This window comes from Calliphora vicina, chromosome 5 (genome assembly GCF_958450345.1).
Source record: "Calliphora vicina chromosome 5, idCalVici1.1, whole genome shotgun sequence".
Taxonomy (NCBI): Eukaryota; Metazoa; Arthropoda; class Insecta; order Diptera; family Calliphoridae; genus Calliphora; species Calliphora vicina.
Genome location: NC_088784.1, coordinates 83854629 through 83956463, shown reverse-complemented (window position 1 = coordinate 83956463; position 101835 = coordinate 83854629). Strand labels below are relative to the sequence as shown.

Below are 101835 nucleotides of genomic sequence, written 5' to 3'. Positions count from 1 at the left end.
TATTGTATTAAGTTTGCATTAATGATTGCAAAAGGGTTAATTTTTGGTCGTTAGTGGGTTAAATTTCATTTTTTTTAATAGAATTATTCTTACTTATGAAATTCTTCAAGGTTTTGGTTTGAATACCATGATTTTGTAGTAGTTATTAATTTTGCACAGAAAAAGTAGTCATTTAACCTATAGTGGAATGGGGTGGTTTTTTCATATTCTGATTAATTTTTTCTTACTTTTTATAATAAACTAACTTTGATTGAAGTAAAAATGCAATTGTTTTGATTTTAAACTTATACACAAAAAAGCGTGGCTGAAATAGTTAAAATCGAGAAAATCGGTCCACAAACGGCTGAGATAAAATTTTAATCGATGGATAGATTTTAGTATTTTCATTATCTTAAAAAAAATCAAATAATTTTTGTGTATCTGGATTACTAAGTCATTAGTATAGACCTTTGCAATGACGTATATAAGACCATAGTAAGTTGGACCTACCATGGGTCAAAATCGGAAACAGTATTTTTTAACCCGAATTTTTTTTTTCACCAAATGTTTTTTTTACGCAAAATATTAAAAAATTTAACAAACAAAATTTAAAAAAAAACAATTCGAAATTTTTTTTCCAAAAAATTAAAAAAACAACTTTGGAAAAAAATAAATTTTGTTTACCTACAAATATTTCAAATTTTTATTTTGAAGTATAATTTGGTAAAGGGTATATAAGATTCGGGACAGCCGAATATACTAGCATATATACTAGAATATACTAAAATTTGTGAATACAAAACATGTTTATTGTAACTATTAAAGTATTTACAATTCAATTTATTTGTTTTATAAACGTTACATGTAATTGATTCATAAATTAGAAGATTTAAACAATCGCTCAGCTCAAGTGCATTAAATATAGAATGTTGTGGAGCCGCAGAACAAAAGGTACTTTTTCGCACATTTCAAATTTTTGGGAAATGAGTTTTATTTATTTCGCCCCCTTAAAAAACTGCATGAACCTGAAAATGGTAACAAGTTTCTTACTTATCAATAGATACATCTAACTGCCATAAGTCACCACATTAAATGTTAATGATGTTTGATATAAAACATTTTTAATATCGGAAAAAGAACCTTTTGTTAAAAACTAAATAAAAAAAAGTACGTTTTGTTAAAAACTAAATTAAAAAATATTTTTTTAAGCGTTTTTTTAACGATAATATTTTAAATGAATGTTTATAGTCCTGATCTAATATGATCTAACAAATTACACATTAAAATTAAATAATTTTTTTTTCGTTTTATACTAGTGTTGTACGTTTTGTTAAGCACAATTTTTTTTAGAACCCATTTACTTAGTAAAAAAATTAAACAAATTTTGCTGACTTGATTGTTTCTAGAAGATTTCAGCCCAAATATTATAAAAATACCAAAAAACCAACTTTTGAAAAGATGCGAAAAAGTACCTTTTGTTCTGCGGCTCCTCATATCTACCACACAGCAACAGAATTATGTATATAGTTTAGCTAATAACAATATAATGTACTCTTGTTGAGTGTTCCAGAGATATCTTCAAAATAGGTCTGAATAGAAATGTATGACTGAATAGGGGGTTTGAAAAGTTCCGTATGTAACACTAAGACAATTTCAACTGAGATATCATAATGTATAAACACAATTTATTTTGCACTGTGGGATAATGTTTAGTGCATGGGTTCTCATAAGCTTTGCTTCACGGCCTCCCTTACACATTCCATTGAAAGCGCGGCCAATTTTTTATACCCATCATAAAAAAGATGGGAGGTATATTGATTTTGTCATTCCATTTGTTACAGACACACATAAATATAAAGGTTCTGGGTCCTTAGCTGACTGAAATTTTCCACAAATATTCTATGTTGAAGATGGATAATATCGGTCCAAGATTTTAACTAGCCCCCAAACAAATGTCCCCCGGAATACTGTTTGAGCAGTCATAATTATATTCAACTAGCTGACCCGACAGACGTTGTTCTGTCCAAGCAACAACAGCATACATGTAAATCAATTTCGAATTTAATAATCGAATTTTGGTCAGAAATATGAGTGATCACAGATCGAGCACTTTTTCTTGATTAAACGATTAGATATTTTGAGTTTTTATATAAAAAATCGATTTTTGTTCAGAAATATGAGTGATCACAGATCGAGCTCATTTTCTTGATTAAACTCTTATTGGCAAATATATTAGCGATTTTAGATATTGTGAGTTTCTATATAAAAAATCGATTTTTGTTCAGAAATATGAGTGATCACAGATCTAGCTCCTTTTCTTGATTAAACGCTTATTGGCCAAGTTATTAGCGAATTTTGATATTTTGAGTTTTTATAGTACAAATCGATTTTTGACCAGAAATATGAGTGATCACAGATCGAGCTGCTATTCTTGATTAAACGCTTATTGGCCATGTTATTAACGATTTTAGATATTGTGAGTTTCTATATAAAAAAATAGATTTTTGTTCAGAAACATGAGTGATCAAAGATCGAGCTGCTTTTCACGATTAAACGCAAATTATTAACGATTTTAGATATTGTGAGTTTTTACATAAAAAATTGATTTTTGGCAAGAAATATGAGTGATCACAGATCTAGCTGCTTTTCTTGATTAAACGCTTTTTGGCGAAGTTATTAGCGATTTTAGATGTTGTAAGTTTTTATATAAAAAATCGATTTTTGGCCAACGCAAATAGGAACACTTATCGTTTCTCGGATGGACCTAATGTGTCGTTGGAAAATAAAGTATATCTTGGCTTTTCGGAGTATAGCAGCGTTCGGCCAAATTTATCATTCCAGCACATATCAAGAAATCTGGTCAATGTTGTAGATGGCGGTCGATCAACCATTTTCCAGATGCCATGTTACTACCTTCGATCACATATTTACAGCATTTGATAAGTGGGCGTATTATTGGGCGTAAAAAACGTTTGTGGACTACTGCGAACATTTAATAAAAAATAGCCAAATCGGTCCAGGCGTTCAGCGATTTTAGATATATCGAAAAAAAGTGGGCGTGTGTAAATTTTTCTTACGAATTTTACTACGAACATTTAAAAACAAATCAGCCAAATAGCCGTTTTCCGATTTTAGATAAATCGAAAAAAGTGGGCGTGGTCAATTTTTCCTTCAGTAAAAACTTAAATTGGATAACTACGAACATTTAAACAAAATATTAGCCAAATCGGTGTAGCCGTTTTCCGAATTTAGATAAATCGAAAAAAGTGGGCGTGGTCAATTTTTCATTCCGTAAAAACCTAAAAATTCGAACCTCCGTAGGCCTGCCATATCTAAAAAACCAAAAAAATATCAAGCAGAATTAAAAAAAAATAAACCTAAATATCTCTTGAACTAAAAAAGATAACTTACATATGTAGATCCCCTTTGTAGATCTCCTTAAGGACTATTTATATTTTAAATTTCAGCTCATTCGGATTATTCTTGCATTTTTGGAGATTTTTTTTAAAAATTGAGCTGTAAATTGCTTTATTTACAGCTTTGGTATCTTTGGTGACCCCCACTGAAATTTTCCGGCAAAAATTTTCGTAGAATATTTTAATACTGGACTATAAGTTTATTCTACAAAAATGATATACTCAATATACCATTTCAGAATACTGATTTCAAAATTTTTAATTTGATTGTTTTTCAGCACATGGCGGATTGAGATATTACAAAGAAAATATTTTTGTACCTATTAGTTTGTAGTTTGTATCTTCATAGAAATATGAAGATATTTTTAGACACAATTTTGGATAACTATCACCGAAGATATTTGACGAAGATCATACAAATCGCATTAATTGCATTTTTTAAGATTTTCTACACATTAAAATCAATTTAACCATTGTTAAAAATCATAATAAAGTTCAATAATTTGACTGTAATTTAATAAAAAATATAATGGGCCAGACAAAAATTAAACATTTCCATAAAATTGGAAAAATCAAGTCAAGATAAAAAACATATATTTGAAAAATTTAAAGTTAAATATATTTTTAACCCTCCGACGGTTGAGTATAATATAAGAGATATAAGAGATAACCAGGGAAACCAAAATATGCAAATGCATGTTTTTTCTGATGAGTCTAATGAGCACATGGATAAGATATTTACACGTTTCAGAACTATTTAAGAATTTTGGCATCGATTTGTTAGTGCATATTTTTGCATATTTTACCCTTAAATACATATTTTTGCATATATTTGTTTTAAGAGCATATTTATGTCATATTTTGCGTTTTTAGAGCATATTTTACTGTTTAATAGCATATTTTGAGTTTATCAAAAACAAATTTTGTCTTACTTATTTTTCGCTGTTGTGTTACAGGTTTTTACTTCCTTTGTTTAAAATTCAAAATTGAAAAATAGATGGCTTTTCACCAAAAAAAAAAATAAAAAACAGAAATTTTTTTTTAAAATTTAAATAACAATTCGAAAAATTTTTTTATCCAAAAAATGAAAAAACTGAAAAAAAATGTTTGTTCACCTAAAAATATTTAAATTTTTTATTTTGAAGTATAATTAGGTGAAGGGTATATAAGATTCGGCACAGCCAAATATAGCTCTCTTACTTGTTTTTAATATAAAATAAGCACTATTTTAAAAGTAGCTCCATCTAAATATCAAATTTTAGTTCTAATTCAAACTTAACCGTTCTAAGTGTTAAAGAAATATTGTCTTTTAAATTTGCTCCTGTAACATCAGTTGATGTCGAAAGAACATTTTCTATGTTTAAAAATGTTTTCAGATCCAATAGACAACGATTTTTATTTGAAAATTTAAGTAAATTTTTTCTGGTTAAAAATTATGTAAAAGTTTGTTTTTTTAAGAGCATATTTTTTAAATTTTAAGAGCATATTTTAAAGTTTTTACTGCATATTTAAAGCGCCTAAAACGCTTTTTTTAGAGCATATTTCCGGTTTCCCTGGAGATAACTTAGAGAAATAAATGGAATTTTCTTTATTTCTCTATTTACTTTATAAGAAATTGAATTCTGCCCATATATGTATATGTTACAAGCTGTTCAAGGTTTTTCTCACCAGAGGTGGACGACTTTGATACCTCTTTATGTTCTAACAGGTTGGTCACAAATTATATTTGTTGAAAACTTATATACAACTTATATCCTTATATAAACTTATATCCTACTCTACGAATCATTTGTACAATATTTTACAATCGGGATACAAATTTATTACAACTTTTTTCCCACTATCCGACATCAAGTAAGACTATTTAAAATAATGATATAGAATGTTTACCTCGTTATTCTTATTCACATATAGGCAATTCCATATCATCGTACGTGACATTTGTACGCCTATAGAGTGGAATAGATTTTGCAAAAATAATAGTATCTGAACAATAATTTGGTCTTTATGTTCCATTCAGAGGGTACTATATTTAAAAATAATAAAAAGTTCTTTCGAAATATTGTTGTCCCAAATATTGAGCGAAATAAGGGTATATCGTACGTGACATAAAACGGAACTCATTTTGAGGTACATGTAGAAATATTCGAATCGTGAGAGGCGTCATGTTTTCTTTTAATTTCTTACACTAAACGAAATAGTTTTCCTATTTAAATAAAAACAATTTTTGGATAATTTTATAATAAATAAAATTTAATATCGTACGTGACATACCGTACGTGACAGAGTTTTCTCTTATAATAAAACAATATATATTCTGTAAATATATGTATACAAAAACTAAAAAAATTAATAGAAAATATACATTCGGTTTCAAGAAACAATTTGACAATAGCAAAAAAACAATCAGAGTGAAATTTTTTCATACTACAAGCTAATTGTGAGCCTACTATTCGCCGCATTTTTAGCCTAAAACATACCTAAACCATTAAAAAATTAAATATAATCAGTTTAAATTTTGGTCTTTAAAATGTTGTAATATGATCTAAATACTTTCACATAGTAACATTTTATTATTTTCTTCTATTCAAATCATCTTGAAAAAAAAGTTTCAAGGGTTTTTGTTTTTTCAGTCGTGGTAGCGATTCTCATGGAATTGCCCATATTTAGTATTTGTATCTAAAATATGATAAACGGTTTAGGTGAATTTGTTGTTCGTTTATATTGCATTATATCGTAGTGTATTTTTTAAAAACAAAACATTTTGAAAATTCATCATTTTTAACAAATCTTTATTTTTAAAAATTAATTAATATTAAAGAATAATAAAAATAACTAATATAAGTAAGAGTAAAACATATAATAAATTGTCTATTAATGAATAAAAACAATTTAATTCTGAAAATAAATCATTAAATTTAAACATTCAACAACTTATTAAATAAAAATAATGTAAAAAATATAATAATCGTTTAGTTTCAAATCGTTTCCATTTTAAATCCATTCCAAATCCACCCAGCCATTAGTGATGAGGAGGAGGATGAGAAGGCTTCTTAACAAGCACGGCTACATGGACAATCTCTTTTTTTTTCTCAACAACTGGTTTGTAGACCACTACAGGTTTATGGACCACTACGGGCTTAAGGACCACTACGGGTTTATGAACAACAACTTTTTTTTCGACCACGACGGGCTTATGAACAACCACAGGATGACCGGGTTCAGCATTGGTCACAACTATAGCGCCAACCAAAATAAGAGCCAACAATTTAACAAAAATTAAAGACATTATTCGTTAGTTTATTACTGGAAACCGCTTAATGAATGACGTTTACGTAATGAAGATTTAAAACTGATTGATGATGTCTTACAAAATTGTTTTAACTTTTATACAAAATTTTCAAATCTTTACTGCAAAAACAAAGATTGCTAATGGTCTTACCAAAAAAAATCTGTTAAAGTCAAGGTAAATTTTTAAATTTCCTAAACTAATACAATAATAAATATTTGTGTGGTTTTTTGTTTTGTAATAAAATTTTTGCAATATATTTAGAAAAATATAATAATTATACTAAAATCTTATATTACTTAAAAATATGTACTACCAATGTTTAGTTATTATTAGCAGGGTTTAGCTATTTCAGCTTCCACTTGTACGGCTGGGCATTTTTTCAGGGTCTTGGAGAACTTCTTTTCAAATTTCTTTTGTTGTTTCTCATTCAACTCTTGTAGGTCAAGTTTACTTATGTATTTTTTAAGTAATTTCTTTTTCAGTTTATCCAACGCTATGCCTTCTGTGTGTTTAGCTACAATTTTCTCTAATACCGTAGACCATTGGAATGTTTCCTCTTCTACTGCACCATTTTCTTCTACAGCCTCTGTCTTATCTTTTTTCTTCTTTTTCTTTTCAACATTTTCCTCAACGCCATTGGATTCTTCAGTTTTGCGTTTTAAGCCATTCTCTTGTTTCACCTCAGCTTCCTTGGCTTTTTTCGACTCCTCAATAGCCGCTTTGGTAGCTGCCATCTCTTCCTGCTTAACCTTTTTCATGTTTTCCAATTCTTTTTCCAAAACCTCCCACACAGGTTGTGCTTGATTTTGGGGTATTCTCATACAATTTGCAACAAAGTTTTGGAATTTAGCCTTCTTACGCGGCACATTATCATAACTTTGTAGACGTTGAAATATGTTGCGGGTTTGTGCTGACAACTGATATTCCGTAGATTCCAAAATAGATCGAACAATATCCATCCATGTTTCCTGTTTCTTTAGGCCACTGTTTGCCTTTTCTTTGACCACATAATTTTTACCAGAATATTTTTCAGCTTCTGATATACACTTTGTGTGTGCTACGTATTCCTCACCATGGAAATCCTTTTGGCAATCCATACACGAAATATTTTTAGGATTATTACGGCATCGTGTGTTATAATGTTTTTCAACTGAGGGTTTTTTAACAGATTCACCACAATTATTGCATGTAAAGAAGACCATTTTATTAAATTAAGTGCAACAATTAAAATGAATGTAAAATTTCTATGAAAAATTGTGTATAAACAAATGCACGTGTAGTAAATGGAAGAGAGAGAGTGAAGAAAAACAGCTGCAAGCGAAAGAGAACTGTCAGGTGCATATTAAAACTTGGCAGTACTTTTAGCTATGAAAGAAAACAGAGTCGTTATCAGAATAACATAGTGGATACAGTAAAACACAGTTATAAATAACTTCAACATTCTTCAAATATTGAAAAATAAAGGCCCATAATCATAGTCAAAAATAAAGTAGATTTTAAGAGAATTAAACTCGACTTTACTTAAGAATGGACTTTAGGTCTATCATAGACAAGTTAAAGTATACTTCTAACGCTGAAGTCGACTCTAAATATAAAACTAGCAGAAGTTGTTTTTAACTCGTTTAACAACAGCATCAGCTGTTCTTCGCCGAGTAAAAAAGTTCGTCACAAAGTAAAAAATGTTTAAGTTACAAGATATTGGTACAGATTTTGCAATTATTGAACAGTTATCAATAAAATTAGTACCAAAATATCGTAATTATTATATTAATCTTATCTTTTCCATTTTTCTACAACAAACAACTTTCTTTCTTTAGATGTCCCGATTACTTTTAATGTTTACGTTTTTTGGATTTTTTTTTAAATTTGTATGTCAGCTGTTCAGCGTTGCCACTTGTCTGTTTTTTGTTGTATATTGTATGAAAACATTTTCTACATTTGCTGTGGCACCCAGTTAAAGTCGATTCAATTTAAAACGTACTTTAATTTTGACTATGGTTGCAAATTAATAAAAAGCAGGTTTTTATTTTAAAGTGGTTTTTAAAAAGAACCGACTTTAGTGTTTGACTATGATTATGGGCCAAAGAAAATACTTATGATTTTAGAGTTGAAACTTGTAAAAAATTAGCGATATACAGTGGTTGATAATACAATGGTAACTTTTCCAAATATTTAACTAATTTATCAAATTGGAAATAAAAATCCTTTTTTAGCATTTTATTAATTAAAAATAAATATGTAAGAAAATTATAAATTAAATTCTGAAAATAGAAAACATACTAAAAATCATGTATTATTATTATAGTAGACATTGGAAACTTAACTAGTTCTCATTTTTCAAAAATTGTCTGGCCCTTTTTCCTGGATATTTTTGGTTTACAGCGACAATGCATTGAACCATTTACAGAGTCAATGGTTTTTTTTAATATTTTACCATTTCCATATAACCGCATATAGAACCCTACAAAGTATTATTTGAAATTGAACAGAAATTTTGTTTTACATCCCTGTGCTCTGATTAAAAATCAACTCTAAAATAAAATAAATAAAAAAACGATCCTTGATTTATCTGTCAAAAAAGTTTTTCTCAAACAATAATATACCGTTATATTTTACATGTGCAAAAAAGTGTATTTTTATTAACAAATTTTATAATTACAAATATTTTAAACAGTTTTACATTAAAAAAATATGTAAGTCTTTAAATTATTTAGTAAATTTCCATTGAATTTTCGAATAACTTTGCCAATTGTTCGCGGCTTTGTTCGCGCGGTGCCAATTTTATAATACGCTCCTGTGGCAAAGTGCCTTCCACTAAAGCAGGAATGTCGGACGTGTTGAAACCCAAACCTTTAAGACCATTTTCAATGCCAGCCTTTTGCATATAATCCCTAACGGAGTCTGCCAATATTTTGCCAGCATCGGCTTGCTTAGCATTACTAATATCCGTGCCCAATAATTGAGCGGCTTCAAGATGGCGCTCCGGACAAGCGGGAGCTGTAAATTCAAATATAGCGGGGGCGGTTATAACAACGGATAGACCATGGGGTATAATGGCATGACTATCGCCATAGCCTTCGGGACGGAAAGTGCGAACATTTCCTGATATGGGATAAGACAGGCCATGGGGTAAATGAACACCAGCATTGCCAAAACCTACACCAGCCATGGTGGAGGCTAAATGCATTTGAGAACGAGCCTTTAAGTTGTCCGGCTGATAGATGGCAGATAAAAAGTTGTCCTTAATAGTGGTTAAAGCATAACGGGCCCAAACATCTGAAATGGGATTACGACCCTGATAGGGTGGTCTCAGACTAGGGTCTGTAGGAGCTAAGCCACGTTCTCTGTAGTCGACGGCGGTAAAACTTTCCAAGGCATGACAAAACACATCAAAGCCACTGTAGGCTGTTACTCTCTCGGGTTGAGACAAAGTGTGCAAAGGATCAATTAAACCTGTAGATTATTTAGTGATTATTTTTAGCAGACAAGTAATTTTTATAATTTAATGCTTACCCAATTTAGGTCTTAAATATTTGCTAGATATACCCGTTTTACAATGCAACTTTTTGTAATCAAATATGGCCACGCCTGTAGTTTCTGAGCCTGTACCCGCTGTGGTTGGCAAAGCAATTAAAGGTTTCAATTCCACATTCACTTCCTTTCCCTTGCCTATGGGCTTATTTACATAATCCAAAAATTCCGCCTCCTTATCACAAGCAAATAAATTAGCTGCCTTACAAGTGTCTATTACCGAACCTCCACCTATGGCTACAAATGCATCAAATTGTTTTGATCTTGCAAACGTGGCCGCTTTCCATAAACTCTCATCGGTTGGCTCTACTCTGGTCTCATCGTAAACCTCAAATTCTATGCCACTCTTTTTGAGAGAATCGAAAGCAGTCAATACACTGGGTAGTTTGGCAACATTTTTATCAGTCACCACACAAACAGATTTTGCGCCGCCATTACGTAGATCGGCGCCAAGTTCAGCACTAACACCGGGACCAAAACGAACGGTAGAAGAGGACATCTGAAATATTTTTAAATTACATATGTGTAGAAAAGTTTAGTTATGTGGTTAATGTTTCAAAAAATATGAATTAGCTATTCAAAATTCATATACATAAATCGGTGTAAGGTGTGGGTTGATGTGACACAACAATTAGATCTTCGCTCGCTTGAACAAAAATCATATAACCTGTTTCACAATATCGAATGGACGATTTCATTCACATTCACCCTTATCGTGGTTGGCGTATACACCTTACGCCTACGACTGTTTCTTACTAGATTAAAGATAAAATTCAAACTGTTTCTTTAATCTAGTACGAAACTGTCGTAGGCGTATGACGTTTACGCCAAACACGATAAGGGTGATTGTTAACGATTCGTTCACACAAATATGAAGATCGACTTATTTCAATTCGATAAGCATCATAACGAATCTGAATATTTTAACTTTATAAAAAAACGTTTAAAGAAATTCCCGAAATATTCTCTTGGTCATCATAACGAATCTGAATATTTTAACTTTATAAAAAAACGTTTAAAGAAATTCCCGAAATATTCCCGGGAAATTTTTGTTTTAGTCTTTAGTTTAGTCTTCTTTCTTGCAGAAGTTTGAACGTTTCCATTGTTTTACCAATGCTTAGATGTATAATCTCAATCTAAAAATATATTTTTCTTAAACTTGAGTGCTTAAAAACTATGAAATTTACTATATTTTAATAGAAATCTTAGTCAATTTTAATTTATCTTAGAAATATTTGTCAAAGGATCATGTTTTTGAAAACTGAAATTGGGGAATATAGATTTCAATAAAGTTTATTTGTATTGTTTCTCACTGTAAGTCGAGCCCCTATTGAAGTGGGTGTATTGACAATATTTTGGGATCACCTTGAAATTGCAATTATTTTGACAGACATCTACTGTTTCAAATAAATAGTTCAAAATATAAGAAGTAAACAAAGATAATATTAATAATCAAATTGGTGCATCATGTTGGACCTTGCACCCATACAAATTACTTGCGTACACCTTCCCACTTTGAAATCTAAATAATTCAATAATAATCTCTCAATTTTAATAAACCTTATGATCATTAATAAATGTATGCAGTTGAAACTAGACTATATTGTTGTGTTTGAACTTTATACTTCTTATTTATAACGAAAGAAAACAACAGACATCTAAAATTTAATCGCCAGACATGTCTAACCCAAATTAAACATTAATAAAATGATAAAAAAAAATCTCTTTGTAAATAAATACCTCAAAAGCATATTCCATTTTACCGGTTTGTGAAACATTAGCTGCACTCGATCCATAATTGCTGGAATGGGCTGGACATTTGCAGCTAAAATTTAATTAGACATTATTTAGGAATTGATATAAACAATTCAACTTACGAATTTTGTACAATGGTATTTACTAAGTTTAACACATTTTTTCGTGACATTTTACGACGAGTTTAGTATATTTTTGTTATTTTATTATTTATTTATTTTTGTCTTCTACTCTCGAATGCTAATGTTGTACTAATTTGATAAGAAATTGTAGAATTCCATTACAGTTTGTGGGTGAAGAAGGTATACAAAACACAGAGAGAGAGAGTGACACAGAGAGTTGTATCTTCATAAATATAAATGTATAATTTCATTAGCTTAGAGTGAAAAGCCGCTAAATCCACATTCTATTGATATTTTAATACAAAAGTATAGAATATTCGTATATGTTAGTTAAAGGAAATTTTGTATAATTTTAAAATTAATTAGTATGTAATTTCTTTTCTTTTGAGTACAGGGAATACAGTCATTTTAGAATAAACAAAATATATATAATAAGAAAATGTCTATAAAGGGTCATATTTATAAGAAGCTATTTAAATCTGTTTATCTGTATTTAAATTTTAGAATGTCTTTTGACCGTGATGTAATTTTATTTTTAAGAGGAGTTATCGCATTTGTCATCTAAGCTGGCGATTGGTATTTGTACACATGTATTTATTATGTATATACACATCTGCTCAAAATAATAGATACACCAAAATTTATTTTTTAAAAACGAAAAAAAATAATGGTATATTGTAAAATTATAAAAAAAATTCAGTCGATTTTTATTTATAGTTAAAAGGAGAGTAAAAAACAAAAACAAAATATTTCATAATTAATAATAAATATTATAAAGTAAATTAAATTTCTTAAATTTCGAAAAATTTGGTGCTCATAATAATAGATACATTTTTAAAAATTCTTATTAAACAAAAGCTAATAAATTTTATCTTAAAAAAATTAGTTTATTATTAAAGTAAAGCTAGTATCCAGTATATCCACCTTTGTTTTGTAAAACTTTCTCCACTCTTCTGGGCATACTGGATATCAAGTTCTGACACTTCTCCAATGGAATCTCGTACCATATTTTTTGCGTTTTCTCCCATAAATCGTCTTTATTTTTGAAAACTTCCTTCGAAAGCCTTATCTTTAATTCACTCCACAAGTTTTCTATTGGGTTTAAATCAGGGGATTGGCTGGGCCAGCTTAAAACAGGTACGTTATTCTCCAAGAACCAGTTTTTAACTAATCTTGAACTATGTTTTGGGTCGTTGTCCTGCTGGAATGTCCATATTAATGGCATATTTTCCGATGCATATGGAAGCATTACGTTTTCCAATATGTCTCTATACCCACTAGCATTCATGGTATCTTCTATTCGGAATATCGGACCAACACCATTCCATGAAAAGCAACCCCAAACCACTATGTTTCCCCCGCCATGTTTTACCGTCTTTTTTGTAAATTTAACGTGGAATTCTTTTCCTTTTGGTCGGCGTACATTTCTTTGGCAGTCGTTTCCAAACAAATTTATTTTTGTTTCGTCGCTCCATAAAATATTTCTCCATTTTTTTTCGCCTTCACACCCGGACCATTGTAAGTGCTCTTTAGCAAATTCTAATCTTGTCTTGATATTTTTTTGGCGCATTAGTGGCACTTTTCTGGCAATTCTTCCCGGCAATTTAGCTTGTAAAAGACGACGACGAACTGTTTGTGGACTGATTTCGTTACATAGCTCCGCAGAAATAGCTTTCGATGATATGAAAGGGTCTTTTTTAACCATAAGGACGATCCGCCTATCTGTTTCTGGACTGGTTTTCTTTGGTCTACCGCGAGTTTCTCTTTTTTGTTTTTTAGATAAAGCATTTTGGACAAAATGTAAAGATCTTCCTATGCTCTTTGCTATTTCCCGTAATGATTTTCCTTGATTTCTCATCGTTTGAACAATTTTTTTCTCATCTTCGGTACAATGATGATTTCGTCCCATTTTCTTCAAAAGAGTCCTATTTTTTATAAAATTGTTGCTAAAATTTAAATTATACTTACTGTTTCACGTAAATAGGAACAAAAAATTGCACAAAAAAAAAATTGTATATAAACAAATTACAAATTACTGATGTGTATCTATTTTTATGAGCAAATAATTTTTTGTAATTCAAATAAATTCGTTTTTAAAAATCAACATGAAAGCAAATAGTTGCCAGATTTTTGACTGACATGACATTGCCAGATAGAAATTTTAATAATATGATGTATTCTTAACGCTTGCGAGGAAATTTTCAATGTTACCGCCATTTAAATTTTTTCCAATTAGGTGTATCTATTATTTTGAGCAGATGTGTATGTATAAAGATACTTTTAGAGTTGCCTTTGGAACGTATTTAAATATTTTATCTAATAAGTTGGCTATAAAAATGATCAATCATTCGATCGATTTCTATAAAAATCTAGTTGATTGAATTAAGAATATTAAAAATTTTGTTTTAGTTTAACAAATAGTGTTATTTTTCAAATATTTATAAAATAATATGGCAATGTGTTTTTTTGGAAGTGATCCTTATATGAGAGCTATAACCAATTATGGACCGATCTTCATAATATTCATATGGAATTTCATATGGATCAAGAAACTATATACTTAGATAATAAATATTTTTCAATGTTACACATGCAATGACAAATTTTAATATATTCACATTCACCACTTATGGTGGTGGAGGGTATATAAAATAATATCAGGCTAATATGCCGAAAGTGGTATGTTTAGGATGTTTTGGAGGTCAATTGATCCTACATTCCGATATTGATTCCTAAATGTGGTAAAGTACTACCGCTAAATAAACAAATTACAGATCAATCAATATTTTTTATTAAATAGGCTGGAAAGGTCATTGATATTCATTTGAGCACCCTGAGCTTCTCTCAAACTCATAACACACCTCTACAAAGTCAGGTCAGGGGAGACGACTCTACATTTGTTGTTAGTAATTATATAATGGTCAAGATTGTGTTTTTGTCCACTACTTGATATAACTGAATTTCTTCAAAGATATGGGCATTTCCTCCGATTAGTCAACAATGATCGAAAAATAAAATGTTGATAATCATCGTGTTTTATTGAAGATATTTCGATATAATTTTTTCGGTCCAAGGACCAAGCCTATTGAAATTATGTTCATAAATCTCATAAAAATGTTGGTATACACATAAAATTCAACAAAAATAACTTTCATATAGACCAGGGCACACTTAAAAAGGTGACTGCATCACTACAACAATACAAAAACAACAGGTACTTTGTTTTTGTTAAAAAGTAGGTGAACTGTCAAAGTTGCCTGTTGTTGTTGTTTTTGCTTTTGGGTTTGTTGTATTTTTCGCCACAACAACCACAAGTGAATTGACAATTCAAACTGAATAAAAAAAATAATCAGCTGTTTCATCGCAGTCACCTTTCTAAGTGTGCCCTGATATATACATAAACTACGATCTAATTTCGTAGTTTTTGGTCATTAAGGTTAAGGAAATTTTAAGATATTTATGGGAAAACGAATGGTGATAATAATAAAAAACATATGGACAAATCGTACGTTCGCGCCCAGCTAATTAAGCCAAAAAAGTCAGCTAAAGTTGACTTCTATTTTGCGTACGTTCGTTACCAAATGTTTATAACTATCATTATGAAATCTTAAAGTCCATGGAATCCATTTTTTGCACTAAACGTAGAGCTACCAAAATGCTATCGAATCGCAAAAAAAATGCTAGGAAATGTTTTGTTTTCTATATTTTTTGGACATCAAAAGCATACTAACGTACGTTCGTGACCCAGGGAAATGTCCATATGTGTTAACTCATCAATTACATTTCGACATGGATTGATCCCTAAATGGGATAAAGCATCTCATACTAAATCAAAGAATTACTCCTGAGTTTCACTCTAACTCACACCACATCTATAAAATAGTCAGGTATATGGAGACGTTTATAGATTTATCATGAGTATGCTTTTGTAGCCTTCTTTTATCAATGTAGAGTTTATCGCCAAGAAATTGGAATGATATATCGAGGTTAATAGTTAGACAAACCATAAAACTCTTTCCGCCGAAATTGTTTTTATACAATCGAATCTTATTCGAATCTTATTAATTTTTAGTTCATTTTGATGAAAAAATAATAATATGCTATTGGCATAATTTGAGGTCGGATGTGATTCGATTGTCGAAACGCAATTTCAGTGAAGGGTGTGTTATGGTTTTCGCAGCTTTTTCTGTTGTTTTAATGTAAAAAAATATATGGTTGCTAATTTATTAAAAATATCGATTTTTTTACTTTTATCGACTATTTGGAATAACGTAATTGATTGTTCGCCTTTTGTTCGAACAAAAAGTCGATTTCGAAAATATACATTTATATTTTCATACATTTTTACAACAAAAATTTATTAAAAGTATTGGGCATTGTTAACTATGCCCTTTTAAAATGCATTCCGATCCAAAAGAACTGTTCATCTTTTGATGCCATTTTGATTTCGGAAACTCTGTTCTGAATTCAAGAGAGAGTGTTCTGCATCGATCGAAACAAATAGTGGTCGGACTGGGCAATGTCTCAACTATAAGCCGGATGACGCAAAATTTCCCAACCACTTCTTTCTAAATAGGTTTTAACATGTATTGCAACATGTGACCGAGCGTAGTCATGATGGAATATTACTGTTTCATATCTGGCCGCATATTCTGGGCGTTTTTCGGCCAATGATCGTTTTAAACGAATCAGTTGCCTTCGGTACAGGTTCCCTGTGATGGTCTGTACCGATTTCATCAGCTCATAATAGATAGGAACCTTTTGGTCTCACCAAATACAGAGCATTACCTTAGCGCCATATTTGGATTTGGTGTTGATTCGGCTAGTTGTCCGGGCTTCACATACGATCTCTTACGCGTCGGGTTATCGTAATGCATCCATCATCGCATGTAATGATTCGGTACAAAAATGAAACGTTCTAGCATAATTTCGGACATGAAAAATCGTCTTTCAAGGTCTCTCGGCATCAATTCATATGGTACCCAAATTCCCTGCTTATGGGCGAATCCTGATGCTTGCAAACGTTTTGAAATTGCTGATTGAGTAGCTCCCAACGATTTTGTAAGCTCTTGTTGAGTTTGACAACAATCTTTATGGTGTAGTGCCTTCAATTCCTGATCTTCAAACTTTTTTGGCTGGCCTCTGCGATCTTTGTCTTCCGTGTCAAAATCACCACTTCTGAACCGAACAAACCATCTTTCGCACGTTGAAACCGATGAAACGCATTCACCATAAGCTTTGGTGAACAATCGGCGTGATTCAGCGATACTTTACTAGAAGTAAAGTAAAACTTCTTGCATATTACGCTTTGTTTCGACATTTTCGAATCAAAAAAAAAACTTAGCTGTTTACACTGTAATGTTCAATAAATAATTGAAAATAAATGACAGATATTTACACTTCAAAATAACATATTAAAATTCGCGTTCAAAAAATACAACATATTTTCGCGCTCATGAATACTTGTTCAATTATAAAATATGGCAACCAGTTTAATATCTGATAAATATTTAAATTGAAACTATTTAAAAGATTTGCCCAATTCACAATTGATGTCGTAGTGTTGTAGCGTTGTATGTCATAAATATTTTTCAAACAAATTTTTCGAAACAAAAACAAAACATTAATAAAAAAAAATTACGACCTACAACGATACAACGCTACGACACCAATTGTGAATTGAGCAAATATTTATTTTTCCTGTATATTTAAAGTATTATCTGTAGCGCATATAATAAACAATGGCAACCCCCTATTCTTTCCAATTACTAACTCAAGAGTACTTTTGTTGTACTCAATTCTAAACTCTTTCGACCACTCAGGAGAATTCTCTAATAATGTCTGTGTATTTTTCAGCTACAACTTTTTAACTTTTCATTTCACACAATGGCAGAATTTGAATTTTCATTTACTTTCGATGAGGGCAACTATGAAAATGATTTCAGTGGGGATCTATATGATTTTGAGAACATGTGGCAAGATATCGCTGAAGAGTTTCGTCTAAAAGATGAAAATGAACAGTTTCAACAAATGTTTCATCAGAGACTACGCATTTCACCAAACTATGAAATCATCTGCCATCAAAATGAACGTGATATTTAAAGAGATTTTTTTTTTATATTAAATATAAATTTTAAGCTTCTATTTATTATTACTTTTTTTATTGATTTATTTTATTTAAACAACTTTTGCCTCTAACTATGACTTTTATATTATTTAAAATTTTGTTTATAGTTTATTTAATTGTTTTTTTTTTATAATGTTTTTGAGAAATATTAGCCCTGACTTCAACTGGTTTGAATGTTTATAATTTTTTTTTTTAACAATTTTTAGTTTCACTTTATAGTGATTTTGATTTTTATTTTAGCAAAAACACATTTATTGTAAATATTGGATAATCGTTTTATTGATTATTTATAGCAAAACAAAATGATCTCGTTTAATTGTTTATAGATATTATTTTTATTATTTTAGAATTATTTTTAGTTACAAAACTGTCGTTTTAACTATTTGCTACCCTCAAAAATACGTATTTTATATTTATGTTTTATTTATTTGTCAATTTCATAATTGTATTTGGATACATATTGTAATTGTTTTTAAACATTGTTTTAATTCTAAACAATTTGCATTCACTATAATTGTCATCAACAAATTTTAATATGTATATAACTCAATGGGCCGATTTACGATTTAAGTACGGTTTTAAATGATTATAAAATTTACATCTTAAACTTTTAATTTTGTTTTTAAAAGATTATTTAGAAGAGCTTCTAAATACTGCTGATATAAATTCTAAAAATTTTAAATATTGCGTAATATACATGATGTTGAAAAATTAATGGAAAATATAGACACAATGACAAAAAAATTCCAAAAATCATTCCGTTTCTCAGATAACTACAAATTTCAGAAATTTTAGTACAATTCAATTATACAGCCCAATTATGAATAAAAATTCCCCTTTTCTCATTTTTCCTATTCAAATTCAATGGAAAAAAACTCCCGGGGAACAAACTCCCGCGGAATTTTTTATTTATAATTGAGCTGATAGTCTATTTTAGGACTTTATGTAAATATTGTATAAATTATAATTGAATTATCTCTATGTATTATATTTGTTCGCAATGCATTTATTGGCCAAACTCTGTAATATAAAAAGGGAATGTAGAAAATGGATTGTGAAATCGGTCCTATATACAATCTCAAGTTAAATTTAATGTTAACTTTTGACTTTGTTTATTTTAATGAAATTTGTATACATATTTTAATAATATTTTACGTAAATAAATGTTTTTTTAAAACTAATCTTGGAATAAAATGTGTTCTGTACTCTTAAGGGTTAATTTCCATTTTTGTACTGTTATTGTGAATACTGGACTTCATTTTATATTTTTCTTAAGTTTCATCAAAATCGGCCCAAAAATATATAATATCTATCTTTCTATGAGAAATTCCAAATATTGAAAAAATTGACCTTGGACCTTCACGATTTAAGGGTTAAAGTTTTCCGATTTTAGTAAAACTTTCAGACTATATTTAAAATTACCTGGACTATATTATTCTGAATAGCTTTTACTTAAAAATTATTACAGTAAGGAAATTCTGGTCATTCCCCAAAATATGGCCAAAAAATTAGTTTTTCTCGAAAATCGCAAAATTTATATCGCAGGTACGGAAAAACTATAGGAGGTATTGACATACTTTTTTCACATTTTTATTTCCTATTATGTTGTCAATAAATCCCCATGTGATGATCAAAAAATTCTGAAATTTGTTTAACAAAATTTTTAAAAATTTGAAATTGGAGTTTTGAAACTGCCGTTAAAAAAATTTAATTTTTTTGGTCATACCTGCGAATAGGTTAACGGTATCCTACGAGGACAAAAACTCATATGCAAGTAAATATGGATATATTTTAAGTAAAAATAAGCTTTTATTTTAATATTTCTCAAAATATGTTAATTTTGTTCATAAATTTCTTGTTCTAGTGGCCTGAGACACGTTAATGTCCTGGCGATTTTATAATAACTTTAACATTTTTTCACCAATTTTTGTCTTTTATATCTTATTATAACGACAATTACGTACACATTTCGATTCTTTTGAATTAAATTGTAAAAGATATTATTTAATGGCAAAATTTTTACAAAAACTGAAAAAATTGCATATTTTCCCCTAGTAAATGCACCTCAAAACTTCAGCGTCGTTGCGCCACCAGTTAACGTTATCCTATCATCCTAATATTTTACACAACGTGTTTCTACAATACATAGAACAATTCTAGAGGGGGGGACGGCCTGTACCTAGAAAGTTTTTTTCGTCCATACAATCTTGGAGCACTCTAGTGATCACAGATTGAGCTTATTTTGCTTATAATAGCAGTATTTACAAAGTTATTAACGATTTAAGATATTTGAGTTTTTTGTACTAAAAATCGTTTTTTGGTATAAAATATGAGTGATCACAGATTAAGCTTATTTTGCTTATAATCGCAGTATTTACAAAGTTATTAACGATTTAAGATATTTGAGTTTTTTGTATTAAAAATCGATATTCGTTATAAAATATGAGTGATCAATCGATTTTTGGTATAAAATATGATTGATCACAGATTGAGCTTATTTTGCTTATAATCGTAGTATTTTCAAAGTTATTGACGATTTAAGATATTTGATTTTTTTGTATTAAAAATCAATTTTTGGTATAAAATATGAGTGATCACAGATTGAGCTTATTTTGCTTATAATCGCAGTATTTACAAAGTTATTAACGATTTAAGATATTTGAGTTTTTTGTATTAAAAATCGATTTTTGGTATAAAATATGAGTGATCAATTGATTTTGGTACAAAATATGAGTGATCACAGATTGTGCTTATTTTCCTTATAATCGCAGTATTTATCAAGTTATTAACGATTTAAGATATTTGAGTTTTTTGTATTAAAAATAGAATTTTGGTACAAAATATGAGTGATCACAGATTAGGCTTATTTTCGTTATAATCGCAGTATTTATGAAGGTATTAACGATTTAAGATATTTGAGTTTTTTGTATTAAAAATCGATTGTGAAAAAATACGAGTGATCACAGATTGAGTTTATTTTCCTTATAATCGCAATATTTACGAAGGTATTAACGATTTAAGATATTTGAGGGTTTTGTATTAAATATCGATCGGTTCTATGAAATTCTTAAAAACCATTTCCCACAAAATTCTATAGAAATACTTAAGAAGCAATATATTGTTACGAAATTATGCTTGAATTCAAATATAACGATTTTAAGGGCTGATTTAAAAGTAGCATAATGCTTTCAAATAACAGTGCTGTAATAGCAAACTGTAACATATCTGTGGGCATTATTAAATAAAAGCTTAAGTAAGATCTAGAATATTCGAATTTTGACAGTTAAAGAACAATCTAGAGTGCAGATGGCAGTGTTATAAATAGTGGCAGAGGTTGCAGTCGTGAGTCAGTTTATCAGAGACGCTATTCAAATAAACATCAACTGAGTGCCTTAAAGTGTGCTGTGTTTTTCAATTGAATTCGTGTACATTATAAAGTGTGTCTTTTATTTCTGCGAATTTATAAACGTGTATAAAAAAAACACTGAATGACTATTTAATTTTGTTGTTGTTGTACATTTTAAATAAATAAAGAGTCGTTACAATTTTTAAACTACTAAACGGCTTTTATTTGCAATCAAAAGTATCCGGTTTATTAAAGGAAATAAACCAGCGTTTTAAAAAGGTTAAACGTAACAATATTGTCCCAAAGAACTGAAAGTGTTTGGGATTATCGCTAGTTTTTTGGAGGTTATCAAAGAATACTGAAGTGGTTGCGATTATGATTATGGTTATTTCAATATTTAGTGGCAATAAAACACAATGATTTCAACTTTTTGGAAGTTTTATTATTAACTTTATTAAATATTTCTTATCATTTATTTTCCCTTCCAAAAAGCGCACAATTTTCAGCAACTAAAACTAAAAAATTAATAATCAATTTTCATTCGTAATTATGTCTCTAATAATAAAAAGTATTTGATTTTGTTTTGTATTTTTAATTTATTAAATTATTAATGTAAATAACTGCAAAAAAATTTATACAGAAAAAAAAATAATTAAATTAAAATATAATATATAATAATTTATAATTTATAAAAAAAGAAAGTATAATTTGTTAAAGAACAAAAAAAGAAATAAAAGAAAATCCCCAAAAGATAAAAACATTATTCAAAAAAAAGATTTTAGTAAAAATAATTAAAGTAGACATGTAGTTCTGCAAGTGTTATTTATAGTTTTGGAGTTATCAACAAAGAATTAAAATGTTTTTTTTTTCTTAAACAAAAAAAGAAATTGCTTTAAAAGTGATGACCACCAAACATGGCACTTTAAGGAGTAAATAACTGCAAAATTTTAACAGGGGGTTTGAAATATAGATAAATTTAAATGCAATTTGGTAACAAACTGTATCATTTTACAAAAAAATAATAAAAATTATTATTTTCTTTAAGTACAAATTTTATGAAATTCTGTTTTGTATTTTGGAAATGTTCAATTGTTTAGGAATTATTTAAGATGTCTGTCTTACTGTTGTTTAATACTATTTTTTTTTAAATATAATTTTTTGTTTATTTTGTTTTTTATATATAATTGTATTTTATTTTATTAAATTAAATAGAATTTAGTTTGTCTTTCTTTTAGGTTTCATTAAATGTTGGAAAACTTGGTTAAATCATCTTAAGTTTAAATATGTAAATATTTATTTATGTATATAGTATGTATATTTATAAATAACATAAAACTTATTAGTTTTATTTTATAATTTAGTTTTTCTGTTTATTTTTTTTAAAAAAAATACTTAGTTTTTTAGATTTTCTTTATAAAACTACAAAAATAACTGAAAATATTTAACCCTCTCTTAGATGTGCTGCTCTATTAAACTAAAAAAAAACTACTCAAAAGCCAATAAACTCTGCTGTTTTTGCTCTCTTCTAATGTTTAACAGGATATTACAGATAGATATAAATATAGCTCTAGCCATTTTCTCTTTTTTGCTTTTCTCTATTTCTCCGAAAACATCCTATCAAACAATATACTCTCCTAGCTCTTCTCTTTCTTCTTCGCTACACTCTCCTGACTCTCTTTACTTGTGTGTTGCTTTGTTTGCTTCTAAACTTGATTAATGGGAGTATATTGATGTACTTTAGGTTGTTTAGGCTCTTTGGGTGGCTTAATGTCTTCGGTTAGTTTTTGATAAACAATGGAATTGGTATGTGCCTGCAAAAGCGACATGCGATAACGTTCTCCACGCTTGCGCATAATCATCGATATGATTTTCGCTATGACCAAGAGCAATACAATCACACAGGTGATTATGATAATGATGGGCACAAAGAACTTGTAACCGCTATAGTAAATGTGACCACGTTCAATAATGTATTCTTCATCGTTGTCATCATCGTCCTCCTCGTCGTCATCCTCATCGTCATCACTGTGCTCCAAATGCTTCTTGCGATCGGCAATGAATTTATCTGGAAATTTAATTAGATTAGTAAAGTAAGGGCAGGATGGACAAACTCAATAAAACTTACCCAATAAGAAACGATCACTGGTTTCCTTGCTCAAATCGATCTCTTCCACACGTATGCCATGATCGATAATCTTCTTGGATATATCAGCCTTCTTTTCATAATCATCATCATATTCATCCTGGTTATTATCAGCAGCCTCATCATCATCGTCATTATCATCATCTTCACCATCACCATCCTCATAATCGGACTCTTCATCATCCTTCTCCTCTTCGGCGGCATTAATATCGTCCTCATTCATCAATACCTCATGCTGTGAATCCTTCAAAATCTTTTGCAATTTATTATTTTCCATAATGTTCAACAAATTCTTGGCATCTTCATCCAAATCTTTGTCGGCCTTTTGCAAACGTTTCTCAAACTTATTGCCACCCATATTCTTTTTGTGTGTTAAATCTTCATGTTTGCACACCTCATGAGCCAAGGAAGCCCAACCGGCTTGACTTTGAATTTCAATCTGTTGACTGTCGCCCAACTCCAAATTGGCCAATGTGGGCATAGAGTGAGGCATCAATTGGTGATTGAGTGATACGTAGCTAATAAAGTCCTGGAAGTCCTCATTGCATTTCAAAGGATTGTGGCTGATGTCGAGACTTCTTAAGTTCTTGAAATTGCGCACATCATTGGAGTGTATTTTGTGGATTTGATTTGAGGAGGCATTGAAGGATTTCAAAGTTTCATAGAATTTATATTTGCGTCCCACACCATATTGGTTGTCGGTCAAGAGGGTCTTCAATTCGCAATCGCTAACATCCAACTCACGCAATTTACTCAAGGGCAAGAATAGGCGTACGGAGAGTTTGTGTATGGGATTGCCAGCCAAATTCAATTTGGTCAAGTCATTATTGTTCATAAAGATCAATTCATCCAATTTGGCAATTAAATTGTTGCTCAAATCCAAATCAATCAATTTCTTCAAACTGGCAAAGGTGTCTCTTTCCAAATTGTTAATGTTGTTCCAGGCCAATTTCAAGGTGGCCAAATGAGGCATGGTGGAGAAGGTCTTGTGGCCCAAGGCACCAATGGCACAATTGGAAATATCCAAATAGTAAACGGTGAAATAACCATTATAACTGCGGAAACCATCGGTAGGCAATTGGCTCAATCTGGGATTGTCATTCAATCTGATCACATCCAATTCTGAATTCTTGAAGAAGATCATGCTTGACACTTGATCCAATTCATTGATGGACAAATCAATGTGTCTCAAATTCTTTAAAGTCATGAAAGAGTCGGGTTGTACTTTGGTCAAGCCGTTGCCTTTCAAATTCAAATTTGTTAAGCTGGTCATCTTATCGAACATGCCATGGTGGACAGTGTGTATTTGATTGAAACTCAAATCCAATTGTTGCAAGTCAACAGTGCCGAATTTCAAATCATTGGTAATGGAATTGTATTTCAAGTGTAAAATAGCCAAAGCGGTTTGGTTGAAGATGGTGGGGGGCAAAGTTTTCAAAGAGTTGTAGGAAAGATCCAATTCTTCAATAGTTTCCAGTTTATCGAAAACGCCCTCGGGGATTTTTTGCAAATTGTTTTGAGACAGATTGATGTAAATAATATTAGACAATTGTGAGAAAGCATTGGGATTAAGTTCCATTAAATTGTTGCGTGATAAATCCAATTCTTCAATGCTGGAAGACTGTTAAAACATATAAGAAAAAATGTTAATAAATGTAATTATTTTTGTTGTTAATCATCCTACCTTCAACAAGTAATGAACACTGGACATTACACTCAAATCATTGCCGGATATGGTCAACAAACGCAATTTCTTGTTCTTGGCAAAAGTATCGGGATTGATAATGGCCAAACCAACATTGGTGAAATTGACCGAGAATAATTCATCCAAACCATTAAAGGCATCAGGATGCAAGTACTCAATGGTGCAGTTGGCAATCTTAATAGAGGAGACATGTTTTAAGCCCAATTCCAAGAAGAAATTAGGACCCAATAGAATAGGATATTTAGGACCAACATCGGTTACCACCAAATCGGTAATATCCTTGCCGAATTTCTGGGTACCGGGATCAATGCTACAAACAAGTAAAAAATTCATTAAACTAAAACTCAAAGTAAAATTGTATTACACTTACCGACTACAATAGGCCACCAAATAACTGTTAACATTGCGTTCACAAGTACAGTAACGTGGACAGGGCACATCCTCACTGAATATAACTTCCTCTTCGTCTTTGATATCATTATCGTTATCAAAGTCATCATCATCGTCATCATCATAGTCGTCTTCATCATCATCATCGTCTTCATTTACAGTATTGTCATCGTGGAATTCAATATTATTCGATTCTTTATTGTCCTCAACTGTGGCTTTAGCAGTGGAAGTCTGAAAATGTATTGCAATGTTAAATCACTGCTAAAGTTTTACTTATTTATAATCTACCTTGATATCTTCCTTAATGGGTTTCATTTCAATGGGTTTCTTAGACAATTTCTCCTTGTTTTCCCCCTTCTTAGTTGTTGACGATAGCTCATAATTCGAATCGTATTCATAATCATCATAATTGTCATAGTCATAAGAATCATCAGCTGGTTCAGCAGTTGTGCTAGTTGAGTTTAATTTTTTAGCCACAAGTTGTTTGAATCTGTAGGAAAGGAATATGAAATTTAATTTTCTATTTTTTAAGGGGGCAATCTTTTAAACATACCTTTCATCCTTTGACAAAGCTTCCGAGTGCTTGGAAGCTTCCACCAAATCATTTAACATGGTATCACTAACAGTTTTTTGCGTACTGGTGGCCGTAGCGCTGCGACTCTTTTCACTTGTTGTTGTGGGCAAGGGAGTTTCCTTTACTTTCGGCGTTGAAATTCTCACATGTTTCTCTTCTTCAATGAGCAAGTCATCGTCCAAGTCCAATTGATTGTCGGGTAATTCGTCGCGCACAATTTTGATGGGGTTAATTGTACTGGAGAGTGCTATCTGAAAGACCCCTATGGAGAGGAGTAACAATAGCACCAGTCTTGACTGGCGTGACATAGTGGAGTGTTTGGAAATCTGCAATGGCAGAGAGAAGAGTTCAAAATACATTATTAGTGATTGACATATTTATTACAAGGTTTTTTTAAATATAGTTGCTCAAAGAAATGTGTATTTAAACATAATTAGTACAAAAGTTTAATTACTCTTGACAGCATCTTGAAGAATCTCAATTTCACATTGGAACAGGTTAGTTTACTCGAAAGTAATACGAGTAAATCATGTGAATTCGTCTTAAATACGGAAACGTCTGGAAAGTAAATTGATCCTAAATACATAGTAAGACAAATGGAAACCCGAATGATTCTTCCTTTACCTAGAAATATGAAATTGCTCCAATCTCCGAGAGGAGGCTAAACATGAATGATTCACGTTATCTGGACTTTGTGGCAATCAGTGATTGGAGTCGTGTCAAAGGGGTAGATTTAAACGCTCGAAACACTCAATGCGGTATCTGTATTTATTGGTGGTGTAAATGTTATGGAACCAGAATGATTTTCTCTGGACTAAACTCATTTTTCAAGTGTCAAAAGAATTATTCTAGTTCCCAGGTTTCTTGGAAACGGTTCAGGTTTTTTGGAAACGGTGTAGGAAATACTTCACATCTGATCTTGCGACTGAAAATGGAATACAACTCCCATGCATGTGCCAATGCACATCAGTAACTGGTTAATATCCAAGGAAGTTGGATGTGGCACACCACATGATCGCGTGATCTCTCCACTACTAAAGCTTATCGTTATTAATTCGATTCTTATTGAACTAGACAATAAAGGGTCGTTACTTATTCGGAGGAAGTGGTGATACTAATCGCTGTTGAGGAATTGCGAAATTCCCTTATCGGACAATGCAAAATATCTATGTATTATCCTAGACTCTAACGGTGGCCTCCAACTGAAGTTCAGAAATCTGCTTGCTTCAGAGGCACTTAATACTATACTGCACCTCGTTCCTATTGACCTCCACATAATGGCCTGCAGGGTCTCGCTACTGAAAGCACTTGAATGTCGGAGATCGAGAATATATGGTCACGCCAGAATTTTGGTCCAATATAGGGACTTTGATTGGGTGTCCAAATTTGTAGTAATCTCCAGGAGTAAGTGGTCCAGGGGTGACCTTTATGATACCAAGTGAGCTGTATTCTCTGACGAACTTGGGATAGGTATCTCTTCCGAATGAATGTAGAGTATTTTAGGCTGAAATATTTGCAATCATGATACAAGTTACTAGATTACTGCAATATTGGTATTTTTGTCGACAGTCAGGTGTCGCATCTATCACTGAATTCATACACCCTACGTATTTAATGGTCAGACAGTGTAACCCCCTGTCTATACCTGATAAATTTTTATCATGATAAACGTCAAAATCGTTGTCATGATAAAAAATTATCCAGTATAGTCTCCATTTATTAGTATTATTGCTTCGTTATGACAAAATTGTTAGTGCTTTTGCACAGACAACTTTGTCTTGACAACAAACGTCATTAATTGTTATAATAAATATTTGTCAAGTATAGACAGGGAGTAAGAATGAGATTTGTCTAGGCTATGGTCCCAGCGCATAAATACTACTAGGGTAATGACCAGGTAGACGAGTTTGAAAGAATGGGATCCGACACTTTGCAGTTAATATGGGCCTCTTTTGATGAAAAACGCACTGTACAACTTATAATCAGTAACAGTAGGGATATATGAAGGTTTCTGGCAGTTTCACGGGTCACTGGGTGCTAAGCAAGACTACTCAGCCTCCCTTCAATCGCCACTCTCGTAGTTAAAAGGACAAGGAAAAGAAAGAAATGGATTGTCACCCTCTGCGAATGCCCAGTTCTAAAAGTCAAGAAACACAGTTTCCTAGGCAACTGCATACTAACCCACCTTGGTGAGTTATCTAGGTCCGGACTTAATGACCTACTGAGATATCTCACGGCTTGGACTTAATAACTTCCCCATTAGCACTCATTATGATTTAAATAACACTATATCTGACGAGTGTTGTGGTCTTATCAAAACGGGGTCCTTCGACTCTACTTGACTATTTGATAACTATAACTAACCAACAATGTCTCAATGCATCTAATTTGGAGATACTCGACCGCATACATGAGAGGATATAGGTGCTTATCGGTAACATTAGGGTGTCCAACTCTATTGGTTCGCTGGAGCATCGTCGCAATGAGGATATAGCTTCACTGCTCTATCGATACTACGATGGAATGTGTTCAGCTGATACTTAATTCCACAATATACTCTATTGGTTTTTCTTACAATAATATACAAGATTCTCGAGTTCAGATTTGCTCGTCTGGTATCACTCGGCAGTTTCAATAGGAGCCAAGTTTCATGCGATTATTGATTCTAAAACCGAACATTTTAGGCGAGATTGAGAGGTGCACAGAGAAAACAGATTCGTGATAGCAACCGAATTTGTTGCCAATCGAATGATTATACTTTAGTAAACGAATTTTACAGTTGTGGCTATAAAATTTTGAAAGACGTAACAAAAGTTTGGATGCTTTAATCGAAATTCTTCTTTATCAACTGACTTTCTGTTGATAGAACCGAAAAATTCGATGTGTGCAACTGAATCATTCGATTGGCAACAAATTCGGTTGCTATCACGAATCTGTTTTCTCTGTGTGGGGACTCAAGCTGCCCATCATCCAAAATAATACCCATTTTGTTCATGTTTTCTTCAGAAAGTTTCTTATAGGACGGAAAATATACGGAGCTTTTAAATTTATGATTGATCCGCCTTTACCCTACATAGATTATAAAACAAGACTTCTAAAACAAATCTACAAACAACTTTTAATATTCTTTGTTTAGTTTTAAATACATATTTACATAAATATGCATTTCTTTGCCATTGGAAACAGTTAACTAGCTAGTTTTTTAAAACTGTATTTTTTTGGGGGAAAAACTAACCATTGTACTGAAATGTTTACTCCATTTTTCATACGAAACATATACAAAAATTATAAATATAGAAACAGTAACTAATTTAATTTTATCTCAAATAAATAAAAAAAATTAAATGTTATCTTTTGCCGCTGATAAGATATAAGAAAAACAATTATACAGAAAAAACTTAAATATTATTAGCATGAGTAGTAAATGTTAACGACATATAAAAGACCTATTGAAATTTGTTGGAAAAAATATTCCATTTAATTTTCAAAGAATTTTTAAATATTTTTTTTGTAGATTAATTGAAAGGAAGTTAATAAAATTATTTGAAAATAAGGTTTGAACTATATAGAAACAAGATAAAGTAGTGGTACTGAGTAGTGCAGACTTCATGAGCATTATATCAAGCTTTCAAGTCATATAGACATCCAAAATAATCCTTGGAATTGATTTTAGACCCCCAGTGCCGCTGCTGATATGTTTGTAGATTAGTCGTCAAAATGTAAAGGAAAAAGTGCTGTTAAGTAGCATTCAAGCTGGAAAAACTTGTTTTAAATCGATCATTTGACCAAGATTCCAAGCTTCAGACTGTTGCGGTTGAGGAACTGCGAAATTTCCTTCTCGGACAATACGAAATATCTATGCATGGATTATAAATTATCATGGAAACTGAATATCGGTGGCCTCCAACACCTGTCGTGAGATGTTGGGTATAAAATGGGGCTTAGGCCCAACTAAGTTAAATCGATTTATGTATATATGTAGCTTAGTATGCCGAATTCTAACATATGGATATCTGGTATGGTGAACTGTAAATAGGGAAAAATCTGTTGTATATAGTTCAGAAATCTGCTTGCATTGGTATAACTGGCTCACTAAGAATTAGTCCTTTAGAGGCACTCGTTCCTATATCGAGATGCCTCCGATCTTTAATCGATCTTCTGACTATATTGATCAAAGTTATAGCATCCTCCAAAAGTGGTGCAGGGGTAACCTCTAAAATGAGCTGTGGTGTTGGATCTGGTGTATTCTCGAACTTGGTATAGGTATCTCTTCCAAATGAATGTATATTATTTCAGAATTATTTGCAATCATGAGCAATATTAGTACTTTTGTCGACAGACAGGTGGCGCTTCTACCACTACGTTTATATTGGTCAGACAATGTCAAGGATATCAGTTGCAATTTCGCTGGGGGCTATGAAAAGTAGTATGCGCGATCATTTGTAATAGATTATGTGGCAGTAGAAGGTTGTTCTAATGTTAGATATTTATCTAACATTAAAATTATTCAAAAACTAATAATCTAATGAACTATAGTTATTAGAAATACTCAATTTGTAAATAAATTAAAATAATTGTGATAAATTTTTGTGTGACTATATGAAGACTACATTTGTATAAACAAGAATTTTAACAATTTATTTAGAATGTTAATTAATTATATTTATTTTATTAGTATTATTAGAAGTAGCAGTTATTTAAATAAAACTACTAGCAAACATTATTTACGGCTCTTTGTAGGAAATTCTTATTACACAAGTGTTGAATATAAAAATATTTTTTTTTTTAATTCTTTTTGTTTTTTTTAATAATTCTAATGAGTACTCGTTTGTACAACTTAGAATACAATTCTTATATAAATTGTACAAAATATATATTCATTTTGTTTATGAATTATTAAGCAAATCACGTAGAAAACAAATATTTTTGTTTGTTAAATAAATAATAATTTGTAACAACAAAAATGTTTAACAAAAATATGCATAAATTAAAACAATTTAAGTATTAAATATTTTCTTCCTGTACTCGTTGTTATTGTGACGTTATTTTTAAGTTTTTTGTTTCTAAAATCGAACACCAACCCAATTATAAAACTCGATTTAAAGTAACCAATTTGAAATAAAGCCCACTCGTTTATTTATTTCAGTATTATTTTTTTTTGTGTGTTAAACCAAAACTGAACCAGACAAAAATCATTTAATATGTAACTTTTTGTTTTTTTTGAAAAATAATAAAAAAAAATCAAAGACTGCCGCCAAAAACTCAATATGGTTGTTAGTCGAGCTGATGCCCTACAAAAAGTAATGAATGTTCCATGATACATTTTGAACAACATTTCTACTAAGTATTCAAATCTCTTTAGTTGGAAGTAAACTTTGTACAAATTCCAATTCTGAAAACAGAAAATATTCCAAAGTTACTTTCAACACAGTTATCCCTGCAACAGAAGCAGTTCGTAGATTTGTGAAATCATCGTGATTAAATATTGACAAATAACAACTTGACTTGGCTTCTGGTTAGACATCTTGAGGAAGACTGTTTATGACTTCCTTTATTATAAACGAATGGCGGATGACTTTTTGAAAGGGGCAACGAGATATTTAATAGTGAACGAGGATCGTAGTCAACATTTAAAAATCAACTTTACAACAGCCTTTAAACTGACAAATAACAACTTGATTGGGCTTCTGGATAGACATTATAAACGAATGGCGGTTGAAAGGGACGGCGAGATATTCAACAGTGATCGAGAATCGTAGACATCATTTCAAAACTAACTTTACAACATCCTTTAAAATGACAAATAACAACTTGACTTGGCTTCTGGATAGACATTATAAACGAATGGCGAGGATCGTAGTCATCATATCAAAACTAACTTTACAATAGCCTTTAAAAATAACTACTTGACTGGGCTTCTGGATAGACATCTTGAGGAAGACTGATTATGACTTCCTATATTATAAACAAATGGCGGTTGAAAGGGACAGCGAGATATTCAACAGTGATCGAGGATCGTAGTCATCATTTCAAAACTCCTTTTTGACCCAGGGGCTGGTGTTTAAATTACTTTCTCACCCATAGTTTAGGCGGAGTTTAACATCTTTGAATAAACTCTGACATTGTGCTGGGTACCTTGTTATGAGGACCATGCTGGGAACGAACCCTTATTTGGCATCCCGTGGGCGAAAGAGATCGATCTTGGGTTGAATTGGAATTTGACCGTCATTGGGGTAAATTGTTTGGACTCAGGCAGGACAAACGATTCATTAGTCCCTCCAAAAGTAGACCCCAAAAGTTTCTATCGCTCGGAAATGTTGGTGATGTTGTTGTACTTTTTTCTAACAGGATAAATGGCTTCGTACGTAGCCTGAACCTATCATGATGAAGCTAAGGGCTTGTCATGGGGTCACAGAGCTTGAAGTCTCACTTGACTTGACATTTCACAAATGCAATTCGCTGCAGAAATGTGGCTGCATGTCACTACCGGATCATTGTAGTCTAATTCAAGCCGAAGTAATGGCTATACGCAACATGTTCACTATCAAGGGAATACTGACTGGGATATCCTCATCTTTACTGAAAGGAGGTTGTGAGACATTCATCGGTCACCCTCATTTGGGTGCCTTTACATGGGTACATTGAAGGTCTGGCTGACCGCCTTGTACAGGCCGGAACCTCACTGGATCACATTGCGAACTGTTGCCAACTAGGCTTATCTATCTCTCCATTAGAGTAAGAAGTTAATTCCAGACAAAATTCACTTGATTTGGGCAGAGAACGCGAATTTCGATTAACTTGAAAATACTCCATTTATGCAATTTAATTGCATTACTAAATGACCACTGGTGAAACAATAATGATGAAAAGAATACAACGAAACACCTCCTATGGCACCGTCCAGACATTGGCAACCTAACACTGAAACTTTCGGTCACCGAACGCTCACTAATACATCATGTCTCTCCACTAAAGAAATACAGGTTGAGTACACAAATCAGCCTTATCTAACTGAAGGTTTATCAAGGAGAAAAAGCAGCAGCAGAGAACAGAATCCTATTTGCTTTATTCTGAATTCTCTTTGCCTTATTTCCTTTCCTAATGAGTTGGCGAAGCTGTTAAAAGTAATAATCATTTGGGTACCTCAACATAGGGAAATATCTGAATAGAGACTTTGGCGTTTGGCTGATGAATTGGCGAACATGTAACCAAGAATGGTTTCTTATGTGCAGCCTCTGGGTATTTAATACAATGATTTCTTTGGGAGCTTCGGTTCTTAAAACTAAGAGGAGAGCGTTGAAAACTTCTATTGATGGGGAAACAAATGAAATTCTTAAGATCGACTGACTGTCATGAACTGTAATATCAAAATGTACCAGTATATTTAAGTTGGTTGGATTTGATTCTGACAACCAACTGAGAAATAAGTTATCGACTTTCTAAGAACATCACCAAATTTGTTGAGTATCGGTCAACAATATAATCCTATCAGCTGTAGGGTATTGCATACATGAACGATCTTGTGCGACTTAAATTCCTTAAATGTTTTAATACATAATTAAGCTACAAATTTAATATGTCGTTAACCCTAAAAACTTAAATACATTTTCCCTTTAATGGCGTTTTTTCCAACAAAACATTTTTGTTTTCTATTAATTGATCACACACAAAAACCCACAAACAAAATTTCGCTTCAATAACAACAATGTATTTATGACATTTCTGTCATTAAATGCATACAAATTATTAAAAAACATTCAAACGATTTTAAAATTCATTATAAACACATTCTTACGGACAAATCCATGCAAGACACTCACTCACTCACACACAGTCCATATGTCTATCTATTAAACGCATTATTTTGTTGGCTCTAAACGTGGAACATAAAACAGAAAAATTAATTACTTTAAACCGTGCTGGAATAATGACATTTATCATCATTGTAAACACTCGTCGCTACAGTCGTATATACTACGTTAAACTGTATTTAAAATCAAAAAAAAAAATGCTGAAAAAAGACTTTTTTTAAAAAAAAAACGTCAAACAGTAAACGTTTGCTGGCACAGTGTAGCTACTATATTGAAACTGAAAATTTGTAGTTGCATCATTCGTGCGAAATAAGTGGTCAGTCACAAGTAGTATCAAGAAATATTTAATTATGGTTAAAATATTTATTATATTTTTCGCTATATGCTGCAGTGTTGGATATTTGTTTTTGTTGGGCGTTTTATAAGGAGATAAATCAATGTAGTTATGCAGCAAATATTCAATTGCCGAGGGAACGAAAAAAAATGTCCTTAAGATTGGATTATCTTAGTCCCTGGAAAGGACCAATATGTCGTAATGCTAAAAATAACATTCCCCTATCCATATCTGGGATAAACTTGTGGCTAACTCTCAATGCGATGCACTTTGAAGTCATTTATCCAAAAGGTATCAAAGGTTAGAGAGATTCTAAGGCCATTGTTATTTAAAGCAGAGTTATTTTTTAGTAGTTAAAACAGAGTTATTATGATCTTAAGCAAAACACTAGACTTAAAAGATACAAGAAATCAAAGAAGTGATCGTATTCCCATTCTTCATTAAACATTTAATTCCAAATCGTATTTGAACAACGAACAACACTAGATATTATTTGGAACTGTTGCCGATTAGGCTTATCTCTCCATAAAACATGAAGAAAGTCCATGAAACAAGGAACAATACTAGATCATATTTAGAACTGTTTAGGCTTATCTCTCCAATTAAGCTTATCTACCCATTTGGTTAACTTGCCAAAAATCCATTTAAGTAACTTAATTGCGGTATTAACTGATCACTGGTCTCTTGGTAGACAAGCTCGTGGGCTACAACTTTCGTACAATGACTTCTACAGATGTTGTAACAATGAGGAGGAGACAACGGAATAACTTCTCTGCCAAACCTTTGGACACCTAAGATTAAAACTCTTCGGTTACCGAACTCTACACTAATGACTTGGGAATGATCCACTACTTCATTAACTCGTATGAATGATAGCAAATTTATCATGGTAATATCAAGGGGTTTATTGTGTTATTGTATTCGAAAGAACAAAGCGTCATATGCGAAGTTTTACTTCACTTTCTGAATTTGAAAAACTCAACAAGAGCTTTCAAAATCATTGGGAGCTACTCAAGCAGCAATTTCAAAAAATTTTCGAGCATCAGGATTCATCCAAAAGCAGGGAAATTTGGTACCATACGAATTGAAGCTGAGAGACCTTGAGAGACGATTTTGTATGTCTGAAACGCTGCTTGAACGCTATAAAAGAAAATCATTACTTGCGATGAAGAATGGATCCAAATCAACTCATTCGTTTGTAGCGAGCATTGACCAAAAAACGTCCAGAAAATGGTACCAGAAATTAAACCGTAATATTCCATCATGACAATGCTAGGCAACATGTTGCAATCGCTGTTAAAAACTATTTAGATTGAAATGTTTGGGAAGTTTTGCCTCACCCGCCTTACAGTCCAGACCCGTCCGACTACTATTTGTTTCGATTGATCGCTCTTTCTTGGATACGTTTCTCTTTAGAATAGAGTATCCGAAATTGGCTTGATTCGTTCTTGGTCTCAAAAGATGAGCAGTTCTTTTGGCTCTGAATCCATATGTTGCCAGAAAGATGGGAAATGATCATAGCTAACAAGGGCCAATACTTTGAATAAATTTAATTTGTACAAATGTTTCAAAATAAAAGCTAAAAATTTGAAAGATATTTTTGTCTTAGGACAGCATTCGAGGATCGGCTTTGTTGGTCACTGCAAGAAGGCTAATTGTAGCGATTTTTCAAAGATTTGCAAATAAATCTTGAACCTTTGGGGTCATTAAAATCTTGAGCTGGAGCGAATCTATTTAGGAACAAAAACTCATATCAGATTGTCAAACGAGAACAGTTATTAAATTTCAAAAATATCATTGAAATGCATTACGTCTGCTACTACCTTTAACAAACATATGTAGAAAGAATTTATTTTGCGACTACATTGATCAACGATCACAGTATACGAGAATCAGAAAAATCCATTTAGTTTAGTCTGAATTAGATGTTTTTGTCTTAGGTCAGCATTCGAGGATCGGCGAATTAGAATTCTATATAGCTTCTTTGATTGTTATAGGCCATTGTAAGAAGGCTAATTGCAGTTATTTCTCAAAGATCGGCAAAGACATCCATGACCAATCATTAAAATCTCGAACTAAAATTAAACTATTTAGCAACAAAATCTCATATCAAATGATCAAGCGAGTTCAGTTGTTACATTTCAAAAATTGCATTAAATTGCATGACGTCTGCGACTACCTTTAATAAACCTATGTAGAAAGAATTTCGTTTACGAATACATTTAGAAACGATCTCAGACCTGAAAAATCTATTTAGACTATACAGCTTCATTGACTGTTATAGATCACTGCAAGAAGGCTAATAGTAGCGATTTGTCAAAGATCGACAAAGAAGTCCATTAACATTTGGGGGTCATTAAAATCTCTAACTGAAATGAAACTATTTAGGCACAAATTTCATATCAGATGATCAAACGAGTATAGTTGTGAAATTTCAAAAATTCAATGACGTCTGCGACTACCTTTAACAAACTTATGTAGAAAGAATTTCTTTGGAACTCTACTCGGGAATCGGTATAAATTCTATATAGATCGAGCATCGATCATTTGAAATTCAAATTTCCGTAAAAATCTCAGATTTTCAGAAAAAATTTCGGTATCGGATATTTATTATGGAAGACCTTTAAGTGAGTTATATTCTATAAAAAACCTAACTCTGTTGTCAATAACCTAAGTCTTGCAAGTACATGTAAATCAATGTATTTTGTTGTTGTGTCAGCCATCAAATTTGGGAGAGAGTAATTATTATTGCGCCCCTATGCCTATGAATCCTAAATATTAGAATCTATAAAAAAGTGCTGAGTTAGAATTATCGAATCTCTTACTTCTTTCTAACATATTATTTTTATTTATTTCAGGTAACAAAAAGGGACTGGAAGTCCCTATAAGTGAACTGATTGGAACTAATCCAATAAAGTTGTCTTCATCGACAAAATAAGGTAAGTAAATCCAAGTTAATCTAATTACAAATTCTTTCACTACTCAACACAACTCATACTGCATACGCAAATACATTGAGTATATTGTAGTAGCCCATATTAATCGACTTGAGCGATCGTTTTTCTCTCTAATTATTTGACATGTTTTCAAGTTTAAATTGTTGCTAATATAGTCAATGAATGAAACCGTATTTTCCTAACCTCCCTGCAGCTCCACCTCATTTCTGATTTAGATGATTATTATTTAAATGATGATTTTGTAAAAAAAAATATGTAATTTGTTGTTACTGTTGCCTTTTCATACAAAAAGACAAATGAATGACATATGGGAGTGCCTGCAATACAAAACAATTTCAAAGATACTCACTCGCACAACTTTGGCTAAACAAAAACTGAACGTAATTTAATGTAAGTTTTAAAACTAAAAACGCCAGACATGGGGACAGACATACATACATAGATAGGCAAGTAAAATATCGTGATCGTGCCTAGTCAAAAGTGTCACCTTAATAAAAAAAAATAAAAAATAAGAAGAAATAACGACAGCAGCAACTGCACTGTACTGTTGTACAAAATATTTATGTATTTTACAATGATGTCTATTTGTAGTTTTGTGGCTGAGCGAGATACTATTATCAGAGTGTGTTTCTTTAAAAGATCATTACATGTAACTATTTTGTTGTTGTCATCATCTTCTTTAAGATCTTTTGTTAAGGTCGGTTACTTTACTTGCTCACAACACTGTCCATATGTGAACATTTTTTTGGTGGAATTTCAATCATCATGCGGCAAATGACTGGTAATCAAGACAACCACCACCACCAGCACCACTGACACCACCGACAGCGCCACGATCATCATCATCATCATCATTGTAATCTTTTATGATTGTTTATGTTCGTTTAAAATCATACAGCTAACATTGTACTCGTTTGTATTTTACATACAAATATGGTGTAGATTTAAATGTCATTAAAGTCAGCATGAAGTAGAAAAAACACATAAGACATACAAGACAATTTACATGTCGCCTTCAATTTTTCATTTTGATATGCAGCATTTAATCGGATTGCGGTTCTCAATAAATAATAAATTAACTCATTCGTGTCTTGTACTCTTGTACATTTATTTGCATTAAACTTTTTGTTTTATTTATGGAAATTACATTAAAATATTCACTGATCCTCAGAAAAACAAGAGTTTTATGTTTCCAAAAATTTGCATATGTTGCAAGTGATGTAAGTGATTGTTTTTTTTTGTATAAAAGGGGAGTTAAAAGGTCTGCCAGGATTTGGGTGTTGGTGTAATGTTGTTTTACCTTTTGTTATTTATGCAATATCAGATTAAGATCAAGAAATTTTGAGGTATTTTTTACTTTCGCTTGTTTACAAATACTGTTTGAATTATAAAAAGAGCCAGGATTGAACTAAAATTTGAAATATAGAAAGAGCCACGATTGAACTAAAATTTGAAGTATAGAAAGAGCCACGATTGAACTTAAATTTGAAGTATAGAAAGAGCCACGATTGAACTTAAATTTGAAGTATAGAAAGAGTCATGATTGAACTAAAATTTTAAGTATAGAAAGAGCCACGATTGAACTAAAATTTGAAGTATAAAAAGAGCCACGATTGAACTAAAATTTGAAGAATAGAAAGAGCCACGATTGAACTAAAATTTGAAGTATTGAAGGAGCCAGGATTGAACTAAAATTTGAAGTATTGAAGGAGCCAGGATTGAACTAAAATTTGAAGTGTGGAAAGAGCCAGGATTGAACTAAAATTTGAAGTGTGGAAAGAGCCAGGATTGAACTAAAATTGTAAGTATTGAAAGAGTCACGATTGAACTAAAATTTGAAGTATAGAAAGAGCCTTGATTGAACTAAGATTTGAAGTATAGAAAGAGCCACGATTGAACTAAAATTTGAAGTATAGAAAGAGCCATGATTGAACTAAAATCTGAAGTATAGAAAGAGCCACGATTGAACTAAAATTTGAAGTATAGAAAGAGCCACGATTGAACTAAAATTTCACGTATAGAAAGAGCCACGATTGAACTAAAATTTGAAGTATAGAAAGAGCCACGATTGAACTAAAATTTCACGTATAGAAAGAGCCACGATTGAACTAAAATTTGAAGTATAGAAAGAGCCACGATTGAACTAAAATTTTAAGTTTAGAAAGAGCCTCGATTAAACTAAAATTTGAAGTTTAGAAAGAGCCTCGATTGGACTAAAATTTGAAGTTTAGAAAGAGCCTCTATTGAACTAAAATTTGAAGTATAGAAAGAGCCACGATTGAAGTAAAATTTGAAGTATAGAAAGAGCCTTGATTGAACTAAGATTTGAAGTATAGAAAGAGCCACGATTGAACTAAAATTTGAAGTATAGAAAGAGCCATGATTGAACTAAAATCTGAAGTATAGAAAGAGCCACGATTGAACTAAAATTTGAAGTATAGAAAGAGCCTCGAATGAACTAAAATTTGAAGAATAGAAAGATCCACGATTGAACTAAAATTTGATGTATAGAAAGAGCCACGATTGAACTAAAATTTGAAGTATAGAAAGAGCCTCGATTGAACAAACATTTTAAGTATAGAAGGAGCCACGATTGAACTAAAATTTTAAGTATAGAAAGAGCCTCGATTGAACTAAAATTTGAAGAATAGAAAGAACCATGATTGAACTAAAATTTGAAGTATAGAAAGAGCCACGATTGAACTAAAATTTGAAGTATAGAAAGAGCCTCGATTGAACAAACATTTTAAGTATAGAAGGAGCCACGATTGAACTAAAATTTTAAGTATAGAAAGAGCCTCGATTGAACTAAAATTTGAAGAATAGAAAGATCCACGATTGAACTAAAATTTGATGTATAGAAAGAGCCACGATTGAACTAAAATTTGAAGTATAGAAAGAGCCTCGATTGAACAAACATTTTAAGTATAGAAGGAGCCACGATTGAACTAAAATTTTAAGTATAGAAAGAGCCTCGATTGAACTAAAATTTGAAGAATAGAAAGAACCATGATTGAACTAAAATTTTAAGTTTAGAAAGAGCCTCGATTAAACTAAAATTTGAAGTTTAGAAAGAGCCTCGATTGGACTAAAATTTGAAGTTTAGAAAGAGCCACGATTGAACTAAAATTTGAAGTATAGAAAGAGCCTCGAATGAACTAAAATTTGAAGAATAGAAAGATCCACGATTGAACTAAAATTTGAAGTATAGAATTAGCCAGGATTAAATTAAAATCTGAAGTATAAAAAGAGCCTGGATTGAACTAAAATTTGAAGTATGGAAAGAGCCACGATTGAACTAAAATTTTAAGTATAGAAAGAGCCTCGATTGAACTAAAATTTGAAGAATAGAAAGAACCATGATTGAACTAAAATTTGAAGTATAGAAAGAGCCACGATTGAACTAAAATTTGGAGTATAGAAATATGCAATATTTTCTTCGATTATTCTCATCAACCAAACCAGTGGTCGGCATTTATAGCCAACAAGGGCCGAACAAGATCAGTTATTTACTTGTAAACAACATGAATATCAATGAAGTTTGTATAAATTATCAAGTAAGAACGGAGATTAAATCCGTATTCCAAGTTCTCTTTATGCCAAAGCACTGTTCTAAACAAATCCATTTAAATTCTTAAATCTCTTGTCTTTATATACAAAAATAGCAACACGAATGCAAAACAAACATAAAATATTTAAACGAATTTTAAACATCTGCTGTCCTTGACTTTTTTCTAACAAATTTACTTTCTTAAATGCGTACTTTTTTCTCCAAAAATTTCTATGAAATTTATTTATAAACTTCCACTTAATTGGGAAAAATCATTCACTATAACCAATTAACGTTAGCGTTATCGATGTTTAACTAATTTTTTATCAAATATACTGGGTTTTTCTTTTATAATAGTAATGTATCTAATAGATAAATCACATATTTATTCAATATACTAGACAAATACAACTCGTGTATTTGTCATGTTCCGTCAGCTTATTTCACACTTTGTTTAAAAATAATGAAGAGTGAAGAGAAGTTGGGGTAAAAAAAGTGTTTGATTGCAAATAAATTATAATTAGTTTCATTTCTAAACATTGTTTTCTTTATTTTGGTAATAAATTACCAAATTTCTAGTATCTAGATACATTTTGTACGATTCGTATATTATTCTCAAGTATGTATATCATTAGCAACAATGAGGTGTGTTTGTATTTGATTGTTTCGTTGAGTGTTAATTACTTGTGACAATATTTTTTCATATAATTTGAGATCTGCTCGTCCGTGTAAATATAAAATTTGTTTATGGTTTTCGTTAGAAAACTGTATGAGATCAAAATGAAATTGAAAGGCATAGTCGTTTTTAATATATTTACATAGATATGACATCAAAAGTGTATGACAATGAATATTTCTGTTTTTGAAATTATGATCAAATGCTAATTTTCGGAAAATTAAGACGGATTTTTTTTTAACATTTAATTTATAATGCTATTATTCTAGAAACAATAACTTAGCTAAAACACACTGTCAAATAAGCGAAAATAAAGAATACTTTCACAGATTTGTCATAAATATGTAGATAATTTTCTTCTCGGTTTTTAAGTCAAGTAGTGTTCTTAATGCAATGAAATAATAATAGCTTATTTTTAATTAATTCGAAAGAAAATGTAAAATCAAACAGCCTAACTATAAAATAAATTTTAAAGTTAATTTTTGTTAAAATCGACTTTATTTTAAAATAGAACTTTTGTTTTTTTCGTACCGTAAGTCCCGGTCCACACTGTGAAACATTTGCTGCAAAACATTTTTAAATTCTCTTTTGAATTTTTCAGCTTTTCAGTTTTTGACATTTCTGTACAGAATGAATACGAACGAATAAATGTAAATGACATACTCAACAAAAGTACATGTACATGAAACAAAGTTCCCTTTTTCATTCCTCTTTCCCCTTTCGTCAACAAACTCAAATGTTTTGCAGCAAATGTTTCACAGTGTGGACCGGGACTAATAAAATTTTTTTTAAATAATTTAAAATAATAGTCAACTTTATGGACTTAAAATCGACTTTAAGGCTTTTGTGGTTAGGCTGAATATTTATGTATATAAATTTGAAAGGCTACCATTGTCTATTTCAAACACATTCTTTCGAGCTAGATCTCTTAAAATGGATTTATACGAGAGTCCGCCACTTTTTGTATTTCCCGTCTCTTAACTGAAAGGGAAACATTGCTCCTGTCAACAGGCATCTGTCAGTTGACTCTTGTCGAACAAGCTGCGTCATTTAGTTTGTGTTTGACTACCTTATGACTTGAGGAGAAATTGGAAAAAAGTGAATTTCGTTTGCTGATTAAATATTATTTTTTGCGGAAAAATCCATTACTCAAATTATGGTTAGGTTTTATAAATACTATGGGAACTCTGCAATGGTAAAAAAGTGATTTACTGAATTTCGTTGTGGCTGTACAAGCACAGAAGATGCCGAACATTCTGGACGGCCAGTTGAGGTCTTTCCACCCGAAACAATTGAAAAAATTACGATGTGGTGTTGGCCGATCGGAGATTGATAGTGGCAGAGATTGTAGAAGCCATAGGTATCTCACATGGCTCAGTGGTTTCAATTTTGAATGATCACCTGGGTATGAGAAAGCCTTCCACAAGATGGGTGCCGAGTTTGCACACATAAGACAACGAATTGCACCCTCATCCGATCTATTCTCCGGTTTTCGTCCGCATCGATCATGAATAGATCATATTAACACAGTACGCATAATTGACGAGCATTTTATCTTACCTTTATATATTTTGAAAAAGCGTTTGATAAATTGCAACACCAGGCTACCAGGAACGAACTCAAGTGTAAGGGAGTTCCGCACAAAATCATAATCGATCGACCAACTACGATCGAACCTTAAGAAATAGGGTTACCGTGTTAAATGTTGTTAGACAAGGATGTGTCCTCTCGCCTTTAATATTCAACATTGTATTGGACACCGTACTGATCAACGTGATCCCAAGTGAAGATATGAAGTCAAGTTTATGTAAAGCTAACGCTACCGATTGGTATAGAAATTAAACGACGTAAATGGTCCTGGCTTTGACATACCCTACGCAAACCACAAGAAGATGTAACAAGACAAGGTATCTAGTGGACATCTTAAGGAAGCCGAAGGAGGGGTCGTATGCTGGAGCAACATCAGACATATAGTTGATTTCTGGGTCATTATAATATTCTAAAACCATCTAGTTACGTCCGTCCGTCCGTCTGTCTGTTGAAAACACAATAGGGCCCAAAAGAAAGGAGGTGGCTGAACATATCCACAAATACCTGACAAGGTTTGTTTGGTATTTAAAATATGCAAGATCAGTTCACGATTTCACCTAGCCCCCATACAAATGTTTGAGCAGTCATAAATATGTTGATTATTAGGAAATCCTGATTAAATTTAGCTCAACTTAGCTCTAAGTATTCTTAAACTATAGTGTAAAGCATGACAATCGGGCAACATTTGTCCCCATTCCCCTAAACAATGCCCCCCTCAGATCGTGATAAAATTTGACGTGGCCGTAGCCAAGGAGTATTCGAGTTTATGTTATTAAAAAAAATCATCCAAGGGCGGCGCTATGGGTGCTCATAGTAGGATAATTTTGCATTTTTTTTTTGTTTCCCAATCGATTTCAGATATTTTTGAAAAGCCCTCGGCTAGCTCTAGAAAGACAACTGAGTTTTAAAGAGGCATATTTTTGATTATAATTCAGATATTGACTTGAAATTTTTGTAAGACCAACAATTATCTAAACAAAAAAATAGTTGGGAATAAATGTGGATCAAGTTTTTCCTAATATTAGCAATCCTATTAAAATTTTGATACAAATTTTAATTTTAGAAACTCAATAAATATGTAATAAAATCTTTATTTATTAACAAAACTCAATGGAATTTTCAACGTTTTTTAAACATATCATTCTAATAAAAAAAAGGGAATCCCGCAATTCATAAAAATTTGAGCGAAAATCCCCAAAAATGGTATTTTTTACAATTTTGCCCATGGGGTCTAAATTTCCTTTGGGGCTGAGAAAATACTTTGGGGATAAATAGGGAACACATCATGGTTTCCAAAGCTGCTTTCCGTTTTCTGATCCCAGCTTTGGGATTTTAGAACATGTGGCCCAAAGTTGAAATTTTTATAAAGAATATGTCAAATTCTGATGGACGACATATTCCAAAAATAGGACACGATTTTTACACCAAAATCTTTTCCGTAAAGATACCTTACAGAAAAAGATAAAATTGTTATACATATGTTCTTAAAGAAATTTTTTTTTTATTAAAAAAGAGTTGAGTCACCTTTTCGCCCAAAAAACAGCAAAAATTTACTATTTTTTTTTTAATTTTTATATTGAAAATCATTTATTTTTGGATCCATAATTGATATTATTCTGAAATATTTTGTATATTAATGGCAATTTAGTTTACTAACTATCAAAAAAAATCTAGTCTATTCGGTTTAAAAGTACGCCCCATATTTTTAAAAATACTGACCAAGGTATGGCAAAATTTTAAAATTTCAATTTTGAAATGCCTCCGAAATTATAAGTGAAATCGGATGGGAAACAAAAATTACACACTCTTACTTGTTATCACTTGCATGATTAATTAAACACAACATTAATATTAAAATAAATATAATAAAATTGTTTTCTTAACAATAATATTGCGCCATAAATATTTACCTTAATTTTGCTTAAAAAAAAATAACTTATTGCGTTTTAGTTAGCGAAAAAATGTATCTATAATATATAAATATAAAAGCCTTAAGGTCTAAAAGTCACTGCAATTGTAGACTTTAAAAAAATAACACATTTTTAACAATCAAAATGTCTGTTAAAATACATTATTTTTTATCTAGATGTCTATGTTTGAAATGCTTATAAAAAAACAATAACACAGCCAGCAAACAGTTTTATTCAAAACCATAAAAATTAACAACTGACTCAATGGCCTGGCCTGAAAATTCACACTAAAATACTTATTTTTAAACGACAAAAAAGTCGAGTGTAGGAGTTAAAAAAAAATAAAACAAAATACTAAATAATTTGCAAGAAAATTTAAATAAGTAAATAAATTATTTTGTTATTTTGTTCATTAAAATCAAAATAAGTAAAAAATGCATTAATATTATTGCAATATTTATGAGCAAGTTATTAGTCATACTTATATCAAAATTTATTTCATTTTACGCTTACTTACCTTATAATTAATAATTACTTTATTTGAAATTCTGCTTTTAAAGCCTTTTAAATCTGTAATGAAAAACAAAAAGTGCAAAACAAATCAATTAGTTTTTGTTGACAAATTCATTTATTAAATTTAAAAATATCTTAGAATAATTAAAGTGTGTAAGTAACTGGTTTTATTAATTATTTAAACATCTGCCTATATTTTTGGTGTTTTTTTTTTAAACTTCAGGGAATACCCTTGTACGGGAACAATATATATTTTGATTTTTATTGGTCTCATAAATAACATAACTGACCGACCACTAAAGAATTTTTTTTATTGTTAAACAATAATTTTGTTGTTTGTTTTTTAATACTTAATATAAATGAGCACGTTTTTATTTTTGGGGGGAAATAATAAAACCGCAAATGATTTCCTTTTCCGTTTTACAATTGTGTTTATATACTAAATGTAATACTAAATAATTAAGAGAATTCTAGCACAATGGCACAATTTAAAGAAAATACTTGAAATGCTTTAGAATTTAAAAATTTTGCAACAGAATAACATACTATAATTACTAGTTACCGCCTGCATTACTAAGAAGTAGTCTAGTAATTTCTTATTTATTAGCTAATATTTAACTTACTTATTTGGCATAATTATAAGCATTAAATTCATGCATTTATCATACAAAGAATTAATATATGTAATTCTCATTTAGTTAACAAAACTTTAAGCATCAGATGTTCTGGTTTTGCCAACATAGAGGCATCAATTTCCACTCATATTAAATTTCACAAACTATTTTTCAAAGTACGGAATCAGTCATCATCCAGATGACAGTCCGTAGTGAAACTAACATTCCATTTTTACTGATAACAACATCTGTAAGTCCCTACAATCATTGTTTTATTATAGTGGTTACCTATAACTAGTTACATCATTGATATCAAAGTAATGACTTATTTAACTCCCTATTTATAAGCGTTTGTGGCAAGTCTTCATGTTCAAAGACATCCACGTTTGAAAAAATTACTTAAAATGTTGATGTGTAAGTAGTGAAAACTCATTTTAATCCATTACATTGTAATTAAAGTTTTAGCTCGATGATTTTTCATAATTCTGTACCCATTAGGAGGGATCTTACTTTTTTACTTTTAGTATTTTTTGATGACTTAAAAATGCGGAACTTACAATAGATGGCGATCTTTTGAACACGGTTTTTGTTTTTAATAACTTATATGTCATTTTGTAAACAATATGGTTTTTTTTTGCTTCGAATATGTCGAATTTTGTACCAACAAAGCGTCATATGCAGGAAGTTTTGCTTTACTTCTTTAATTTGAAGAAAATTGCCGCTGAAGAACACCGTTTGCTCACAAAAGCTTAACAGGTGAAGAGTTTATGGTGAAAAGTTTGTGCGGTTCAGGAGTGGTGATTTTGACACGTAAGACAAATATCGCCTAGGCCCCCCAAAAAGTTTGAAGACAAAGAATTGGAGGCATTATTCCATGAAGAATGATGTAAAACTCAACCAAAACTTGCAAAATTATTTTGAGCTACTCAAGCAGAAATTTCAAAACGTTTGCTAGTAGCAGGATTCATCCAAACGTAGGGAAATTTGGTACCATACGAATTGAAGCCGAGAGACGTTGAAAGACGATTTTGCATGTCTGAAATGCAGCTTGAATGCTATAAAAGAAAATCATTTTTGCATCGAATCATTACTTGCGATGGAAAAAGGATCCATTACGATAACCCGAAGCCTTAGAGATCGTATGTGAAGCCCGGCCAACCAGCCGAATCGACATCGAAGCTAATATACATGACGCTGAGGTAATTCTCTGTATTTGTTGGGAGCCAAAGGGTCCTATCTATTATGAGCTGCTGAAATCTGACCAGACCATCACAAGGAACCTGTACCGAATGTAACTCATTCGTTTGAAACGAGCAAAAAAAAACGCCCAGAATATGAGGCCAGACATGAAACAGTAATATTACATCGTGACGCTCGACATGTTGCAATACCTGTTAAAACTATTTTGATTGAAGTGGTTGGGAAGTTTCTCGCCGTATAGTCCAGACCTTGCCCCGTCCGACTACAATTTATTTTGATTGATGCAGATCGCTCTCTCTGGGGTACACTTCACTTTGGAACAGAGTATCCGATATTGTCTAGATTCGTTCTTGGCCTCTAAAGATAAGCAGTTCTTTTGGCTCGTAATTTATATGTAGCCAGAATGATGGAAAAAGGTCATAGCTATCAATGGCCAATACTTTGAATGAATTTATGTTACGCAAATATGTCAAAATAAAAGCTAAAAATTTGAAAAAATCCCGCATTTTTAAATCATACACCCAAAATCATCGAAATATTTTATTCGTTTGAAAGGCCTATCGATGACATTATGATTGGAATGTGGCGCGCATTTGAAATCTCCTATTTTACATTACTCTGGCACAGAAATAAGGCTGAATTTTACCGATGGGTCAATTATCTCTGAGGGCCGCTGTGGTTTGTGGCTTATTTGCATAGACCTACGATCTCGATGGAGAGCTTAAATCACCTCCAACTGAGATGACCATGCCCTCAAATCACTCGTACAGAATGTCCAATGTGGCAAAGTCGTTAGTGTCTATATCATTCAATTCAGGGTAAAAGAAGTTGGCTCTCAAAGACGCTGACGGCCTGGCCAACGTCGTACTCAAAAGAAAAATTTAGTGATCACGCCGCCAGCCCAAAATCAACACTAAACAGTGACTATTTCTGGATCCATTGGATGCTCTTAGATCTCATGTGGATTGGTATCGTTCCAAATTCGACAATTTCGTTTGTTGACGGACCCATTCATCCAGAAATGGGGCTCACTGTAAAATAGGTGAAGCGCGCGAATATGTTGCCTCAACAGAACATCCATTTTGTTACAGCTATTTTAACATTTGCTCGTGTTGAAATGGCAGCCAATTCGACAGATGTAGCTTCAACAAAATGGCCACTATCAACTGTAAAAGTTCAGAAGTCCCTATTGGAAGACCCTTTTTGACATATCTCCGTGATTTATGGGACTATTGTGCTTATTTTCAATACCAAAATATATTACAAATATTTGGGTACGTAGAATTGTACAAATATATATGTATGTATTTAGATGTACTAAATTTATTTCAAAAACTTTAAAACAGTTAACTCAGCCGTGGTGATGAGTCATGCCAATGTCTATTAAGTCAATGATCAAATTACGCAAATATTTTGAAAAACAACTATGAAAACAGTTAATAATACAACAGCACACACAAATGCTAACATTTGATTAGAAATATTTAACAAGAAAGTTGAAATACATATTTTAGGTAGCCAAAAAACATACGTTTATTGACTTCCAGCTGTTTTAAAGGTCATTTCAGCTTGTCGAAGTAGATTTAAAACAAAAGGATTAACTAAAATTTATATTATAAAGAAGACAAAATTTTCAAACAAACAAAAAACTTGTTTAGCTTTTCAACTTTATGTCATGCAAGAAGTATTTAGGCAAACTTGTCTGCTTATATTTAAAACTTTTTTTTTATAAATAAAGTTGGCGGTAAATTTAAATGTATTTAGACTTTATATATATATTTAAAAAATTGTTTAATAAACTAGCAGATATTTAATCATACAAAATACTAAAAGTACTTAATAAAGGTGTGTTATAAGCAGCATTTATTTTGTGTTTTTTTTTTGTTTTGCTTGTAAGCTAAAAGTGATCTTTCCAGCTGAAGTCTGCTGGATTATAAACTTAACTTTTTTTTTTCAAATTGTCAATATTTAGTTAGTTGAATAATTTATCATTTAATTGACTGCATATAGAAAACTAAATAAATATTTATAGTCTCTTATGTGTTTACTTTATTAAATATTTAAGTAGATGAAAAATTAAATTTAAATTTCAGCTGTTAAAATAAGTGGAAAATGTCTCCTTAATACATATTTTGCACTGTTTCGATATTGAACTAAACTAAGAAAATCTATAAACTGAAATTTTAGCAAAATCAGATAACGTTTAGAAGTTGCAGATTTTAATTGAAGTTTCGAGTTTTAGGTCCTAGCAATATTGTAAAATATTGACCTTTTTCCCAACTTTCTGGCAACATATGGATTCCGAGCCAAAAGAACTGCTCATCTTTTGAGGCCAAGAACGAATCTAGTCAATATCGGTTACTCTGTTCCAAAGTGAAGCGTATCCCAGAGAACGCTTTGTGCATCGATCAAAACAAATAGTATTCGGATGGGGCAAGGTCTGGACTATAAAGCGGGTGAGGCAAAACTTCCCAAACACTTCATTCTAAATAGTTTTTAACATGTGGTCGAGTGTTGTCATTACGGTGTCATGTCCGGCCACATATTCTGGGAGTTTTTGGGCAAATTCTCTCTTCAAACGAATCATTTGCATTCGGTACAGGTCCAATAGGAAACTTTTGGTTCCACCAAAGACAGCATTATCTCAGCGCCTTTGGTGTCGATTCGTTTGGTTGGCGGGTCTCTCAGCTTCAATTCGTATGGTAACCATTTTCCAAACATTTTGTAATTGCTGATTGAGTAGCTCCCAATGATTTTGCAAGCTCTTGTTGAGTTTCACAAGAATCTTCATGGAGTAATGCCTCCAATTCTTTATCTGCAAACTTTTTTGGCTGACCTGGGCGATCTTTGTCTTCAGTGGCAAAATCACCACTTCTGAATCGAACAAACCCTGTATCGCACGTTGAAATCCATGAAACACATTCACCATAAGCTTTGGTTAGCAACCGGTGGTGTGCTTCACCGGCACTTTTTTCTAATTAAAGAAGTAAAGCAAAACTTCCCGCATATGACGCTTTGCTGGCAGAAAATTCGGCATTTTCAATAACTAAGTAAGAATAAGGGACAGATATGTACCCTTCAAAAATCTTACACACACTTTGCTTTAAGATAGAAAGCGCTTAATGAAAGACCATTTATAAGCAGAATATTTTATTATGAAGCTTAAAAGCTTAACACCAAAAGCTTTACGAATGTTTGGACTTGCAAAGCATATTAGTATTATTGACCATAGAGAAATATACGCATATATAAGTTTGTCATTCCGTTTGTAATTTCTGCAATATAATTTTCCGACCCTATATAGTATATCTATTCTGGATCCTTATAGATAGCGGAGTCGATTAAGCCATGTCCGTCTGTCTGTCTGGATCCTTATAGATAGCGGAGTCGATTAAGCCATGTCCGTCTATCTGTCTGTTGAAATCAATTTTCTGAAAACCCCAAATATCTTCGGCATCAAAATCTTCAATAATTCTGTCACACATGCTTTCGAGAAGTTTCCTATTTAAAATCAGCAAAATCGGCCCACAAATGGCTGAGATATGAGGAAAAAACCAGGACAACCTAGAACTTTGACCTATTTATGACCTATATCTTGATTACTAAGACATTAATATTGACAATATGGATATCTGATGATTGATATTTCAAAGATGTTTGCAACGACGTATATAAGACCATATTAAGTTGAACCTACAATGGGTGTAAATATTTTTTAACCCGAATTATTTTTTCACAAAAAAAAAAAAAAAATTTAAAAAACAAAAAAAAAATTTCTAAAATTTAAAAAAAAAAAAAAAAATTAATTTAACAAAAAAATTTTAAATAAAAATTGGAAAAAAAAAATTTCCAAAAAATTTGGAAACAAAAAATTTTTAACCTAAAATATTCAAAATTTTTATTTTAAAGTATAATTTGGTGAATGATATATAAGACCCGGCACAGCCGAATATAGCTCTCTTACTTGTTTTTACTAATACTCATTAGTAGGTTTTTGACAACTGAGTTAGGTCTATGACAGCAGAGTTTCCGAACTATGTGACATTTGATCAAATCTTTGAGAACGTATATTTATATTTGATTTAAAATATAGTAGAAAGCAGTATAGTTTATCATGAAACTTAAAAGCTTAACACCAAAAGCTTTATCAATGTATTGGATTACAAAGCTATTGCAATTTTAATTTTTGTGTCAAAACAATGTGGCTTATTTCATTGGAAAAATCAAGTTAAAAACATTCAGTTGCACTTTATTTTAAGACAATAAATATTGCTGATAAAAATAGCCATAGAAAATATATATTTTCTTTATTATTTTTCAAACTAAGCTAAATTTTTTTTGCTTTGTTTAGTTTAAACAAAGAAATAAGTATTAAAAGCTTAAATTTGTTATAAATATTGAATGACAAGTAAATACTAAAAAAAGAACCAAGAAAAAAAATACAGCTTAAAAACAACAAAAGAGTTATAAGTTAACATTATCTAGAGAAAAATAATTTTATTTATAACTTCATAGATATAAACAAACCACAAACAATGGAAAAAAACTAATTAATCATTAAAAGGAAAAACTATTGTAGAAATAGTGTTAACAAAAGAATAGAAAAGACAAATTTTTGAATATCGGAAGATTTGAAATGTTTATAGAAAAGCTTTCACTTTAATTGTTAAATACTTCCTGCTTTGCTGCATAATAATTGTTTGCGTTATGGTTTAAAATCCAAACAAATTAGTTTAATCTCATTTATATCCCCGGCACTGTCTTTCAAACTTTAAGCAGTTTTAATTAAACAATAAAAATTTGGAACTAAAGCTGTTATATATAAAAGCTTAAAAATGCATTTATTATTTAAGATTTCTTTAAGTCAGCTTTGTATGTCCAACTGTCATATGATTAACCAAATACTATTGTCAACAGTTTTGAGTTTTTTCGTTCACTTTTTTTTTGTATTTTTTATTTCTGTTTTAAGGGGAATTTTATTTTTTAATGCATTTCATGAATTTAAGCCTTGGTTTCATATTTTATTTGTGCATTGAATATAAACAATTTTACAAAATTTTGTTGCTGTATGGGTTCTATTAACACTGTGGTCATAAAAAATCGCTAAATTAACAGAAAAATAAATAAACTAAAAATTAAAATTTCACAGATTTTCAGTTTTTTTGTTGAGTCTTTTCATAGAAATATGATGTCAAAAGCTGCATTCGTGTTTGGCAACGCATACAAACCTGTTTGTCTTACGTGCGTTTGAAAACATAATGACCATTTAAGCCGGTTTCTTAGCTTAAATAAATATTATTACCATTATTTATGAACCAACCAAAACAACGACAAAAAATTTATATTTAATTTTCTGTAAAGAATGAAGGGGACAAAATAATAAAGCTTATGGTCTCTACGACCACATTTTATTTTGGCCAAAACTGACACAATGAAATGAAAACTGAACAAAAAATAACACACAATGGGGCAGAAATGTGGTAATAAATATGTGTAACTTCAAAACATAACAATTAAACTCTAATTAATGGTCTATTTCACTAGCTTAATGGTTAAACGAGCTAAGTCCATTTTTACAAATTTTAAAGGAGACACAAAAAGCTTTCTAAATCCTTGGTTTTAATTATTATACCCTTCACCTTCCATTTGTAATTTCCACAATGAAAAAAACGAATATAGCTCTCTTACTTATTTTTATAATCAATTCTAGCTCCTAACATAATTTCAGTTCTATTATATTTCTAATTCAATTCATTTATAAAATTGCATTTCATAATCATTACAATTTCTCATTATTTATGTAAAATGTTACATATTGACTATAAAAAACAAATTCCTTTATATTCAAATAAATATTACGCTTTAAGTGAATTTATTTACTTTTAATTAAATCAATTAACTCACAGAGGCCTTTCATCGCTCACATCGGCACCACATTCAAGTGATTTGTTTTCATTTTACACCACCAACAATAGTTGCATGTATGTATTGTTTAAATAAGTGAATACTTAGTTTTGGTTTGAAATAAATTATAAATTTACAACTACTACAATTAATTTGTAAAACTAAAACAGCTATAAATTACTTTTTTTAGTTTAAAGAAAATAATAAACGAGCTTCAAAGTCGCTAGTGAATTGTCTCTAAAAAATTAGTGTGAGAGACTATAAATATTAATGAAAAAGTTATTCAGACGTGTAAATTGTGGGTTAATTAATTGAATTATTAAGTAGGTGATTTTTAAGTGTCTTAAATTTGTTATAATCAAATAATATTAGTTAACTTTGCATTTTTATCATATTTGAGGGTTAGTTAAAAATTGCTAAAATAGATTTTTAATTACAGGACATTTTACTTAAGATCTCCTTAAATTTCGCAAAACTCTAGGCTGCAGTTTAAATATGATAAATTTCAGCTTTCTTCCTTAAAACTCTATATTGATACAGTAAATAATCAATATTCTCTGCAGCCTTTAGCGTCTTAAAATGGAAACTATTCGTTCTCCAATCGCTAACTGATAGACTTAACTTTTGTCCAAACCTATAATAACTCGAAATGTTGGTTACACAAGATCGATGGCCAGCCATGAATTTAAAAGGAACAACTTATACTACGATATTGTCTAGTTTTTTAACGCTTTGCTACTGGCGGCTGAATCAATCTCATCTAATCTAAGTAGCGATTGTAAAGTACCAAATATAAGAAAGTAAGGTCGGTAAGCCCGACCATACACTAAGTAAAAGAGCAAAAACATTTTGCTTTTAAAATTTCAATAATTATATATTTTTGAGTGATTTTCGGAAGTGGGCCTTATATGGGAGCTATGGCCAATTATGGACCGATCACCATGAAATTGGGTCGTTTAATTTATGTCTATATGGAAGTTAACTATGTTGAATTTTGTGTGTATACCAACATTTTTAAGCGATTTATGCAAGTTAAAGTGATTTTCGGAAGCGGGTCTATATGGGAGCTATGACGAATTATGGACCGATCGTAACAAAATTTGGTGACATGAATTTTGTATATATATAACTTATTTGGAGCGTAATTTGTGGAGATACATTTATAAATTAAAGATTTATGACCGACAAAGTCCAATTTCGGAAGGACACTTGTATGGGGGCTAGGTGTAATAATAGACCGATTTCAGCCAGTTTCAATAGGCTTGGTCCTTGGGCCGAAAAAATAATATGTACCAAATTTGATCGAAAGGTTTACATGGACAGCCAGCCAGCCAGCCGACCAGCCAGACGGACGGACGGACATCGTATAATCGACTCAGAAAGTGATTCTAAGTCGATCGGTATACTTTAAGGTGGGTGTTAGACTAATATTTTTAAGCGTTACAAACATCTGCACGAACGCATTATACCCTCCCCACTATGGTGGTGTAGAGTATAAAAATAAAGTATAAAGCAACAAATATAAAGTTCCAAAATATCATTTTCTAAATATAAAGTATTATATATAATGTATCGATTATAAAGTACCAAATATAAAGAAGCAAATGTGAAGTAACAAATATGGAGCATTAAACATAAAATGCGAAATATCAAATACAGACTGTAAAATTTGAAATATAAAGTACCAAATAGAAAATACTCAACATAAAGTACCAAATGTATAAATTATCAAATATAAAGTACCAAATATGGAGTATAAAACATAAAGTACAAAATAAAGACTATAAAGTTTCAAATATAAAGTACCAAATAAAAGATACTCAGTATAAAGTACCAAATGTATAACTTATCAAATATCAAGTACCAATTATGAAGAAGCAAATACAAAGTACTGAATATAAAGTACCAAATACGAAGAATGAAATATAAAGTATGAAATTAAAGTACCAAATGTAAAGAAAACCTTTTTTGGCTGGCCTGGGCGATCTTTGTCTTCCGTGTAAAAATCACCACTTCTGTACAGCACAAACCATCTCTCGCACATTGAAGCCCATGAAACACATCCACCATACGCTTTGGTGAGCAATCGGTGTGCTTCAGCGGCATTTTTTTTCAAATTAAAGAAGTAAAACTTCTAGCAGATGACGCTTTGTTGGCACAAAATTAAATATTTTCGAAGCTAAAATTAACTTTGTTGTTTGCACTATAATGTTCCATAAAGTTAATTTGGGATTATAAAAAATGTTATACTATTTAACGACCAACGATTGAAGTTAATTTGGGACAATATAAAGACCTAAGATTAAAGTTGATTTAGGATTATATAAAGACCTACGATTATTAGGGCTATACAAAGATTTACGATTAAAGTTAATTTGGGACTATATAAAGACCTACGATTAAAGTTAATTTGGGACAATATAAAGATCTACGATTGAAGTTAATTTGGGACAGTATAAAGACCTACGATTGAAGATTATTTGGGACAATATAAAGATCTATGATTGAAGTTAATTTGGGACAATATAAAGATCTACGATTAAAGTTAATTTGGGACAATATAAAGACCTACGATTGAAGATTATTTGGGACAATATAAAGATCTATGATTGAAGTTAATTTGGGACAATATAAAGATCTACGATTGAAGTTAATTTGGGACAATATAAATTTCTACGATTGAAGTTAATTTGGGACAATATAAAGACCTACGATTGAAGATTATTTGGGACAATATAAACCCCTACGATTGAAGTTAATTTGGGACAATATAAAGATCTATGATGAAGTTAATTTGGGACAATATAAAGATCTACGATTAAAGTTAATTTGGGACAATATAAAGACCTACGATTGAAGATTATTTGGGACAATATAAAGATCTATGATTGAAGTTAATTTGGGACAATATAAAGATCTCCGATTGAAGTTAATGTAGGACTTTATAAAGACATACGATTGTAGATTATTTGATCTATATAAACACCTACGATTGAAGTTAATTTGGACTATGTAAGGACTTACGATTAAAGTTTATATGAAGACCTACGATTGAAGTTAATTTGGGACTATATAAAGACTTACGATTTATAAAGAACTAGAATTGCATTTAATTTGATTTGAGATTATAAACTCTACGATTGGAGCTAATTTGAGATTATGAAAAGATCTGTGATTGAAACTTATTTATAGTCGATTTGGGATTATATTAAACAATTAATGGGTTTACTTTTAGTTTCTATTTTGTGCAATAGTTTTTCTATTCCACTATTTACAGGTTACATTTTTTAGTGGGGCACTCTTTATGTGTTCTATTTATATAGTGCGGCCTTTACAGCCAACCGTCAGTTTATGATGGTTATAAAATTAAAATGGCTACAAAAATTTAATCAATTTCGCCAAATCGTATAGCAATATTAAATAGCGGTATCATCATGGCTTGAATAGAATTAAGGTAATAATTATTTCCACATATCATGTACTATGGCCCTAAATACCACATTCTCTAGCTAAATTCTTGAAAGCTAAAAAAAATTACCGCTTTGAAACATCTAAATCCATTGAATGAAACTACAGAAATAATTTTATCAAATCTGTATTGTATATTTTCAACAGAGGACCATAGTGCACAATTTGTTTTATTTACTCGTATGTAAATTGTGGGGGTTTATAATTAATAAACATTTTTGTTTTATTTTTTTGCATATATTTACTAAATAGATCTCTCAATCTATTTCTAAGATTAACAGGAAATACAAAAAAACCACAACAATCTATGTTTATAGCCATAATTCATTTGTAGTATTTAAATTTTACTCTCAACAATGAACTCATATTATTCCAGTAAAAATTAGTTTTTATTGCTGTTTTAAACTCTGTTTCAATTTTGTTACTATTTTTAAATTTTGTTTGCTTTTGTTTAAATTTGAATTAGCATTTAAGCGGAATAATACTGAACAGATATATCTACGTAGATTTGAATTTATTTAAATATACTACATATTTTTCAACTCGTTTAAGTAGTTCCCGATGTACGAGTATGTATTTGTTTTTCAATACTTATAATATTTTACTAATCAAAATGCATTTCACATTATTAATTCAAAGTATTTGTTGCTTTTTTTGTTTTTGAAAATTTGCCGCCACTTAAGTAGATTTTCATGTAAATTTGTAATTATTAGAAACAAATTGGCATAATTGTTGGTTGGGCTTAAACAAGTTGAATTGAAATGTGGTTGTGGAGAACATTGATTAGTTTTATTAAAAAAAAATAATGTTTATTTTTGTAATTGTTGGTGTTACTATACCCAGGAAATATATAACTCATATCATGTTAAATATTTGAGAAGCGATATCTGTGCTAGCATCTTTTCCTATTATTTAAAGTGTAATCTATAGACCCTGTATTCAGAAGTAGGCCAATAAATAGTTTAAAATGTACACATATTATTGTCAAAACCGGAATATATGAAGACCTACTTTTAAATCTAATATGAACTTGATTTTAGGATATATAAAAAACTTCGATTAAATATAATTTGAAGTTAATTTGGGACTATATAAAGACCTACGATTGAAGTTAATTTGGGGCCATATAAAGAACTACGAATGAAGCTAATTTGGGACTATATAAACCCCTACTTTTAAAGTTAATTTGGAACTATATAAAGACCTACGATTGAAGTTAATTTGAGGCCATATAAACCCCTACGATTGAAGTTAATTTGAACTATAAAAGACCTACGATTGAAGTTGATTTGAACTATATAAAGACCTACGATTGAAGTTAATTTGGAGCCATACAAAAATCTGCGATTGAAGTTAATTTGGGACTATATAAAGACCTACGATTGAAGTCGATTTGGAGCCATATAAAGATCTACGATTGAAGTTAATTTGGGACCCCTACTTTTAAAGTTAATTTGGGACTATATAAAGACCTCCGATTGAAGTTAATTTGAACTATATAAAGACCTACGATTGAAGTTAATTTGGAGCCATATAAAGACCTACGATTGAAGTTAATTTGAGGTCATATAAAGACCTACGAATGAAGTTAATTTGAGGCCATATAAAGACCTACGATTGAAGTTAATTTGGGGCCATATAAAGAACTACGAATGAAGTTAATTTGGGACTATATAAAGACCTACGATTGAAGTTAATTTGGGGCCATATAAAGAACTACGAATGTAGCTAATTTGAGACTATATAAACCCCTACTTTTAAAGTTAATTTGGAACTATATAAAGACCTACGATTGAAGTTAATTTGAGACCATTTAAAGACCTACGATTGAAGTTAATTTGAACTATAAAAGACCTACGATTGAAGTTGATTTGAACTATATAAAGACCTACGTTTGAAGTTGATTTGAACTATATAAAGACCTACGATTGAAGTTAATTTGGAGCCATACAAAAATCTACGATTGAAGTTAATTTGGAGCCATACAAAAATCTACGATTGAAGTTAATTTGGGACTATATAAAGACCTACGATTGAAGTTGATTTGGAGCCATATAAAGATCTACGATTGATGTTAATTTGGGACCCCTACTTTTTAAGTTAATTTGGGACTATATAAAGACCTCCGATTGAAGTTAATTTGAACTATATAAAGACCTACGATTGAAGTTAATTTGGAGCCATATAAAGATCTACGATTGAAGTTAATTTGAGGCCATATAAAGACCTACGATTGAAGTTAATTTGAGGCCATATAAGGACCTACGATTGAAGTTAATTTGAGGCCATATAAAGACCTACGAATGAAGTTAATTTGAGGCCATATAAAGACCTCCGATTGAAGTTAATTTGGAGCCATATAAAGATCTACGATTGAAGTTAATTTGAACTATATAAAGACCTACAAATGAAGCTAATTTGGGACTATATAAAGACCTACGGTTGAAGTTAATTTAGGACTATATAAAGACATGCGATTGAATTTAGTTTAGGACTATATAAAGACCCACGATTGAAATTAATTTCACACTGTAAAAGACCTATGATTTCATTTAATTTGAGATTATACAAAGACTTACAATTGAAGCCATTGGTAGTATTAACAGGCCATTAATTTTGCTAAGTAGACTTCAATATCTCATCAACTGTAAGTTGTTTGTTCCCACAAAAAATTTTCCTAAGTGCTGGTTCACACACGTCAAGTTTACTTGAGCAAGACTTGAGTTTATAGAAGAGAGAGGAAGAAAAATAGGAAAATCTTTCCAATCTCTTCTCTCTCATCAACAAACTCAAGACTTGCGCAAGTTAACTTGACGTGTGTGAACCAGCACTAATGACCATCAAAAATATATCTATGACAGTGGTAGGCATAAAGAGAACATTTACCATGGATCAATTCACTGTGATTGTTGATTCTTATTTGATAATTTTTATTAAATTCATTGAATAACCGATCATGTTCTATGAACTGATCGTAAAACTATTTAGCTTCAAAGTTGCAAAGTACAAAGCAGTTTACTAGTAACAATCATATTTAAAGTAAATTTTATAGTTTAGGCAATAATTTTTGCCCTGTCAATAACACTTTAAAAGGTGTTTAATAGGGTTTAACTCTTTTTCCACTTAACATTTCATGTTTTATGCGTTTTTAGTTTTTAGTTTTCTGTTTTTCTCATAATTTTATTTCGTTTCATTCGACATTTGACCAACACAAAAAAAGGAATAAAAAAATAAATAAAAAGAAACAAGATGACACAACTGGTTTCTGTTCAAAAAAAGTTTAACATTTAAAACATGTAGTACAAGTACAACTGACTTAAAATTTAGCCACAGAAAACAATAAAAAAAAATTATACACATTTATTTAACAGCTGCAAAATTGTGTGTTATTACAAGAAAAGCGGAAGACAGGCTGCTGGTATTTAAAGGTTTTGTTGCCACAATAAGTTGTGCTTAAAATTGAAACAAAAGAACTGAACTGAACCTGAACTTCAGAATTTTAAATAAAAAAACAATAAAGTAATGAAAGACCTGTTATTATGAGAGAAGAGTAGGGAAAGAAAAGTATGATGGCCAATAAAACTTAAACTAAAATGTAATTGTTTTTAACTTAAAAATAATTTAAACAAAGTTTAAATCATATTTTCAAGGTATTTAGCTAAATTCTCTAGACAGTTTTATATGAATTCTCAAAGGAATGCATTAAGACAATGAATTAATTCATGAAATTAATGAAATGGTAAAGAATTAATTCTTTCGAATCTTTGTTTCTAGGTAATGCAAAGTTTTACTGCAATAACTATTATTTCATATTAATGGAAAGTTTCTATTCATTTAACAAACAAACATATTTGTGTTGCCTAGTAAATCATTTTTATTTGAAAATTTATTTATCAATATTAATAAAATTATCAATAAATAATTTAATTTACTATAATATCTAAATGGCACTTAAGTTACGTGCAATATTTCGCATATGTAAAATCTATGATAGAACATTTTAATCGTGACATTTAAATTTAATAATGAAAGATTACAAATATATTTATACAAAACAACAATAGCAACAGAACAGCAATAAATATTCAATAAATAAAATGTGTCTTCCATTTGTTTGTGTAAACAATTAAAATGAATGTGCTTCACATGAAAATCACTTGTATTTGAAGTCAATACGTGTAGATATTAAAATGAATCTTCGGTTATTAAAAAGGGTTTTCAAAATACATAAGGAAAAACAACATTTAACTGCATTCAAAAGTGTGTTGAGGTCTGACGTCAATTATATTGAGTTTAATGTGTCATGACTACAAATCAGCAGTAAGTAGGCTTTGAGAGTATTTAATATATTCCCACATTTTGTGGAAGATAAAGGGGCACCCAATGTCTAGGATAATTGTTAGTATATATTGGAATGTATTAGCTGAGAAAAAGTTCTTTAATATAAGGAGTGAGATTGAAAAAACCTTAACTCTTTCAGCCACACTTTTTTGTGTAGAACTTTAAAATCAAAACAAGTAAATGAGCTATATTCGGCTGTGCCGAATCTGATATATCCTTCACCAAATTATACTTCAAAATAAAAATTTTAAATATTTTTATGTAAACAAAATTAATTTTTTTTACCAAAGTTGTTTTTTAATTTTTTTGGAAACATTTTTTTTTCGAATTGTTCTTTTTCAAATTTTATATATTTTTTAAATTTATTTTTTTTTTGTTTTTTCATTTTTTTTTTTGTGAATAAAAAAAATTCGGGTTACAAAAATATTTTTTTCGATTTTGACCCATTGCTGGTCCAACTTACTATGGTCTTATATACGTCATTGCATAGGTTTTTGAAATATCTATCATTAGATATCCACATTGTCTTTAATAATGACTTAGTAATCCAGATATAGGTAAAAAAAATAGGTTAAAAATCGAGGTTGTCCTGCTTTTTCCTTATATCTCAGCCATTTGTGGACCGATTTTCTCGATTTTAAATAGCAACCGAGCCGGAATTCCGGAGATATTGATGTATGAATCGTGTATGTAAGTTATTTGAGGGCTTCGGAAAGTTGATTTCAACAGACAGACAGACGGACATGGCTTAATCGACTTCGATATCTATCAGGATCCAGAATATATACTTTATAGGGTCGGAAATGAAAAATGTAGAAATTACAAACGGAATGACAAACTTATATACCCTTCTCACGAAGGTGCAGGGTATATGAATTGAATTTTTACTTTATCAAGGTTAGTTTATTATAAAAAGTAATAAAAAATAATCAAAACATGAAAAAAACCATCCCATTCCAAGGTTTTTTGTGGAATGAAGTGGTTAGATTACTAACCACATTGGCGGTTGGCTTTAAAAATAACTATGATCAAAATTTTTGTTTCGTATAAATTTCTTTGAAATCGAATATTTTTGACAAAATTTTCTGACCAAACAACCGAAATATCAACACTGAATTCGATGAAAAATAAACACTATATGCTTTTTTTTATTAAAAAAACTGATTTTTACAATATTTTCAAATTAATATATTTATCTAACCAGAGCATCCTGACGACAAAGTTTTGCAAAAAATCATAAAGGATGACTTCAAAAAATATAATTGTTTAGCAAAATGACAATAAATGGCAATAAACTATGTTTTAAAGACTATATAAAAGGTGGTTAGTAAACTGACCACCCAAACGCAAAGAGTTAAGACACGTTTTTCATTAAAACTTTTAACGCAAGTATTATTTGTTTTTTTGTTTTGATCAAGTTACCTTTGAAAAGTAGTCAGTTATTATGTTTAATGCCAGTTATGTTCATTTGTTGTTAATCTGATTAAAATGAGTGAAGAGAAAAAAGTGGTCCTACAAAAAGTTGGGCAAACAATCAAAGGTCTGCCGTCAAACTGATTCCAATGTTATTAAACAGTATCGGGAGAACTTGTTGATAGAAAATCTGGTTCAGGTAGAAGGCTGTTTCTAAAGCCAGTAAATAGAAAGCATTTTCAAAAGAGCTCCCAACACATCCGATAGGAAAGCAGCCCTGTTAGCTCAGTACTCGGACTATTTGGTACGAAATGTTAAAGCCAATGCAGGTTTAAAAACATACAAGGCTCAAAATGTTCCAGACATAAACTATGCTAAAAATTTAGAGGCCAAAGACAGAGCACGGAAATTGAAGTAAAATTTTATACAGCCCAATTATGAATAAAAAATCGGCGTGATTTTTTTCCCTTTTCGCAATTTCAACATTGAATTTGAATAGGAAAAATGGGAAAAGGGAACAAAATTCCAGCAGATTTTTTATTCATAATTGGACTGATAAAAAAATATATCTGCTGCATAATGGATGACAAGATGTATGTTCTGCAAAATTTTTCGCAGCTTCCGTGTCAATATTGTTATGTAGCTCATGCTTGAGAGAATATTATAGAAGAGTTTAGGACCCGAAAGCAGACAAAATTTCCCAAAAAGTTCTTGGTATGGCAAGCAATATGCAGCTGCGGCAAAATAAGACAAACATTTGTTACAAAGGGCTCTATAAATATCGAAAGAGGATGCTTCCATTCATAAGACTCCTTAATGTGTCCACTTAATTGGCCTGATTTGGCATCCTATCACTATGGGAAGCAAGGTCTTGAGTGGTACAAGAACAATAATGTGGTATTTGTACTAAGAGAGGCAAATCCTCCAAACTGCTTGGAGCTAAAGACAGTTTAGAGATATTGGGCTGTTGTTAAAAGAGAATTGAAGAGCACAAAAAAGGTGAGCAAAAGTGTGGTATATTTTAAACGGAGATGGACTACCTGTTCGAAAAAAGTGACAGAAAGCTCAATAAAAACCTTAATGGATGGGTTTCCGGAAGAGGTTCACAATATCATCACTGTTGATTAGAACTATAAAAATAATATGTTTTGTAAATTGTAATAATAATTTCAATCAAATAAAAACAAGTAAGAAAGTATGGTCGGTCAAGCTCGACCATATAATACCCTACACTAAGTAAAAGAGCAAAAACAGTTTTCTTTTAAAATTTCAATAATTTATATTTTTGAGTGATTTTCGGAAGTGGGAGCTATGGCCAATTATGGACCGATCACCATGAAATTAGGTCGCGTGATTTATGTCTATATGAAAGTTTACTATGTTGAATTTTGTGAGTATACCAACATTTTTAAGTGATTTTTGGAAGCGGGTTAAAGTGATTATTGGACCGATCGTAACAAAATTTGGTGACATGAATTCTGTATATATAAAACATATTTGGAGCGGAATTTGTGGAATTAAACATTTATGACCGATAAAGTCCAATTTCGGAAGGACATTTGTATGGGGGCTGGGTGGAATAATGGACCGATTTCAGCCAGTTTTAATAGGCTTGGTCCTTAGGCCGAAAAAATAATATGTACCAAATTTGATCGAAATATCTTCAAAATTGCGACCTGTACTCTGCGCACAAGGTTTACATGGACAGCCAGACGGACGGACGGACATCGTTTAATCGACTCAGAAAGCGATTCTAAGTCGATCGGTATACTTTAATGTGGGTGTTGACTAATATTTTTGGGCGTTACAAACATCTGCACAAACTCATTATACCCTCCCCACTATGGTGGTGTAGGGTATAAAAATCAAAACTGTAATTTTATTGGTTTCTTTATTATTAACCTTTACGTATGTTAAGATTTTTTCGATCTCACTCCTATACGCAAACATGTTTTGTATGGGCATATTCGAGGGCTTTCAGAACATATTAAAATCTTTGCGGTAATTTACTTTGGGGCCCGATAGTGACACTATGGGATCCGTCGCCAAAACGAATAAAAATTCATGTCAATCGAAACAGCCAGTTATAAATGTCTAATTTATTTCCAAAATATTTTGAATCTGTCCCACTGTATGCTGTAATAAGCAGATTTCTAATCACTCACTCTTAAGTAAAACTAATATGAACATCACGTTTTAATCTCTACAACACCAAACAATCATTCAATGTTGAAAAATTTAAATTTCACACAGAGTTGTTTCAAAATATTTGAAATTTATGATGAAATACCAAAACTCAGGTAGTTTTACCTTGAGAGAGGATTAAGATTTTAACAAAACATTAAAATCATTTGAAACACAAAACAAAGACAACAATACATTGAAATCTCTACATAGATTTACTAAAATTGAACGTAATTAGAAGAAATGAAGTAATAGAATTTCAAGCAAATATTGAAAAGATGTTTAGCTTAAGAAATCCTTAAGCGTATAAGTATTTGTGTGAGAGTTTAAGGTTAAGTTCCTGTTAAACAGGAAGTGCACTCATTTCACACTCAGTTTTACAAATAAAACTAAAGATACAGATGTTCCATAAACAGCAAGAGCTACAGCATATTAAAGGGAACATGTTTTTTGTAAAACAGCAGGTAGTTAAAACAAGAATATTGAAAATGTTTTACAATATTTGTGTTAAATTTATTTCAAATACATAGCTGCATCTGATGCCAACATGTTGCTCTAAAATTTATTTAGATTTTTCCTATGAAAAATGAAAATTCTTGTTAAATTTACACATTCCCTTTAAATAAAAATCTATGGGGAAAACTTATTTATTGATAAATGCTGTGACATAAACAGTCATAAAAATTCAAGTTACGATACAAAATAAAAATAAAATCGTTTCGTATTTCAGGGCTATATGATAATTTTTATTCATATTTCAAGAATGTGTTTTAAAAATTTTTTATTTAAAATACTTGAGTGTATCTTTACTTAAATGTTTATTTCTTTAACAAAAAAAAAAAAGGTTATCTTTCAATAAATTAATGAAATTTTTAAAGTTTATTGACTTTATAATAGATACTTATAGATTTAAGTAAGTATCTTTGTGTTCGCTTCTTAACAATTAAGTATTAAGTTTTAGTTATTGAATATTATTTTAATCAGTTTTTCTTTTTATTGTTATAATATTATATTTCAAAGTTGTTATGGTTTTATTGTTTGTTTTTGAAATTAAATAACTTTAACGAAATGATTTAATTTCAATACTTTTATCTACATATATGTAGTTCAAATTTAATTGATCATGTTTATTTGAATATGGGTTAAAAAAAGAATTTTCATATTAAATTTGATATAATCGGACATCTTAAACTACATACAAACATTGTAATACAAAACTCTAAATTAATATTGGCTCTATATCTTAAAAATGCGGGGTTTATAATAGATGGCGTTTCTATTGAACGCGGTTTTTGTTTCTAATAATAAATTACAAGTTCTTTTTGGAAGGTACATATCTGTCATTTATTCTCACTTAGTTACACAGAAAAAACTATTTCTTAAACCGTTTCAATTCAAATATTTGTCACATATTGAACTGGTTTCAATTATTTCATAATTAAATCAAGTATTCATTTGCTCAAAAACCAAATTTCTTGATATTTTCTATTGAATTTTGAGTTTTGAATTTGATTATTTTGACAATTGAATATACAATTTTCGTTATTGGTTGAATTTCAAATACAAAAATTATCTATTCAATAATGTCAAAATAATTAAATTCAAAACTCAAAATTCAATAGAAAATATCAAGAAATTTTGTTTTTGAGCAAATGAATACTTGATTTAATTATGAAATAATTGAAACCAGTTCAATATGGGATAAATTTTTGAATTGAAATATAATTTTTTCTGTGTAGTGAACATTATGGAATTTTGTGTCAACAAAGCGGAATATGCGGGAAGTTTTGCTTTACTTCTTTAATTTGAAAAAAAAGTGCAGCTGAAACACACCGAAGGTGAATGTTTTTCATCGGTTTGTCGGATTTTGACACGGAAGACAAACTAAAACCATTTGAAGACCCAGAATTGGAGGCATTACTCCATGAAGATTGTCGTCAAACTCAACAAAAGTTTGCAAAATAATTAGGCGCTACTCAAAAAGTTTGTGAGCAGCTAGATTCATTCTAAAGCATGGAAATTGGGTACCATACGAATTGATGCCGAGAGACCATGATAGACGATTTTGAATGTCCGAAATGGTGCTTGAACGGTATAAAGGAAAATGATTTTTGCACCGAATTATTACTTGTGTTGAGAATTGATCCATTTCGATAACCCGAAGCTTAAGAGATAGTATGTGAAGCCCGACCATTTAGCCGAATTGACACCAAAGCCAAATATCCATGGCGTTAAGGTCATGCTCTGTATTTGGAGGGAGCAAAATAGTTCTATCTGTTATGAGGTGCTGAAATCTGACCAGACCACGCAACTAATTCGTTTGAAGCGAATCAGTAGCGTGATACCGTAATATTCCATCATGACAACGCTAGACCAATACCTGCAATACCTGTTAAAATGTATTTAGAATAAAGTGACTTTATATTCCAGATAGTGACCGATCGACTACTATTTGTTTCGATCGATGCAGAACGCTTTCTTTGGGATACGCTTCACTTTAGAACAGAGTATCCGCTATTGTTTTTTAACCCATACATAATCTGCGAAGCGTTTTACTAGTCTGCAGATAGTCTCAGGCAGGAATCAAACCTGCAACCCTCAGATTATTAGTCCAGCACACTATCCACTAGTCTATCGGGGCTTGACTCGTCCTTGGCCTCAAAAGATGACCAGCTCTCCATATCTCATCCATATATTGCCAGAAAGATAAGAAAAGGGAATATAGCCTCAGCCCTTTCAAAGCATGGCCAAATTTTGAAGCAAAATTTAAAATGTATCTACCAACCATTTTAAAAGAGACAAACTGACAGTTTTGATTTTGTTTTTTATTTGATTAAAATTATTATTACAATTTACAAAAACTATTATTTTTATAGTTGTAATGAATACACGGACAAAACAGATTCGTAATTCGTAACCGAATTGGTTGCCAATCGAATGATTCTGCCTTGATGACCGAATTTTACAGTTGTGGCAACAAACTTTTATAAGGGATAACAAAAGTTTGGTTTCTGCAATCGAAATTCTTCGTTATTAACTGATATTCTGTTTCTAGAATCGAAAAATTCTATGTGTACAATCGAATCATTCGATTGGCAACAAATTCCGTTGCCACTACGAATCTGTTTTCTCTGTGTAGTGATGAATTTATAAACCTTTTCCTGAATCCCTTCAATTAAGATTTTTATTGAGCTTTCTGTCACTTTGTTCGAACAGGTGGTCCATCTCCGTTTAAAATCTACCACACTTTTAGACACCTTTTTTGTGCTCTTTAAATCCCTTTTTAACAAGATCCCAATATCTTTCCACTGGCCTTAGCTCCAGGCAGTTTGGAGGATTTGCCTCTATTGGTACAAATACCACATTATTGTTCTTGTACCACTCAAGACATTGCTTATCATAGTGACAGGATGCCAGATCAGGGCAAAAATAAGTGGACACATTAACAAGTCTTATGAATGGAAGCATCCTCTTTTGTAAACATTCCTTGATGTACATTTCGGTATTTATAGAGCCCTTTGTAACAAATGTTTGTCTTCTTTTGCCGCAACTGCTATTTTTTGTCATGCCAACAACTTTTTCAGAAAAATTTTCTGCTTTTGGGTCCTAAACTTTTCTACAAAATTCCCTCGAGAATCACCTACATAAAAATATTGACCCAGAAGCTGAGAAATTTTTTACAGAAAATACGTTTCATCAATCATTATGCTGAAAATATATTTTTTTTTTCTAAAATTTTACTTCAATTTCCGTGCTCTGTCTTTGGCCTTAAAATTTTAAGTAGAGTTCCTGTCAGGAACTTTTTGAGCCTTGTATGCTTTTCAATCTGCATTGGCTTTAATTTTTCGTACCAAATAGTCCGAGTACTGAGCTAACCGGGCTGCTTTCTTACCGGATGTGTTGGGAGCTCTTTTGAAAATTCTTTTTATTGGCTTTAGAAACATCATGTGAACCATTCCTTCTACCTGAACCAGGTTATCTATAAACGGACAAGTTCTCCCGCTACTGTTTAATAACATTGGAATCAGTTTGACAGCAGACCTTTGATTGTTTGGCCAACTTTTTGTAGGATCAAGTTGGGTTTTATTGAAAATATTTAATAATTTTAGTATGCACTTTTTTCTTTTCACTCATTTTAATCAGCTTAACAACAAATGAACATAATTGTCTTTAAACATAATAACTGAAATGCTTTACAAAGGTAACTTGATCAAAAATAAAATCAACTAATACTTGGGTTAAATGGTTTAACCTTCTAATGCTTAAGCATGCCTCAAAGCACTCATCGCAAAATGCCAATAAATGCATATATAACTGATATTTCATTTAAAAAACTTTGAAAGCTTTTTAAAATAATTTAAGTATGATTTTTACCAATTGTTTCATGAGTTTTTGAAATGAAAAATCAGTTATATTTGCATTTTTGCGACGAGTGCCTTGAGGTATGCTTAAGCATTATAGGGTTAATGAAAAACGTGTGTTAAGGTTTTTTAGATCTCACTCCTTATATTGTAGGTTTTTAATAGCCCTGAATATTATTTATTTTTTCATACAAAATGTACCGCTTGTTACAACGTCAGCACTCCTTGTTTAATTTTATAAATTGTTTATGACTTGTTTTCATTTTAAATATCTCTGACTAAATGTTTATGATTCAATACTTTTGTCATTTTTTTTTTGGCAAAATTGTTTGCTCTGATTTGTCACTTGTCAAATTTATCAATTACAAATTTTATACTTATGACTTGAAATCAATTAATTTGACCGATTGCATTTTATATTTATTGTTGATTAAAATAAAATTTGAAAGCAAAAATAATCTTGTACTTAAATCATAGGGTGTGAGTAAAAGGTTAGAAATTATTTTTGATAATATGGGCAATTCCACAAGAATGACAATAACGATGAAAAAACAAAAACTCTTGAAACTTTTTTTCATGATGATTTGAATAGGAGTATTTAGAACTTATTACAACATTTTAAGGGCAAAAATAATAGTTTAAACTGACTATATTTAATTTTTTTTATTTAATTTGTATGTTCTATGTTAAGATGGCGTCGAAAACTAAGCTTCCAATTATGATGTAAATATGAAATGAATTTGACTCTGATTGTTTTTTCTTTGCTATTATCAACTAGTTTATTGAAACCGACCCAATAAGCACCATAGCCCAAAAAATTCAAGCACTTGAACATTTTGTTGGAATTTGACTTGAATGCAAATGTAATTATGCTTTAAGCTTTAAACAAAAAACATATGACTTGAATTTATGTTTCATTTTTACTGGAGAATGCAATGGAAATAATGTGTAATACAACTGTAATTCAATTGCTTGACTATAATTCAAGGCTTGAATTATACTTGCTTTCAACTTGAATTCCAGTAAAAATGCTTAATGGGGAATATATATTTTCTATTTTTTTTGTTTAGTTTTTCTATACATATGTTTACAGAATATATATTGTTTTACTATAAGAGAAAAATCTGTCATGTACGGTATGTCACGTACGATATTAAATTTTAATTATTATAAAATCATTAAAAAAATTTTTTTATTTAAATATGAAGGATTGTAAAAGAAGAATTATTGGGTTACGATTCGCAAATTTTCGCATATTTTTACATGTATCTCAAAATTACTTCCGTTTTATGTCACGTACGATATAGCCTTATTTTGCTCAATATTTTGGACAACATTGTTTAGAAAGAACTTATTAGTTTTTATACCCATCACCTTCGTGAGTAGGGTATATAGAAGTTTTTCATTCCGTTTGTAATTAACACAATATAATTGTCCGACCTCATAAAGTATATATATTCTTGATCCTTATAGATATCGGAGTCGATTAAGCGGTGTCCGTCTTTCTGTCTGTTGAAATAAATTTTCTGAAGACCCCAGATAATTATGTCAGACATGCTTTCGAGAAGTTTTCTATTTAAAATCAGCAAAATTGGTCCACAAATGGCTGAGATATGAGCAAAAAACCAGGACAACCTCGATTTTTGACCTATATCTGGATTACTAAGACATTAATATAGACAATATGGATATCTAATGATAGATATTTGCAACGACGTATATAAGACCATAGTAAGTTGGACCTACAATGGGTCAAAATAGGAAAATATATTTTTTAACCAGAATTTTTTTTCACCAAAAAAAAAATTTTAAAATTTAGAAAAATTTTAAATAAGAATTCACCAAATTTTTTTCCAAAAAATTAAAAAAAAAAATTTGTTATCTAAAAATATTTAAAATTTGTATTTTGAAGTATAATTTAGTGAAGGGTATTAAGATTCGGCACAGACGAATATAGCTCTCTTACTTGTTTACAATAAAGTACCCTATGAATGGAACATAAAGACCGAATTATTTTTCAGATACTCTTATTTTTTAAAAATCTATTCCACTCTATTGGCGTGAAATTGCCCATATGAAATATTCAAGGTTAGCCATCGATTCGAAACGGTTAAAGGGTAACGGTAACACTAATTTGGAATATTTTCGTAATTGTAATTACAGTTATTTCGGTAACGGTAGCTTAGGGATAACGATAGTCGATCTGAATGGGTATTTTTTGGATAACGGTATATTATATTGTTACGAAATTGTACTTGAATTCAAATATAACGATTTTAAGGGCTGATTTAAAAGTAGCATAATGCTTTCAAATAACAGTGCTGTAATAGCAAACTGTAACATATCTGTGGGCATTATTAAATAAAAGCTTTCAGTTGACCATTGATCGTAAGTTGGCAACGCTGTTTGAATTCGAATATTCAGTTAAAGAACATTGTAGAAAGTACACCACAGATGGCGTATGTATTAGTAAGATCTAGAATATTCGAAATTTGACAGTTAAAGAGCAATCTAGAGTGCAGATGGCAGTGTTATAAATAGTGGCAGAGGTTGCAGTCGTTAGTGAGTTTATCAGAGACGCTTTTCGAATAAACATCAACTGAGTGCCTTAAAGTGTGCTGTGTTTTTTTAAGTAAATTCGTGTACATTATAAATTGTGTCTGTATTTCTGAGAATTTATAAACGTGTATAAAAAACATTGAGTGGCTATTTAATTTTGTGGTTGTTGATTTTCAATAAATAAAGAGTTGTTACAATTTTTAAACTACTACTATTTGCATTCAAAAGTATCCGGTTTATTTAAAGGAAATAAACCAACGTTTTGAAAAGGTTAAAACGTAACAATTATTATTCATATTTATTTTAAAACTTAACTTAAACTTACATAATCCTTTAATAAATATTTATTTGGTACATACCTGAAATGAGAATAAAAATAAAACTTTAATATAACGATTTTAGAAAAAAAATATTTAAAATTTTTTTAAATTAAAGGATTTTGTTAATTTTCAATCCCAAGCAACTTAGATCAATTAATAATATTTTGAACCAAAAATTATTTATTATTGTTTCCTACTTTAGTCATGAGAGAGTTTTCTACACACACTATATTGTTTCAGAAAACAGAGGCCGAAAATTTAATCGATTTCAACTAAAATTCTATAAGGTGTGCTGTTTGCTGTACCATAGCTGTTCGATATGTGTGGGTTTCTCCGGAAATTATTTGCCAATATTTTCCGCAATTAAATGCTGATCAAAAAATTTCAACATTCAATTAAAACAAAGGTGTTGCAAATTTTTTGTCGATTATAAAATGCTGCCAATTAAAATGTGAAATTGTTCTCAGTTATTGTTTTTGGTGTAATTCAATTAAAATGTTTATTACATATTCTGTGTATTATAGTTGTTGTTGCTGTAATTGCATTTACCATATGAAAAATATAATTTGAATTTTATATTCATTGTTTTTTTTTTATTTTTTATTTTCAAAAATATTAACAACTAATAAATGAAATAAAAATGTCAAGCTTCATTGATATATTTCAGGGTTAAGGTGAACGAAATGTATGTACATATGTGAAAAATTTTGCATAATAAAAATGGAAATTTTATGCCTTATTTTGCTGTTATTTTTTATATAAAAAAATCATTAAATATTCCCAGGCAGAAAGAGGCAATCACTACAGCAAATTATAACATCAAATAATTGTTCAATGTTGTAGCAATGTAGTTACACCAAAAATATGGCATCATCTTAGAGTCGTGATTTTGTATTCCAGGTGTTGTGATGGTATAGGGTCTTTCATTAAGAGCTTCCTATCCTTTGTTTAGTACAATTTACATTTTTCTTTGAATTTATTTAATTTTTTCCTCAAGTTTAGTTTCCATTCTCAAAGTATTTAATTTTAAATGCCCGTAAATTGTTTATGGCATAATAAAAGTTACTTTTTAACAGATTTCAGGCCCAATTAATTACGCTATTATGTAGCTTAATAGAAAAACAAATTTTATGGAAGACGATCGTCATTTTTAAAGTCTTGCTACAAAGAAATGAAAATTAGTTTCCCTATTTTTTCCAAGTTTTATTCCAAAATAATGTATTGTAGCATGCAAAATTTACCAACTAGTAAAAATAGTTTTTACGCTCAATTAAAGTCAATAAATTGTTATAAAACTATTTTTTAATTATTTTATAGTTTTCTTACATGCTTTCAAGTCATGTAATAAACTAAAAAAAAACGCAAATTTAATTAATTTTCAATGGAAAATACTTAGGAATTAAACATTCTTGGAGTGTTTTTAAATATAAAATATTTTATTATTTTGGGTGTATTTTATTTGCTTGACAGTTTTGATTGCTTGTCTTGTTTTTATGACTTTTTTTTATATATTTTGGGTTTTCTCTATCTGTTTGGCAAATTAATTTTCGATAATTCATTATTTCAGCATTTATTTTTGTTTTGTTAAATTTTATTTATTTATTTGATTTCAACTTATTTTATGATACTAAATTTAACTGCTTACGCATGTGTTTTCAATTTTTTGTTTGGTTGAGCTGAAATTTAAATTTAAACCGTATAACAAAAAAACCAAAATGAAAAAACTTTGTATGCAAGACTTCGAAAAAAAAATAATGATAATTTTGCTAAATTTGTATGGCAACAAAAAGCACTTAAAGTGTTAAACACTGGGTAAAATTATTATAGAAACGTGACAGAGATTTGTTGAAAAAAATCAAGTAGAAATGGAAATTATTATTAAACGCATCAGAAATTTAACAAATGTGGGGAAATAGCTAAAGAGAAAGGTGAATAGTAAAACGTTAGTTAAACATTTAACTAAGTTTATCAAACTTAAATGTAAACTAACAGTTTATGTAAATAAACAATAGATTTTAATCTACGTTTACATAAACTTCAGACAAATGCCCAGTTAAACATACAATGTTTAAAACAAGAGTTTATATTTCAAATTGTATGCCCGAGAAGACCAATTTTAGGGAGCCGTCCACTAGCCTCCATTCCAAATGTCATATCTTCTATATATATAAAAATGAAATGGTCCATGTATGTAATGTCATCACGTGAGAACTGCTGGAGCGATTTGGCTGTTTTTTTTATTCGATTCGAAATTTTGAGGAGATGGTTTGTAAAAAAAAATTAAAAAATTCCGGGTAAAACTGGGTTTTTTTTTAGTCCAGTCAACTGTAATAAAAAAGCTCCCTAAAGTATGCAGTACAAATTTATATATTTTATTTGCAAATAAATAAGAATAGGCAAGTGTATGTGGGTTGGATAAACTTGAAGAACTAAAATTAGTAAATGCTACCGGGCGAAGCCGGGCTGGTCAACTAGTACTATATAAATACAAATCAACTCAGAAACACCACAACTTTGATTGTGTAAAATTTCATTTAGATATAACCAATCTATCCGGAGCTACCGAATTATTTCCAAAATAAAATGTTCCGTAACCAGTGTATATCGGGGAAATCGTAAACTGTTGCTCCGCCTTTGGTGAAATAAGTATCGAAAAATATCTTAACTAAATGAGAATTATATTGATTCATTGTAAAGAGAGTTATACAGATGTATAAAAAGTAAGTACAATCATTACTAAAGTTCTTTTAAGTAATTATTATGTAGTTATTATAAGCGCTTTTCTTGAAGCTCTCTTATCTTTATAGTTCTACCCGAAATGTCTGTCTGTTGAAATCAACTTTCTGAAGCCCCCAGTATACACGATTCATACATCAATATCTCCGGAATTCTTCCGGCTCGGAGATATAAGGAAAAAACCAGGATGGGTCAAAATCGGAAAAAATATTTTTTAACCCGAATTTTTTTTTCACCAAAAGTTTTTTTCGCTAAATATTAAAAAAAAATTAAAAAACCAAGAAAAAAAATTTTAAAATTAAAAAAAAAAAATTTTAAATTTAAAAAAAAAATTAAAAACGATTCGAAAATTTTTTTTTCCAAAAAATTAAAAAAAACAACTGGAAAAAAAATAAATTTTGTTAACCTAAAAATATTTAAAATTTTAATTTTGAAGTAAAATTTGGTGAAGGGTATATAAGATTCGGCACAGCTGAATATAGCTCTCTTACTAATTAATCTATATGGGAGATTTCATGTCAAGTCAACCAATTTTTGAAATCGATTTTCAATTTCAACAAGATCGGTCGAGAAATATCAGCTAAAGGGGTAAAACAGGTGTTTTTTTTATCCATGCAACATATTGTTCTTAGCAAAATGTGTCCCAAATAGTTTAGAAAGCTATTTCTTTAATCTTTCGAAAAAAAATTAAAAAATAGAAAAAAGTTAGAAATTTTTTTTAGCAAAGTCAAAAACTTTTTTGAAATTTTGTTTTCAAAAGTGGGCTTTTTTCTTTAAATAAAGCTTACATATTTTTCTTTAAGTCATATTTGGTCGCTTAGTGGGATGCGACTTAGATATCTATCCAATAGAACTAACCTTGGTGCAAATTTCATACCGATCGGAAGAAATCGATTTCTAAAGTTTCTAAAAGAGTAAAGTTATTGACTGATTCATCATCGCACAGCCCAAAAGTCTGAAGCTAGAAGCATGACATTTTAACACTGGGTTCCTCATTTACTCCACTTTAAAAAAAGCTGTTTGGTACTTTTTCGAAATTCAAACCCTTTTGGGGAATAGAAATCAATTTTAAATGCTATTCTTTATTTATCAAAAAATAACAAATATGAATTTGGTACTTTTTGAAAAAACGGGTAAAATTTTATTTATTTTTGGTACCTTTTCATAAAATCCGTTTTTCCCTAAATTTAAATAGATATAGGAATATTTTACAAGTAAGAAAGTATGGTCGGTCAAGCCCGACCATATAATACCCTACACTAAGTAAAAGAGCAACAAAATTTTTCTTTTAAAATTTCAATAATTTATATTTTTGAGTGATTTTCGGAAATGGGGTTATATGGGGGCTATGACCAATTATGGACCGATCACCATGGAATTAGGTCGTGTGATTTATGTCTATATTAAAGTTAACTATGTTGAATTTTGTGTGTTTACCAACATTTTTAAGCGATTTATGCACGTTAAAGTGATTTTCGGAAGCGGGTCTATATGGGAGCTATGACTAATTATGGACCGATCGTAACAAAATTTGGTGACATAATTTTGTGTATATAAAACTTATTTGGAGCGGAATTTGTGGAGATACATTTATAAATTAAACATTTATGACCGATAAAGTCCAATTTCGGGAGGACATTTGTATGGGGGCTAGGTGAAATAGTGGACCGATTTCAGCCAGTTTCAATAGGCTTGGTCCTTGAGCCGAAAAAATAATATGTACCAAATTTGATCGAAATATCTTCAAAATTGCGACCTGTACTCTGCGCACAAGGTTTACATGGACAGCCAGCCAGCCAGCCGACCAGACGGACGGACGGACGGACATCGCTTAATCGACTCAGAAAGTGATTCTAAGTCGATCGGTATACTTTAAGGTGGGTGTTAGATAAATATTTTTGGGCGTTACAAACATCTGCACAAACGCATAATACCCTCCGCACTATGGTGGTGTAGGGTATAATAATGAGAAATGTACTGAAATGAATTTAAATAAACATTTGATCATCTCAATGGGGACAAAAGAGGTACCAAACGGGTATATAATGAGGAAAATAAATTTTATTCACAACTATTAAGCCAATTTTGATAAAATTATAAACATTAGTTCCTCCAATCATCGATTATTTGAAAGTCGAGAGCGAAGGTGTAGATTGGACCAGATCAGGGTGATTAGTTTGGTACTTTTCTTAAAACATATTTTTTTCCTGAGCTAATCCTGTTGTGTAATAAAAAATTTCGGCAAAATGTTTTTTTATAGGGAAAAGAGAAAATAGTACTTTTTCTTCTAATGGTACTTTTTAATATTTTTAATTATTTAACTATAATTAGCTGACATGCTTCTGCATGAAGTAATAATCAAGGACAAGAGGTATTTAGGTACCAAAAAGGTAGAACTAATGATACTTTTTCGTTCTTCTAAAGGTACTTTTTGAATTTTCTATAATGGATCTAAAACATGTCTATTGAAAACACAATAGGGTCCAAACGAAAAAAGCTTGCTGGCTGAAATTTTCATTGTTGTTTGGAAATATGTACCTTTGGTGCCTTTTAAACACTGTGCAGCACTATAATTAATACCCAGCGTATTTCGCTACCAATAATGTCAATTCAAGCAATTTAAAAAATCAGCGTTATTCACTATAATGACATCATACCATCGATTATAGAAATAATGAAATATCGTTGATTATATCTACTTCTAGTAATAATATATTGATAATATTTAATAACATTTACAGTATTTATTCATTTACAAACATTGTGTACAGTATTCTGTTGTTTTATTAAAAAAAAAAATATTAATGTCAATTATACGAGTAGAAAAAATTACTCTGAAAACTTAATTTCCATTTTATATTCATAAATGTTCTGAGCAGCAGAGCTAAATAGTTGTTGTACAATGTTCATGAAATATTTAAATAAATATTTAATTATTTATTTATTTATTATTTTCCATGTATGAGTTTGTTGTTATTATTGTAGTTTATTACTCGTATTATTTATTTATCGGGCGTATTTGGTTAAAATTTTAACACTTTTGGCCATATTTGTGCGAGTATATGACTGTGACTATGATGACGATGTGGCAAAACAATTGTTATTTTTCTTGTTTAAAATTCATAATAATAGTTATGTATTGGTTATAAATATTTTATTATTAATATGTTTATTAAGGTGTTAATGACGTCGTACTTTTTTTTCCATAAAGAATGAGGTTGTTTTGTTTAAAAATAAAGCTTTTGCTTTTTGGTTCTAAACTGTTGACCTATTTTATGTAAGAAGTTTATTGTCTTTTATGCTTGTTTCTATTTACTGAGCGTCTTAGTTATAAACTTTAAAGTTTTATATTTAGCTAGATAAGATAGTAGTTTAGAACAAATTCATTGTTTTCTTTATGATATTGAATATGAAAGAGAGGAGTTTTGTTAATAGCAAAATATATTCATGAGTTTAAAGCATGTTAAATTGTACTGCCTGTATTTATAAGTAGTATGGTTCTTTTTAAGCTTCTTTAGAAGTAGTTAGGTAAGCTGTGAATTATATTGAAGGCATGAGTGTGTGAAACAGAGGAATTTTACATTCCGAAAGCTTATGTTAATAGTTTAGAATTTGAATAGTTACTGCCATTTATTAGAAGTAGATTTCGAACTTTTTTACAAGCTGATCTAAAACATTTTTGGCGAAATAAATTTTAATTAAAAACTTTTATTTGCCACTTACTGTATAGCTTCTCAAATTGTAAATATTTAGTAAATATTATCAATCTAATAAAGGTAGCACATAAATATTGACTTTATTAAGTGTTTAAATGTATAACTAGTAAAATATTGATAAGATTCCATTGAAAAAGTATTTGTGGGTAATTTTGGAATTTATAAACAAAATACTGTTTGTTTTTTGGAAAAAACATTAAACGGCATTAAAGTTTTTAATTTAAACATAATTTACAATATTAAGTATATTAGGGAGGCCCTAATATAGGACTTCTTCGATGATGTTACCGAAATTATACAAATTGTTGCATTTTTACCTTTTAAAAACGGTGGTTTATTTCTTTTAAATAAACCATATTCTTTCAATTGCAAATACAAGCAGTTAGTAGTTTAAAAATGTAACAACTCTTTATTCTAATTTACACAACAATTCAAATATCTTTTCTATCTTTTAATACTCAAACTTATATTACCCACTTTATAATGTAAAAGAATACACTGGTAATGCAGTTGATGTTAATTCTAACAGCACCTATGTTCAATTTACCGACTGGTACTTTCTGTTACTATTTATATACGCAGTGTTATCTTCCAACAGTTTCATGAACCATCTATATAACGGACAAAACTAGAATGTTCTATTTCTATATATTTTTAGCAGTTTTAAAGTTAATGCTGACATACCTACAAACAATGTTAATAACAGCGTGTTATCAACATTATTGATAAGTAGAAGTTTCGAGCACTGGAAATTTCAAGAGAAAGCGAGGGTTTTGAGTCTATTAAAGGGTAGATATAAGCACTATGTACAAGTATTTGGAATTCCCATTTTTCGGTCATGCACTTTGTTCAGGTGAAAAAATTCCCCATGTTGTGAAATATTTAGATGGAATTTTGTAAACAATAAACATCTGTTACGAAAAAAAATCAACTATTATGAATGGGAATATCACGATAGCAATTTTCCCTTCGAGGGAAATGGATATTTCATGGGAACATAAATTTCACATGTTTTTTACGATAGGGGTGTATATATAGGGCCTTTCAAAATTAATATTATTTTTATAATCGGGACTTTGTGTTTTTTAGAAATTTTTAGATAAATCTGAAATTTTTCTTGAAAATTGGCCAAGTTTAGAGAGGGCTGAATCGGACAATTTTTATTTCACTCACAAGTATTCTTTCATACACAGAGAAAACAGATTCGTGATAGCAACCGAATTTGTTGCCAATCGAATGATTCGGTTGCACACATAGCAATTTTCAGTTCTACCAAACTTTTGTTATCCCTTCTAAAATTTTGTAGCCACTACTGTCAAATTCGGTTACTAAGGTAGAATCATTCGAATGGCAAAAAATTCAGTTGCTATCACGAATCTATTTTCTCTGTGTAAACATATACAAAATATATACGAGCCTGAAGAATTTTTTTTCTAAAAGAGAAAAAATATGAAGACGTTTTTAGATGTTCCGACCTATTTTAGATGTTCCGAATAACTGTATATAACTTTTTTGTATTTGATTTAAAATTTTATCGAAAATAAAACTGATATATTGCGTGTATGACTTAAAAATGCGTGATTTACAGTTTGTTTTTAATAATTTATGTGTCATTGTGAAGGGTACATATCTGTCATTTAGTGTAAACAAAAAAGATTTTTTTGCTCTGAATTTTGTTCTTTACTTCTTTAATTTGAAAAAAAGTGTCGCTGAATTACACCGATTGCTGACTAAAGCTCGGTTTCAACGTGCGAGATATGGTTTGAACGGTTCTGAAGTGTTGATTTTTCACACGGAAGACAAAGATCGCCCTGGTCAGCCATAAAAGTTTGATGACCAAGATTTGGATTCATTACTCTATGAAGATTGTTTTCAAACTCAGAGCTTGCAAAATCATTGGGATCTACTCAATCAGAAATTTCAAAAAGGTTTGCAAGAAGCAGGATTCACCCAAATGTACGAAAATTGGGTACCATACGAATTGAAGCCGAGAGACATTGAAAAACGAATTTGAATGTCTGAAATTATGATTGAACGCTATGAAAGAAAATGATTTTTGCACCAAGTCATTACTTGCTATGAAAAATGGATCCATTACTATAACCCAAAGCGTAACAGATCGTATATGAAGATCGATCAGCCGAATCGACACTAAAAAGCCAAATAAATATCCATGGCGCTAAGGTAATACTCAGTATTTGGTGGGAGAAAAAGGATCCTATCTGTTATGAGCTGGTAGAATCTGATCAGACAATCACAGGGAACCTGTACCGAAAGCAACTGATTCGTTTGAAGCGAGCATTGTCCGAAAAACTCTGCAAACATGAAACTGTAATATTCCATCATGACAACGCTCAGCCACATGTAGGAAAACCTGGGGGGTTACTACCTAATTCGATATGAAAGTAAATATTTTAGAATTTAAATGGATTTAGCACACATTTTCGAACATTTTAGTTTTTAGATTGAGTTACGCCTCATCCGCTTTATAGTCCAGACCATGCTCCGTGCGACTACTATTTATTTCGATCGATGCAGAACGCTCTATCTGGGATACGCTTCACTTCAGAACAGAGTATCCGATATTGGCTTGATTCGTTCTTAGCCTCAAAAGATGATCAGTTATTTTGGATCGGATGTTGCCAGAAAGATGGGAAAAGGTCGTAGCTAATAAAACCAAATTAAAGCGAGACACTTGGACATGATTTGCTTAAAACAACTTGTTTTGATAATACTGATTATAACTTCGTATAAGGGTATTAGGTCTAACCTTATTGATAAAAACCTTAATAGCCTAAATAATCAAATCAAATACTTTATACATATGTATTCAATTCCCCTAGGAAATTTACAAAAACCACATATTTTTCCTCTCGATCAGTTTCAATTAATTATTTAAAGATTATTTTGTTTAAATTTTGCAGCTAAAGAATTAAAAACTAATCAAATTAATAATGAATAACAAATAGATATTTAATTAAAACTTGTTTTTCTATATTTTTTATTTATTTTTTGCCTCTCTAATTAATATGAGTACTACTATTATTATGTTCAATTAATCGTCATAATTCATGTTTTTTTATTTTTCCATTTTAAGTCCACCAAATTTGTTGTTATATATGGCCGACAAAAAGTATGGTGAATATTTTAGTTCAAAGTATGCGTGAGTGTTGAGTTTAACTAGAATCAACGATCGTTATACCCGTTTTAATACGAAAGTAACAAAAGGGGAACGAGGAGTAAGTAACTCGTTAAACACTACAAGGTGACTTTAGTCATGCTGCTGTTATTTTATGTGTGATCGTTTGTTTGTTTGTGTTGAACTTTAAAATGCATTAAGTTACCGGTTTTTCTGTATAGATCAATAGGGCACAGTGGGATTTGAAAATTACAAAAAATTATAAAACAAATATGTGTGTTTAATTTATTATTATTTAAATGTGTAATTGTTTCAAAATATTGTATTTTTAAATTTTAAACTATTGTTTAATAAATTTTTATAAAATTCCTTAAGATTTTATATATTCCACTGTGCATTGTTATTATTGTTTTTTTATGGCTCAAGTAGTGAAAAAAAAACAAATAACATACTGAACGTCATCAGCATCACCATCTTCAGGCAATAATAAAAACAACATCGCAAAACCCCTTGTGGTTTCTTGCAATTTCATATACGAGTATGAATTTTTTGCGAAAGCTGTTTGCAAAGGCTTTTCAAAATTCAAATGAAAACATTGTAATTGCATTAAGCTCTCTTTTTATAACATCCACCACCAAAACAAATATTCATGTAAGACCCACCAGTTCCTTGATTCTCATGAAACTTATGATTTATATGCTCCTGTCTGTGTAAAACACATTCACCTCAAATGAAAGGTACTATGATTATAATCGAATACAGATCCATTTAAAACAATGTATGCATCAATACGCTGAGGAAATTATGCCCCTAGTTTGGATATTCCAGCTCGACAATGAGGCCAACCACACCTTTAGGATTGAAATTAACCCTGGAACTGTTAGACCAAGGGCGTCAGAAATGGAATACTGTTATCTTTTGCGATGAATCCAAATACAATTTAGGAGGCAGTTATGAGAGAACATTTATAAGACGGCCGAAGGAAAAGAGACTGAACTCTAAGTAGACAAATAAGACAGTCTAGTTTAACAAGGTTTGGGTTTAATTCATAGCATGAAAGGTACTACAGATCTATTTTTCCTATACACTGAGGAAATTATGTCCCTAGTTTGGAGATTCCAGACAGTGACAGTGACTCCAAACACCGAGTGGTTACAATCCAATGAGGTACGCCTGCCCAATCGCCAGATCTCAATCTTATAGCAAACGGAAATAAAACGAAGGAAGCTTTTTCAGATGGGGTTATATGGGAATGACAAAATATTTCAAAGGAGAACATTGACTCTTTAATTGCTTCAGTGCATGGATGCTGTGAAGCAGTTATAAAAAACAAGAAGAATGACCAGCAGGTTGCTGAAAAAATTAAACCCAAGTTTCCATTGTTTTGTCCTCCGCGACCCGCATCTGAAATATCAAATTTTTCACGACTCTGTCGCATAAATCAGGCTGAATTTGATCGATGACATGGGTTATGTTGGCCTTGAGGGCCTCTGTGGTTTGTGGCTTATTCGCATAGAGCTGAGACATAAGAAAGGCCTACAAGAAAAAGTATAACGGGTTCAAATTGCACGATCTCAATGGCCAGTTAACATCACCTCTACGTGAGATGACCATGCCCTCAAATTGCTTGTGCTGAATGTACAATGTGGGATGAGCTGTGTGGCATGTAGCGCCATCCTGTTAAAACTACATGTTATTGGAGTGTGATCATTTATTTGTTCTCAACTTTTCAGATTGTCTTCGTACATTGGAAGAGCATTAAAAATTATGTATGTGTAAAGTGAGAGTAACTGTGTGTGTTAAAAAAATATCACACGAATACCAGCACATTCCCCACAACTGTCAGTGTTATCTTATCTTGTGTGTATGTGTACATATTAGTTTATTTAATTTACAAAAAAAAATAAAAAAAGCTTCAAATAAACCTTCTTTTTTAAAATTTAGTTTTTTTTTCTCTTCCATTTACCACCTAAGTTAAACAATTTTGTGGGCTTTGCTTAAGTATCTGTGTCTTCTTAAAAGTTTATGTTTTTGGTTAGGTGTCTGTGTTAGTAACACAGTATCTGTGTTTATGTTTGTATTTATTATTTTTTTCGTTGTCCAAAAAAAAAACTGCAGTATTTGTCGTTTTTTTCCAGTTCATTTTACTTTAACTGCGTCTTTAGTCACATTTAATTTTTGCAAACAAAAATTGCAATTGCTGTCTTTTGAACATTGAAAATTCTTGGTAAAGTTATTTGTTTGAAGGAAGGCAAACAAAAAAAAAATAGTATTAAAAAGCTGTTTTGTTGCTCGTATGTATGACAAGTAACTCATGCGTGCCTGAGTTTTAGTTCTTGACTTATGTTTAAGTTTGTCTGTATGTACTTTTGTTATTGTGTTCGATTGATTTTGGCGATACCGTACGCTGGGTGTTTTTGAAATGACCTGATCAGTTGGGGTATAGTTCAGTGATCGGCATTAAGAGACTGTAATGCTCTTGCTTTCATCTGAATGTACTCATTTGCGATTTTGGATCTTGAGAAATTCGCTCTCTACAAGAGAAAATAATGCCCAGCAGTTCAAGGAGACTGTCCAGAACTAGTAATTTTACCTATCATTTAGGGTGACAACTAGTTACATAACTAGTTATTTTAACACGTGCATATCCTAAGCAAGGGTTCAATTGACCCTTTTGGATAGCTGGTCCAAAGTTGTCAACGCAATGGATTCACATACCGATTATATAGAGTCAGTTACCTTGATAAATACCTAACTGGTTACTTTGTCAATCAATTATTTGAACATGTACGGGTTCTCATTGACCAATAGATTAAATCTGGTGGGTAATATCACTACTTTCTAAAGTGAAGAAAATAAACGTTTATAGCGACTACACTATAGGTTACTTAGAGGCACTAAAGTGACAATTTACGTCAATTATAACTTTAGTCAGTATACTTAAGCAAAAAGAAAATAAACTGTTTGAGAATTATATCAACACAATATTACCCACAAAATAGAGCTGTACGAAATAAGCGATTAAAGTGGCTACACTCTAGATTACTTAGAGATATTCAAGTGACAGTTATCTTCAAGCTAGATTAAATGGGATATATAAAGTAGCCAATTGACCTCTCTCAGCACTACAAAGAGTACATATAAATTTGAGTCAGTCAAGTTATCAGATATTAGTGACAATTACTTGACTACTTCCTTAACTGATGGGTGATTAGTGGAGGAATTCGCAGACATCTAAGAGATCTTTTGTGAACATGCACTAGTTCCTATGATCGGTAACGCGATCAATATTACATATATCTTTTGACCGCTGATTTGCTGAAAGTACAGGATCCTTGTAATAAGTCTATTCTAATCTCGAAACTGAAGAAGATCACGTTCAATCCAAACATTTTAAATAAGTAACTAACTGAAGCAAATGATAAGGCATAGAACGTCTCTGTTTTGTTGAAATGTTGTACACTAAACTTTTCCAATCAGGGCGGGTCGATGTTGACAGTCTGTGGCGGGCATATTGTTTAGGAGGGCGTCTGTAACATCTGTTATTTATTGTTCACTTATTGATGCCAAAACATCGTTGCAATCTACGCGATTGAGCAGCATCTCAAAATGATAGAACTTTATTATCATAATGATTGTTCGTTTGTGCATTTTTGTCAACGGATGATCTTGTATTTTATCTTATGATATGATTTGAGTGATAAAGGCGATTTATGAAATAAGCAGAGACAACTATTGAGGATCCATCTGATCAAAGGTTCAATCCTTCTATTAAATTAGACTTTGTTTCCTAATTTAAATATTTGCTGGAAAAGTAAAGCTAAATTATGTCACACGGAGTTTGAAATGATTGATATGATTTGTTATCATGACTTGGATTTCAGTCATAAAGGAAATTTATGAAATCGGCAGGAATATAGATTGTGGATCCATCTGATTACGAGATCGGTTGTTCTAATTTAAATATTAGCTAGACAATAATATTCTATTCCTGTTTTAAATTGGATTGATGATAATATGATCTGTTATCATGACATCGATTTGAGTGATAAAGGCAATTTATAAAATCAGCAGAGACACAGATTGAAGATCCATCTTTAATCCTTCTGTTAAATGACACTGAGACACATGGAACCACCCATATTGGAAAAACCATTTATTTACGTCTAAGTTGGACTAAGAGTCGGGCTCCTGAGCACAATTATCGAAGCAACAAAATAATTGTTTCAGATTTTTTCGATGATAAAGGTGAAAACAAAGTTACTCGAAGACGATTAAAATTTATTCCCCGATCTCGACAGAGTTTACGTTTGTTGGAAGAAAAAAACCAATAAGTGACCGATTTTTCATATGCTATCGCAGGTTAGAAAATAGAGAAATCAAATTTCGTTCGAGTCATCACTGTCATATAAAGGAGTTATTGAGACCCAAATCCGATACATTTAGCTTATAAAGTCAACGAGAATATTTCTATGATATAGAGTAACAGAAATCAGCTGAGACACAGACTGCAGATCCATCTGATCACAGGTTTGGTCCTTATCTTAAATGACTTTCATTAACACCTCACATACAGCTTGTATTTATCCATTTCAACATGAACCCGTCCTTATTGGAAAAATCCTGGAGTGAGGCTCCAGAGCAGAATTATCGATGAAGCAAAACTATTGCTTCGGATTGTTTCGGTGATCTCGAAAACAAAATTAAAAGCTAGTCATATCGAAAACTGAGTTTACGTTTATTGGAAAAAACCAACTATTGAATGATTTATCATTTGCGATCGATCGCAGGTTTGAAAATAGAGAAATCAAATGTTGTATGAAAATGTTTTCGTTTGAGTTACGTTGTCATATACAGGAATTAATTAGACCCAAATCCGATTTCTTTTGTTTATAAAGCCAACGAGACCATTTGTTTGATATAGAGTAACCATACGAATTGAAGCTAAGAGACCATGAAAGACGATTTTGTTTGAGAGACAAAGAAAGACGATTTTGTCTGAGAGACCATGAAAGACGATTTTAAAATGCTGCTTGAACGCTATGAAAAATGGATCCATTGAGATAACCCGAAGTGTAATGGATCGTATGGGAAGCCCTGGCAATCATCAGAATCGACACCAAATCCAAATATTCATGCCGCTAAGGTAATGCTCTGTATTTAGCGGGAGTAAAAGGATCATATCTATTATGAGCTACTGAAGGTTGACCTGCCCATCACAGGGAACCTGTTTTCAACGCAAATGATTCATTTGAAAAGAGCTTTGAGCGAAAAACGCCCAGAATTTGAGGCCAGACATTGTTGTTTGATATAAAGTAACAGATCGTTTGTTTTGATCAAGATTCAGGCATAATTTTTATTTTCACAACCCAAATGGGAAAGTTTTCTAAAAACAATATCTTAACTATGAGATCTAAGTTAGATATGAATAGAGTCCCCTATCATTAGATCATCTGTAGCAACCGCAATAAAGTGCGGCCATTACATATTTATTCCATTCGAATTTAAATGATTCAGCAATTCAATAAACTGCATAAATTTAAGTTCTAATCGTAACTGTGTGGTGCGGTTCAATGTGGTGTATTGTGTTGTGTGGTGTAGTGTATCATATGATCACTATTAACCGCCTATCATTTAATTCTCCTGCTCATATTGCTGTTGTTGTTTTGAAGTCATGTTGCGTCTGTAGGTTTAGTTTTTTTTTTTTCATCTTACTTTTTTCTGAAAATTGTGGTTGCTGTAAACATAGATATTTCATAAACATATTCCGTGGGTAGTCTAGTTTCATGGCTGCATTTCTTTCTCGTTTCTCAACTCGTTCGTTCGTTCGTACCTTTAGGATTTTACTTTAACTTTAATGTTAATCTGGTTGTTGTTATTGTTTGTTTATGTGTCTGTTTACTGTTTGTTGTTGTTGTTGGTTTTGTGGTATTCCAGATAAAAAACCGTTAACCTTTATATTTTTTTCCATAATTCCCCTCCTGCACTATTGTTCCCTTTTTTTGTTGTTTGTGTAATCGTCGTCTACTTCGTAATAAGTTGAATGTATCGCGTATCGCTTTCGTATCGTTTCATTTCGGTGCCTCACATTTCTTTATGGAAATTTGTTGTCTGTCGTCTGAACAAATTTTATATCTATGTATGTATATGAGGGATAAACAGTGGGCGTTCTTTGGTATTTTTTATTATTATTATTTTTATTTTCAAAATACTTGTATGTAAAGCAAACGTTATTGATAAATTATTGGTAAAATTCACAACACAACAACAAAAAGTCTGTCATAAATATTGAAGAGAAATTTTATTTTCTTGTAAAAAAATGCAGTTATTGTCATATGACATTTAAACAAAAAGTAGAATAAATGAATAAATATTTGAAATATATTTATTGCTAATACATTTTTATTTTAATTAAAAAATAAAAATTGATACATTGTAAACAACAAAGTATTTTTTGCCTCGAAAATGTTGAATTTTGTGCCAACAAAGCGTTATATGCGGTAAGTTTTGCTTTACTTCTTTAATTTGGAAAAAGTGCAGCTGAAGCACTCCGATTGCTCACCGAAGCTCATGGTGAATGTGTTTCATCGGTTTCAACATGCGAGAGATGGTTTGTGCAGTTCCTAAGTGGTGATTTTCACACGGAAGAGAAATATCGCCCAAGCCAACCAGAAAAGTTTTAAGATCAAGAATTTTAGGCATTACAAACATTATGTACAAACATTATGTTAGGCATTACAAGCATTATGAACGTTATAAAAGAAAATAATTTTTACACCGAATCATTACTTGAAATAAAAAATAGATCGATTGCGATAACGCGAAGCATAAGAGATCGTACGTGAAGTGGTGGGAGCAATTTCAAAACGTTTGCCAGCAGCAGGATTCATCCATAAGCTGGGTACGAATTGAAGACGAGAGACCTTAAAAGACGATTTTATATTTCCGAAATGATGCTTGAACAATCATTTTTGCACCGAATCATAACTTGCGATGAAAAATACATCCATTACAATAAACCGAAAAATAATATATCGTATATGAAGCTCTGCAACCAGACGAATCGACACCAAAGCCAAATATCCAAGGCGCTAAGATAATGCTCAGTATTTGGTAGAATCAAAAGGGTCATATCTATTATGAGCTGCTGAAATCAAACCAGACCATCACGGGGAACCTGTTACGAAAGCAACTAATTTATTTGAAGCGAGCATTGGCCGATAAATGCCCAGAATATACGGCCAGACATATAACCGCAATATTCCATCATGACAATTCTAGGCCACATGTTGCAATACCTGTTAAAAAGTGTTTAGAATGAAGTGGTTGGAAAGTTTTGCCTCATTCGCTTTATAGTCAAAACTGTGCTCTGTCCGACTACTATTTGTTTCGATCGATGCAGAACGCTCTCACTGGAACAGACTATCCGATATTGGCTTGATTCGTTCTTGTCCTCAAAAGATGAGCAGTTCTTTTGACCATTGGCCATTACTTTGAATAAATTTATATTGTACAATTGTTTCAAAATAAAAGCTAAAATTTTGAAAAAATTCCAAATTTTTATAGAGGAATTTCGTTAAATAAGTTTGTCATTCCGTTTGTAATTTCTACATTTTTAATATGCGACCCCAAAGTATATATATTCTGGATCGTTATAGATATTGGATTCGATATAGCCATATGTCCATCTGTAGGTTGAAATCGACATTTCGTAGCCCCCAAATAATCTGAAAACATGATTGATAAATCAATATATCCCGGCTCGGTTGGTATTTAAAATCGAGAAAATCGGCCCAAAAATGGCTGAGATATACAAATAAAAAACGGGGACAACCTCGATTTTTGGCCTATTTTTGATCTATATCTGGATTACTAAGTCATTAATATAGACAATATGGATATCTAATGATAGTTATTTCAAAATCTATTGCAACGATGTATATAAGGGTATAGTAAGTTGGACATACAATTGGTCAAAATCGGGAATAATATTTTTTAACCCGAATTTTATTCACCAAAAAAAAAAATTGTTTGTCAGATAATTTTATCACTAATAAATTTAAAATTATTTTTTTTTAAATTAAAATTTTTTTTTTTTTTGAAAAATTTTTTTTTTAAACAAATTTTTTTTATTTAAATTTTTGTCGTAAATTTTTTTCACTAAAACTAAAAAAAAATTAAATTTTGTTTACCTAAAAATACTTTAAAATTTGTATTTTAAAGTATAATTTGGTGAAGGATGTATAAGATACAGTGGTGGCCAGGAATATAAGACAAAAATTGTTTGCTTAATTCCACGTGATTGTCAATTATTTTTTCAAATATTTCCACAAATATGTATGCATGAGGACTGTTTTAACACACATGTGTATTTTATTCGACTGTGTCAATTCATACATATTCACAACTTGACCAAAAAATTTTTTTTTCAAATAAACATATTTTCTCACATTTATATCATTATATTTTTATTATTATAAAATATTCGGACCAAATTTCGTATTTTTAGTTCCATTAGTTTCGGTCATATCATGTTATTAACAGCGGATGTTCGCTGAGGTGGGTATGCGTATTTCCACATATCTTTGTCCATATATGTTTTACCGATTTTTCCAAACATTTTTCAGAAACTAGAAACATAATTAATAAATTTCATACCCTTAGAGGTCCTTTTATTTTGGCTCTATCGCACTTAAAGTTCAGTTGATGAAAAAAATTCAAGTATTTGTCTTAAATTGGAGACAATTTCCTTTACTTTGTTGTATAATATCTAGCTTTTCTTTTTCACTAGTCAAATTAAATTATTTAAAAACAACAACATGCTGGAAATTCGCTGAATCTTTGACACTGCATTACCCTTCACGGCATTATCAAAGGTGAACATTAAAAAACATTTCATATTATTTGAAAGAGTAGGAAATTGTGTTCTCTCTCAATTATAAACGTTGACCAAACTATATCAGATACAACTTTCATGATCAAGTAATGTTTAACACGGTGATGTTATTGGATGCAAGTCATTACTTTGATAGCACTAAAACTAGTTGCAAGTAATGACATAAATAACTCATTGAAGTCGTTACCAATAAAAACAAAATGTGATCATTTAGCAATAATAAATAACATGTTATTGGACTGATTCCAAGTAATGCAGATAGTATGTAGTAGTCATTGAGAATTCCGTAATTGCAAGTCATTAGCTAGTTATTATATTTTTCTTTTCATTGCACCTACAATAAAATAAATTTCTTTTTAGCAAAATCCTAACGGATGCTAACCACAAAAACTATTTAAATTGCTCAAGTTTAACTTTGTGCACGATTATGGTTTAAGTATTAATATGTTTTTTTTAATATTAATAAGTATTTCTTCTTTTGCGGTAGATTTTTCTTTGAATATTTTAATAAAAATAAAGCTGTCTAATAATATTAAAAGTTCGTCATGCTACAGTTATTTTTGACATTTTAAATTGTTGCTTATTCTCAAATACTAGAAGAAGAAATTTGAACCCTGGTTAGTCGCTTAAGCTTTTAAAACTAAAAACGTTTTGCAATAAAGTAAGGTACTAAATACAAAATAGTTCCAAGATGTATTTAACTGAATAAAGCCATAATTATGCTATAAGTTAAATAGTTTTGGTGGCATAAAATTCTTAAAACAATTAAACATGTTTGTTATTATGAAATTTGTGCTTAAAACTGCTTTGATGTTGTGTTACACTTGAAGGAAATAGTACGAGTGTGAATTGAAACATGTCACTGTCACATCTGGGCCGGGTAATATGAGACGTTTGAGGAAATTTACAGGGAAGGAGAGAGAGAAACTGTATGATTATAATGAAAAGAAGTGTTACTATGCCATATGTAGTACTCAGTTCTAGTGACTTTAATAGTTTTACTCAAGTACACTTGAGTGTTTGCCTTTTTCCTAGCTCGAGTACAGCTAAAAATTACTTCCTCATGAAATTACTAACATTTGAAATTATGTACTACATTCCAATTCTATTTCTATATAAATTTCTCAATATGTTCTTTCATTATCTCGCCCCAGAATTACTTCAACCTAAAATTCCATTAAACAAAGTAATAAATAAGTGCAACCTTTGTACATTTTTTTACGATTTTTAATTTTTATTGTTTAAACAATAATGAGTATAAATTGTAGAGTGTAATGATAAGATTTCGTATTTCTTTGTCAAAACAATAATGTCAATAATAATGAATCAGGAAACCATTAGGAAGTGATTATTGAAATAAATAAAATATGGTTTAATACAGCTGTTAGTTTACATATTTTAAGTGAATAAATTTAAAAATAAAAAAATATTTATATTAAACCATAATGCCATGTGGTATTCAATGATTTTAAATCGCTGATTTGTTATTTATTAAGATGTATTCAGATGAAGAATTGTACTGACATAAAGTTATACAGAAAGACAATTTTCATCGATTAATTGTTTGAAAAATATGGTGGATCACGATCAGAAATCTTCTTTATATTTTGCCCCTTAATGTAATAAAATTCAGCAGTTCTAGTTAAGTGCCCGAACTAGTGATTTTATACATCATTGGGGTCACCATTAGTTCCAAAATCATATGTTTTAACATTGCAAAGAGTAAACTACGAATTACAAAAGGACACTTTGTGACAATTGCCACCTGAATAGGCTGGTGGGTAAAATAACTACTTTCCAAAGTACAGTACAAAAAATAAAAAAAGTGGCTACACCCTAGATTACTTAGAGACACTGAAGTGGCAGTTGCCTCCACGATACATTACCTGGGATGTATAAAGTAAATTATTGATTTCTCTCTGTAAAAATATATAAAATACAGTCGGGCAGGGATACATTAACTTCTTTTGTAATCAATGTAGAACCTATCAAAGTCGTCGTATTCAAAGTTAAGCAGACGTCCAATTTTGACTTAAGGATCTACAGTTTGGAGGACCTCAACAGAAAGGAAATATGTTGTGGATGTACAGGATTCGGAGACAAGTATCTATTCGTGGATATACTCTGTAATAATAGGTCCAATTTTAACTTATGGATCTATAGTTTGGTGGACCTCAACAGAAAGGAAATATATTCTGGATGAAATGTATAGGATTCAAATATCAGTTTCCATTGGGATAACGGGTTCACTACGCACTAGTCCCAAATAGGCTCTGAGCTCCATATTGCGCCTAACTTCAACAAACCTTTGATCAACGGCTCTATCCATCTGTAGATGCTGGAAATCTAGCACGTGTAAACAAGCAAGTTTCTTGTATATGTATTCCTCGATCCTAAATCAAATATCTGCCCCTTGTTCAAAGTTATCATTCCTTCCAGATGTGAATGCGGGAGGGGTAAATTGATAAATCGAAAGAGTAAATATTGAAAGCTCTTATATCTTCTGTGTCTTGTACTAAAATTAAAGTTCTTAATACGTCTTCCAGATAAGGCTAATGTTTTTCAAGCGAAGGTACAGGCGATCTGGGAAACATGCAAAATTCTACGAGAAAGGAAAATTCGTAGCAGCACTGGACAATCTGGAATCTTTTACCGTATCTTCTAACTTAGTCAGACATTGTAGACGTCCAGAACGTCTATCTGAAATTAGCCTAGTTTGGGTTCCATAGAGCATGGTAATGAGAAGGCGTACGAGCTGCCTAGAAAATAATCCGTTTTAAATATCCCAACTGCAGAATATGTTGGTACTATTAAAAGCGAAATCTGCAGACGCAAAATGGAAACAATCAAGGTTGCCAGGAAAATGTGTGAATTGGAATCAAAAGAATATTTAGAGTTTAATAGCAGGGTTAAATGGTCATTGGGTGATTGGTAATCACACAAGCAGATTTGGACTTCCTTTCAGCAGTTCCTGTCGCTACTTACGGAACCGCGGAAATGAGGAGTTGGCGAAAGAGTGGTGAAAATGATAGCTCTGAAGAATTGGAAACCAGACTGTGTGAGCTTATTTCCCCCTTGCGGCATGGTTGTACATTTTGGTGATGCTCCACACCTTGATGTTATGCCTCAAGGGGAAATATGAAGCGAAATCGGGGCTCATAAGTGCACGGACCTCATTCATAGTAAGAATTTTATTTTTTTAAAATTCGCAGCTGACTAGAGTCTTATCTAGTACCACTGGGATCCTTTGGCCCCAGGAAATTTGACCTGTAGGATCATTGGTTAGGTCACTTCGGTGAGCACGTGGTGGATCGTTGGTTTAAGTACTGACGTTTGGGCTAGTGAGAAACTTCGGGACACCAAATATATCTTACTAGGTGCTGTTGCCCAAGCAACAGAGCCACTGAATGTAGCAAATAGAAATTAGCGTTGTGCTCTGGAAACGTATTGGGGTAGTAGCATTAGTGATATACTGGTTGTTGGGCTTGGCTCTCGGTCGAGGTCAATTGTGTGTGGTATAAGAACACTCACGTTGACTGTAATCGGCTTGGAGCTTTTGAAGTCAGAGACTGGATTACCAGGCCGCATATTGCTGATTTGATAATTGACTAGCTAGCTACGGGTAGCAGGGATTAGCTAGCCCGAGCTATCGAGCAAGGGATTTTTGCCTTCATCTGTGCAGTCAATATGCAAGAATTTGTCAATTGAATGTTCCTTGCAAGTCACTCAATGGCGCTGATAGACGCATTAATTCTATCCGGTATTAAGAGAACCACAAGGCCATAAATACTATTAGCTAACATTATGATGTGAATGTAATGATCCAGCAATTAATGCAGAATTGAAGCATGCTCATCAAGGACACTTCTACAAGTATACCAGACGATAAAACTATCTACTATATATCGAGATAATTTTCTCAAATATTTTTCGATTTTAGATACTGGAATTTTAGGTTATTATTACCATTCCAAAAGCAGGGCGAAAAATATCCCTTTCAAAATAATTCAGAACATCTCGGAACATACAAAATAGCTTTTAATTTTTAGATTACGGAAAACAATCTGGGTTTTAGTTAAAATTTACATTGAAAGTTTGATATTATTAATAGTATATCGATCATATTAGCCGTAAATATAGATCGATTAAAATGAATATACAACCACCAAAAATAAAACAGTTAAGTTAAGAAGGATCGGTGAGGATAAAAATCTAAGTCTGAAAGTCTGTTGGCAAGGGAAGGGAACTTTCATCGATATACTATATCAAGAGTCTCTTTAATTCAATGTGAAAAACCTAATATTTTCATTGGTCGCAATACAACTATAGATTAATAAGTATAGCTACTAACAAACTGCTTTCACATCTCTACTCTACTAAGTAAATAGAATATAACTAGTATTATAATTTACACTCAAATGCAAATATAAACAACGATACTTAAACGCTTTAGTTTTTCAACCTTAAATAACTATTAACCCTGATTATTCAAAAACTATTACTACTTATTCAAGTTGTATTTAGTTTTTTTTTTAAATTCCTCTAACTCTTCCTACTGTCCTCCCTCACTATTTGTCAAGTGGCGCCACTTATATTTCAAATATATTTTCAAAGGTTGTTGTATAAATTTAACAGACAACGGCGAACAAAACCGAACAGCTGTCATATTAATTAATGGACATTTTAACCGTAGATTTTTTGTTATTTATTCAAATGAAACTACACAAAAAACTAAACGAAACAAAACAAAAAAAAAATTCCATACTAAATCACTTTTAACTCTTCTTTATACAAACTATCGGGTTAAATGAAAAATGATCGTAAATAAAGAATGCAATCGAAAGAAATAAAAAAAAAAAATAATCAAATTACAATAACAACAATAATAGAGAATATATAGAGTTAGAGAATCACAATAGAGAATAAGAGAAAAACTCACAATTAAATGAAAAACTGTTTAGTTGTTAATTTAAATACCAAAGAAAAGGAAAATGAGAGCGGGTTTTTATTTTCTTCTTAAGAATTGTTTATTTATTTTAAAAACAATAATAGGAACAAAAAAAAAAGAGTAAAATCTTATAAAATAAAGTATAAATTATGTTCATACTGATTAACTCTGGTCTATATATTTATGAAAGAATATAAAGCCAACAAAAAAAGATTATGTTCATTTGAGTATTTTAAATGCTTTTTAGAGATAAAGTTTCTATGTGTTAGTGTCTATATGTTGGTATGAGAGTTGGTATGTTGCTGGGTAAGTTGGCTGACTGGCTGGTTGGCATGAGAGAATGTGGGTAAGAAAAATATGTTGGAATATCACGTACAAATAACTGGCTAAAATGTGTGTAATTTGATGACAGCAGCGGGTTTTTGAGGAGCTGGAACAGTAAAGAGCAACAACAACAAAAAATACGACCTTTTTTCTTGTTGCGTTTCTGTGGGCAGAAGTGGGAAAGCTTTGATGCATTGGGGGGCCTAAGAGCAAAAGTGGTGAATGAGGGTATATAAGTCATTCCGTGTGTAAAATTGTGAAATATTCATCTAAAACCCAGCAGACTATAAGTATTTCTTTGATCCTTATGAAATTTTAAATCAGTTGAGCTATGCTCGTCTGTGTAACACACTCTCACGTCCAAGATAATCAACTTTCTGTCATATTCGTCCCCATATCATATTTCGTGAACATCTTTAACAATGATGAGCTTTATTAGCATTAACAACCTATTGGTTTAAATTAGTGGTCAGAAAAAGGAGAACATGGATCATGTTATTCACTATCTTTCTCTGTTTATCGTGATTTTTTAGTTACATATTTCATAGTTTGTATGAATATCGTTGATATTCTTGTAGTTTACAGTTAAATAACTGATCATGTTCTCTCCTGTTTTCTATGAGTGTCGACCACTGGTCTAATGTCACCCAATGTGTATGGTTCTTACTAAAACCAAAGTTGTGGAAGTCCATAACTTCAAATTCGAATAGCAACAACCGGTTGGAAAATTCATTTTGGTATTATTATGGGCATAGCTGGAAAAGTCAGATTTTCAATACATTTGTATACTTTGTCGACATTAAATAACTATTGTTAGCTAACTGGAAACATGAAGAGTTGTATCTCCTACACCAGGAAACATGAAGAGTCGTATCTCCTACTTCATGCTCTTTGTTTGGAAACATAAAGAGTTGTATCTCCTACTCCATGTTCTTTCTTTGGAAACATGAAGAGTTGTCTCTCCTACTCCATTTTCTTTGTTTGGAAACTTAAAGAGTTGTTTCTCCTACTCCATGTTCTTTGTTTGGAAACATGAAGGGTTGTATCACCTACTCCATGTTCTTAGTTTGGAAACATGAAGAGTTGTATCTCCTACCCCATGTTCTTAGTTTGGAAACATGAAGGGTTGGATTCCTACTCCACGTTCTTTATTTGGAAACATGAAGGGTCGTATCTCCAACTTCATGTTATTTGATTGGAAACATGAAGAGTTGTCTCTCCTATTCCATGTTCTTTGTTTGGAAACATAAAGAGTTGTATCTCCTACTCCATGTTCTTTGTTTGGAAACAGGAAGAGTTGTCTCTCCTACTCCACGTTCTTTGTTTGGAAACATGAAGAGTTGTATCTTCTACTCCATGTTCTTTCTTTGGAAACATGAAGGGTTGTCTCTCCTACTCCATGTTCTTTCTTTGGAAACATAAAGAGTTTTATCTCCCACTCCATGTTCTTGGTTTAGATACGTGAAGAGTTGTATCTCCTACTTCGTGTTCTTTATTTGAAAACATAAAGAGTTGTATCTCCTATTTTATGTTCTTTATATGGATACATGAAGAGTTGTCTCTTCTACTTTATGTTCGTTGTTTGGAAACTTAAAGAGTTGTATCTCCTACTCCATGTTATTTCTTTGGAATCATGAAGAGTTTTTATCTCCTATTTCATGTTCTTTGTTAGGGTATAGTCGTTAGATTATACTTTGAAACAATCCTTCTAAATGTTGTCAGTTTCTAAAGAAAAAAACATCGAAGAGACGATGATTATGACTCAGCAATATTGAAAGGTAATTATTGTCTTAATGAATCCTGGAAATGTTTGGTTGAAAGCAATCGTTGGACAATCATTCTCTTTTTGAGAAAGTCCTTCTGCCATGAACATGCAAAAAGAGGATGGAACCAACAACATTGAGCCTCTATATGATTAATGGAGGAGTATACAAATGCTTTGCTGTCATACTCATTAACTCAAACCTATTGTCTGTTTGGTGATAATTTGAATCATTGGTTAAAAAAAGGAGACAAGGAAAAGCATGTTTCATTCAGGATTGCTCCTGTTCATGTATGAATACAGTTCATCGAGTGTTGTTTTAGTTGTTTGTTGTTTATTTCATACAGGCTGCCAATCAAATTATGCAAAGTGACAGGAAAAAGCTTTGTGGGTGGAAAAAACAGCAAGTCCAAGATGATTTAAGAAATAGTTTGTCTGATAGCCCAATTCGAAAGCTAGAAATAGTAACTTTGGCAACATGGCTCGTAAATTTTCCAAAAACTCAGTGACGTCTTAGCGAACAACGAGACTAAACATAGCATTTCTACTGATAAAATTGAAGAGTACGCAAAAGCAACCAAACAAATATATGTTGAAAACTGAGGTACTGTGAAATAACTTCCCTGTACGTTGCGACTTGTATCATTTTCTACTTTTGGATGTATCCAAAAACGGCTTCGTTCAGTAAAGATTTCTTGCATTGGACCCAAAGGTATTCTCCTTTTGGATGTATCCAAGATTTCTTGCATTGCCAGACGAATAGGTTTTCTGAAGTATTTCGTAACATAAGTGCAGTGAAAGAAATCTTTACTAAGCGAAGCTGGTTAATGATTTAATAAATACTTTGCTTCCGAATTGGGAAATAGTTCACATTTTTTAGGAAGCTTTTTCCCATTTTCTTGACAAATCTTTTATTGGTAGTAATTTTTTTTTACCCTTTGGGAATTAGTTCATTTTTATTGGAAATTATTTCATTGGGAGTAATTTCACAGTACCGAAAAGTAGTCGAGTTATTGGATATCAGTTCAAAAAAAAGTTCAGGAGCAATTGGAGACGTGATATCGGCTTGCATAATACAAATCGGTCAGCTCTTTGAAAAAGCTCAATAATTGGGCAACAAGAAAAGACTGAGATATGAACTAGAAAACATCGACTACATTCAGTTTTGGAAATATTTTTGGATACTAAAATTTATACATAAACAAAATCATAAGAATATTTGTTTAAAAAAAAATTTTTTTTTTCTACAATTTTTCTCCCCCAAGAAAGTGAGGTTGAATAAATTGTTTATGATTGATACCTCTATAGATTCCTAATAAGTCCATAATACTGAGAAATAAAACAACCTATCAAAGCAGAATATAAACAATAAATACACTGAATAAATATATTATTATAAGCACTTTAAAACCTCAAATTGTACTTTGAAACCACAGAGGGGAAACTCATTTGTCTGTAAACAATAAATAAAATAACAGAAATACATTTATGATACCGCAATATAATCAATTCATATAATAACTAGAAACCTATTTAATATTTCAATTTAAACATTTCAAAACATTTAAATCTAAATTCTTCCAAACAACAGGGAAACATTCTTGAATATGGTGTATTTACATATATATCTCGTGCCATGGGTGAGCCATACATGAAATCGAGACTAAACAAAAAGCCAGTATGTTAAATAAACTAGCTTGTAGTTACTTGTTGCTCATTTATATTTTTATTTGTATTTTTTTTCTTTTTTTTTTTTGATATTTTTAATTTTATACAACCGAATACCTAAATTATACCTGAACAATCTAAAAGACAGCTAGCGAATTTTGAAACGAGTTAAAATGAAACAACTATAGAGTCGCCAACAATTAACTCTTTTTGACAGAAAATAATACTCGTACGAAGAGCAAGAAACAAAAAAAAAGTAAGCAGGCTGATGAAATTACGTTGGCTGACTATTTCACTCAGACTTAAGGTGAGTTAATTGCAATAGACAGACAGACTGACACTCACACATGCATTTGATTTAATAAAATTATGATAAAAAAAATGATTAAATTGAAAAAAAAATCAACACTCGTTGTCATCGTCGTAGATATTCTTAATAAATTATTTTTTATATCAATATTTATTTTTGCCATAAAACTCACCCAAGGGCTTTTATTAACACGTATATTTTCTCTGTTTTCGTAATTGGAATGATCTGGTTTGTTTTAATCCTTAAATGGCGTTGGCAAAAGCTAGAAATTTGTTTCAATATTAATTTTTTTTCTTAAATTATGGTTAAATAAACACTATGAATTTTTTTTAATTAAAGAAAAAAATAAAATTATTCACCTTTATTTGATTATTTTCAATATTTTTTTTGTGGAATATTTTTCTTTTAAATTTTTATATATTAGTAAGTTTATCTTAATTATTTTTTATTTCAATTACTTTTTAAACCGTTTTTCGTTTGTTTGTTTTTTATATTTTTATTGTAGTTAACTATAATTGCAAGATCGTTTCTTAAATTTATGAATTTTCTTCAAAGCGCTTTAAATCGTTACACGTTTTTAACACCTGTTGATGTTAAACTCAACTGAAGTCTTTGAAATTATTGTTTCGTCTAATAACCGTTTTGGTAAATGAGCTGCCTGAACTCTCCTCGGGCCTCTTTTTTGTTTGTTTCAGTTACCCTAAAGTGTGGTGAATTTGTTAGAATTCTCTCTCTCCCATTTACATACACACACACATTTGTACGTTCGCTTGAATCATTTACGTTTTTATATTCGAGCCAGAGATGGGAATTTGTGTATTTAGGTGTTAGTGTACTATTTTCAGTACCTTTTTAGTTCGGGAAAACAAAATTTCAAATTAAATTCATTAGTTTTTTCTTTTTTTTAAGTTTGAAGGCCAAAAATTGGAAGCATTACTCCATGAAAATTGTTGTCAAACTCAATAAGAGCATGCAAAATAATTGGAAGCTAATCAAGCAGCAATTTCTAAATGTTTGCGTTCAGCGTTTTGAAGCATATTTGAAATGCTGCTTGACCGCGATTACCTGCGATGAAAAATGGATCCATTACGATAACTTAAAGCGCAAGAGATGTATATGAAGCCTGGTCAATCAGCCGAATGGACACAAAGTTTCAAGTTTTTTCCAAAATTCACAGAATATTTTTCTTTACTTTCAATGGCAAAATCATGGTATTTAATTAAAAACTAACAAAAAATTGCGGTATAAATTATAATTCATTTAAAGCTGGGTTTCCGCATACACCGTAATCGGCGCCGATAACGAAAACTGAAAATCGTTGGTGTTCGTCACCGTCTCGTTTCTGAATTGTTTTCGTTTCAGTTGGGTGCGTTGCGGCATAAAACAGAAACGAAATTATTTTTTAAGTTATCAATTGGAAATTAAATAGAATTTCATTATTTGTGACAAAATCGATTATTTTTTCCTCTTCCAATAAAGAAAATTAATTTTTTTATTCATTTTGATTTGCTTTAAATTTGAAATAAAAAAAATAATTAATATAATTTCGTTAATACAGCACCGAAAATAACCTACTTGAAGTTGTTTTCGTTCCGGCCCCAAATGACAGGTTTTTCGTTATTGATCGGTGCTGTTTCTTTCCCAAATTTCGTTGCCGATTTCTGAAACGAACTTTTTTTCGGTGCAAATGTATGGAATTTCGTTTTCGGTGCCGATTACGGTGTATGCGGAAACGTAGCTTAAGTGTTCTTAAAATTCGTTCATATTATTTATATAAAGAAAATTTCAAAACATAAACTTAAATATATTTTAAATCGTGTTTATATTTATAGACTAATAAACCCGATTTTCTTTAATGTAAATTTTATTGAAATCTGACGAAATCTATCCATATACAAGTTACGAGCTTTGTATCTCACTTTGTTTAAAAATATACAAATTTATTGCCACTTTTCTTCCAACAGACTCCAAGAACATAAAAATATATTTAATTGACTTCCCCGCCAATTTTGGTTTTTTAACTTTAAAAATCCATATCTTAGGTTTTAAGCAAAATTTTGAAAATGTTGATTTCGATTATGAATAACTAGTAATAGAGCTATTATTTTCATACAAAAAAAAAACATTAAAAAAAAAATTTTTTTCAAAAAATTTCGTCAAAAAAATATTTAAAAAAATTTTTTTTTTTTTGTTTTATAAAACACGATTTTATTTTCTAAAAAACAACTAGAAACTATTTTAATTAAGTTTT

General features: G+C 30.9%; 3 protein-coding genes across 3 annotated transcripts; all 3 read right to left on the bottom strand.

Annotated features, from left to right (window-relative positions):
* Window positions 1–6897: 6897 nt before the first annotated feature.
* Window positions 6898–7952, bottom strand: LOC135960499 (uncharacterized protein C16C10.8). Its single transcript, XM_065511802.1, has one exon. It carries the CDS (start codon window positions 7887–7889, stop codon window positions 7017–7019), a length of 873 nt encoding a protein of 290 aa, XP_065367874.1. The 5' UTR covers window positions 7890–7952; the 3' UTR covers window positions 6898–7016.
* Window positions 7953–9292: 1340 nt separating this feature from the next.
* On the bottom strand, window positions 9293–12222 carry T3dh (Type III alcohol dehydrogenase). Its single transcript, XM_065513062.1, has 4 exons — window positions 12096–12222; window positions 11959–12043; window positions 10201–10717; window positions 9293–10140 (listed from the first exon to the last, which is right to left on the bottom strand). Exons 1-4 carry the CDS (start codon window positions 12143–12145, stop codon window positions 9398–9400), a joined length of 1395 nt encoding a protein of 464 aa, XP_065369134.1. The 5' UTR covers window positions 12146–12222; the 3' UTR covers window positions 9293–9397.
* Window positions 12223–22139: 9917 nt separating this feature from the next.
* On the bottom strand, window positions 22140–100198 carry Gp150 (glycoprotein 150). Its single transcript, XM_065513614.1, has 9 exons — window positions 99944–100198; window positions 99757–99846; window positions 45726–45778; window positions 26360–26706; window positions 26095–26296; window positions 25787–26037; window positions 25396–25726; window positions 23694–25332; window positions 22140–23633 (listed from the first exon to the last, which is right to left on the bottom strand). The coding sequence occupies exons 4-9, from the start codon at window positions 26686–26688 to the stop codon at window positions 23272–23274; spliced, it is 3114 nt and encodes a 1037-aa protein (XP_065369686.1). The 5' UTR covers window positions 26689–26706; window positions 45726–45778; window positions 99757–99846; window positions 99944–100198; the 3' UTR covers window positions 22140–23271.
* Window positions 100199–101835: the final 1637 nt, after the last annotated feature.

Coding starts and splice junctions, on each gene's coding strand:
- Gp150 (XM_065513614.1), bottom strand. CDS start 26,688: ATGTCACGCCAGTCAAGACTGGTGCTATTGTTACTCCTCTCCATAGGG. Junction 26,038..26,094: donor CCATTAAGGAAGATATCAAG/GTAGATTATAAA, acceptor ATACATTTTCAG/ACTTCCACTGCTAAAGCCAC. Junction 25,333..25,395: donor GTGTTCATTACTTGTTGAAG/GTAGGATGATTA, acceptor ATGTTTTAACAG/TCTTCCAGCATTGAAGAATT.
- LOC135960499 (XM_065511802.1), bottom strand. CDS start 7,889: ATGGTCTTCTTTACATGCAATAATTGTGGTGAATCTGTTAAAAAACCC.
- T3dh (XM_065513062.1), bottom strand. CDS start 12,145: ATGTCACGAAAAAATGTGTTAAACTTAGTAAATACCATTGTACAAAAT. Junction 12,044..12,095: donor AATACCATTGTACAAAATTC/GTAAGTTGAATT, acceptor ATTAAATTTTAG/CTGCAAATGTCCAGCCCATT. Junction 10,141..10,200: donor ATATTTAAGACCTAAATTGG/GTAAGCATTAAA, acceptor AATAATCTACAG/GTTTAATTGATCCTTTGCAC.